Below are 144179 nucleotides of genomic sequence, written 5' to 3'. Positions count from 1 at the left end.
TCAAAAAATGAATATCGAGGATCATCTCAAAATCTCCTAATGGAACCACCATCAAATTATGTTTTCCTACCCAATTACAGTTGCCATACACCCCATAAGCCATGCCCACAATGACTTGTTCCTTGGCATTCACTATTTTGACGTAAGAAGGACTTTTAGTCAATTTAAGCCCCAATTTCGCAGCACTATTAACATCAATAAATGCATGAGTAGCCTCCGTATCAACCATAGACATCACACATTTTTCTTTTATCTTCATTTCTATATGAATCAATGAAGCATGTGGATTTTAAGTCTTAGACGTCCTCTCAACATTATTAACTAACGTAATATGATTGAAAGACAAACCTAACAGATTTGTCATAGCAACAACGACTTCCTCTCCTTCTTCATCCTGATTCAATTTTCCAGCAAGTAAAGCATTTACTCTTTCCCTGTTCGGACAAGACTTAGCCAAGTGAGGACCACCACAAGTTCAACAACCTTTTGAATTTTCATCCTAGTTCTTTGGATTGTTTTATTTATTTCCTTCCTGTCAGTGATTCCTTCCCCCTTATCATTAGCACATTATTTACGATTCTCCCTTTTCTAATTCCTTTTCTTATCACCCTTTTTCTTGGATTTCAAAGTAGAAGGAACAAAATTAGTAGGTCGAGTCGCCTAGAAATCCACTAACAAATCTGCAACAACAATTGCCCCAGGCAAATCCTTGACATTTTGCCTTCGAAGTTCGTTTTGAGCCCAGCCTTGCATACCCGAAATGAAGTTATGTAATTTATCCTCATTGGACATGTTATGAATGTTTAACATTACAAAGGTGAATTCTTTAATATAATCCCGCACTGAACCCGTCTGCCTCAGTCTCTTCAACTTTTCCCTTACAAGCTAAGAGGCATTGCTAGGAAGAAATTGATCACACATTTCTTTCTTCCCATGTATCAATTTTGGGTCATCCAGCACTTACTTCATCTGCATTTTGAGTCCTCTACCAAAGTTTAGTAGCACCCGTCAAATATATTGTAGTAATGTTTAACTTGTCCGTTTTAGGCACCCTTGCAATAGTAAAATATTGTTCCATATCCGAGATGAAATTTTCCAGTTCTTTAGCACTTCTTGCGCCACTAAAGGCTTTAGGTTCTGGAATTTTAACCTTAGATGATCTTCACGATTTAAAATTAACGCTACCACATGTCAACACTGTAACATCTCGCAAATTAAGATAGCTATGAAGAAGCTTAAAAGTTGAAATAGTAAGTTTTGGGAAGAATTAAAATCTGGAAATTTTCTTATGTTAGAAAAAGAGAGTTTTTAATCAACTTTAAATAGACATAACTATTATTTCAGGATTAGTTAGAGGTTCATATGGATGGAAATAAATTTGAGAGATCTTTATAACACCGCCAAGTTTGCGCGATTTGGATTTCGTATGAGTGAGATATGACTTTCGGAAGTTGGGTTGTTAGATTAAGTATTGTCCAATCCAGATTTGGGAAAGACAAAGTTGTCTTTTCTTACACAATTATTTTATTTCGTTTTTGGGTGATAAATTGGGTTCTAAACTGATTTCATTCAGTTGACACTCTTAGAAAACAAGTTAGGGTTTTGGGAGAATAGAAAGAAGTGGAGAAAAGAGAAAAGAAAACAAGAATGTTCAAGATTGCCGAAGTTCGGCTTGTAAAAATCATCAGACGTGATCCCTAAAAAGGTATGTGAGATATTTTTGTGTTGCGTTCTTCCACCCACACATCAATTTTATTTAATTCAGCAAGTTAGAGTAGATTGGATGATGAACATTGATATTTTGATGAACAATTATCAAATTCTTGATTGAATGGGTAGTAGGATGTTCTAGTTGATTTGATTCGTGTTTCCAGGATGTTTTATGAGTCTAAACTATAGGGTATTGAGTATATTAGTTATCTAAAGTGTTTGGGGGAAGATATATGGAAGATTAGAAGGTTTAGAGTTGAAACTCGAGAAGAAAAGTCGAAATATGCTTCTGCAAGGACTTAGGGCGGCGCGCCTCTCGTAGCCCCACAGGGAAGTGTTTGTCCATAGGGGCTTGGGGAAGCGCACAAGCCAAAGCTCCCTAAATTGGCCTCTGAAGTTTGGGGCCTGGCGCCCCACGCCTCTCAAAGCGCCAATGACGTCATTTAACACCATTTATTCCCCATCTTTTCGTACTAGTTCCTAAGTGATGTACCCACATTTCCTAGTTGATTCCAACACTCTAAGGTCTGTCTAAACATCGTGAAATCATTCATAAATATGAGATCATGAAACCTGAATCCATAATCCAATTCAATGAAAGTTAGGATCAAAGTCTAAGAATCTAAGAATTAAGTTTTAAAGGTTAAGAAGTAAGACAAAGTAAAGTTTCTTTAAGTTACAAGAGTTTTATTTAAACGTTTTAACTTTGTCTTAAGGCTGAAGTCTCGAGTTAAATAAAGAGTAAAAGTTGAAGTCTTTCCTTCAAAGAAGTATAAAGGAACTAAGTACTTTCCTTAAGAGTTGAAGTTCATCCTTTCAATAAATACAAGGGAACAAAGTATTTCCCGAAGAGTCGTTTCAAAACTCAAGTTTCAAGCTATGTAAAGAGTAAAGAGTAAAAAGTTAAGTTGAAGTTATTTTATTCAAAAGTATAGGGACACTAAGTATCTCCAACGAGATTTTTAAATATTTTCACATTTAAACAAGTAATGAGCCTTCGGGCTAGTTTTTAGACAGAAGTTATAGCTCTATAAAATGAAGCAAGCAGGGAAGCTATGATTTCCAAGAGAGTTTTAAAGCTATGTTTTGAGCACTAATATCAAACCATAGAATCCATATGTTTTAAAAACATAAGAGCCAATATATTTTTGGGAGTAGTATTAAGCACCGATGTGGGGATGCGAGTTTTAGATTAACTCAAATATCAATGAAAACCATGTAGCCACCATGGGTAGAAAAGGTTCATACTTTTTAGATGATTCCTATTCACAATTTACTAGTGTATCCATTAGGAAGTTGAGGTCCTATACTTTTACAGGTATAGGATGGTCCATGGAAGCATAAGGTAAAATGTTATATCATCACTATGACTATTAAGTGATGGTTGTCGATTAGAAAAACTCCCACAGTAGTAGGTTCATGGTTCCTCAAGAGATTTTGTTTAGTATGAATGGGGGTATGGGACTTTATTCATGCAGTGCACGAGTAGACTTTGAAAGGAAGAATGATATATTTTCTTTATTATTAAGATTATGAGTTTACATCAGATTATTTTCTATTTTTACGTACTTTTTAGATTAATGGTATCTTTGCATATACAGAGTTGAAAATCGTGTTTTAAACAACTTTTCTTTATATTGCACGTGTCTTTAAACTGATATATTATGAAATGAATAATCATAATGAGTTAGTTATTCATGAGTTGAGTAGAGCCAAGTTAAATGTTCATTCTTACTTCTTTCAAGTCTACGTTGTTTTAGCATTCCAACTCGCATAATCGTACACTCAATATACTGATGTTAGTTGGCCTGCATTGTATTATGATGCAGACACAGGTAACTAGGATCGATATTTCAACGCACATTTGATATATTGAGCAGCTCAAAGTTAGTTGGTGAGCCTCCCTTCATTCCAGAGAACATCTTTACCTTTTAGTGTCTAGTTGTTAGGATGATTAAGGGTTATGTCCCAACATCATCTTTAATTTAGAGGCTTCATAGACAGATAGAGTTAATTCTTTAGTCTTTTCATATCTATTGTAAACTATAAGGCTTATGTTAGCATTATCTTAAAGTTATTTCTTGACTTAAGTCTTCCGCTGAGTAAGTATGTCAGGACAAGGGTTCGCTTGGGGCCAGCAATGGTCTTCGAGTGCCGGTCTCGCTTATGGTGTAGGCTCAGGCGTGACAAACTTGGTATCAGATCATAAAGTTCAACAAGCCTAGGGATTGTGTGAAGTCGTGTCTGTTGAGTCTTAGTCATCGGTATGAAGCGCGCCACATCTATGATTAGGAGGCTACAACATTTAGGATTTTTCTCATTTTTTTCATATTCCTTTCATGCGTTAGAGTTTATATCTAAAAGTATCCTTCTAATTCGTGTTTCCGCATGTTTCCGGAGAATCATGCCTTCATAAGAGCAGTCAAAGGTCATTAAGATAGAAGGATTGTTGAGGAACAAGAGTTTCCAAATGCACCTGAAGTACAACCTCAAGGAGAAATTACCCATATTAAATTGTATGACACTATCTCGATGTTATGTCAAGTTGCGACTCATCAAGTTGGACAGAGAAGTAATCAATAAGAAGTGGTTAATACCTCAAGGATTTGTGAGGTTTTAATATGAATCCACTAAGTTTCAGAGCTTCAAGTGCCACAGAGGATCTAGCGAACTTTGTTGAAGTACTTTAGAAAATTTTTGATATATTGCATGTTGTTGATGCTGAGAGGGTAGAACTAGTTGCATACCAACTAAAGGGTATCTCTAGAGTCTGGTTCGACCAATGGAAAAGGAATAGGGTCGAGGATGCGTCAATAGTGAGTTAGGTTGTGTTTGAGAATGTTTTCATGGGACGGTTCATTCCTCATGAATTGTGAGACACAAAGATTAGAGAGTTTCTAACCCTTAATCCGGAGTCTATGGGTGTTCATGAGTACAGTCTAAAGTTTGCACAACTTTCCCACTATGTCCCAGAGATGGCTGTTGAGATGAGGAGCAAGATTAGTTTATTTGTTGTTGGATTGTCTTGTCAACAAAGCAAAGAAGGCAAGGCAACTATGTTGATAGGATATATGGACATCGAAAGGCTAACGATCCATGTTCAACAAGTTGAGGAGGATAATCTTAAGGATAGAGAAAGGTTTAACAATACGCGGGCTAAGACATCAGTCAATAAGTTCAGGTAGCAAAAGAGTAGTACAAATTCTTCCTTCCAACAGAAATAGAAGGGATTGCTCCACCATATGCTAGTGCTCTTGCACCCAGAACAATGGTGAGCATAATGGTCAGAGTTCACAACCCTTTAGAGCTAGACGTGCCAAGTCTCATTAAAGTGCGACACAAGGAGTTAACTTGGCTCCTGCATGTGCTAGGTGTAGTAGAACACACCCAAGAAAGTGACGTCAAGGCAAGAAAGGTTGCTTTTAAGTGTGGAGGAGAGGTTCATTTCATGAAAGAGTGTCCAAAGAACATGCTAGAAAATGGTACTCGCAGAGGAACAAACCGACTAGATGTTATCAAAAATTGCCAGGAGCAAGAGAATTTGCCAGATGTCGTCACTAGTATGATTCAAGTCTTTGACTTTACTATTATACTTTACTAGACTCAAGAGAGAGTTTATATTTTGAAACTTCATATGTTTCTATGAATTTTTGTGTTATTCTTGAGCAACTTAGTGAACTATTCAGTATGGTGAGTCTATTCTAGCATAAAAATTCTATCATGAATGTACCATTCTCCGTCAATCACAAAAGTACCATGGATGACTTAGTTTAATTAAACATGGTAGATTCTGATGTCATTCTAGGAATGGACTCGTTTCATGCCATCAATAGATGTCAACACTCGAGTAGTCAAGTTTCAGTTTCCAATGAACCAGTTTTAGAGTGGAAAAACAGTTCAGCGGTGTTTATGGGTCGTTTCATTTCGTACTTTAAGGCAAAGAAGTTAGTTTTCAAGGGGTGTGTCTATTACTTATTCCATAATGACTCAAGTGTTGAGATACCTCGTATTCAATTAGTTTCAGTAGAAAAAGATTTCCCAGAATTGTTTTCTGATGATGTGCCCAAAGTCCCTACTGAGAGAGAAACTTTGGCATACACATCACATATCTCTCTTTCTCCATATAGAATGGTACCAGTAAAGTTGAAAGAGCAGATGGAGGATTTTTCTAGAGAAGGGTTTTATTTGAAAAAATTAACTAGGTGACAGTTAAATTTCAATGGTTTGAAGCGTGTAACAAATGTTTTCAGGAATTGAAAAAAAGTTGACTTCTACCCCATTTTGACTTTATCAGAAAGTACGTAAGTTACTATGGTTTATTGTGATGCATCAAGAGTAGGTTTGGATTGTGTGTCATTACATAATGGCAAAGGTATAGCTTATGCCTTCAGAAAGTTGAAAGTTCATGAGAAAAGAATTACCCAACCAATGACTTAGAGTTGGTTGATGTAGTATTTGCTTCGAAAAGATGATGCCATTATCTTTATGGTGTTCATGCGGAAGTGTTCACTAATCACAAAAGTTTTTGGCACGTGTTTAGTTAGAAAGAGCTTAATCTCAAACAAAGAAGGTGGTCTGTAGGTAGTACCACCTATTTTGAGGAAGATAAGAAAAAGTTAGCAAATGAGGTGGATAGGCTAGCACGATTACGAGTTTGATAAATGAATTTCACATAGGGAGGAGTGGTGGTTATGAAGATCTGAATCATCATTAGTGTCAAAAGTAAAGGGCTAGCAAGACCAAGACCCTATCTAGGTTTAATTAAAGACAACTGTGCATAAGCAAACAAGTGATGGATTTTGAACAAGGGGGAGATAGTGTATTGAGATATCAAGGTAGGTTGTGCGTACTAATGATAGATGATTGAATTACTCTAAATTTTCAACCATGAAGGGTTTTTATGAGATTTGGTAAGAAGGGAAGTTAGTTGTGGAGATCTACTTGAGGAGCTAAAGAGGATGGGAAGAACAGATACCCACATCTAATTGAATCTGGAAAAGTTCCAAATTGAGGTAAAAATCCTTTCATTATCAATGATATTAAGTTGACATGTTGTGTTTATATTTTGTTGTTGGGTGTATGAGCTAAATGTAAGATGTTACACCATAAGCCTAGCATGAAATAATCTCATTCGAGGACGAATGTTCCCAAAGGAGAGATATTGTAACATCTCACAAATTAAGATAGCTAGGAAGAAGCTTAGAAGTTTAAATAGTAAGTTTTGGCAAGAATTAAAAATCTGGAAATTTTCTTAAGTTAGAAAAAAGTGAGTTTTTGGTCAACTTCAAATGGACATAACTCCTAGCTCAGGATCAGTTAGAGGTAATTCTTGATATCGTTGGAATGCCATTGGACATACCTTTCCAACACCACCAAGTTTGCGCGATTTGGATTTTTTATGAGTGAGATATGTCTTTCAGAAGTTGGGTTGTTGGATTAAGGATTGTCCAATCCCGATTTAGGAAGAGAAAAGTTGTCTTTTCCTTACCCAATTATGTTATTTCCTTGTTGGGTGATTAATTGGGGTTTAAAGTGATTTCATTCATTTTATGCTCTTAGAAAACAAGTTAGGGTTTTGAGAGAAGAGAAAAGAAGCGGAGAATAGAAAAGAGAAAACAAGAACGTTCAAGATAGTCAAAGTTCGGCTTGTGGAAATCATCAGGGATGATCCCTAAAAAGGTATGTGAGATCTTTCTGTGTTGGTTTCTTCCACCCACACACAAATTTGATTCAATTCAGCAAGTTAGAGTAGATTGGATGATGAACATTGATATTTTGATGAACAATTATCGAATTCTTGATTGAATGGGTAATATGATATTCTAGCTGATTTCATTCGTGTTTCCGGGCTATTTTACGAGTCTAAACTATTGTTATTGAGTATATTAGTGATACTAAGTGTTTGGGGGAAGATCCATGAAAGATTGGAAGGTTTATAGTTGAAAATGGATAAGAAAAGTTGAAACGTGCGTCCGTAGGGCCTTGGCGCGCTGTACCTCCCATAACCCACAGGGCAGTGTCTGTCCATAGGGGCTTGGGGTGGTGTGCCAGATTGAGCGCCCCAACTTGGCATTTGAAGTTCAGGGCCTGGCGTTCCACGCCTTTCAGAGAGCCAAGGACGCCAATTAATCCCATTTATTCCCTATCTTTTCGTAGTAGTTCCTAAGTGATGTACCCACATTTCTTAGTTGATTCCAACACTCTAAGGTACGTATAAACGTCATGAAATCATCCATAAACATGAGATCATGAACCTTGAATCCATAATCCAATTCCAAGAAAGTTAGGATCAAGTCTAGGAATCTAAGAGTTAAGTCTAAAGGTTAAGAAGTAAGACAAACTAAAGTTTCTTAAAGTTCCAAGAGTCTTATTTAAACGTTTTAACTTCATTTAAAGGCTCAAGTCTCAAGTTAAAGAAAGAGTAAAAGTTGAAGTCTCTCCTTCAAATAAGTATAAGGGAACTAATTATTTCCCTAAGGAGTTGAAGTTCATCCTTTAAAGAAACATAAGGGAACTAAGTATTTCCCGAAGAGTCGTTTCAAAACTCAAGTTTCAAGCTAAGTAAAGAGTAAAGAGTTAAGTTGAAGTTCTTTTGTTCAAAAGTATAGGGAAACTAAGTATCCCCAAAGATATTTTTAAATGTTTTCACATTTAAACAAGTAAAGAGAGTTCGGGCTTGTTTTTAGACAGAAGTTATATCTTTATAAAATGAAATAAGCAGGGAAACTATGATTTCCAAAAGAGTTTTACAGTCATGTTTTCTCAAACCACAGAATCCATATGTTTTAAAAACATAAGAGCCAATATATTTTTGGGAGTAGTATTGAGTACCGATGTGGGGGTGCAAGTTTCAGATTAACTCAAGTGTCAATGAAAACCATGTAGCCACCATGGGTAGAAAAGGATCATACTTTTTAGATGATTCCTTTTCACAGTATACTAGTGGATCCATTAGGTAGTTGAGGTCCTGTATTTTTGACAGGTATAGGATGGCCCTTCGCAGCGTGAGGTAAAATGATGTATCATCACTATGACTATTAAGTTATGGTTTTCGGTTAGAGAAACTTCCACAGTAGTAGTTTCATGGTTCCTCAAGAGGTTCTACTTACTATGAATGGGGGTATGAGACTTCATTCATGCATTGCACGAGTACACTTTGAGAAGAAGCATGATATATTTTCTTTATTATTAAGATTATGAGTTTACATCAGATTATTTTCTTTTTTTACGTACATTTTGGAGTAATGATATCTTTGCATATACAGAGTTGAAAACCATGTTTTAAACAACTTTTCTTTATATTGCCATGTCTTTAAACTGCCATATAATGAAATGAGTAGTCATAATGAGTTAGTTATTCATGAGTTGAGCAGAGTCAAGCTAAGTGGTCTTTCTTACTCCTTTTCAAGCCTATGTTGTTTTAGCATTCCAACTCACATACTCGTACTTTCAATGTACTGACGTCATTTGGTTTCATCGTATTATGATGCAGACACAGGTAACTAGGATCGACATTTTGGTGTACCGTTGATCCAGTGAGCAGCTCAGAGTTAGTTGGTGAGCCTCCCTTAATTCCGGAGGACATCTTTACCTTTCAGTTTTCAGTTGTTAGGATGATTGGGGTCATATCCCAACATCGTCTTTAATTTAGAGGCTTCATAGATAGATAGAGTTGATTCTTTAGTCTTTCCATATCTATTTAAACTATAAGACTTAAGTTGCCATTTTGGCTAAGCATTATTTTAAAGTTATTTCTTGAGTTAAGTCTTCCGTTGAGTAAGTACGTCATGCCAAGGGTACACTTGAACCTGAAATGGTCTCCAAGTGTTGATCTCGTCAAGGGTGAAGGCTTGGGGCATGACAGACATAATACAACAATCTCTGCGGAAGGTTTTCATTATCCTTATGCAGTCCCTCCAAGTGTATCTTTGTAGCTTCACGAAAATTCAAAGATTCAACCATGTGTTTGTTAACATCTCTATGAAACACACCAACATCCACTCGAATTTTGTCAGTCCTGTCTCAAATTGATAATCTGCGTCATAAGATCCACGAGCGTTGGGTCATCCATTATTTCATCAGTGATCCCAACGTAGGCTTCAACCCTGCGCACTATTTCCCAAAGTTTTGTGTTCCTCAATATCGTTCAACCGCGCTCTGATACCAATTGAAAAAGGGTCAATGTTTTTTTATCTAACACCACTCCCATACAATCTACACACTCTGCAAACTTCAGCCTTAACTCACACGAATTTGGAGAAGTATGAAAATACTTAACTTAGTTTTTCTTAGGCAGTACACAAAATAACAGCACAACCAACGTACGGGAACTCTTCCCAACCTTTTATTTATTTCAAATCAACAAAGAAAAAGGCTTCATGAATTTGTTATGGCCAGAAACACCCTTCTTTGCCTTAGACGAAATTTTAGCTTAAATAAAATTTCTGCACAAAGCAGTTAATGCGGCAATTACCAGTGACACTTGTCCAACACTTGTCACCACAGGATTTAAACTAGGATTTCAACAAATATATTTCTAACAGATAGAATCTAATTTTGAATTACATTCTTATCCTTAAACGAAATAACAATAATCTAACACAGAATATTTTAGCCTACATTCCAACACTTCGAATATTTCAGCCTACTTCCAACACTTAGAATATTTCACTTGTCTTTCAATACTTAGTTTTATTTTAGCAATCCATGTAAATGTCTTTGCCTTGCCATCGTCAAGTCCCACAGCCTTGCCTTGTAAGGCCAACACACTGCCTTGTCTTGCCAACGACGTCTTCCCACACATAAGTCTTGTACGTCCAAGCTGCTTTGTCAACACCCAAGAACCTTGAACCTTTCCTACACTGTTTTGCGTGTATACATGCCAAGACCAATGCTTAAATCCTTGCCATGCATGTTCGTGGTTAGTTCACGTAGTTTAGGGGTCTAACACTATCCTACTTTTCAATGAATATTGATTTTAAAGAGGTATATCAAGGAAATATTTTATATTGCTCAAATTCTTTAAATATATGATTGAGTGCATATTAAATTCATTAAAAAGTGTATATATATGTCACGACCCAAAAACGGACGTGACGACACTCGTCTTATCCCACTAAGACAAGTCAGCGTAAAACTCAACCATTACAATAAAGTGCGGAAATAAAATATAAGTAACTTAATAAAACCCCCAAAACCTGGTAGTCACGTGTACAAGCCTCTGAAAATATTACAATTGATTCAAAATAAAACTCAAGTCTCAAATGAACTTGTTTCTAGAATAGAACAAGATCATAATTAAGGAGAAGAAAGTCTGCTGAGATGGAAACAACTACCTCACAAATCTCCAGGAAGCCTCGGAAAAAAGGAGAATGACAAGTACTATAAAAATTCAGGCTCATAACCTACAAAAAAATTTGTATAAGCAAGGGGTGAGTACCAAATCACACGGTACTCAGCAAGTAAATCTCTAAACACAGGCTAAGGGAATGAAATACGGGTACTCCTACCACCCCAATCGTACCTCCACAACTACAACCTGCATAAAAATCAGACCAACCTAATAGCTCACAGTTTACATAGCACATATCCTCAACAACAACACATTAACAAATTACATCTCCTTTACAACAACACTTCAACAAACTATATATCCTCAACAACAAGACTTCAACAAATGACATATCCACAACAACAAGTTCAGTATTCATCAATCACAAGTCCAGCAGAAGGGCATTCACAAATTCAGCAAAACACTATATCAAGTTCACTAATGATAAGTATGTGCAATGCAATGGAATGTAATGTCAAGTATAATGATGCATGTCTGACCTAGTGATACACACCCGCTGTCTCTCAGTCCGACCCATGGGGGACATATCTGTCCATGCATCTGTCGCGGCGCACGACATGACCCTCGATAATAGTAATCATCGCGACGCACGATACGTCCCTCGAAATATAGTATCCATCGTGGCGCGCGATACGTCCCTCGAAATAGTACATCCTCTTTAAGTTCTCATTATCTCTCAATGCACATAACACTTCCACAATCATGTCTTAAAATAATGCAAATGACATGTTCACATAAATAAAGAGGAGATGATCATTTTCACAAAATTACAGAATTCACAACAACACAAACATGATACCACATCAACAATGATTCAACAAGATTTCAAACCTTCCTCAACACATCACACCTAAAAAATTAATCACATTGTCTTTTGTTACCCATTTTTCATCATTAGAATTAATCAATGTGGACAAGTCAACCATCACCAAGCCCCATCACTCACAAGCATATACCACAAGGACATACACGCATTCCATACACTTAACAAGAGTTTAGAAATTCACTTGCCTCAAATAGTCGAACAATGACTCCAGAATTTGAGCCTTCCTCTTTTAGTTGACTCCCAAATCAATATAATCTAGACAAATAGAAAATCACAATAAGATTCCAAGATTAACAACACCCACATTACTATATGTCTAGTCTACACTCAAAAACTTACAAAACCTAAAATCAAGTTCCTAAATTTTGATGTCAATTACCATGTCAATTCTCATATTTTCAAATTTCAAGCCTAGAATTATATTTCAATTTCTCTAATGCCATACATCCAATAATATTCATATAACACATCGAATATCTTACTTACATATGTAAATAGGTTAACTCAAGAATCATTGCGTAATAACCACGAAAAAGAAACTCCAATTGAAAAAATCAATACATGAAAAGAAAAATTATGTAACCTGCAGTAATAAAACTATATTTTAATATATAATCACATTCACCCCCTAACCTTCTTAATGATAATCTACAAGTTAAACCCATTTTCCAATAAAAAAAAGTTATATAGCAATTCCAATTTCCATTCTTCTTGATCCCAATCCAAATTTCTTGTTTCTCTTTTACGACCAACTATAATAATAGAATAGTAATAATATGACATATGTGTATATATACCAATAGCAATCACGTTTACTGTGGGACAGGAAATTTTCTTTGGAGAAGAATTATGATCTAAAGGTGTCAACCCTAATAACTTATGTTAATATATATATATATATATATATATATATATATATATATATATATATATATATATATATATATATATGGGTCATTATTATTAATAATAAATAAATTACCCCTAAATTAATTATCTATTGTTAAATGACTATTCAAAATTATAAAAAAAAATTACCTTTTGGATTCGGGTCATTACATTATCCACCATTAAAAATCATGTTCCTCCTCGAACATAAAGAAGAAGAAGCAAAAATAACCAGTGTTACCAAAAATCTCAGTTATGACCTATTAGTCGGTGTTTATCTCGCTCAGTGAGCTTTTTCTTAAGATCATTCCATCAAGATCAACTACTAACAATTGAAATTTTGATTCAAACTTTGAATATCTACAAATTAAAAGTGATAATCAAGCTAAAAACTAACTCATGGACTCAATCTAAACTCAACCCCATTTGACCTTAACATAACTATCTTGATAGATCGTTTCTCACATAACCAAGATAACCTTCTTAATCACTACTGGGTACAACCAGAAGTGAGCCTGATTCAACCACCAAACACTTATAATGCACAAACCATTACATATCTTAACACTAGTCCCTTTTCACAACACAATCTTTCCACGAGCTTAAGTTATAACCGTCTAATCTTTAGACATCGGATACTCATCAAGGGAGAATCAAACTTATCTAACCCAAAAAAAGAAAGTGATTAAATAAATACCCAAAAAGCGATACACTTCAAAACATAGAACATCTAACTACACTCTTAGACAACTGTAACTCCTCATAGTAGCTCTTATATAAGTTCTTGTAAGAAAGGTTGTGCCTGTAGACACATTGAAATACTTTAAATATCCTAACAAAAGCAAGTCTATCATAACTGAAATGAGCAAAGTATGCCCAAAGATCCTACCCTAACAAGAGGACACAAGAGGATCTGTACATCCGATCCACCACTAGGGATTCACCCATAGATGTGAAAATACGAGTAGCATAAGCGGTGAATGATACTTAAAATAATATCCACTACGAAGAAAGTGGTCAAATAAAAATTCTTCCATAATGCCCATATAAATAAAATTATTTCATTTGACTTTATCCCTCGACTTTTTATTTTAGCTACCAACAATCAACCAAACTGACCCCATTACAATATTACAAATACTAGATTGATCTAACCCCACATACTTCTCAAGTACTCCATTGAATTCAACGCTCTTAAAACCATCAAGCATCATAACTATACCATACATTTACCTTAATCTCAAACTGTTACTAGTATTAAAGTATTCTTATTAAATACATTATCGCCTTCAAAATTTCAAACTATGACGCTCTCTCTTTCCAAATAAGCATTTTATGACAGATTCGGGTCCCACTCAAGACTAACACAAGTTTCAAATATAAAAGCATTTTCCATCTATATAAAATTGAATCACGTATAATGTCAACTCCACGTAATCTTTCAAATGTCAAATTTCAACTAACATTCAAAATCATCATATACTTCATATCAACACTTAAGAAATTCTTGGCCACTCCAATAATTCGGTATACTATTAGCTTATAACCTCTGCTCACCATCAAATGCCTATGTAACACATCATAATAGTTTGTATCATCCCATCAATAAATTAGTTTCAATTTCCTTGAAATCCTTATTAATCATGTACTGTAGGTCCACAATGTTAAACATTAATAAGTTACCTATCATAATTTGAGCAATCTAGCTCGACATAACACATATAATCTTCCCCACATCATTACTTGTCACCCAAACAAAAATCCAATCTTTAAAAAAGTTGATGATAATTTCTAGTAAGTTTGTACTAGTTCATATCTCACAATCATATACTCATAGATAAAAATTAATAAATTCTTCAAATACGAGTTAAGGGCTTATACGAGAGGTCTTTATTCCTTCACTTTTCTTACATTCTTCTCATGACAGAATTTTTAAATACATTGAACTCTTCAATACACCAAAAAAAAGTTTTTTTTTCTAATTCACTTACAAGTCTTATTCTTTGTCCAACAACCCATGAATTTTTTTTTACCTTATCTACTAAACCATAACATTATGTGAAACTCCCCTTAGGTATAACAATCAAATGTAACCAAATTTACTACTTGAAATTTTTAGGTCCTTCCAAATGCTTCATACTCAATGTGATTGATCATTTCTCACTGTACCAATTCATACCTTGACAAAACACACTACCACAAACCTAAACTCACCATGAAAAACTTGAATTTTGAATCAAATTGTGTAACTTAACCCCTTTATCCATCAATATTAGCTTATACCTTGAAGATTTTTATGAATTCATGTATCTTAGTTTATCATTGATCGCCTCTCCATCGATCTTAACATATTGTTTCCGCTAAAAATTCAGCCATACTCATTATCAAACTCAAAACCATTAATGAACTAATCAACATACTCGAGATGAACATCCATACACTCCTTTTCAATTTTTTTATCCAATAGTTTTTAACCAATATGATGATCCTGTGATATTATATATTATCATAATCAAATAAAAATAGGTGAAGTTACGTATTTCTAAATTTAATTCTCAGCCCCTCTAAAGATACCTCTTTAACTCTTGCTATCAAAGAAAATATTCTTATTCTCACCTCTTTCTGAATGTTACACTATATCCCGCTAATTTATTTATTTAATTTTTCATTATGACTCTAGTCCTTTTAAATTCTACTCAAGCAGTGTTTCAACACCTCCTATAACTTTTCTTGCAACCCCCTACTCACCAAATAATAGAAAATCATAACATTAGATACTCACAAGTTATCATTACCATGCAAAAATCTGTTTAACCAACAATCTTTATCATGTAGTTCACCTCAATCGTAATCCATCACGAACTCTTACTACCATCATGCTTAGTTAGCTCTAATCATCACCAGCAAATCAACCTTATCATCAATATGACACCTTAAATCCAATTAAATCAATCAATATCAAAGGACTAACCCAATCTCATATGCACTTTCTTTCTAATATTTTCAATTACCTTATACTCATTGCGACTTCCTTTACCTATAAGTTTTTCATTATGGTATCTATCCATTCCCTTGGACTATCTCTCATTTAGAAACCTCGAGATACACTCCACAACTTAATGTATTAATACCATACCAACAATCCACCATTAAAATATTTCTTATAACAATGTTTTAACTCAAGCACCCGTAGTAACAAACTAGTTAGTTTCTCAAATATGAATGTAACATTAAATCTAATTATACTAGCATGTGATACAACCTATAACTCTTTAAGTAGTTAATATTCATGCTTAACGATAGACATATCCGTCTTCATACATCACAAGTACCACATATGAAAGTCTGTTAAATCCACCATTAGGAATCAACATACACCTCGAGAAGATTATACTCAATAGCTCACACATTTCTGACCATAAAGTAACTGCAATACACTACTAAATTCATTCGATATCCCACCTAAAGTGATTCATTCATAGATCAAGTCAATAGTACGAGTAACACATTCCATAACTCTTAGCAAGTGATGATCGATACCTTTATAGTAGTAATTTTGGAATTCTCTTTGACATTCCCTCAATCTATGAAACTAAAATAAAGATTCTGACTTCAATTAGTGTAATATAAGTCTCATCATTCACTAATTAGCCCATATATGTTATAAAACTTTAATTAAATATAGCTTTTAAAGTTATCACATTCATTATCTAACCTTCTTTTTAGTCATTTCACTTTTAATTGTCAAACCACTCAAGATATTTCATATACCACACAAGTATTGATATTAGATGACTAGCCTAAATAAAGAATAAGACGCTCGTGAAGTCCGCTAAACCACTGTTCAACCTAATCCTCGAAATGTTTCATCAAGTAATCACCTAACTCAATCTATTTGAGTCATTGAACATTCCAAATTTGATACACATCCTTCCCATAAATATATCACTACCACATTTGTAACAAATCTAACATCAAAGACTAATACAACACACCAAATACTCGAATGAGTAACTACGCACGATCATTACTATAAATGAGTGTGAACCAAATAATGTGATAAGAATCAAAATCGGATCAAGTACGCACGATAGAGATTCAATAGTGAAATGTTTTCCTAAAAGTCATCATAGCCTCTCGAAGATAAGTACAGACGTCTCCGTACAGATCTTCGAGACTCTACATAGACTCGACTTGTACACACGTGAGACCGATGAACCTGGGGCTCTGATACCATTTTGTCACGACCCAAAAATGGATGTGATGGCACTCGTCTTATCCCACCAAGACAAGTCAGCGTAAAACTCAACCATTACAATAAAGTGCGGAAATTTAATATAAGTAACTTAATAAAAAAACTCCAAAACCTGGTAGTAACGTGTACAAGCCTCTGAAAATATTACAATTGATTCAAAATAAAACTCAAGTCTCAAATGAACTTGTTTCTAGAATAGAACAAGATCATAATTAAGGAGAAGAAAGTCTGCTGAGATGGAAACAGCTACCTCACAAATCTCCAGGAAGCCTCGAAAAAAAGGAGAATGACAAGTACTATAAAAATTCAGGCTCATAACCTACAAAAAAATTTGTAGAAGCAAGGGGTGAGTACCAAATCACACGGTACTCAGCAAGTAAATCTCTAAACACAGGCTAAGGGGATGAAATATGGGTACTCCTACCACCCCAATCGACCCTCCACAACTACAACCTGCATAAAAATCAGCCCAACCTAATAGCTCACAGTTTACATAGCACATAGCTCAACAACAACACTTTGACAAATTACATATCCTCAACAACAACACTTTAACAAATTACATCTCCTCAACAACAACACTTCAACAAATTATATATCCTCAACAACAACACTTCAACAAATGACATATCCACAACAACAAGTTTAGTATTCATCAATCACAAGTCCCGCAGAAGGGCATTCACAAGATCAGCAAAACACTATATCAAGTTCACTAATGATAAGTATGTGCAATGCAATGGAATGTAATGTCAAGTATAATGATGCATGTCTGACCTAGTGATACACACCCGCTGTCTCTCAGTCCGGGACCCATGGGGGACATATCTGTCCATGCATCTGTCGCGGCGCACGACACAACCCTCGATAATAGTAACCATCGCAACGCGCGATACGTCCCTTGAAATATAACATCCATCGCGGCGCGCGATACGTCCCTCAAAATAGTACATCCTCTTTAAGTTCTCATTATTTCTCAATGCACATAACACTTTCACAATCATGTCTTAAAATAATGCAAATGACATGTTCACATAAATAAAGAGGAGATGATCATTTTCACAAAATTACACAATTCACAACAACACAAACATGATACCACATCAACAATGATTCAACAAGCTTTCAAACCTTCCTCAACACATCACACCTAAACAATTAATCACATTGTCTTTTGTTACCCATTTTTCATCATTAGAATTAATCAATGTGGACAAGTCAACCATCACCAAGCCCCATCACTCACAAGCATATACCACAAGGACATACACGCATTCGATACACTTAACAAGAGTTTAGAAATTCACTTGCCTCAAATAGTCGAACAATGACTCCAGAATTTGAGCCTTCCTCTTTTAGTTGACTCCCAAATCAATTTAATCTAGACAAACAGAAAATCACAATAAGATTCCAAGAATAACAACACCCACATTACTATATGTCTAGTCTACACTCAAAAACTTACAAAACCTAAAATCAAGTTCCTAAATTTTGATGTCAATTACCATGTCAACCCTCATATTTTCAAATTTCAAGCCTAGAATTATATTTCAATTTCTCTAATGCCATACATCCAATAATATTCATATAACACATCGAATATCTTACTTACATATGTCAATAGGTTAACTCGAGAATCATTGTGTAATAACCACGAAAAAGAAACTCCAATTGGAAAAATCAATACATGAAAAGAAAAATTATGTAACCTGCAGTAATAAAACTATATTTTAATATATAATCACATTCACCCCCTAACCTTCTTAATGATAATCTACAAGTTAAACCCATTTTCCAATAAAAAAAAGTTATACAGTAATTCCAATTTCCATTCTTCTTGATCCCAATCCAAATTTCTTGTTTCTCTTTTACGACCAACTATAATAATAGAATAGTAATAATATGACATATGTGTATATATACCAATAGCTTTATTAAAACATAATTAATGCTTACATGTAAGAGGTTCGTCACCTTATTGATTTTATCGGCAATCACGTTCGCTGTGGGACAGGAAATTTTCTTTGGAGAAGAATTATGATCTAAAGGTGTCAATCCTAATAATTATGTTAATATATATATGGGTCATTATTATTAATAATAAATAAATTACCCCTAAATTAATTAACTATTGTTAAATGACTATTCAAAATTATAAAAAAAAAGTTACCTTTTGGATTCGGGTCATTACAATATAAATATATACACACATTATTACCTTTGATCGTAATTCACTTCATATATAGAAAGATGTTTCTAGAATTATTTATTCTTGATTGATTTTTGCTAGAATGAAATTACATTTTGTTTTTAGTCGTCTTTAATACAAATATATCATCCTATTCATTTTTATTTGTAAAGTTACTTTTTAACATCTTCTTCTTTAGTTTCAATCTAATATATATTATTAATTTTATCACACTTATTTATTTTCAAGTATATTCTTAGAGCAAAAAATAAAGATGGAAATAATTAATTTATGTTAAATTTTTATACAAAAAGTAGACATTTTGTCACGACCCAAAACCAGGCCGCGACTGGCACCCACACTTACCCTCCTATGTGAGCGAACCAACCAATTTAAACCTTAACATTTCAATGTAATATCAACATAAAGTAATGCGAAAGACTTAAACTCATTAATAAAATAAATAACTATTATTATCCCCAAAATCTGGAAGTCATCATCACAAGAACATCTACTTCAAATTACTAAATCTAAGAGTATTCTAAAAGCTAAAAAAGATACATAAGAAGCTAGTCCATGCTGGAAGTTCAAGGCATCAAGTCTTGAAGAAGAAGATCCAGTCCATGCTAGAAGCATTAGCTCACCCTGAATTTCCGATGTAGTAAGACTGGCTGGAATTACTATTGAGTCGAAGACAACGGCACGTTTGCTGCACTCCACAAATAAACAAGAAGAAAACATAAAAGTAGGGGTCAGTACAAAACACGGGTACTGAGTAGATATCATCGGCCAACTCAAAATAAAAAACAATATATATCGAGTAATATCATAAAATCAACTATGATACTCAACATGTAGCAACAGCAAGTACTATATCATTAACAATTACCGTCAAGTTCACACATGAGGACTCAAGCCTCAATACCATACTCATTTGGGAATCATGTTCATTAGATTGAGTATATTAACATCTTTCAAGATTCATTATCTTTATTTCTCTTGTGTCGGTACGTGACACTCCGCTCCCTCATATTCATTAATCCTCTTGTATCGGTACGTGACACTCCGATCCTCTAAATCTACGTGTCAGTTTGTGACACCCGATCCCCTAAATCTACGTGTCGGTTCGTGACACCCGATCCCCTAATTCTATGTGTCGGTTCGTGACACCCGATCCCCTAATTCTACATGTCGGTTTGTGACACCCGATCCCCTAATTCTACGTGTCGGTTCGTGACACCCGATCCCCTAATTCTACGTGTCAGTTCGTGACACCCGATCCCCTAATCTCATTCTATCAACTCATCAAGCCTTTTCCCTTATCAAGGCATCATCAATCTCATTACTTTAGTTCATCAAGCCTTCTCCCTTACCAAGGCATCATCATTAAAAAGAGATTAGGTTTTTTTATCAAGATTTGGGATTCAATAACTTCATCATGCTTAATATAATCACAATTATATAATCACGTTCATGCATGCATACAATTAAGCACATAGCAGGGTTTACAATACTATCAATACATATCATTCTCTATTAAGAGTTTACTATGAAAGCATGAAAACCATAACCTACCTCCACTGAAGACTAGTGATCAAGCAAGAATTTCCCAAAGCCTTGTGTTTCTCTTTCTTCCTCGTTCGATTCTCTCTCTTTCGACTTTCTCACTCTTTCTCTTGTTCTTTCTATTCTTTTCTTATTCAAACCCTCCTTCTTTTACCCTAATTAACATGTAATTAAGAATAAAAGATGGCAATAATGCCCCACTAATTAACTTAAGGTTACCTCTTTTAACCCCCAAGTAATTAGACTTATTAACATTAACCCACTGACTTTATAATTAAGGCAAGAATAGTCAAAAACGTCCCTTAAAATAATTAAGGAAATTCGACTCAGACTGGGATTACGCAGCCTGTGACGGCCCGTCGCGCCTGCGACGGTCCGTCCTGCTGCTCCGTCATATACTTCAGAGACTCAATTTCTCTGAAGGGTCTGTGACGGTCCGTCACACCTGTGACGGTCCGTCTTGCCATTCCGTTACGAAGTTCAGAGAATCGATTTTCAGTACTCAATTTCAGATTTTCTAAGTGTTTTAAAACGAGACCCTGCGACGGTCCGTCGTGCCATGATGGTCCGTCGTGGGGTCCGTCGCCTCAGTTTGTTTTTCCAGAAATAAAATCTGCTGCTCAAAACGACTAAACAGGTCGTTACACATTTTTTATAAGCATAATGAATACAAAAATATTAAGAATTAAATTAAAATAATAGTAAAATTGAGTAATAATAAAATAGATATTTCTGTTATATAGAAGAGTGAAGTGGGAGGACGACCAAGGGCAAAAATGTGATATCACGCTAAAAAAAATCTATTGAGAAAGATAATAAATAATTATAGAAACATCTTCCTATATGTGAAGTGAATAATGATCAAGGGCAAAAATATAATTTCACGCTAACAAAAATCTACCAATAGTGATAACAAAAAAATTAAAGAATTCTAGAAACATCTTAAGTTATTGTTATTACCATTAACTTATTTCATTATTACTTCACTTTCTTATCTTTTGTGAGTTATTGTGATATCTATTTTATTATTACTCTATTTTACTAATACATTAATTTAATCTTAATATTTTTTCTATTCATTATGCTTATAAAAAAAGACTAGTGTTTATATAATAATTTGTCATGAATTAATAATTTTCATCTTTATTTTGGCTCTAATTAATACACTTGATAATAAGTAAGTGTGATAAAATTAATAATATATATTAGATTAAAATTAAAGAAAAAGATGTTAAAACGTAAATTTACAAATAAAAATGAATAGGATGATATATTTGTATTAAAGACGATCAAAATAAAAATGTAATTTCATTCTAACAAAAATTTATTCAAGAATAAATAATTTTAGAAACATAAATGAATTGAATGATAATCAAAGCTAAAAATGTAAATATATGCAAGCAAAAATCTACCAAGAATGATAATAAGAATTAAATAGTTCTAGAAAAATATACTAGTTATTATTATTAGTATTTCCTCATTTTTGTTATTGCTTGATTTTCTTATGAGTTATTGTGATATCTATTTATTATATGAAAGTAAAGAAAAATGATTACGATTAACTCTTTATAATTATATATCAAGTATAATATTAGGTGGAATCAACCAAAATTAAAATTAAAATTTATATGTATATTTAAAATTTGTATATTGAAATATTTTTTTAATTTTGTGATCTTAAATATGCTATATAAAAAAATAAAATTCAGAAGTTTTTTTCTTTTTGAAATAAAATTAAAAAAAATAAGTTCATATATATTTGAAATGAAATATATAGGTGTTATTATTAAAATGAGCTTTCATGTATTTTTTTTCTAAAAAAAATTGCTTGGCTTCCTTCTATTAATTTGTGCCTATATGTGGAGTTTTAAAGATTTGAACATTTTAATATAGAAATATAATGATTTGAAAACTTTAATTCTTCGTTTTAATTTCTAATTTGTTACATATTTGAAAACTACATAAAGAAGAAGCTTAAAAATGCAATATAACAATTTATATTTTTAGAAAAAGATAGTTAAAAAACATAATGAAATTTTGTTGATTCCCTTATTTTTATCGAAACATAAAAAAGTTGCATATATTGTTTGAAAATAACGTAAGAACTAAAAAGTAATATGAATCACAATAAAATGACAACTAAAAATATGTGAAAATCATATATTAAATTTCGTTGACTTACCTAAAATCACTTGTATCACATAAAATAAAACAGATGGAGTAACATATATAATTAAAAATGACACAAAAGGTACATAAATTAACAATTTAAAATATTTTGTTTAAAAAACACTTATAAAAGATTTAGTTCACTTTTTCAAATTTCATTTGTGTCTAAAAAAAAATTAATATAGGTTGGATCTGCACTGACACGGACACCTGAAATCTAGTATATATTAAAATTCTTTCTTTAAATTAATGAACAACTTTCTTGGTGGGATTAGATTACTTGCCTATTAACTTCCCTAAAGTTAAAAAAATATGATATATCCAAAGTCACTTTAATTGTGTGCTTATCCTTCAACTAATAAAACCTTACAACAAACAAAACACAAACACACATTTTGATTTGACTAATATTACTTACTTTTCATACGAGGAACTATTTGTCAGTCGGAGTTCATTTGATCCCTTTTATTAAAATATAAGATTGTAAATGTAAGCATAAAGTTAAAACTATTTAAATATATGTTATAGGGTATTAAATCTCTCTTTTAACTCTTGGCATGTTTATCTTTTCAGAAAATTGAGTCTTTTTTAGTGAAAACTTTAAGTTTGATTTTATTTATTTTGATTGATTACATTTTCACTGATCAATTGATATGTTGAAAATAAATTGAGATGAAATAACATTGATTGAGATAGAGTGGCTAAAATAGTATAATATCAATTTTGCGTAATTTGGAATTATGTATGTTTCTTCTTCGCGCAACATTATTTTGTCATATTATTCAACAATGATATAGTGTTTCCCCATTTTTTAGCTCTCCACCCCAATTAGTTTTATGTCTTTGGTCACGACGGAAGTCTATTTACCTTTAAAAGAAAAATTATTATGATATTTTCGAATAAACATGATAGGAAAAACAATAAAACATAATATTTATTAAAAATAATGACTGATGAAAATTATAATGAATCATCTCATTCTTTATAAAGTAATAAAAGGATAAAAAAAAGTTATGATTTCGGTCTTAATATTTATTAAAATAAGGATAACAATTTTGTATAATAAAGAAAGAATTTTTTCAAAATAATTAATAAACATGATGGATTAATGTTTTATATCAAAGAAAAAGGATTTAAAAATATCAGCAATAGTTTATATAATATATGTTGCAGTAATTTAACATGAGGTAGTTAATACAATAATTTATATAAGTTGCTTAAAATGATTTTAACTATGATAAAATAATAGTAATAAATAAATGTATGTTTTTTAATAAATTATATAATGACATATATGTTATGTGAATTTTTGAGATTGTACATTCAAAGAGAAATCAAGTTAATTAGATCTTCAAAAATTATCTCTACAATTCAAAAAAAAAAAAGAACAATGCCATGAAATTAAAAATTCCGAAGAGAACCAAAGGAAATGACATAAATGCTCATGAAATTGTTGAAAATTTTGTTCTTGAAGAGCTATCTCACCGGTTGCATTCCTTTTGAATTAAGCATTTTCCGAAAAATAATTGTGATTGATATTGAATGTAACATGTTAACTGATCCATTAGGGTGTTTGAAAAGTGTGAATTAGTTGAATTTTGTTGAAAGTTATGTCATTATAGAGGGAATTGATCGAAATCTAGTTCTTAATGTTGAAAAAGAAACTGCTTTATTGGTTTTCCTAAGAAGAGATATATACCAGAGTGTATAATATTTAGGATGCAAATAAAAAATAAATGACGAAAAAATTATTGACATAAGATATAAGAGGAGAGATAATTAAAGAGCGAATGAAATGAATAATGAGTTAATGTCTATTTATTTGTGTTATAATCTTATCTAGAAAAAATCTTATAATTTGTAGTTTTAGAAAAGTCATGTAACTTGTGGAGGAAATTTACCACTTGAAAAAAATATTTTAATGAAATTTAAAAATACAATTTATAGTTTTTAAAATGAAATATATATGCAATGATCATATCACCGTAGATTGTCCTTAACTTTTTAAAATCAAGCACATATTTAGATTAAAATGTTTGAAATCAAGTAAAAGTACAGATTTGATTCTATATTTTAATGAAGAACTACATTTTTATAATTTAGTAAACATTTTAGTTTACTTTAAATACAAATATATCATCCTATTCAGTTTGTTTGTAAAGTTACTTTTTCACATCTTTTAATATATATATATATATATATATATATATATATATATATATATATATATATATATAATTATTCTTTAATTTCAATCTAATATATATTATTAATTTTGTCATACTTATTTATTTTTAGGTACATCAACTAGAGTCAAAATAAAGGTGAAAATGTAATGACCCAGATCCAAAAAGATCATTTTTGATAATTTTTAATTGTCATTTAACTAAATTAATTAATGTCGGGTAAGTTATTTATTTTTAATAATAATAGGCCAAGTTTGAAATATTTAAATAGGTTATTAGAAAGTGTTACTTTTAATACATATATAATTTAAAAAAATGGAAAAGGAATTAATTAAATTAATTAATAAAATAATAAAAAAAGGGGGGGCAAAGTGCCCTAGGCTATTAAAAAGCCGCATAGCTTAAAGAAACAGAAAGAAAGGACGATCTGGAAAAAAAATACGCAGGTAAGAAAAGAAAAGAAAGGGAGAAAAGAAAAAGAAAAAGGAGGAGAAACAACAATATTTTTATCTCGAGATATCAAGGTAATTATTCTTATCCTTTCTATTAAATTTTTGAGTAACTAGGAATAGATTTTTAGGTTAAAACGTGTATAATTTATACTAATATGTGAACTTGTGAACTTGGGGTTATAAATGTGTATAAGTATTATGGTTCAATCATTGGACAATGATTAGTCCTAATCATTGGACAATGATTACTCCAAGATTAGGATTATTAATAGTGGAACGATAAATATGAATTTGAACATTGAAAATAAGTGGTTTCAGCAAATAGTTTTGTAGTCCGCCATTGATGTGTTGGGCAGTTAGTTTCGGCTTTAATTATTTTCATTTGATTATCATATTAGGATTCAAGTTTTGATATATTGAGATATGTGTTAAATAGTGGGTGCATTATGATATATAAAAATCATTATAATTATGTTATTCGGAGAATTAAGATTTAACCCTAAACTTGAAATTCAGAAAATATGAGATTTGATCAATTGGTTGGAATAAAAATTTAGAAATTTTATTATAAATTTGGATGAGTTTTGGGTGTAAGCTAGAGATATAGCAATATGAATGTTGTTAGTTTCGAAATCATATCGTGGTTATTTATTTGAATAGATTTTATTGGTTTGGAAGTCAATCAAAAGAGGAAGGCTCAAGTTTTGGAGTCATTGTTCGACTATTTGAGGCAAGTGGATTTCTAAACTCTTGTTAAGTGTATGAAATGCGTGTATGTCCTTGTGGTATATGTTGGGAGTAACGGGATTGGTGATGGGTTGACTTGTCCACATTGATTAATTCTAATGATGAAAAGAATGGGGATAACAAAAGGCATTGTGATTAATTGTTTATGTGTGTTGTGTTGAGAAAGGGTTGAAGGCTTGTTGAATCATTGTTTATGTAACTTCATGTTTCTGTGGTTGTGAACTGTGCGATGTTATGAAAATGATCATCTCCTCATTATATGTGTGAACTTGTCATCTGCATTATTCTGAGGCATTGGTTGTGGCAAGTGTTATGTGCATTGAGAAATAATGGGTACTTAAGAGGATGTACCATTTCAAGGGACGTATCGCGCGCCGCGATGGATACTATATTTCGAGAGACGTATCGCGCGCCGCGATGGATACTATTATCGAGGGTCGTGTCGTGCGCCGCGACAGATGCATGGACAGATATGTCCCCCATGGGTCCCGGACTGAGAGACAGCGGGTGTGTATCACTAGGTCAGACATGCATCATTATACTTGACATTGCATTCCATTACATTGCACATACTTATCATTAGTGAACTTGATATTGTGTTTTGCTGATCTTGTGATTGCCTTTTTGAGGAACTTGTGATTGTTGAATACTGAGCTTGTTATTGAGGATATATAATTTGTTGAAGTGTTGTTGTTGAGGATATGTGGTGATTTGTTGAAGTGTGTTATTGAGGATATGTAAATTTTTAGAAGTGTTGCTATTGAGGATATCTAATTTGTTTAAGTGTTGATGTTGAGGATATATAATTTGTAAAGTGTTGTTGTGGAGGATATGTAATTTGTTAAAGTGTTGTTGTGGAGGATATGTAATTTGTCTAAATATTTTTGTTGAGTTACGTTCTATGTAAACTGTGAGTTGTTAGGTTGGGCTGATGTTTATGTAGGTTGTAGTTGTGGAGGTTCGGTTGGGGGTGGTAGGAGTACCCGTATTTCATCCCCTTAGCTTGTGTTTAGAGGTTTACTTGTTGAGTACCGTGTGGTTTGGTACTCACCCCTTGCTTCTACAAATTTTTGTAGGTTACTAGCCCGGACTTTATGATATATTCTCTTCTTTTCCGAGGCATCCTGGAGATTTTGTGAGGTAGTTGTTGGTCATCTCAGCATCCCTCCTTACTCTTGTTTATGATTTTGTTCTACTCTAGAAACAATATCATATGAGACTTATATTTTCTTTTGATCCGATTGTAATACTTTAGACGCTTATACACGTGACAACCAGTTTTTTGGGTATAATGTAAGTTGATAGTAAATTTTCCGTATTTTTATTGTAATAGTTGAGTTTTAGGATTACTTGTCTTGGTGGGATAAGACGAGTGCCATTATGTCCATTTTTGGGTCGTGACAAAATGGTTTCAGAGCCCCAGGTTCATAGGTCTCACGTGTGTACAAGTCGAGTCTAAATAGCGTCTCGAGGATCGGTACGGAGACGTCTGTACTTATCTTCGAGAGGCTATAGTGACTTTTAGGAAGAATCTTCACTTCTTGGATCTCTATTGTGCGTACTTGATTCCATTTTGATTCTTATCGCTTCACTACATTCACTCTCATTTATGTTATGACTCGTGCGTAGTTCCTCATATTAATAATTGGTGTGTCGTGTATTGGCTGGATGTTAATTAAATCTGGTATTAAGGTAGAAATGATATATTTATGAAAGGAATGTGTGATCATATTTGAAGGGGTTGAGTAAGGTTAGTTACCATAGTAAAAGAAGTAGTACTTATGTGGTATAAACAATATCTGGAGTGGTTCGACAATCAGAAGTTAAATGTTCAAAGAGTTGGCTAGATAATGAATAGTGTAACTTGAAAAATACCGTTGATATATTTGTCATAACATTAATGGGTTGCTTAGCGAATGATGTTGCATCAATTAAAGTCAGAATCTCTTTTGTGGTTCCATAGATTGAGTGTATACCAAAGAAAGTCATGATATGACTATTACATTGGTACTGATAGGTACATGGCTAGATATATGGAATGTGTTACTTTTGTTATCGATATGTCCTACGAAAGAATATATATAGCTTGGCTAGATATGGAACGAATTTGATATTATTTTAAAGCTATTAGATAGGTAGAAATGTGTAACCTATTTGGATATGATCCTCGGTAGGTATGATATGTTCTAGTGGTGGATGTAACGGACTTTCACGATGTGGTACTAGTGGTATATGAAAAACAGATATGTTAATTGTTAAACATGAATACTAACTACATAAGGAGTTATAAGTTGTATCACATGCTCATATAATGAGATTCAATGTTAAATTCATATTTGGGAAACCAACTAGTTACTATGGACACTTGAGTTAAGCATTTTTATAAGAAAGCTTTTAGTGGTGGATCGTTGATACGATATTAATGTGTTGAGTTGAGAAGTGTATTTCAAAATTTCTAAATATGGACCGATGATTTCATTTTAATGTCCAAGGAAATAAATATATATCAGATTGACAAGCTTATAGGTAAAAGAAGTCTCAAGATATACTTCTGTGAAGGTAATTGAAGATTTTTGTACGGAAGTGCACATGAGATTGAGTTAGTTTGATTTTGATTGGTATAACTAGTTTTAAGGTGTCATATTGGTGAAATGGTTGACTTCGTGGTGATGAAACGAGTTAATTGGGCATAATGGTAGTAAGAGTTCGTGATGGATTGTGAATAAGATGCAATTGTATGATAAGAATGGTTTGTTAAATAAGTATTGTATTACAATGATGACGTATGACTATCTAAGTTTATGATTTTTTTATTGATTAGTAGTTTGATTCTTGGAAAGTTGTATGAGGTGTTGGGGCACCACTCAAATTGAATTGAAATGAGCTATAGCCTTAACAGAATGAATCAATGATAGGCTATATAACCTTCAGGAGGAGGCAAGAATAAGGATATTTACTCAGATTGTAAGGGTCAAAGATGTATCTTTAGAGGAATTTGGAGAATTGGATTACAATAAATGACGTGTGAAAGATTATATATGGTTATCTCGAGGTAGATTGTTCAGAATGTGATAGGTAACAAATGGATGTTAAATAGTGTGGACCTACAATTTTACATGGTTAATGAGGATCGAAGGGGATTAAAAGTACTTTGTTGATGAGACAAAATAGATTGTTATAATGTGTTAATGGTGAGTAGAGGTTATGAGATTATAGTATACATAAATGTTGGAGTGATCAAGGGTTTCTTGGAGTTATTGCATGAGGTAAATGATGGTGGTTGAAAATGGTATGTCAAAGTTTAGGTGAAGTTGACATTAAGTGTGACTTAATTATTTTACCCTGATGGATAAATATAGATTTGAAATTAGTGTTATCGATTTTGGGTGTGACTTATATCTATCATGCTATGCTTAAATGGAAAGAGAAAGCGCCATAATTTGAAAAATTTTTTAGAGGTGATAATGTGTGCGCTAAGAAGACCTGATACTAGTGGCGGTTTGAGAGTAAGGTAAATGGATGGTGTTGTTATGATGTTTGTTAGCATTAAGAGTGTTGGTTTTAGTGGAGCCTTGTGAGAGTATGTGAAGTTTGATAAGTAGAATATGTGTAAAATTATAATAGATATCAGACTGGTTGGTTTTGGATGGCTAAAAATTAAGGGATGTAGTAAGATGAATGGAAATATTCAATATGGATATTATGGAAGAAGTATTTAGTTTTATTTGACCTTGGTTCTATACATCTTTATGTGATTACCTTCTTCATTTTAAACATGGTTTAGAGTATGATTCAATACATATACTCATGTGTATTTCTACAACTATGGGTGAACCCCTAGTGGTGGATCGGATGTACCGATCCTCTTATGTCTTCTCGACAGAGTAGGATCCTTTGGCGGACTTAGTAATTTCAATTATGGAATATTCGGAGTTGTTTAGAATAGTTGAAGTATATTAGAGGTTGTACATTTGAAGTGTATCGCTTGTTGGGTGTTTACTTAATCTTATTTTTCTTCGGGTTGCATAAGTTTGATTTTCCATGATGACTACCCGATGTCTAAAGATCAAATTTTTGTTATAACTTAAGTTGTAGAGAGGTTGTGTTGTGAGAAGAGAATCATAATAAGACCGGTAACAATTTGTGCATTGAGAGTGTGTGTTAGTGGGTTCATGTTCATTTTTTGTTCGTATTCAGTATTGATTTAGAAGGTTATCTTAGTTATGTCAGGAAACAAAATTCATCATGGTGGTTGTGTTAAGGTCCAATGGGTTTTAGTTTTAATTGGATTCATGAGTTAATTGTGGCTTGATAGTCTCTCTTGATTTATAGATTTTCCAAAGTTTGATTCAAAAGCTCAGTTCTAAGTACTCTATCTTGATGGAATGGTCTCAAGGAGGAGCTCACTTGGAGATATGAACACCAACTAGTAGATCATAATTCAAGATTTTGATAATGTCAATTATTCTTTCTTCTTCTTCCTTATGTTTGGGGACGAACATGATTTTTAGTGGTGGATAATGTAATGACCCGGATCCGAAAAGATCATTTTTGATAATTTTTAATTGTCATTTAACTAAATTAATTAATGTCGGGTAAGTTATTTATTTTTAATAATAATAGGCCAAGTTTGAAATATTTAAATAGGTTATTAGAAAGTGTTACTTTTAATACATATATAATTAAAAAAATGGAAAAGGAATTAATTAAATGAATTAATAAAATAATTAAAAAAAGGGGGGCAAAGTGCCCTAGGCTATTAAAAAGCTGCATGGCTTAAAGAAACAGAAAGAAAGGAACGATCTGGAAAAAAAATACGCAGGTAAGAAAAGAAAAGAAAGGGAGAAAAGAAAAAGAAAAAGGAGGAGAAACAACGATATTTTTATCTCGAGATATCAAGGTAATTATTCTTATCCTTTCTATTAAATTTTTGAGTAACTAGGAATAGATTTTTAGGTTAAAACGTGTATAATTTATACTAATATGTGAACTTGTGAACTTGGGGTTATAAATGTGTATAAGTATTATGGTTCAATCATTGGACAATGATTAGTCCTAATCATTGGACAATGATTACTCCAAGATTAGGATTATTAATAGTGGAACGATAAATATGAATTTGAACATTGAAAATAAGTGGTTTCAGCAAATAGTTTTGTAGTCCGCCATTGATGTGTTGGGCAGTTAGTTTCGGCTTTAATTATTTTCATTTGATTATCATATTAGGATTCAAGTTTTGATATATTGAGATATGTGTTAAATAGTGGGTGCATTATGATATATAAAAATCATTATAATTATGTTATTCGGAGAATTAAGATTTAACCCTAAACTTGAAATTCAGAAAATATGAGATTTGATCAATTGGTTGGAATAAAAATTTAGAAATTTTATTATAAATTTGGATGAGTTTTGGGTGTAAGCTAGAGATATAGCAATATGAATGTTGTTAGTTTCGAAATCATATCGTGGTTATTTATTTGAATAGATTTTATTGGTTTGGAAGTCAATCAAAAGAGGAAGGCTCAAGTTTTGGAGTCATTGTTCGACTATTTGAGGCAAGTGGATTTCTAAACTCTTGTTAAGTGTATGAAATGCGTGTATGTCCTTGTGGTATATGTTGGGAGTAACGGGATTGGTGATGGGTTGACTTGTCCACATTGATTAATTCTAATGATGAAAAGAATGGGGATAACAAAAGGCATTGTGATTAATTGTTTATGTGTGTTGTGTTGAGAAAGGGTTGAAGGCTTGTTGAATCATTGTTTATGTAACTTCATGTTTCTGTGGTTGTGAACTGTGCGATGTTATGAAAATGATCATCTCCTCATTATATGTGTGAACTTGTCATCTGCATTATTCTGAGGCATTGGTTGTGGCAAGTGTTATGTGCATTGAGAAATAATGGGTACTTAAGAGGATGTACCATTTCAAGGGACGTATCGCGCGCCGCGATGGATACTATATTTCGAGAGACGTATCGCGCGCCGCGATGGATACTATTATCGAGGGTCGTGTCGTGCGCCGCGACAGATGCATGGACAGATATGTCCCCCATGGGTCCCGGACTGAGAGACAGCGGGTGTGTATCACTAGGTCAGACATGCATCATTATACTTGACATTGCATTCCATTACATTGCACATACTTATCATTAGTGAACTTGATATTGTGTTTTGCTGATCTTGTGATTGCCTTTTTGAGGAACTTGTGATTGTTGAATACTGAGCTTGTTATTGAGGATATATAATTTGTTGAAGTGTTGTTGTTGAGGATATGTGATTTGTTGAAGTGTGTTATTGAGGATATGTAAATTTTTGGAAGTGTTGCTATTGAGGATATCTAATTTGTTTAAGTGTTGATGTTGAGGATATATAATTTGTAAAGTGTTGTTGTGGAGGATATGTAATTTGTTAAAGTGTTGTTGTGGAGGATATGTAATTTGTCTAAATGTTTTTGTTGAGTTACGTTCTATGTAAACTGTGAGTTGTTAGGTTGGGCTGATGTTTATGTAGGTTGTAGTTGTGGAGGTTCGGTTGGGGGTGGTAGGAGTACCCGTATTTCATCCCCTTAGCTTGTGTTTAGAGGTTTACTTGTTGAGTACTGTGTGGTTTGGTACTCACCCCTTGCTTCTACAAATTTTTGTAGGTTACTAGCCTGGACTTTATGATATATTCTCTTCTTTTCCGAGGCTTCCTGGAGATTTCGTGAGGTAGTTGTTGGTCATCTCAGCATCCCTCCTTACTCTTGTTTATGATTTTGTTCTACTCTAGAAACAATATCATATGAGACTTATATTTTCTTTTGATCCGATTGTAATACTTTAGACGCTTGTACACGTGACAATCAGGTTTTGGGGTATAATGTAAGTTGATAGTAAATTTTCCGCATTTTTATTGTAATAGTTGAGTTTTAGGCTTACTTGTCTTGGTGGGATAAGACGAGTACCATCACGTCCATTTTTGGGTCGTGACAGAAAATAATTAACTATATTTTTTAGTAATGAATTTGTATGTTAAAGTAGGCATTTTTTGGTAAGCATAATGGATATAAAATATTAGGAATTAATTAGACTAATAAATAAATAGAGTAACGAATAGTTATCACAATAACTCATAAAAATGTGAAGTGATAACAAAATATGTTGATAGAAATAACATTAATTAAAGATGTTTCTAGAGCTATTTAGTTTTTTGTTATTATTCTTGGTAGATTTTTGTAAGTATGAAACTACATTTTTATCCTTGATCACTATTCACTTTCATATATATATATATAAAGACATGTTTCCAGAATTATTTGTTTCTCTTGCTATCTTTATTAATAGATTTTTATTAGTACGTATATATATATATATATATATATATATATATATATATATATATATATATATATATATATATATATATATATATATATATATATAGAGAGAGAGAGAGAGAGAGAGAGAGATAATGAAAGGCCCATTTACGGGCCCAATATTACAATCTTATAATAGAATTTTGATTAAATTTTAAAAGAAAAATTCTTATGATATTTTCAAATAAACATGATAGGAAAAAACAATAAAACATAATATTTATTAAAAATAATGACATGTCTGATGAAAATTATAATGAATCATCTCATTCTTTATAAAGTAATAAAAGCATGAGAAAAAGTTATGATTTTGGTCTTAATATTTATTAAAATTAGGAGAACAATTTTGTATAATAAAGAAATAATTTTTTACAAAGTAATTAATAAACATGATGGATTAATGTTTTATATCAAAGAAAGAGAATTTAAAAATATCAGCAACAGTTGATATAATATATACTGCAGTAATCTAACATGTGATTAGTTAATATAATAATTTATATAAGTTGCTTTAAATGATTTTGACTATGATAAAATAATAGTAGTATGTTTTTCAATAAATTATATAATGACATATATATTACGTGAAGTTTCGAGATTATACATAAAAAGAGAAATCAAGTAAATTAGATACTTCAAAAATTATCTCTACAATCCAAAGAAGAAAAAAAGTAATGCCATGAAATTGAAAAGTCCGAAGATAACCCAAGGAAATGACATAACATGCTTTTGAAATTGTTGAGAATTTTGTTTTTGAAGAGTTATCTCAATGGTTGCATTCCATTTGAATTAAGCATTTTGAGAAAAGCAATTGTGATTGATATTGAATTTAACATGTTACTAATTTATTAGGGTGTTTGAAAAGTGTGGATTAATTGATTATTTTTTTTCTGAAAGTTGAGTCATTATAGAGAGAATTGATCGAAATGTAGTTCTTAATGTTGAAAAAGAAACTACATTATTGATTTTTCTAATAAGATATCTACCAGAGTGTATAATATTTAGGACACAAATGAAAAGATAAAGGACGAAAATTTATTGATATAAGACATGAGAGGGGAGAGAATTAAAGAGTGAATGAAATGAAGAATGAGTTAATGTCTATTTTATTTGTGTCATAGATTTAGTTTTAGAAAAATCTTATAATTTATAGTTTTTAGAAAAGTCATGTGGAGGAAATTTACCACTTGAAAAAAAAATTTTAATGAAGTTTAAAAATACAATTTAAAATTTTTAAAATGAAATATATATGATGATCATGTTACCGTAGATTGTCCTCATCAAACATATATTTAGATTAATATGTTTGAAATCAAGTAAAAGTATAGATTAGATTATATACTCTAATGAAGAACTACACTTTTATAATCTAATATACATTTTTAGCTTACTTTAAATACAAATATATCATACTTTTCATTTTATTTGTAAAGTTACTTTTTAACATCTTATAAAATATATATTTTTAAAAATATTGAAAATTAATTTGATTTATTCTTTAATTTCAATCTAATATATATTATGAATTGTAACAACTCATTTAGTCGGTTTGAACACTAAAACTTTTTTCTTGATAAATACTTTTTGATAGATTTAAACGGGTGTTTTGAACTATTCGTAATTACAATTATGAATTTAGGGGGATAGTTTTAATAATATACTTAGTTAATGGTTAAATTAGAAATAACATTAAAATAAATAGTGGGTACATATTACCATATTTATAATTAGTATATAATAAATAGGGTTAACATTATTTGACTATACGAAAACCGCATACGCCTCTTCTTCTTGATTCTTAGCACCACCGACAAGGTTGAAGGAAAAACTTCAAGTAAACTTCAAAAAGCTTAAGGCTTATCCTTTCATATTATTGGGTGAGTTAGGAGTTAGATTATTAAATTATTATGTTTACGAATAAAATGAATTGGTGACGTCATGGGTTTATAAGCAATTGAATCATTCAATTGAAATTGCCTCTTACGTGTAGGTTTATAATTAAGGGAACATTACATGTTGACATCTGTAAAACATGGGTCATTAAATTTGATGGATTTAATTGCATTTAATGATGGGAATTGTTAAAATTGTAAAGAAATCAGTGCTAAATTTATGTGTACATATGGTGTTACAAGAGATTGAAGGTGAGTATATATTGTAACGTTTTGGAGGTGGGGGATGAATCTTTATTGTTATTGATTAACGAAGAGTTGAATAATGTTTAGAGAATGTAGTATTGTTGTAATGTTAAATAGAATTGATTATATGTATAATTGATTGTTATAAGAGGATAAGAGGTACATAATAAATATACTTATATACTTAATAGAAAATTAAATATGGGGACCCTGTTAAATTGATAATTAATTGAGGATTGTCCAATGATTACTATAAAAATCTTGTGTTAATTGTAGTGGGAAATCAAAATACAATAATATGGTAAATTTCTGCATACCTCATGTATGCAGATTATGGTTCACGCCTAGTTTGAGAAATTTAGGATTCTCTTCTTAAAGTTATACTACTATAAGTCAAGTGATGATATATTAGTATACCAAGCTAAGTATTAGGTGTATCAAATTATTTAAATTCTATTAAAGTTATGCTAAATAGAGGAAGTTAAATTTGCCCTTACGTTTGAATTTTATGAAATTATTTATAGAATTAGGTGAACTTTTGGGTCTAGACTAGATAAAGAATAATATGAGTATTCCTAGACTCGTTAACTTATAAATTATGCACACATAATTGATAGATTGGAAGGGTTCGGAGGCATTGAGGAAAGGAAAAGCATTGGAGAAGTGGTTGCTTGACTTCGATTCTTCGGTGGAGATAGTTTGTGGTTTATTTCTATTTGATAGATAAACTATCAATAGCAATTGCTATGTATTAAGTGATATTGTAAAGTCTCCTATGTACTTGATGGTGTGGTTGTATGTCTTGATTGTGTGGTTTGTGGTTGACCTAAAATTATGAGACTGTTGAATTTCTAATCTTGAACCCTATCTACTAAAATGACGCCTTGAATAAAGAAGGCTTGATGAAATAAAATAATGAGATAATTGAATCGGAGTGTCACGTTCCGACACAGTATTATTGAATCGGAGTGTCACATTTCGACACGATATTATGGGATCGGAATGTCACATTCCGACACAATAACATTAAAGGAAAGAAATCTTGAAGTAACTTCATATACTTAATCTCAAAGAACCTATTTTTCAAATGTGTATGGTGTGGAGGCATGAGTCCTCATAGGTGTGCTTGATGGTGTACCTATTATAATGTTGTTGTCAATGGTTCCTATGTTTGTTGTTTGCCACCTGTTAAGTATCGTAGTTGATTTTATACTATTGTTCAATATATATTGATTTCTATTTTGAGTTGACCGATGATACCTACTCAGTACGTGTTCCTCGTACTGACCCCTACTTGTATTTTCTTCTTTGTTCTTTTGTGGAGTGCAGCAAGTGTACCATCGACTTCGACTCGCCCTCAGCTCTAGCCAGTCTCCAGCACATCAGAGTTCAGGGTGAGCTATCAATTCTAGCTCGTGCTGGATTCTCTCATTCACGTCTTGACGTCTTTGAATTTCGGACATGGACCATCTTTTTGCTTATTTTGGTTTCTTAAACACTCTTAGACTTGGTAATTTGAAAATAGGGGTCCTTGACGTGATGGCTATCAGATTTTGGAATGATAAGTATTAATCTTTAGAAACTTACTTAAATTGGTTGCTTAGTATCTTTTGGAGCTTCCACATTATTTGTATTATTTATAATTGAACTATTGGTATATGTTGGGGTTTAGATGTGTTGGTTCGTCCACCTAAGGAGGTAAGCGTGGGTGCCACTCACGACTCATTTTGGGTCGTGACATTAATTTTATCATAATTGCTTCTTTTCAGGTACATAAATTAGAGTCAAAATAAAGGTGAAAATAATAAACTATACTTTTAAGTAATGAATTTTTATGTTAAAATAGGTCTTTTTAGTAATCATAATGAATAAAAAATATTACGAATTAATTAAAATAATAATTAAATAGGGTCATGAATAGATATCACAATAACTCATAAAAAATGTGAAGTGATAACAAAATGTGTTGATAGAAATAACATTAATCAAAGATGTTTCTAGAACTATTTAGTTTCTTGTTATTATTTTTGATAGATTTTTATAAGTATAAATTGCATTTTTACCCTCGATCACCCAGTATGAAATTACACTTTTACCCTCGATCACCATTCACTTTCATATACAAAGAGATGTTTCTAGAATTATTTATTTCTCTTGCTATCTTTATTAATAACTCATAAAAATAAAGTGAAGCAACAACAAAATGAGTTAATAGTAATAACAATAACTAAAGATGTTTCTAGAACGTTCTAGTTTTCTTGTTATCATTCTTGGTAGATTTTTATTTGACTCAAGTTACATTTTTACCCTTGATCATCATTCACTTCATATATAGAAAGATGTTTCTAGAATTACTTGTTTTTCTTTCTATCTCTCTTAATGGATTTTTGTTCGAATAAATTTACATTATTATTCTTTTGATCATCATTCACTTCATATATAGAAAGATGTTTCTAGAATTACTTATTTTTCTTTCTATCTCTCTTAATAGATTTTTGTTCGAATAAAATTACATTTTTATTCGTGGTTGTCTTAAATGCAAATATATCATTCCATTCATTTTTATTTGTAAAGTTACTTTTTAATATTTTTTATTTAATTCAATCTAATATATATTATTAATTTTATCATACTTATTTATTTTCAAGTACATTAATTAGATCCAAAATAAAGGTGAAATAATTAATTCATAACTAATTTATATTAGAAGTAGGCATTTTTATATGAGCATAATGAATAAAAAAATATTAACAATTATATTGAAGTAATAATAAAATAGAATAACGAGTAATAAATAGATATAACAATAACTCACAAAAGAAAAGAAAGTGATTTAATAACAAAATAAGTTAATGGTAGTAACAATAACTAAAGATGTTTATAAAACTAATTAATTTTTGTGAAATTATATTTTTACCCTTAATCACTATTCACTATGAAAGATGTTTCTAGAATTATTCACTATCTCTCTTAATATATTTTTGTTAAAATAAAATTATATTTTTACCCTTGATCGTCCTACCACTTCAATCTTTTATATAATAAAAATAGAAATATATATATATATATATATATATCGAAGAGTTTAAACAACATAATAAGTCAATAAACATAAAATCTTCATAAAGAATTAAAACAAAAAAATATTATAAAAAATTTATACAAAATTATTAAAAATAATTGACCTGAGAAAAAACTATGTGACCACAAATTACAATTAAGTCAAAATTAGAGATGAGGCATATTTTCTTGTTCCCTAGGATACCTTTTTCGTTATCATTCTGCCTAGGATTCTTGAGGAAAAAAGGAAATTGAAAAGTGAAAGTAATCAAAAGCAAACGAAAAAGTCCAAGGGAAAAAGAGCCGGAGGTGAACTTTTTAAGGGGGAATTTTATACAAGTTTGACACTTAAAATACTAATTATATCTTATTTCTCTTTTTTTTTTCAAATTATAATTTTTTAATATTTTTTGATGAAATCTAGATGTATTTATAAATGTTCTAATATATTGTGTTTGGTTTTGGATATAACTCTCAATGTTTCAATACATCGCATCTTAATTTCGAATACATCACTCAACATTTCGATATATCATCTATATTTTGATACATCACATAAAATGATGTACCCAACTGATACATCACGTAGAGTGATATATTCGAGAATAGAAGAAAATAGAAAATTTTTGTTATTTTTTCAAATGGTAGAAAATTTTTAAAAATATGGTAAAATAAATTGTATATTTAGGTAGGAAAAAAAAATTTAAAGGAAAGATAGAATATGGTACTTCCATCTATCTCAATTAATATAACTTACTTTAATTTTTAAGTAGTCTAAGCAATAATATTTATTTTTTAATATTTAATAATAATAATTAAATTTTAAATAAAACAACACAAATATTTAATGTGATTTATTTTAAACTATAAGTTTTTAAAAAAAATTATTTTCTTAAATTTTATATCATTAAATTAATATCACATACATTAAATTAAAGAAAGTATTGAAACAGGATCCTAATTCCCTTCCCTTCAACTATAAGCTCTCTATTTTTCTTTAAAATATATGCTTGTTGCGTGATTAAACAGTAAAATAATACTCATAATTCAAGCTAATAAAATCTCATAGAGGAAGAAGTTTTATTTTCTTCCTTTCTAGTTCTCTTTTCCCTAAAAGTTCCGAATCAATTAATTAATTATATAAAATATTCTTTAACATTAAAAAACATTTGTAAAAGTGATGAACAAGAGATAATTTGACCAATGGCATAAATCAGCCCACACGCGATATTTGTTAATACTCTAAACCAAACCAAGTAAACGTATCAAACTTATCTAGCAAGAGTGTTATTTCTTTCGTTTTAATTTATTTATTTTAATTTAATTTAATATGTTAAGAATGATAATATGAACCAGTATTGTATCACAAAGGAACGCGTCCCAGATAATATGAACCAACCTTGTATCACAAAAGAACACGTCGCAGAATCTGTTTCTGAAGCTTCTCCTAAAGTCTAAAGTCAAAATCGACTCAACATTCATATCATCATTTCTCAATCGAGAAATACATCACATTTTTTGTACATAGCACAAGATTCCTTAATTCGATACTTATTAGATGTTTCTTTTAGAAATTTTATAGGTGTATAAAGTTTGTTAGGAGTTTGTTAGTCTTTTAGATTATTTTACATCTTTGTCATTTTGTTATAGCATAAATAGTTGTTCTTTCTTCAATAAAAAATCACTCAGAAAATTTTCCCACATCTCATCTTCATTACTCTTTCAATTTCTATATGGTATCAGAGCATTGAAGATCCCTCACTATCCAAATCTTCAATGACGAATTTCACAACTAAGTCAGGTTCTCCATCTGTTGTTGTATCCAAAATTATGGATCAAAGCAGTTCTTATTTTCTTCATCCTTCTGACTCACCAGGAATGTCCTTGGTGAACTCCATTTTTGAAGGAAAAGGGTATGGAGGATGGAGAAGATTCATGCTCATTGCTCTATCAGCTAAGAACAAGTTGGGGTTCACTAATGGAGGTCGCAAAATTCCTGCTCCAAGCAGTCCAGATTTGCAGTCATGGAACAGGTGCAATGACATGGTCACCAGCTGGTTGTTGAATTCACTCTCTAGAGATATTGTTGATAGTGTACTCTACTTCAAAACAGCTGAGGAACTCTGGAATGATCTCGAAATCAGGTTTGGGCAATCAAATGGAGCTTAGTTATTTCACCTGCAATAAGAGATGAGTGATTTCTCTCAAGGATCACTCAACATTACAGCTTACTATACCAAAATCAAGGGGTTATGGGATGAACTTGATACCTTGAACACAAAGGGCATTTGTTCATGCGCTTGTGATTGTGATGAAAAGGAGAAAATGATGAAGGCACAACAAGATGAAAGACTCATTCAGTTTCTTATGGGATTGAGTGAGGCTTATGCTTCAGTAAGAAGCGACATCCTTATGATTTCTCCCTTACCCTCTTTTAATGTTGCCATCTCTCTTCTCATTCAAGATGAGAAACAAAGAGAGATATTTGTTTCTTCTTACCCTGCAGGAAACAATTCATCTTATTTGGTGGCTGATGGGAATGCACCACCTCAATATCCTGCACATGGGAACAGGTCTCAGACACCTGAATATAAAAGTAAAAAGGGTAATTCATCTTTGATTTGTTCCCATTGCATGAAAGTTGGACATACTGTTGACAAGTCTTATAGAATCATTGGTTTTCCCAGTGATTTGAAGTTCACAAAGAGCAAGAGGGATCCAAATGCTATCAGGAGCAATGTTGTACTGCCATTTGATTTGCCTTGCTTTCCCAATACTCTTCCAAATTTTGCAGGAATTTATGGAAATCAATTGACTCACGAACAGGTTTATCAGCTAGTTCATCTGTTGAACCAGGATAAGATCACTCAACCATATGCTAACCCTGTTGACCAAAGTGCAATGGTTGCTTATGCTGGTAACTCTTCTATGAAATTCTTAATGTGTTTCATACTCTTAAGTCTCTTCCACAATTCATCAATGTTACTTTGCCTAATCCCTTTAATGTGAGAGTCACTCATTCAAGAACTGTTGGTATACTTCCTAATCTATTCAATGATGATGTTCTTTATATTCCCTCATTCAATTTAAACCTTCTCTCTATGCATAAGATGTGCATACAATTGAATTTTTTCATTAGTTAATCATAAACTAAATGTGTTTTGCAGGCCCCCTTCAATAAAGAGGCCTCTGGTTCTTGGTGAAGCTAAGAATTGTCTCTATCAAATGTTCTCTTCCAGCATCAAGTCTCCAAGTCACTCCAAGAAAGCTGAAGTTTCTTTTTCTAGTCATAGTTTTCCCTATTGCAATTCATTATCTAGCAAGGATAATTCTGTTTTTCACTTGTGGCATTTAAGGTTGGGGCATCTTCCTGTTTCATCAATGAACAAATTGTCTAGTTCTTTTAAACCTGATTCTAATTATGTTTGTGATGTTTGCCCTCTAGCTAGGAAAACTAAATTGTCTTTTCCTATAAGTGTTATCAAAACCAAAACAATATTCGAGTTAATTCACATTGACACATGGGGATCTTATAAAAATGCAACTTAGAATGGATTCAAGTATTTTCTCACCATAGTAGATGACTATAGTAGAGCTACTTGGAACTATCTTTTTGGGTAGCAAGTCTAATGCCTTGCAATGTTAAAACACTTTATTTTCATGGTCCAAAGACAATTTAACAATAAAGTAAAGTCCATCAGATCTGACAATGCTCTAGAATTGGGGAAGGGAACCATTGTATCTAAATTTCTTCTATCTCAGGGAATTTTACATCAAACATCTTGTATTTCCACTCCACAACAAAATAGATGTGTAAAGAAAACATAGACACCTTTTAGAAACCTCTAGAGCATTATTATTTCAATCTAATGTTCCTATTTGCTATTGGGGTGAATGTTTACTCACTGCCACTTTCTTAATCAACAGGTTTTCCTCTAGAGTTCTCAACGGTAAAACACCTCATGAAGTTTTGTTTGGTTCTCCTCCTAAGTACCGGTTCCTTAAGGCTTTTGGGTATCTTTGTTATTATTCCACTTTAACTCAAAATAGATCGAAATTCTCACCTAGAGCAGTTCCTTGTGTTTTCTTGGGGTATCCTACTGGACAAAAGGGATACAAACTCTTATCTTTGGACACAAAAAAGTTGTTCGTGTCAAGGGATGTTCATTTTCATGAATCTATTTTTCCTTTCAAATCCAGTTCCTCTTGCCCTTTTATATTTTCCACTTCTCCCTCTCTTCCAGTATATGAACCTCCTTGTTCTCATCCTACTCCACCTCAGGAATCTATTATCACCACTCCTCCAAATGATATTCACTCTCCCAGTTCTCCCTCTCATGAACCTGATTCACCAACCAGTTCCATTCAATCCGTTCCTTCTCCTGTGATCATGGATTCACCTAGAAGATCTTCTAGAACTCACAAACACCTTGGTTATTTGCGTGATTATTACTGCAATAATGTCTCCCTCACAGATCTTACTTCTTCTTGTTTCTCTCCTCATATCCATCCACAAATCTTTCCTTTTTCAGCCTTATATTCTGCTAACCAACAAGTGGTCAATTCTTTTTCCCCCATTGTTGAACCTACTGGATATGCACAGGCTGTTTTGAACCCGGGTTGGCAGGTGGCTATGGATGATGAAATCAAGGCCTTTATTGCCAACAAAACTTGGGATGTCGTTGAATTACCTAAAGGCAAGAAGGCTCTACCATGTAAATGGGTCTATAATGTGAAACATAAGTCTGATGGAAGTATTGAAAGACTTACGGCACGACTGGTGGTCCGTGGTGACATTCAAAGAGCTGGGATAGACTTTACTGAAACCTATTCACCTGTTGTGAAGATGGCAATGTTTCATTGTATTTTAGTCATTGATGCCAAGAAGAATTATCCTCTTTATCAACTAGACGTCAATAATACATTTCTTCATGGAGACCTCAATGAAGAGGTATACATGAAATTTCCTGCAGGACTGGATGCACCTGGTCCTTCTCACGTATGTCGACTTAAAAAATCACTCTATGGTCTACGTCGACTTCTCGACAATGTTTTGTGAAAAATCACTCTATGGTCTATGTCGACTTCTCGACAATTTTTTGTGAGATTTTCAACTACTTTACTATTCAAAGGATTTATTTCCTCACTCAATGATTACTCTTTATTCTTGAAACATTCAGATTGTCTTCTCACTGTCATCGCCATTTATGTGGATGAAATTGTTATCAAATGTGATTATGCTACCAACATCACCCAACTGAAATTGTTCCTTGATGCTGAATTTAAGGTAAAGGATTTCGAATTTTCGCACTACTTCTTAGGTCTTGAAGTATTCAGGGAAACTCAAGGCTTGATTGTCACTCAACGAAATTTTTCTCTCGAACTCCTATCTGATTTCGAATGTGAACATTTACCTCTTGCCTCTTCACCATTCTTTCCTTCTATTAAGGTTTCTGCTCGTTCCGGTGAACTCCTTACATATCCTACTACATATCGTAGACTAATTGGTAAACTTAATTATCTTACTCATACTAGACCTGATCTCTTATATGTTGTCCAACATCTATCTCAGTTCATGCAAAAGCCTCGTCTTCCACACTTTGATGCTACTCTACATGTGGTTCGTTACCTTAGACTCCATCCTGGTCAAGGTTTATTCTTTACTGCAGAAACTTCTGTTTCTCTTCTTGCTTATTGTGATGCGGATTGGGGATCTTGTATTGATTCACGGCGATCCGTCAGTGGGTATCATATTATTCTTGGTAGCTCACCTATCTCTTGGAAATCCAAGAAACTACACTCTGTTTCCTTATCATCTGCAGAAGCTGAATATCGTTCCATGAGATGCATGGTGGCTGAACTAACATGGCTTAATCGTCTTCTTCATGATTTAGGTGTTCCTCCAACACTGCTCGTTCATGTTCATTCTGATAGCCAAGCAGCTATACACATAGCCAAGAACCCATTTTTTCATAAACAAACGAAACACCTAGAACTTGACTGTCACTTCGTTAGACAACAATTTCTTGTTGGTTTATCTCTCTTTCTTATGTTCCTGCCTCATCACAGCTTGTCGATCTTCTCACCAAGCCCTTATCTGGACCATCACACCATACGATTCTAGGCAAGTTGGGTCTCGTTTCTCCTCCCTCCATCTTGAGGGGTGGTGTTGAGAATGATAATATGAACCAGCATTGTATCATAAAGGAACACGTCGCAGATAATATGAACCAGCCTTGTATCACAAAGGAACACGTCGCAGAATCTGTTCCCGAAGCTGCTCCTAAAGTCTAAAGTCAAGATCGACTCAACATTCATATCATCATTCTCAATCAAGAAATTCATCAAATTTTTGTACATAGCACAAGATTCCTTTATTAAATGCTTATTAGATGAAAGACTCGGGTCAAAAAGGGAACTCTACAGTACGGCTTGAGCTTTTGACTAACAAATTCGAATAGAGATTCGATCCAGTATAATTAACTCAAGTAATGTTCAATGGCCTTATAGATTCATGTCATGTGTACTATATAATAATTTATGGTTGGAAAAAAAGTCAACCAACCTTGGGCCACAAGATAGTTCCATGTAGGCCGAAAAGTGGTAGAAAATCATTTAATAAAATAAGTTTCGGGGGGTAATAGGACCTTAGTATAGTATAAGTGTGTCTTTGAAATTTCGGACATAGGTTGAGGAGTACTTATGCATTATCCCTATTTGATTCATTAAATATTTTATTTTTAAAAAAATGAGGAAAAAAATTCTCTTTTAGTAATAGAAAAATAAGTAATCCATAATTTTCATAAAAGACAGTAAGACTGGGCAACGGAACGGGACGTACCGGTACCGTTTCGGTTCGTTTTGGTTCGTCCCGTTTCGGTTGCCTACGGAACGGGTCGGGATAGTCTAAACCGGTACACGGAACGGGACGAACCGTAATTTTGTACCGGTGTACCGGTACCGGTTCATCCCGGTTCATTTCGATTTCGGTCCGGTTCGGTCCGGTTCCGATCCAGTTTATTCAATATATATTATAATTTTTTTTATATTTTATATTTTATATAATTTATATTTATATTTTTTATAAATTATATTTTATAATTCAAAATTTTCAAATTAACCGCCCCTGGAGTCTGCACTCTGCATAAAGCTGCAGTGCACTGCAGCTGCAGCCTGCAGCCAGCCCCCCCACCCCCTACCCTTTTCCCGAGACCACCCGGACCAACGACTTTAAACGAAAAAATTTAAAACGGCTAGTTTTTTTGTTTTATAAATTAGAGTTGTGTGTAAAATTTTATATACAAATTACAACTTACAAATTTAAGTCTGAGTATTTAAGAGAATATATATTTCCAAATTACATTCATATTTATAACTTATATCATTTGGTCATTTGGTGTATTTTGGAGGAGGAATCTTCTTCAAATTTCAAGTTTCGACATCAATATTTTAATTTTCATTATAATCGTTTGTTCTTACACAAACGTTTGGTAACTTCGTTCCACTCTCTAATCTTATATTTATTTTTTGTATTTATTATTTAACTTGTAAGTTGTTCTTGTTATATTATTGTTCTTGTTAAGTTTCGTATTTTATAATTTATAATTTTATATCATGGAGTCTTCTAAAAAAATGGAAGTAAAAAAGGTCTAGTAGAATCAGTAAAAAATTAGTTTAAAAAAACTAATAAAGGTGCTAGTTCGTCTAAATCTAAAATTCCTCTTGTTAGAATAAATACAGATGAATTTACGCATGTGAATGAAACTAGTTTTTCCCGTCCCGGTCCTATAAATATTAATTCAGATAGTCCTATGATTTTTCATTAACTCTATGAAAGACATTATGGTATTAATCAAGAAAATGAAGAAGTGGAAACGGATGAACAATTAAATTTAGATGAAGAAGTAGATTTAGATGATACACCGACTAGCCCGCCGCCGATCTCAATACAGTCAATAGTATAGGTATTGAAGCTCCACCTCCGGTTGGAACTACTCATCCTCCTATTATTCCAACTAGAGGTAAGACCAAGGTACAACGTTCTTTAAAATCACATGTGTGGAAATCTTGTTATTTGAATGAAGAAAAAACTTTTAGTATATGTAATCTTTGTAAACAACATTTTAAATATACATCTGGTGGGACGGGGGGTTCAACGGGGGGATTAAAAAAACATTTGATTAACAAGCATAGTAAAGAGTGGTTTGCATATATGTCTTCTCTTGAAGTTGTTGGAAATTTTAATGTTGAAGAATCGATTAGAGGATCAAATATGGTTCAAAGTGAGTTAAATACTTCGAACCCAAGTGGTCCTCTTACACATCGAACCTATAACAAGGATCGTGATCGTGAAAACTTTGATAAAATGGCTGTTGTTTGTGGTTTACCTTTTAGTTTTGGAGAACATCCGGGTTTTATTGCTTATATTCGTGAAACATATAATCCTAGTTTTAAAGGTTTATCAAGAAGCATGGTAAAAAGAGATATTTTCGAATTTCAAGAAAAATATTGTCAATATTTACGTGCCTATTTTGAACTAATGGATTGTAGAGTTGCTATTACTACTGATATGGGTCGTAGTCCTAATGGTTTTGATTATTTAACTGTTACAGCACATTGGATCGATTATAATTGGAATTTAAAAAAAAAAGAATTATTGGTTATAAAATTTGTCAAAAGAAAAAAACTGGAATTTATATTGCTACTACTTGTAACGACCTGTTTAGTCGTTTTGAACAGCAGAATTTATTTCTGGAAAAACAGGCTGAGGCGACAGACCCCAAAACAGACCGTCATGGGCACGACGGACCGTCGCAGGGTCTCATTTCAAAACACTTAGAAAATCTGAAATTGGGTACTGAAAATTGACTCTCTGAACTTCGTAACGAAATGGCAGGACGGACCGTCACATGTGTGACGGACCGTCACAGACTTTTTGGTGGAAATTGACTCTCTGAATCTTGCGACGACCTGCAGGACGGACCGTCGCAAGCACGACGGGCCGTCGCAGGTTGCGTAATCCCAGTCTGGGTCGGATTTCTTTATACGTTTTAAGGGACGTTTTTTATGATTCCTACTTTAATTATAAAGTTAGTGGGTTAATGTTAATAAGTCTAATTACTTAGGGGTTAAAAGAGGTAACCTTAAGTTAATTAGTGGGTTATTATTGTCATCTTTTATTCTTAATTATATACTAATTAGGGTAAAAGAAAGAGGGTTGGAATAAGAAAATTTGAAAACACAAGAGAGGGAGAAAACGAACGAACAGGGAGAGAAGAAGAACAAAGCTTTGGGAATTTGCTTGCTTGATCACTAGTCTTCGGTGGAGGTAGGTTATGGTTTCTCTTACGATATTCGTAGTAAACTCTTAATAGCGAATGATATGTATTGATAATATTGTAAACCCTGCTATGTGCTTAATTGTATGCTTGCATGAATGTAATTATGTAATTGTGATTATATAAGCATGATGAAGTTATTGAATCCCAAATCTTGCAAAACCCTAATCTCTCTGTTAATAATGAGGCCTTGGTATAAAAGAAGGCGTGATGAACTACAATAATGAGATTAATGATGCCTTGGTAAGAAAGAAGGCTTGATGAATTGATAGAAGGAGATTAAGGGATCGGGTGTCACGAATCGACACGTAGATTTAGGGAATCGGGTGTCACGAACCGACACGTAGATTTAGGAGATCGGGTGTCACGAACCGACACGTAGATTTAGGAGAACGGAGTGTCACGTACCGACACAAGAGGATTAATGAATATGAGGGAGCGGAGTGTCACGTACCGACACAAAAGAAATAAAGATAATGAATCTTGAAAGATGGTAATATACTCAATCTAATGAACGTAATTCCCAAATGAGTATGGTATTGAGGCTTGAGTCCTCATGTGTGAACTTGACGGTCATTGTTAATGATATAGTACTTGTTGTTGCTACATGTTGAGTATCATAGTTGATTTTATGATATTACTTGGTATATATTGATTTCTATTTTGAGTTGGCCGATGATATCTACTCAGTACCCGTGTTTTGTACTAACCCCTACTTTTATGTTTTCTTTTTGTTTATTTGTGGAGTGCAGCAAACGTGCCGTCATCTTCGACTCAACAGTAACTCTAGCCAGTCTTCATTACTCCGGATATCAGGGTGAGCTAATGCTTCTAGCTTGGACTGGATCTTCCTCTTCATGTCTTGATGCCTTGAAGTTCCGGCATGGACTAGCTTTTATGTATTTTTAGCTTCTTAGAAACTCTTAGATTTAGTAATTTGATCATAGATGTTCTTGTGATGATGACTTCCAGATTTTGGGAAATAATAGTTATTGAATTGGTTTTTATTAATGAGTTTAAGTCTTCCGCATTATTTTATGACGATATTACATTGAAATGTTAAGGTTTATATTGGTTGGTTCGCTCACATAGGAGGGTAAGTGTGGGTGCCAGTCGCGGCTCGGTTTTGGGTCGTGACAAACTTGGTATCAGAGCATTAGGTTCGTTGGTCTCATCACACAAGAACGAGTCTATTAGAGTCTTAAGGAACGGTAGGGGGACGCCTTTACTTTTCTTTGAGAGGCTATAAGACTTTAGGAAAATTCCATTCTTTCTTTCTTTCTTTCGTGCTATTACTTGGATCCAATTGGTATCTAGGTGATAGAAATTGGTATCTGACCATCTTCACTCTGTTTCGCAGATGGTTAGAACTAGAGCAACAACTGCGCCAACACCAACGTCGGCAAGACAAGAAGCGTCCGAGCCAGCCACTGGGGCTGTAGCTAGAGGAAGAGTAGCGGCAAGAGGCCGTGGTAGAGGTCGTGGGAGGACGTCCTCTAGAGAAAGAGGACGAGCACCTAGCCCGTCTGATACTAGGGTGGTGACTCCTCCACCGACTGAGGAAGTAGTAAGTGAGGGTGAGGAAGGGGAGAATGAACAAGTGGAAAATGAGGAATTGCCACCCAACCTACCCCAGAGATGATCAATCAGGTTCTCGCTTATCTTAGTGGGTTGTCTGATCAGGGTCAGGCCCCTCCAGTGTTTTCTGCACCAACACCTCCGATTTCAGAGGTACAACATGCAGCCACTATGGCACCTCGTATGGATGCCTCATTGGACATAGGCACGTTTCCACGTCTGACTACTGGGCCCTATAATGACAAATGATCAGCATGAACTTTTCAGTAAGTTCTTAAAATTGAAACCTCCAGTCTTCAAGGGTGCTGAATCTGAGGATGCTTACGATTTTCTGGTTGACTGCCATGAGCTACTACACAAGATAGGTATAGTAGAACGGTTTGGTGTTGAGTTCGTGAGTTATCAGTTTTAAGGGAACGTCAAAATGTGGTGGCGGTCACATGTTGAGTGTCAACCAACGGAGGCACCACCTATGACTTGGGCCTCATTCTCTAGCTTGTTTATGGAAAAGTATATCCCCCGGACTTTGAGGGATAGGAAAAAAGATGAGTTCTTGAGCCTAGAGCAAGGTAGGATGTCGGTCAATGCATATGGGGCTAAGTTTCATGCACTATCTAGATATGCCACTCAACTTTGTTTCAGTCCACAAGAGCGGATTCATCGTTTTGTGGGGTTGAGGTCAGAATTGCGGATTTCAGCCTTACAGGTAGCGGCTACGGCAAAATCCTTCCAAGAAGTGGTAGATTTCGTGGTAGAGGTGGAAGGATTGAAGCCAGATGAATTCACCATGGCATCGACATCAAAGAGTTTTCGAAAGGGAGGTGAGTTTAATGGTTCTTACTCTAGAGGACAGGGTTCCGGAGGTTACTCAGTTCGACCCATTCAGTCTTCACTACAGACTGTAGTTGGGGGTCCACCTCAGACCGGTCAACACTTCTCTGAGAGACATATTCTTGACTCCATAGAGTGTTATGGATGTGGGGATACTGGACATATTAGGAGGAATTGTCCAAAACAGAGTTATAGACCCCCAATGGCTAGAGGTAGAGGTGGTCATGGTAGAGGTCGTTATTCTGGAGGACGTGTTGGTCGAGGTAATGGTGGTCACCAAAATGGCCGAGGTGATGGGCAAACTGGAGCCGCTATATCACAACATGGTAGGGGCAATGGACAGACAAACGATAGGGCCCATTGTTACGCTTTCCCTGAGCGGTCTGAAGCGGAGGCATCTGATGTTGTCATCACAGGTAATCTTCTGGTTTGTGATTGCATGGCTTCTGTATTGTTTGATCCTGGATCCACATTTTCTTATATATCTTCCTCATTTGCTAATGGTCTAAATTTACATTGTGAATTACTTGATATGCCTATTCGTGTTTCTACTCCGGTGGGTGAGTCTGTGGTAGTTGAAAAGGTATATAGGTCTTGTTTGGTGAACTTTGTGGGGAGCAACACTTATGTAGATTTGGTTATCTTAGAAATGGATGATTTTGATGTAATTCTGGGTATGACTTGGCTTTCTCCGCAATTTGCGATCTTGGATTGTAATGCTAAAACGGTGACGTTAGCCAAGCCTGGGAAAGATCCGTTAGTGTGGGAGGGTGACTATACTTCCAATCCGGTGCGTATCATCTCCTTTCTTCGTGCTAAGAAAATGGTTAGTAAAGGGTGTTTAGCTTTCTTGGCACATCTCAAGGATGACACTACCCAAGTGCCTTCGATTGAGTCGGTTTCGGTGGTCCGTGAGTTTCTGTATGTGTTCCCTGCAGATCTTTCTGGTATGCCACCAGATAAGGATATTGACTTCTGTATTGATCTTGAACCGGGTACTCGCCCCATTTCTATACCCCTTTATAGAATGGCTCCCGCGGAGTTAAGAGAGTTAAAAGCACAAGTTCAAGAGTTGTTGAGCAAAGGCTTCATTAGACCAAGTGCATCTCCTTGGGGTGCTCCGGTTTTGTTTGTAAAGAAGAAGGATGGGAGTTTTCGGATGTGCATAGACTACCGGCAGTTGAACAAGGTAACCATAAAGATCAAGTATCCTCTTCCTCGCATTGATGACTTGTTCGATCAGTTACAAGGTGCTTGTGTCTTCTCTAAGATTGACTTGAGATCCGGTTATCATCAATTGAAAATACGGGCAACGGATGTGCCAAAGACTGCTTTTAGAACCAGGTATGGGCATTACGAGTTTGTAGTGATGTCTTTTGGTCTTACGAATGCCCCTGCTACGTTCATGAGTTTGATGAACGTGATTTTTAAGCCATATTTGGATCTCTTTGTGATCGTATTCATTGACGATATACTGATATACTCTAAAAGTAAGGAGGAACATGAGGAGCATTTGAGAATGGTATTGGAAATGTTGAGGGAGAAAAAGCTTTATGCCAAGTTCTCTAAGTGTGAGTTTTGGCTAGATGCAGTGTCCTTCTTGGGGCACGTGGTTTCTAAGGATGGAGTGATGGTGGATCCTTCTAAGATTGAGACAGTGAAGAATTGGGTAAGACCTACTAATGTGTCAGAAATAAGGAGCTTTGTTGGGTTAGCTAGCTACTACCGCCGATTTGTCAAGGGATTCTCTTCTATTGCCTCCCAACTGACGAACTTGACTAAGCAAAATGTTCCATTTGTATGGTCGGACGAGTGTGAGGAAAGCTTTCAGAAGCTCAAGACCCTGTTGACTACTGCACCAATTCTCACCTTGCCAGTGGAAGGTAAGAATTTCATTGTCTATTGTGATGCATCCTATTCGGGTTTGGGTGCAGTGCTAATGTAAGAGAAGAATGTGATTGATTATGCTTCAAGACAATTAAAAGTGCATGAACGTAACTATCCAACTCATGATTTGGAATTGGCCGCGGTAGTGTTTGCATTACAGCTGGGGTTAATTGTGAGGTCTATACGGATCATCGTAGCCTACAGTATGTCTTTACTCAGAAAGATTTGAACTTGAGACAGAGGAGATGGATGGAACTACTGAAGGACTACGACATCACTATTTTGTATCATCCGGGGAAGGCGAATGTTGTAGCGGATGCTTTAAGTAGAAAGGCGGGAAGCATGGGAAGTCTAGCTCACTTGCAAACTTCTAGACGCCCATTGGCTAGAGAAGTTCAGATTCTGGCTAACGACCTTATGAGATTAGAAGTAAATGAGAAGGGAGGATTTTTAGTTTGTGTGGAGGCAAGATCTTCCTTCCTTGACAAGATTAAGGGAAAGCAGTTTAATGATGAAAAATGGATCCGGATCCGAGATAAAGTGTTGCAAAGAGAGGCTAAAGAAGCGACAATCGATGAGGAAGGTGTTTTGAGGATTAAGGGAAGGGTATGTGTACCCCGCGTCGATGATTTAATCAACACTATTCTGACAGAGGCTCATAGTTCAAGGTATTCAATACATCCGGGTGCAACCAAGATGTACCGTGACCTAAAGCAACACTTTTGGTGGAGTAGAATGAAGCGTGATATTGTGGATTTTATTTCCAAATGTCCAAACTGTCAACAAGTAAAGCATGAACACCAAAGGCCCGGAGGAACACTTCAGAGAATGTCCATTCTTGAATGGAAGTGGGAAAGGATTGCAATGGATTTCGTGGTTGGTCTTCCAAAGACATTGGGAAAGTTTGATTCTATTTGGGTAATTGTTGATAGGTTAACTAAGTCTGCTCATTTCATTCCGGTCAAGGTGACTTACAATACAGAGAAGTTAGCCAAACTTTACATCTCGGAAGTGGTGCGATTGTATGGGGTTCCACTCTCCATTATATCAGATAGAGGTACGCAGTTTACTTCTAAGTTTTGGAAAACATTGCATGCGAAATTGGGTACTAGGTTGGACCTTAGTACTGCGTTCCATCCTCAGACCGATGGTCAGTCTGAGCGAACAATTCAAGTGTTGGAGGATATGCTTCGTGCATGTGTGATAGAATTTGGTGGTCAGTGGGATAGCTTCTTACTCTTAGCAGAGTTCTCCTACAACAATAGCTATCACTCAAGCATTGATATGGCCCCATTTGAGGCACTATACGGGAGAAGATGTAGGTGTCCCATTGGGTGGTTTGATGCATTTGAAGTTAGACCTTGGGGTACTGACCTTCTGAGGGAATCGTTAGATAAAGTGGCAAAGTAGACAGAAGGAGTATGCAGATCGGAAGGTTAGAGACTTGGAGTTTATGGAGGGTGAACAAGTCTTGTTGAAGGTTTCGCCAATGAAAGGGGTGATGCGGTTTGGTAAGCGAGGTAAACTTAGCCCAAGTTATATTGGTTCATTTGAAGTACTTAAGCGAGTAGGGGAGGTGGCTTATGAGTTAGCCTTGCCTCTAGGGCTGTCCAGAGTGCATCCGGTATTCCATGTGTCGATGTTGAAAAGATACCATGGGGATGGAAACTACATTATCCGTTGGGATTCAGTTTTGCTTGATGAGAACTTGTCTTATGAGGAGGAACCTGTTGCCATTCTAGATAGAGAAATTCGCAAGTTGAGATCAAGGGAGTTCACATCCATCAAAGTTCAATGGAAGAATCGACCTGTTGAAGAAGCCACTTGGGAGAAGGAGGCAGATATGCGAAAAAGATACCAACATCTGTTTACAGATTCAGGTACTCCTTTTCGTGCTTGTTTTCCTTCTCGTGATCATTCGGGGACGAACGATGGGTAAATTGGTATCTATTGTAACGACCTGTTTAGTTGTTTTGAATAGGAGATTTTATTTCTGGAAAAACAGGCAGAGGCGACGGACCCCACGATGGACCGTCATGGGCACGACGGACCGTCATGGGCACGACGGACCGTCGCAGGGTCTCGTTTCAAAACACTTAGAAAATCTGAAATTGGGTACTGAAAATCGACTCTCTGAACTTCGTAACGAAATGGCAGGATGGACCGTCACATGTGTGACGGACCGTCACAGACTTTTTGGTGGAAATTGAGTCTCTGAATCGTGCGACGACCTGCAGGACGGACCATCGCAGACACGACGGGCCGTCACAGGTTGCGTAATCCCAGTCTGGGTCGGATTTCTTTATACGTTTTAAGGGACGTTTTTGACGATTCCTACTTTAATTATAAAGTTAGTGGGTTAATGTTAATAAGTCTAATTACTTAGGGGTTAAAAGTGGTAAACTTAAGTTAATTAGTGGGTTATTATTGCCATCTTTTAATCTTAATTATATACTAATTAGGGTAAAAGAAAGAGGGTTGGAATAAGAAAATTTGAAAACATAAGAGAGGGAGAAAACGAACGAACAAGGAGAGAAGAAGAACAAAGCTTTGGGAATTTGCTTGCTTGATCATTAGTCTTCGGTGGAGGTAGGTTATGATTTCTCTTACGATATTCGTAGTAAACTCTTAATAGCGAATGATATGTATTGATAATATTGTAAACCCTGCTATGTGCTTAATTGTATGCTTGCATGAATGTAATTATGTAATTGTGATTATATAAGCATGATGAAGTTATTGAATCCCAAATCTTGCAAAACCCTAATCTCTCTGTTAATAATGAGGCCTTGGTATAAAAGAAGGCTTGATGAACTAAAATAATGAGATTGATGATGTCTTGGTAAGAAAGAAGGCTTGATGAATTGATAGAAGGAGATTAGGGGATCGGGCGTCACGAACCGACACGTAGATTTAGGGGATCGGGTGTCACGAACCGACACGTAGATTTAGGAGATCGGGTGTCACAAACCGATACGTAGATTTAGGAGATCGGGTGTCACAAACCGACACGTAGATTTAGGGGATCGGGTGTCACAAACCGACACGTAGATTTAGGAGATCGGGTAACCGACACGTAGATTTAGGGGATCAGGTGTCACGAACCGACACGTAGATTTAAGGGATCGGGTGTCACGAACCGACACGTAGATTTAGGAGAGCGGAGTGTCACGTACCGACACAAGAGGATTAATGAATATGAGGGAGCGGAGTGTCACGTACCGACACAAGAGAAATAAAGATAATGAATCTTGAAAGATGGTAATATACTCAATCTAATGAACATAATTCCCAAATGAGTATGGTATTGAGGCTTGAGTCCTCATGTGTGAACTTGACGGTCATTGTTAATGATATAGTACTTGTTGTTGCTACATGTTGAGTATCATAGTTGATTTTATGATATTACTTGGTATATATTGATTTCTATTTTGAGTTGGCCGATGATATCTACTCAGTACCCGTGTTTTGTACTAACCCCTACTTTTATGTTTTCTTTTTGTTTATTTGTGGAGTGCAGCAAACGTACCGTCATCTTCGACTCAACAGTAACTCTAGCCAGTCTTCATTACTCCGGATATCAGGGTGAGCTAATGCTTCTAGCTTGGACTGGATCTTCCTCTTCATGTCTTGATGCCTTGAAGTTCCGGCATGGACTAGCTTTTATGTATTTTTAGCTTCTTAGAAACTCTTAGATTTAGTAATTTGATCATAGATGTTCTTGTGATGATGACTTCCAGATTTTGGGAAATAATAGTTATTGAATTTGTTTTTATTAATGAGTTTAAGTCTTTCGCATTATTTTATGATGATATTACATTGAAATGTTAAGGTTTAGATTGTTTGGTTCGCTCACATAGGAGGGTAAGTGTGGGTGCCAGTCGCGGATCGGTTTTGGGTCGTGACACTACTGTGTTGGAAATTTTAGATTTTTTTGGTCTTTGTGATAAAGTCGTTAGTATTACTTTAGATAATGCCTCTGCTAATTTAAATGCTATTAATATGCTAGAACCTAGACTTTGTCCTATTATTAAATATGCTTTTCATGTTAGATGTGCCGCGCATATATTAAATTTGGTTGTTAGTGACGGTGTGAAATTATTTGAAAATAGTTGTGATAAAATTGATAATGCTTGTTTTTACATTTTTCATATGAATAGTAGTAGTAGAATTAATCAATTTAAAGAACTTTGTAATGCATTTAAACTTCTGTTTAGAAAACTTCCGAAGCATGTAAAAACTAGATGGAATTCCTTTTATGATATGCTTGAAGTTGCTTATGCATATAGGCAACCTATTACTACGCTATTTAATAATCATAATGTTTATCCTGAATTAAAAATTAATGATAGTAATTGGGATGAAGTAAATGAACTTAGAATATTTTTGAAATCATTTTATGATGCTACTAAAAAATTTTCTGGAATATATTATCCTACTATTTCTGAAATTTTAATACACATATGTGAGATTTCATCTATTTTTTCTGAATATAAAACAAATACTTTATTCACCTCTGCTATTGAAGTTATGGTTACAAAATTTAAAAAATATTTTTTTCCTATTCCTCAAATTTATTTAACTGCACTTCTTTTCAACCCCGAATATAAAGAATATGGTGCAAAAGCTTTAGTTGAATGCATTTATCAGAATTTAGATATTCAACCTGAAGAAGAACCTGATTTGGTAACATGTCAAAATAGTATAAAATACTTTGCTAAAGAAATGTATGATAAATATTCATTCTTAGATAATGTTGAAGATTCTCAAACGTCTATGAATCAAGTAGGTGTTCATGGACAAGTGAAACATAAACTTGGTCTTGACTCTTCTAATAAATGTGAATTTGTTAAATATCTTGAACAGGGTACAAATGATATTACAAACGATAATGGTATACCGGAACTATTGAACTGGTGGAGGAATTGTGGAGCTCAATATCCAAAACTTAGTAGGATGGTGAAGGATGTGCTTGCAATTCAAGGATCATCAGTAGCTTCGGAGGTAGCTTTCAGCGCGGCAAGATTTCAAATTGGAGACCACAGATATTCGTTAGCAGAAGACAGCCTGGAGATATCAGTGTTATTTAGAGACTGGATAAATGCTGAGCGTAGAAATCAAGGACTTCCAAAGTTAGATAGTCAATTTGAACTTTTCATAGATTCAGCTATTGGATGTGGTAGTGATGATGGCATCGAAATTCAAGATCGTCAACGAGCTTTACCAAGACCAGAAGTTGATCACAATCAATCCATAGCTGAGTTAGAAAGAGGATTTACGGGACTATACAACTATTAGTATTACATTCGAGACATAGTTGAAACAGAACCCTTCCTAGAAGGTGGCTGCGTAAGCTATGTACTCTACTAATAGTTGTAAATTGAAATTGTAATTTGTTACAAATTTAAATAAATTAAATTGATATTTTTAATTTTTGTAATTGTTTTATCCTTATTTTAATTATTTTTAAAAAAATTACAAATTTTACTTATTTAATATTTACAAGATACAAGTTATAAATAACTTATAAAATAAATATTAATGAATATAAGTAATAACTTATAAAGTATAAACTTTAAAAGATTTAAATTTTGAAAACTTTATTAGATTACTTGCAAACTTAACAATAACAAAAAAATTAATAAAATATCTTTAAAATAAACTTAAGTTAAAAATTATAGTATAAATTTAAAAACTATTAATTTATACTTAAAAAATAAAAAAAATAATTATATTTTCATAATTTCAAAAAATATCGTCCCGTTCCATCCCGGTCCGTTCCGGTTCATTCCGGTCCCATCCCGGTATATAGTGGAACGGGACAGAACCGATGAACCATCCCGATAATTCCGGTCCGGTTCATCCCGGTACCGGTCAACATTCCGGTCAACGGATTCCGATCCGGTCCGGTACCGGTTCATTCCGGTCCGGTGACCCGGTTCCGGTCCGTTGACCAGTCTTAAAAGACAGTATTCCCATTTTTTAAGATTTGAATCTATTTCTATCTTATAAACTTATAATTTCCCTTTTTAGAATAAAATAAGTTTGTCCTCAAAAATTTAAAATTTGGATTTGTCGGTCTTTATTCTCATCCTCACCTTTCATAATATTTGTCTAGGGAGTATGTTACTTGCACATACTATCTCAAGAAAAAAAGAAGTAAGAAACTCAGTTATATTCCTAAAAACTATTTTCTATTAAAAAAAATTCATGAAACATAATTTTCTGTTACCATTATAAGGTGTTTGATTATAAAAATTTACATTTCTTTAGAGTTTAACTCTGGAAAAGTACGTTTGCCCATAAAATTATGAAATTCCACTTAAAAAAATATTTTCAATTTTTAACATCAGTTCAATTAAATTTTTAGTGGGTTAGGGCAGGGTGGATAAGTAAAAGCAAGAAAATACTCATTTGTGTCTCCTTGTATTCCTTTTGGCTTTTGCTTTGTTCATTTCTTTTGAGGTGACACTCACCATCTTTCTATTAATTTCTCTTCTTCTTGCTACTAAAGCCAAAAAGCCTCTACACTCATAACATATGATATGACCCTCCTACTTTCATTTATCCTATTTAGGAGCTACGTTGAAAAAGGAAAATAAATAAAGCCTCTATATCTTTTATTTATATTAGTAGTAGTAGTTAACAAATTAAAATTGTATAGATTATTTTATTTTTCACTACATTAATAAATGAGAATTAATTGATCGATGAATTTATATGATTCTTGAGAGAGATGAATTTAAAATTTTAAGTATAAGTCATCAAGTGTTGAGCACGAGGACTTTTGGGATATATATAAATTTTGATTTACTTATATAAGTATGTGCATGATGCAAAGACCATGAAAAAGTTGAACATTCGAAGATGATGTGTCAACGTGCAAGATAAAAACTAGTCCTTAATTTGGTGATTATAGTTTTTTTTTTAGCTAAAAAGCTCACCACTAATTAAGTTTTAATGCAAATTAATTAAAATTAATCTCCCACCTTTGCAAAAGGGAAAAAGGGCACACGACAAAGGCTCTACTACTTTTTAAGAGAACCACGAAAGAGCGACGCTCCCTTAATTAATCATTTACAAACACTAGAAAATAATTATTTGGTTTAACATAACTTTTTTTTAAGAATTGAAAATAATTATTTAATTGAATAAATAGAAATATTTTTACAAAAATGTAATTTAGAATGGACTCACGAGTCACATCTATCTTGCGTGTTGGGAGGGGTCTTTCAATTTAATAAATATGTTTGTTATATTTAAAATGATTGATTTTGAAGAGAGAAAAAAACAAGCTCTTTAACTTTGATAAGAAAAAGACACCTCTCCATAAACTTTGATATCAATTAATGTCACTAACAAATAAGTAGGACAAATATTACACATCCAACTAACAAATAAGTAGGACAAATATTACACATCCAACTAAGTATTTGAGGAAATATTGCTAGGATTATTGACCGAGTTAGAATTTTCAACGAATTTATACACATAATAAAAAAAATAAGATTTTTAAAAAAACAAAAAAAGATCAAAGAAAATCAGTACTTACTATATGCAAGACAAAATAGCTTTATTCTTATATATAAAAAGAGAAGTGCTAAATGGCGAGAAAAAGAAAATTTTAAAAATTATAATATTTTTAAAAAAAATAATAAATTGAAGTTTTTTTCATTTTTTAGTAAAAGTTATTAGAAAAAAAGGGTAAACATATTTTTAAAGTAAAATTACATAGAAAATATTTCATTCTGACCAAAAAATTTTGCCCAAAAGATTTTTCCATATAAAAAATGTAATTTTATGAGGAATGAGGTTCATATGAATTCCTTGCGCCCTTAGATCCAACCATGCTCCAAAAATACAGTCTATGATTTGTTTGGTTGAGAACAAGTTATCTCAAAATAAATTATTTTACTATATATGTATATGTGATAACTTATTCCATCACTAAGTTAAAATTTTGTGGATAAATAATCCAACAATTGCTTAATGCCTCTAACTAAACACAGAATATAACAATCCTACATATTATCCTGGTATTATTATACTTTATACCTCACACCATATAGAGAAGTTTCTAAAGAGTCCAAGCAACATATACAAACAACAACAAAAAAAAGTGGTAGCTTAGTGAACACTATTTCAGAATAGAATAGTTGCGCTGAAATTCAACTCTAGCTTTATTAAAGGAGAGGGAGAAAAAGGTTGTTTTAAAAACAATGATAACATCCACTTTGTTTGCAACAACTTTGATTGGCAGATGGAATGCTAAAGCATTAATTGAACATCTTTGCTATTATATACAAGTTTTGATCAAAGAAAAATTGTAGCTTATTTTTGAGTTAATGGGGCTACACAAGAGTTATGAAGATCTCAAAACACAATTACCAGGAGCTGGCACTGAACTTCATAATTCTGCTCATCATGAAGATCTAATTAAGGAAGTTGCTCTTCTGGAGCTGGAAATTATGTATTTAGAGAAGTATCTTTTATCAATGTATCGAAAAACATTTGCTAAGCGCTTACAATCACTGAATGACACAACAAAAACAAAAGAAGTGAAGAAGCACGACAACATCATCATCTATGAAAATAAAATAACTAATACGAGTCCTTCTATGCCACCAGTAGAAGGATCAGGAGATCCAAGTTTAGTTGACACTTCAATTGTGAGATGCCATTCATCACTCTCTCACACTGCTGTTGCTGCTTCTTTCAAGCCTTCACCTCTAGTTGGAGTTCTTGCTGATGCTCTAGATTCATACCATTCTTTGCCCTTATCCATGCTCGAGGTAAGTAATGCACTCTGTTTTTCACAATGGTAAGCTAGCTTTTGAGGTAGAGTTAGACATCTATTTGTGATGCAACTAACAATGCCAAATTGGATTATGTAATTGCAACCAGCATGCTCAGGTATCCACTTCAAATTGGACAGCGGCAGATCATTTTGTTAATGGCTCTTCGAATCATTTTCATCATGCCCCAAATCAACTGTCTGAAGAAATGATCAAGTGTATTTCAGCCATATATGTTCAGATTGCTGATCCCCCTTTGTTCAGCTATGATTACCCATTCTCTCCAATTTCATTATCATCATCATCATCAGTTCAACAAGGTCAGAATGATCTAGGGATTTTACAATGTGAAGAAAGTTCATCTAATTCAACACTGAATAATCCTTTTCACATCAAAGAGACAGGAGAATTTAATCGATCTTTTGTCACAATGACTGAAGTACAAGGGCTCTGTCGAGATAAACGGAGTTTAGATGGTGTGGACCGTATGTTACAACATTTTAGGTCAGTTATACTACCTCAAATTGTGTTCTGCATTTTCCTCTTCTCAAATGAAGAATTGGTACTAAAAACATGTTATATCTGTAAAGTGATCTGGATGATCAACCTAATGATATAATTGCTTGTCGAAACTGGATCTCCGTAATTGAACGTATGTAATAGATAGTGTTTGAGTAAGCTTGTTGAGTTTTGTAAGTGCTGAAAGGTATTCATCTTGTCGATACAGGTATCTTGTGTCGAAGTTGAAGGAAGTTGATCCTAGAAAAATGAGGCATGACGAGAAGCTAGCTTTCTGGATTAATGTCCACAATGCGCTAGTGATGCATGTAATAACATATCTGTAACTTCAAGTTCTATGAAGATCTTTTACAGCATATCAAAGTTACTAATTAACGAGCATTTATATATTTCAGGCGTTCTTGGTTTATGGGATTCCACGGAGTACTCTCAAGAGAATATCTCAACTTCTCAAGGTCATAACAGCCTGATATATGTGAAAAAGTTGTGTGTTACTGAGGTGGTTATAACTTATAAAATTATATGTTTCAGGCTGCTTATAACATTGGAGGGAATACAGTAAGTGTGGAGATGATTCAGAGTTCTATACTTGGATGTCGATTGCCCCGTCCTGGTCAGGTATTTCACATTCTTGCTTTTGTACTTGGATTCAGTCCCCTGATTTCCTCTGCTTCATGCATAATAGATTGTTCATTTGTTAGCTGACTCGTGAATCGTATCTTCAATAAGGAGTTTTAACTACTCTAGCTAGTCACTGTGTATATGTTCTCAAAGAGGCTTATTAAACTAAATTTTGCATGTAGTGGATTCAATCATTGTTCTTCCCAAAACAAAAGTTTAAGACTGGAGATGCAAGAAAAGGATATGCAATAGAGCATCCAGACCCTCGTCTACGTTTTGCTCTATGCTCAGGAAGCCATTCTGATGCCCTGGTACACGCAGATTAGTTGAGCTAGCTATATTATTATCTATCTTTCAATGATTTGAACATAACTATAGATATCATTTACAATCTTGTTACATAATTGAGTTATTTAAGTTATCTGCTTTTATACTTGTCTTGTTTTGTTTGGCTTCTCATTCAATGAAATATGTCCAGCTACGGTTATACACGCCTAAGAAAGTGTTCCAGGAGCTTGAAGTGGCTAAAGAAGAGTACCTTCAAACAAACACAAGTGTACACAAGGAACAAAAACTAGTTCTCCCCAAGAATGTGGAATCTTATGTGAAGGAGGTCAATTTGTGCCCTTCTGGCTTGAAGGAAATGATAGAGCTCGCGTTGCCTGAACATTTCACAAGAAAATATCAGGGGAAGTTATTGAAGAAAATTGAGTGGACTCCTCACAACTTCACTTTCCGTTACCTAATTTCACATGAATTGCTTGAGTCTGTCGTATCCTTCTGATCAAACTCATTATCAAAGGTTTTGAATGAAAGACAAATGAATTTACAGAAGAAGTTAATCAAACGTATATAGTTCAAGATACAATTTTAGCTACCTTAACTGAAACAGGTTTGAGAGCAGACGCGAAACAATGCACAGTTTAGCAGATGGTTTTTAAGCTGCTAATATGAGAAGTGAAAAATAGCTTTAGCTAGCCACAGCAGTATCCACAAGTGTGACATATACTTCGTGTCAACATTAAAACTGCATGTACTTGTACTGGATGTATAAATACACGATTATCTAATATGTATCTGTACATAGTCAATCGAGTTCATGTAATATAATGTGTGATTCAACTGTCATTGTAATGAATGAGTTTTGTGATGTGCCAGATTAAAAACTGAAAATGTTTCTGTTTTTTTTTTTTTCCTTTCTGCACTTTGTCTTAGCACATGAAAAGAGCAAACAAATGTATATGATCAACTAGAGCTGCAATGGGATTTCTAGTTATGTGTGATAATTTTAAGGCTAAAGTCATATGCGGCCCCTTAAAGTTGTCCGCATAATTCACTTAGACACCTCAACTAGGACTTGTACCTATTGGACACCTCTACTAATTCGGATTGAACCTTTTGAATACTTTTGTGACAATCAGATAAAACTATCAAATGTGTGTAATACACTCGCGATGACGTGGAAAATGGACAAATCAATTACGTACATGTGGCATTTTGATGGAGAAAAAAAAGAAAAAAGAAAAAATTGAAGTGTTGTTATCACTTTGAAATCCTATTCTTCACCATAGCCCCCTCCTCCACCATAGTTGTTATCACCTTGAAATCCTCTTAACCCACTATTCTGTTTTCAGATCTACTGTTTTTTTTTAAAGTTGAAAATAGCAAATTGCATATACATAAAAATTAGTCAATACATGAACCTACAAAATATGAACCATTTATAATTTTAGATATCATAAAAATCATTGACTACATAATCATCTAAGCAGATTCATTTTTTTATTTTAAATCTAATTTGTTAGATATATTTTCGATAAGAAAAAAATGGAAGAAGAAATATAATAGTCATTGTATGAGTCTATATTTTTTCCAGTAAATAAGATCACAATATCGAACAAATTCAAAGAAAATGAAGAAGAAAATCGTAATGGTGTTTCCATAGTTGAACATGATAGAGGTGAGGGGGAGGGAGGAAGAGGAGGCAGGAGAAAAGAAAAGGATGGAAGGTGTTGGTGGCAACATCATCGGCAGAGATGGTATTGGTTTTGGAAGAAATGGCCAAGGAAGAAGGAAGAAGAAAGAAATTTTTTTAAAAAAATTAAAAATACGTTCTGACGCGCTGAATGGATGTGAATTACACTTTCTTTACCATGTCAGTGAAAAGTGTCAAATAGGTAGTTATTCTGAACAATAGAAGTGTTCAGTAGATATCAGTCCTAGTTAAAGTGTCTAAATGAATTTTGTCGACAATTTTAAGAGGCTACATATGACTTTAGCCTAATTTTAATTTTACTTTTTAGTTGGCTATGAAGACTAAATTGAACATAACATGACATAAGTATATTTTTAGTTGTCATGACTTTGATGTCATAGTTTGAAAATATATTTTCTCCTCTTCTTTTATTTATAGCCTTACAATCAGGGTAAATGCACAAGTATGGCCTAGACTATGATCGAAATCTCAGAGATACACCTTAACTAAACTAAGATCCTATTACCTCATGAACTTATTTTTTATATAATTTTGTGCACCTTTTTGGCTTATGTGTCATCCAAATATCTCCCACTCACCTCAATTTTGTGGAGTCACGGAGTTTGCAACGTAAGGTGTACAAAATTACAAAAAAAAAATTCAGGAGATAATATGACCTTACTTTAGTTAAGGCATGACTCTAAAATTTTGACCATAGTCTAGGGGATACTTGTACATTTTCCCTTAAAATCACGATAACTCGATATGATTTTTGAGTAATTTTTATTGGTCAAATATAATATGAAGTCATATTAATATATACAACTTTCTGTTATATTAATCTATGAATATTCTCCAATTGGATAGTAATTGTTTTACTTAATCCAGTCAGGAAGTGACAAATAATTTTGAGAATCATGTATTACTACGCTAAGTTTACTAAGAATAATAATAAATGTAACATTAGACAGCGATATGCTTGATGTATAATATATATAATTCAAATAAGAGAGAGATTCAGGGTCATAGTAATATAATAATCTGGTTGAGTTATCAAATCATATATTTCAAAAATTTTCCTGCGTTACTAGTTGCCTGTTATTTAAATTCATTTTGTTTAACTTTTTTTTTTAGAAAAAATATCATTAATAATTTAGGATAGAAGAAGTGATTTGCACAAATTACGAACAAATTTACAAGTAATTTCCTTTTCAATAAAATAAAAATAGATTTAATTAAGTGTAAACAAATCAAATTGTCTTAATCAAGAGAAAGAGAGAGCAAGAAGAAAATTACGTGAAATATACGAACCTTCTTTTAACTTTCAAAGACGTGTGCTAATTTCGTTTGATTTTTAATTTTCTTGTTCACCAAGGCCTTGCAAATTTTCTTGGTCGTTAAGTCTTTTAATTTTAAAATTCACTTTGTTCTCCACAACTATCATAGTTTAATGAAATGGAATCAGAATTTGAAATTTATAGCTAATTTGAGTTACTAATTTATAAATTAAAATATTTCTTCACTATTTAATAAAATTTTAATTAAATATAAAAGTTACTAAATTTATCTGAACTCGTACCTAATGTTATACTTCTTCTGTTTCACTTTTATTTATCATGTTACGCTTTTCGAAACTAATTTAACTAATTTTCAATGTTAGATTAGATTATATTAATTTGATAGTTTAAACAAAAAATTTAGATATTCAAAAACTATACAAATAGTACTATATATTGCAATTTTTTACATATCAATATGATGAAAAAATACATCATAAAATATTAGTTCAAAATTTGTTCGACTCTAAAAAAGAAACCATGACAAATAAAAATAGACGAAGGGAATAGTTCTACTTATGATAGTCTATATATACGATCATATAAATACTAGTATTATTATTAGATATATATACACCACATAGTATTGTGTGCTAGTGAGTGTAAGATAAGGCTTTCAATATGGATATACCATACAATTTTAAGCTTGCAATATTTTCATTTGCAATTATTTTTGTATTAAGATGGGCATGGAGAATCTTGAATTATGTGTGGTTGAAACCAAAATATTTGGAGAAACAACTAAGAAAACAAGGTTTCAAAGGTCATACTTATAAGTTTTTGTTTGGGGATATGAAAGAGATGAGCAAGATGGGTGAAGAAGCTTGGTCCAAGCCTGTTAATTTCTCCCATGACACGATTTGGCCTAGAGTGAACCCATTCATACACAAAATCATCACAAACTATGGTATGATTTCACAATTCTAATTATTATTTTTTTGGGAGAAGGCACTAGTACTCCGTAGACTATGATTGAAATCTCATAGATACATCTTAATTAAATTAAGGTTTTATTATCCTGAACTTATTTTATATATAATATTGTACACCTTTTGACTTATGTGACACACCCAGCAACTCCACGCAGTGTAGGGGGTGGGATATATTTGGATGTCACGTAATTCAAAAAAATATACAAATTTACAAAAAAATGAATTAAGGAGTAATAGGACCTTAATTTAATTAAGGTGTGTTTCGGGGATATCGATCATTGTATGGGGAGGTACTTCTACCTTATCCCTATTCTCCCCCCCCCCCCCCCCCCACCCGGCCGCCCCATTTTATGCACTCAGTGCGAATAATTTTTTTCCTTTTTTCATTATATAGAAAAGTTAAATTATGAGTTTAATTTATACATACCATTAATATTAAAAAATTTTAAGCCACCAAATCACTTTATAATTTGTCTTAGTTTTAAGATTATAAATTTTACATTTTAGAAATGTTTACTAGTAGATTTTTTTTTCATAACTTAATGGTATAAAACTTAATATTTTAATAACATAGATAACTTAAAACTCTCAAATTATCTGATGTCATCACTAAATACTTTTTATCTATACGTAATAAAATTTGAACTCTTGATATTGGTGTCTCATATTCACATCATATATTAGTGTTTCTATCACTTGATCAAAATTATACTTTGTAGGAAAAAACTTAATTATTATTATTATATATTAATTTAAAATTATCATAATAATTTATAATCAAATTTTGAACCTGCCTAAGCTAAGCATGGTGGTGGATTTAGGTATCTCATAAAAATGTGAAAATAATATGGAAAATTGCATAGTTAGACACAATTCACTATTATATATACTAATATTATCTATATTTTGAAATATTACATATTTTATTAATTAAGAGTCTTTTACAATATATTTAAAAAAATACACCTAAATATATGTATTTTTGCTATCAGATACACAAAAAAAAATAGGGAAAGAGGGGACGAGCTTCATATGTATCTCAAATACATGTGAATTACATTAGATACATACTACATACATGTATTTGATTTGATTTGCATGTAATATATGAAAAGTGGAGAGCGAGTGAGATTTGTTTATATATATTTATTATATGCTAATCTACATAGATACATCACATGTAGAATAAATTGCATCAAATCTTAACCTCATGTATTTAAGATACATATATTTTGTACTTATCCAAAAACACTGAAATCTAATAAGATATATAACATGAAAATCTAAAATATATTTAAATAATTAGCTTCCAAACTAACACGATATGATGATTTCACTTGAATATGTAGGTAAGAATTGTTTTGTGTGGTTTGGGCCAAGACCAGCAGTGGTGATCATGGATCCAGAAGTTATAAAGGAGGTGATGATGAAGAATTATGTGTTTCAGAAGCCAGGTGGCAATCCACTCACCAAATTATTAGCAACTGGAATTGCAGACTATGAGGCAGATAAATGGGCTGTACATAGAAGGCTTCTCAATCCTGCTTTTCACCTTGACAAGTTGAAGGTTTTACTACTATCAAAGTTATTCATATTCTTTTTTTTTAATTTTCTAATAATTCACTTAGTTTAAATTATTTGATATTGTCTGACTTGACATATAATTTTAATAAAAGATCTTTAAAGTTTGTAATTTAAAACAGTTTTGATCATTTCTGTGACTATAAATCATGTATATAAACTATCTATTGAGAAAAAAAATATTTGCACTACTTATACAATATACAAAATACACTATCTGCACAAAAAAAATTTAAAACTATTTATACAAAATACAACATTGATATATTACATATACACAATATGACTATTTGCACATTATATATACATGTTTACAGACTATATTTGCAATACTGATACATTACATATACATTAGATAACTACTTATATTGATACATTACATATACACTACATAACTATTTGTACATCATATATACTTGTTTTTAACAGCACTCATACATTATTGATAATATGAAAAGATTTAGAAAAAATTTAAAAAACTTAGCAAAAAAAGGAGAAATAGTTTTTTTTTCTTTTTAAAAAGAATTTAACGCTAAAAAGATAAAGAAACAAAAATGGACTAATGACCTTGGGCCGAGCTCTGTGAGCCCAGGACCCTTTTGAGCTATTTTTCAATATAGAGAAAATGGACTACTTAAGTTTTTCATACTATCAAATGTTTTATCAGTTTAAATGATACTCTATTTTAAATTTTATTTTTAAGATTATAAATTATTTATGATCTTACAATATATATATATTATATATATATATATATATATATATATATATATATATATTTCTAATGTATATAAACTTAAGCTTGATTTATTATTGTAAATATGCAGCATATGCTACCTGCATTTAAATTGACTGGTAATGAGATGTTGAGCAAATGGGAGAAAATTGTGTCTAGAGAAGGATCAGAGATAGATGTGTTGCCATATCTACAAACTTTGACAAGTGATGCAATTTCAAGAACTGCTTTTGGTAGTAGCTATGAAGAAGGAATAAAGATTTTTGAACTTCAAAAAGAACAAATTCAACTAATTTTAGAAGTGTCACGCACGATATATATTCCAGGATGGAGGTAAAATTATTTATTTCTTTATGTATTTTATAATAAATATTCATGTTAGATAATCTTCTAGTACTAATGTTATGATTTTCCAAATTGATTTATGAATCTTGAAAGTAATTGAAATTCATTCTCAACATCATATTTAATAAATACATGAACTAATTTATAAACTTTATTGGGAAAATACCCAAGTACCCCCTCAATCTATGCCCGAAATCCCATAGACACTTATACTACACTAAGGTCCTATTACCCCCCTGAACTTATTTTATATGTAATTTTCTACTCCTTTTTAGCCTACGTGGCACTAGTTCAAAAAAAAGTCAACCATCGTTGGGCCCACAAGATAGTGCCACGTAAGCTAAAAAGGGGTAAAAAATTATTAATATAATAAGTTCAGGAGGGCAATAGGACCTTAGTATAGTATAAGTGTGTCTCTGAGATTTCGGACATAGATTGAGGGGGTACTTGGGCATCATTCCAACTTTATTTGATGATGTTTTAAGTTCAAAGATTTGGTCTCCATTAATAGGGTTGGTTTGGAAAATTTTAATACAAGTAACTTTTAATTGAAAATATTTGGAGTCTAATGATACATCAATCGAAAGGTGAAACCTTGATTCAAGAAAAGAAGAGTTCTTGAATAACATATTGTGTAGATGCGATCATACTAACACCAATGCATTAAAATTATCAAAACTCTGAAATTAAGTGTGTTTGAGTTATAATAGAACTAGCATATATAATAGCTCTTCTGAAAGTTCTTATGTTGCATCCCTCGTATCAAAAGAGTTACAAAATTAAATAGCTAATAAGTTGAATTATCTTTTTTCTAACAAAACAAACCACTAGAGTACTTTTCTTGTTTGCAAATTTTGTACTAATTAAATTTGGTGAAATTGTAGATTTTTGCCAACTAAAAGGAACAAAAGAATGAAGCAAATTTTCAATGAAGTAAGAACACTGATACTAGAAATTATCAATAAAAGAATGAGGATGATTGAAGCTGGAGAATCACATGATGATTTATTGGGTATATTATTGTCATCCAATTTAAAAGAAATTCAACAACATGGGAATAAGAAATTTGGTATGAGCATTGATGAGGTGATTGAAGAATGTAAATTGTTTTATTTTGCTGGCCAAGAGACTACTTCAACTTTACTTGTATGGACAATGATTTTACTAAGCCAACATCCTAATTGGCAAGATAGAGCTAGAGAAGAAGTTTTACAAGTGTTTGGGAGTAATGAAGTTGACTATGACAAGTTGAATCAACTAAAAGTAGTAAGTATTACCTACATACTCAATTATTTTAAACTTTTGTTATTATGAAAGTGTTCGAAGTTAGTTTGCACGTATTTTCTAAAAAAAATTCATTTTCAATTGGTATTTAAACTCTAATCTCTCATAATTTTCACTTCACTGATGATGAAACCATACCTTTTGGTTAATTTTATAAATCGTCTATCAACTTTCATTTTGTTTCACTAAAGCCAGTAAAGTACTCTCTTAGTAACGAAAAAATAGCCTACTTTACTTAAGTACCACAAAAGTCACTTAACTAATTTTTATAACAAAAATATCAGTCAACTTCGCCCAAGTATCATAGAAAGGTAATAGAAAACAAAGAAAGAAATAACGAGGACATAGTAATTTTTTATGATACTTCAGATTGAGTAACTTTTTGGTTACAAGAAAATTATTAATCACTTTCCGTAATACTTAGGAAAAGTGAGTGACTTTTTCATTACAACAAATATACTTAGTGCAATAAAATAAAAATTGAGTGATTTTTTTGTGACATATACATTTAATCTTTTAATTAATCAAAATTTGAATTTATTCTTTATAGGTGACTATGATCTTAAACGAGGTCTTACGATTGTATCCAGCAGGATATATGATGACTAGAATGGTAAAAACAAAAACAAAGTTAGGAAATTTGTGTTTACCAGGTGGTGTGCAACTTTTGTTACCAACAATATTGTTGCAACATGACACTAAAATATGGGGAGATGATGCAATGGAATTCAATCCAGAGAGGTTTAGTGATGGAATATTAAAAGCAACAAAAGGACAACTTGTGTTTTTTCCATTTGGTTGGGGTCCTAGAATATGCATTGGACAAAACTTTGCTATGTTAGAGGCAAAAATGGCAATGGCTATGATACTTAAACACTATGCATTTGAACTCTCTTCATCTTATTCTCATGCTCCTCATCCATTAATGCTTCAACCTCAATTTGGTGCTCCTTTAATTTTGTACAAGTTATAGACATGGTTATCATGTTTTATCTTTTGAGTCATGTTATATTAATAATTAACATAAATAAATGTTGTTTTGTCAATTATGGTTCAGGTAACTAGGAGTTTAAGATTGGCATAGTAGCTATTTTATAAGTGAGCTATATTATTTTGTAAGAGTGGAGTACTTTTAATATATAACTATATCAGTGTACTAATATTAATGATTTTCTGCTATGTCTTAGAATTGCTTATCCTTTGAATTGAATTATTTTTAATAAAAGAAGAGAAAATGATCAAAATTATCTCTGAATTTCGTCTAATAATTAGCTTGATCGAGCTTCATCTATCTGATCATCCACATGTATTCCTTAATTGGTTGAAAAATTCCAAATCAACCTCCAAATATTAGTCCTACCATACCCCCCCCCCCCAAGTAAAGTATAAAAATAGGCCACTTTGTTTACATTTTGAGCCTCATTGTGATCATTTTTTTTTGCTTCTCCTTTTTTGTTTCACATTTCGGGAACAACCACTAGCCTAGCTCAATCTCTCACTATGAATTACTTATCTAGAAATTCATTTTTAAGAAAATATTGAAATGGTAATTTTAATCCAAAGTGATTTGAGCTTGGGACATGAATTTCATGTTAGAGGCAAGTTCGAAATTTCTTCTCAGCGAAAGTAAGAAATTTGTCTTCTGAGTCGAGCTCATTGCATCGGATTTGCGGGTTACTTTTTCTATGTGATTTCCAAGTTATTGCATAGGATCGAAGTTTTTACCCTATGTGCACCCAAAGAGTTGGAGGTCTAAGTTCGAAACTTTTTGCCAGTGAAATCAATGAATTTTCCTTCTGCGAAAATCCCTTGTCAATAAAAGAAATCAAATATTTCCAAAATCAAATCCTGAGTAAAATTTCTGAATTCGTCGCTCAACAATTTTTAAATTTAATATATTAACCCGTAAAGAATTTAAATTTAATATATTTAAGTAGCTACTCTTTACCTACCTCAAACATATCGGACCGTTTTGTTATTTTCTTTTTATTATCACCAAAGTTTTCCCGAATATTTTGGAACAGCAGATGTTCGACAAAATGCCTGAATGGAACTGCAAATAGGGTTTATCAATGGCAATGGTTTCATCTCTTACAAGACGCACTGTTCTCTCAATCGCATTAACCAAACATTCATTATCCACACATTCTGCTTCTGCTTCTGCTTCTTCTCCACCACTATCGGAAGACGAAAGATTAGTCTCAGCCGCCACAACAATCCTCAAACACCATCGCTCAAAATCACGATGGTCCGAGATTCTTTCTCTAGCTCCTCCGACTTCCGGTTTCACTCCTTCCCAAGTCTCTAAAATCATTCTTCAACTCCGCAACACACCTCATCTCGCTCTCCGTTTCTTCAATTTCACAGTCCACCGCTCCATATGCTGCCACTCTCTTTCTTCCTATGCCACCATCATTCACATACTCTCCCGTTCTCGCCTCAAACCCCATGCACTAGAGTTAATCAAATGCGCTATTCGTAAATTTCCTGACACCCATCAACCTGATTTATCAAACCCACCTCGGTTTTTTGAAATCTTGGTTAAAACTTACAGAAGTTGTGATTCCGCTCCTTTTGTGTTTGATTTGTTGATGAAAGCTTATTTGGATTCTAAGAAAATTGATGTTTCTGTTCAATTGGTGAGGATTTTGGCTTCCAAGAATATTTTCCCACATATTGTTGTTTGTAATTCTTTGATTGAGTTGATTGCGAAAAGTCGAGGTCCTTTTGCTGCTTATGATATGTATGTGGAGATCTTTAGGTGTGAGAAGGAGGAATGGAGTGGTAGGGAGGTGAAGGGTGTGACAGCGAATGCTTATACTTTTAACGTTCTTATGGTTGCTTTTCATAGAGAAGGAGTAGTGGAGAAGGTTGAGGAGGTTTGGAAGGAAATGATGGCAAATAATTGTACTCCGAATGTGTATAGTTATAGCATTTTAATGGCTGCGTATTGTGAAGATGGAAGGATGGAGTATGCCATGAAAGTTTGGAAGGAGATGGGCGACGAGGATGTGAAGCATGATATTGTAGCTTATAATACCATAATTGAGGGGTTTTGCAAAGTCGGAAAGGTTGAGAGAGCTGAAGAGGTTTTTAGGGAGATGGTCTTCAATGAGGTAGAATGTACTTGTGTTACTCTTGAGCATCTCATAAATGGACATTGTATGAGTGGGAATATCCATGCAGCACTAGTTTTGTATAAGGATATGTGTCGAAAGGGCTTCAAGCCAGAGAGTTCAACAATAGATGTAGTGGCTAAGGTGCTCTGTGACAAAAGTGGAGTTTTTGATGCCTTGGAATTCGTGAGAGCTGTAATAAAGAAGCACGATATTGTACCAAGAAAGACAACGTATGAACTTCTGATACAGAGCTTGTGTAAGGAGGGGTGGATGGAAGAAGCTCTGAAACTTCAGGTAGAGATGGTGGGCAAAGGATATGAACCAAATTTTGAAATATATAGTGCTTTCATTGATGGGTACATCAAGCAAGGGGATGAAGAAAAGGCTGAAACTTTGAGGAATGAAGTGCTTAGGAATACGATACCATGTAAAGACAGCTAGAAGTTGAGTTTTGACCAAATTTTAAATCGTGATTTCTGGATATGAGGTCAAGAAAAGACAAACAGACTTGGCCAAAGTGCAAGTCTGTCAGTAAATCAAAACAATGTACTCTCTGGACGGCACCTTCATGATTTGGGGGAAATAATCACTACATTCTTGCTGAAACACTTCAATTCCATACCGTAGTGGTCTTATGATGATTTTTGCTACCCTTCTGAGGATGGTACTTCTCTAAGGACATAGATAATAGGTTTATGAATATGAGCACTGCCTAACTTCTTGAGGAGGCCCCCGCTACAGGTCAGGCTCTTAAGACAATTCATCTTAGACTCTTTCCTGCAGTATACCAGCATAATTGTTCTTTTATCATTTCCTCGAATTACAGATTAAAGTTACATCCTACAATGTGCTTTAGGTTTCACCATTTCAATTAAACTGAGGTTTTAATACCACTGTTCTCTGAAGGATGAACTAAAAGTTCGTTTTGTCTTTTATGGGGATGACCAGTACCATGAGAAGATTGACACTCTTAAGTGCAAAGCTTCATGAACAAAACTTATGTAAGCTTCAAAACTCATGATTTTACAGGGTGATTTTCGCTTTTGAAAATGTCCAGTTCAGTATGTATCAATAACAAATTGTTTTACTGCTCCTTACAATAAATTTTCCTCCAAATAACTTTTGTGCTATTTATTCACGATGTAGATGGTTTTTTTTTGAAAATTTTCAGCTGTTTCCTGAAGCTATGCTATGGATATTGGAGAACATTTGATGCTGCTCGACCGAAAAATAACAAAGAACGTGATGAACCCATGGATAATGCATGATAAGTAGGCCAAACCATCATATATCCATGAGTAGGTTGAGAGTGATGACCAAAGTACCAAATCAAACGGCTGAATGTTATCAAGAAGCTTCCTGGCAGCTAAAATGAGATTGCGTGAAAGGCAACACATCACTCATACGATAAGTCTCATAGTACGAAACTCTTAATTAATTCATACACTATGTAATCTTTCTGTCATTACCCTCAATATACTCATGAACATTGGCTTTGCATAAATAAGTTGCTTTATCAGTGATGCTTACTTCGATATATATTACCATTGCTACTGCTGAATATAATTAGTGAACAAGCATGTTAAGAACTAAAGTAGAGATTACCTTTTCTATGCGACATACATATCTATAGCTGAGTTTCCTGGTGTTGATTGTTAGGGGAGCTGTTTAGAAGTGCATTGGGTTTCAGAAGAAAAAACGTAGCCACAGACGATTTGCTGGCTATGTTTGTACTGGTATCAGTATAGATAGAACAACATTAAATAGCAAACTTCTTAGTTTCTCCTCCCTCATTTATGGGATCATCTATGCATTCAATAACATGGGAACAAGTTCACCGACAGAGATGATTAAGCCATTAAATTATTAGGTGTCGATAGAAGTGAGATACTGAAAGAAACTTTCCACAACAAATTTTATCTCACATAATTAGGGTGACAATTTTCAGAATCATAGGGGCAAACGAGAATGAAATATAGAGACAGAAATGAATTAGAGCAAGGGGTCAAAAGATGCATAGACAACAAAGGCTTCTTCCTTCCAAACATTCCTTCCTCTAGAGAAACTGCACAAGGCAAAGACAGATGAATGGCCGTATTAGAAATGTATATATAAAGAAAGACAACCTAATCACCTACTAAATAGAACCAAAATCCAGTGTCATGAACAGGCAATAGAGACAATACTAGCTTCTCTTTGCATTTTCTAATAGAGAGTATAAGATTACTTTCACATTCTAGTAGATAACAAGCTCATAAAACCTATGGTCTATGCCTCAAGACTAAGTCGTAACATAGTATTACCGTGTGGAAAAGTTCCAAGAATGAAGAGACATTAATAACACTAGAAGGAAGCGCCCAAGCATGGGTCAACGACAAAGCCGCCAAGGTAGTACAATAGAAGATGTGTAGTAGGCGTACATCGTGAGTTCAAATCTAGTCGTGGAATCGAATCCAGTATTTTCGTACGAAATTGTACAGTTGTTGGCTTTTATTCATCGAGTTTTAAGGCTAGAAATCTAATTTCAACAACTCCACACCAATTGTAATCCAATAAGTGAAGTGTGAGGAGGGTAGGATTTACTCGGACCTTACTCAAAAAAAAGTTTTTGAAGCAGGAGCCAAAAAATATGATTACAAAGAGCAAGATACAAAACAATTGAAGCAACAGATAAGTACTACACACTGAAGAATGGCAGAATTTGCGAATACTAAATAATATTCCCTCCCCAATTTATGTGGCATTTTTCGGATTTCAAGATTCAAAGAAGTCTATCATTGAGCGTAAATTTTTCATATATGGTTTAATTATTTTGAATTGCCAATTAATGTGACTTATACTACTTTCTACATAGTTTACAAATATATAAATTTCATTTTTAAAAAATGCAATATTTCATGTGCAAATTTTCGGTCAAACATAAAAGATTTGACTCTACTAGTTTTGAGAAGAAAAAAGTAGGTTGGGCTCATCCCCTACTCTCCCACATAAAGTGGGACAATACTCGGTTTCCTACTATCACTCAACTCTAATTCTTCATCACTATACCTACGGCCAATCTAGGGTTTGATCCTCAGTTATACTTGTGTCACTTGTCTTGTCACCTCCCATCCCCATTCATTTTTAGCCTACCTCTACCTCTACCTCTACCTCTCACACCTCCTTATTGGCACCTCCACACACCTCCTTTTCACATGACATAACTATCTCAACCTTGCTTCTGTCATCTTGTCCTCCACGAGGGCCACTCTCACCTTACCTCGTATAACTTCGTTTCTAATGATATCTCTCATAGTATACCAAATATCTATTTGAGCACCCTCATTTTGGCTACTTTTATCTTCTGAACGTGTACATTCTTGACTAGCCAAGACTTTGCCCCATAGAAGTATAACCAATGTTGGTCTAATCTGACCACCACTCTATAGAACTTACTTTAAGCCTCGAAAACACATACTTATCACTTAGTACCCCAAAAGGGAGTTTCCATTTTACCTGCCCCGCTTCAGTCCAATCTGATATGCCCCATACAACAAGCACAAATCCCATGTCCTTTACCATATTACATCTAAACACAGAGATAATTGTGAACACATAAACATAAGTAATTAAAAAGATTATCAACTTGACCCATTAAGAAATTCCAAGTCCTTGTAGAACTGCAAAGAGCGAACTGAACAAGTTTGTAATCGTTCTATTGTAAGATCAAGGCGCACTTGGCAAATGTATCTAATTTCCGAATTCAGACATGATTATTCTAAAAGCACATCAAAGAATTACAATGGAAATTAATTTATTAGCTTTCAGACTATCAATTTGCTTAAACAAAAAAAATTACCCGATTAGGAATCTAGAGCTTGAGCACATGTTCTTCTTTCTGATCAGAAAAATAACAAAGGATATAAGGGGTGATCCGAATTACGGCAACCCAAACTCCAAAGAGGGCCACATGAGTCCCCAGCTGCTTCAGAGCATTTGCTCTTTCAGGTTTGCCTAACTTTGGAGGCATCGTTTCGTCGTTGCGGATTTCTCTTCTCACAGCTTAAACCCTATCCTAGCCTTGGTTACTTCACCATTAATTAAACTTTTTTTCAAATATATGGACTACTAGATCGGGTTTGGCATAAATCCGACCCGTTTAGTTTACAATATCTTCCAAAATGTCGAAAATGATATTCAATTAGGGGGTGTCAAAATGAGCCCAAATATAAGTAATCCGCCCAGAATTTTATGGACTGGACTCGAGATAATTTAATTAGGTTTAGTCTCAACCCAATCAAACCTTAACCATTTTAAAAGAACCTTTAATTGAGCCCAATTTAATATGCAATTTCAACCTATTTTAAGAATCTTTATTTCCATTGATGTAATGTATGATCCTATATTGAATGTATGAACCACTATCTATTTTATATTGTCCTTGAACTTATGTTTATAAATATTGTCCAGTGCACTGGATTCTGTTTGGCAAGATGAGTTGCTAGCTTCCGATCAAGGAATTGGCTACTCGAGCATCTGAATACTTGTAGATAGATGCAGTTTTGCTATTATACATGCACATTTCTTGTCATGTTGTTATGAAAAATGGGCTACTTTGTTATAGTTTAATATCCTCTTTGTCATCTTCTTCTTTCCATTTTTTTGAACTTTCCTTTTTAGGAGAGCCTGTAAGCTTATCAAATTATTTTAAGATATCAAGGGAACATTTGACACTATCACTAAATATGCTAAGAATAAAACAATGAAGAGAAGTAAATTAACCATTTTACTTTACGTGACATCCTGAAGAGAGATTACATGTTGTCGAGGGAAGGGATTTTATCTGTATGAGGTTACTGTTGAATTGATGCAACGACGTATTTTTCTATACAAATATCTTATCGTCCAAGCAAAGTCTTTTGGGAATGCTGCTAAATTGCTCACCTAACATGAAATAACTAGCTAGTAGTCTTGTACACGCCGTGTAAAACTTGAACTAGATTTATGAGGGAATGAAAGGGATCGGATTGTTGCACAAGTCAATGTTCTTGCATCCATCTAATTCTTTCATGATTTTTAAAGCGATATTCACTTTTGAAAACTTCAAGTTAGTATATCACAATAACAAATTGTTTACTGTTCCTTACAATAAATTCTCGTACAATAACTTTTGTGCTAATTATTCACAGTGGAGATGGTTTTTTGAAAATTTGCAGTTGTTTCCTGAAGTTATACTATGGATATTGGAGAAAATTTGATGCTGCTCGACAGAAAAGTAATCAAGAATGTGAGCCATGTAGTCCATGATAACTAGGCCAATCCAGCGTATATCCATGAGTAGGTCGAGACTGATGACCCAAGTACCAAATCAAACACCTGAATATTATCAAGAAGCTTCCTGGCAGCCAAAATGAGATTGCGTGAAATGCAACTCATCACTCATACGATGAGTCTCGTAGTACGTAACTCTTAACTAATTCAGACATTATGCAATTATATTGTCATCACCCTCGACCTACTCATGAACATTGGCTTTACATGAGTAAATTGCTTTGTCAGTGATGCTTACTTTGATATATATTACCGTTGCTACTGTTAACTGTAATTAGTAAACGAGCATGCTAAGAACTAAACTAGAGATTACCTTTTTTATGTGACATACATATCTATAGCTGAGTTTCCAGTGTTGATTGTTAGAAGTTGTTTAGAAGTGCATTGGGTTTCAGAAGAAAAAACATAACCACAGACGAATTAGTGCCTATGTTTGTACTGGTATAAGTATAGATAGAACAACATTGAATAGCAGCTTCTTAATTTATCCTCCCTCATTTATGGGATCATCTATGCATTCAGTAACATGAGAACAAGGTTTACTAGCAGAGATGTGAAAGCCATCAAGTTCACACATAACTTAGGTGTCTATAGAACTGAAAAACTTAAGAGACTTCCACAACAAATATCTCACATAATAAGGTGACAAATTTTAGAACCATAGGGACAACGAAAATGAAATATAGAGACAGAAATGAATTAGAGTAAGGGGTCAACAGATGCATAAACAACACTGGGCTCCTTCCTTCAAACATTCCTTCCTCTACAGAAACTGCACAAGGCAAAGACCGATGAATCGTAGTATTAGAAACATGTGTATAAATAAAGACAAATCTTAAGTTGTATTAACATCAAAAAGGCCAAGATTTAGCACTTATTACTTACCTTAGATTTTACAATCACATTCGTGCTTCATCACAAATATACAAATAACTTGCAAGGAGAATGATTGTTTGTTCATCCTAGCCACTCAAATTCAAAAGCACTCTTACCTGTCAACAACTACTTCTCACTCGGCCAGAGTTCACAATTTTTTTTAACACTCTACAGCCGAAGATAATTCAAAATGCCTTGCAGCCACTAAAGGGTATGCCAACACATGAGATACTATACCAAGAAAACCAGGGTAAAGCTAGACCTTTATTGGCACTATACTCAACAACAATAGCCTTGGTCTATGCCTCAATCTTTAGTCCTAACACAACATTACAATATGGACTTTTTGTAAGAATGAAGGACATTAATGACACTAGAAGGAAGTGCCCAAGCTTAGGTCAATGGCATAGCCGCCAAGGTGGTACAACAAAACATATGAAGTAGGCGGATATTGTGAGTACAAATCTAGCAGTGGAATCAAATCTAGTATTTTAGTACAAATTGGTACACATGTTGGTTTTTGTCCATTGAGTTTCAAGGCTAGACACACCTAACACCATACCTATTGTAATTCCATAATGAAGTCTGGGATGGGAAGGGTACGGTCTACGGAGACCTTACTCAAAAGAAAAGTTTTTGAAGCAGGAGCAAAAAAATGTGATAGCAAATAGCAAGATACAAAACAAATGAAGTTAATCGATAAATATTTCACACTAAAGAAAGGGAAATATGCAACTTCTAAATAATACTACTAGGACGGAGAGGAAAATATGCAACTACTAAATAATACTACTAGTATTGAAAGGGAAATATGCAACTACTAAATAATACTACTAGTACTGAGAAGAGAACAGTAGGAGGGGCTTACCCCCTACTATCCCACATAAAGTGGGACAATACTCGATTTTCTACTATCACTCAACCATCGTCCACCACCATACCTACCTATCTAGGTCTCGGTAAGTTGAACTTGGGTCACTTGTCTAATCACCTCCACCCCCACACACACCCGGTTCATTTTTAGCCTACATATACCTCTCTGAAATCCTGCCAAAACCAACCTCTCAACCTCTTCATTGGCGCCTCAACACCTCCGTTTCACATGACAAAACCATCTCAACCTTTTTGGTCATCATGTACTCCTCAAGGGCCATCCTCATCTTACCTCGTTTAACTTGGTTCCTAATGATATCTCTCCTAGTATGTCTGCACATCTATCTAAACACCCTCAATTTCATTACTTTTATCTTCTGAATGTGTCATTACAAGACTTTGCCTCATAATGCATAACAAATGTTTGTCTAACCTGACAACCATTCTGTAGGACTTACTTTAAATCTCGACAACACATACTTATCACTTAGTACCCTAAAAGAGAGCTTCCATTTCACCTACCACGCTCTAGTCCAATCGATATGCCCCATACAACAAGAATAAATCTTGTCTCTTATGATATTATAAAACACATAAACATAAGCAATTGAAAATATTATCAAGTTGACCCAATAAGAAATTCCAAGTCTCTGTAGAACTGCACTGAGCGAACTGATCAAGTCTGTTATCGTTCTATTCCAATAGCAAGGTGTACTTGCAAATGTATTTAATTTTCAAATTCAGACATGATTATTTTAAAAGCACATCATAGAATTGCAATGGAAACTAAATATTAGCTTTCATACTATTAATTTGCTCAAAAGAAAAAAAATTTACCCGATTAGGAATCTAGAGCTTGAGCACGGGTTCTTCTTTCTGATCAGAAAAATAATGAAGGATGTAAGGGGTGATTCGAATTACAGCAACCCAAACCCCAAAGAGGGCCACATGAGTCCCCAACTGCTTCAAAGCATCTGCTTTTTCAGGTTTACCCAACTTTGGAGGCATCGTTCTTCTGCGGATTTCTCTCTTCATAGCTTAAACCCTAGCCTAGCCTTGATTACTTCACCATTAATCAAACTTCTTGTTTAAATATATGGACTACTGGGCCGGGTTTGGCAAAACTTCAGCCCGTTTAGTTTACAATATCTTTCAAAATGTCAAAAATGATACACTTAGGGATGTCAAAATGAGTCAAAATATAGGTAATCCGTCCAAAAAATTTATGGGTTGGGCTTAAGATAATTTGAATTGAGTTCAATCTTAACATATTCAAGCCTTAATCCATTTTAAAAGAAACTTCAGTTAAGCCAATTAAAATGCATTCACCCCGCTTAAGACTCTTTGTTTCCATTGATGTAATCTGTGATCCTATATTGACGATATGAATTGTTATCTATTTATTTAAATTTTAAATATATAAAAAGTGATTACATCAAAAGGGTAATGTAAATATGGACAAATTTTTACCGTTATGTCAAGACTCTAATTCATCGTGAGTGACAATCACACTAACCTTCTGGTGGGAGAATCAATTATCAGCCCGTACCTAACCCATCAGACCATTTTAAAATCAGCTTGTGATATAAAATACTGAGAAACAGGGCTTAAGCAATTAAAAGTTTGAGTTTCCATAAACTCAAACAATCAATTAAATCAATGGCGGAATAAACTCCCTAGAACATTAAAGTCATAGTACCAAGACATCTAAGTCCTCACCCTGTAATAGTATGATTATCGACTAATTCCAATTAAATAAAATATGAATAGGCAACCACAACTTAGTAAAATAGATAATATACAATTGAATCACAATCATAACGTAGTCCGAATCTCAGTCCTTACCCTGTGTTGATATGCAAAACAAACATAAACAACCACAACACAACGAACCAATGTGGTTCTCTCATGGAAACCACACAAAAATTGTTGGTGTGTCAGTGTGGTACCTGATCCAACCATTTATGGGCATCTCTATACTACACGTGATATTCGAACCAATCATTAGTATATATCATGTGTGGTATCTGAGCCAACTATAGGGATATCATATACCATGTATGGTACTCAAGTCAACCATCAAACACATATCACAATCACAACCTCATTGAATAACAACCACACTTGTACACCTAAGTAAACACATCAATTGCATGTGTTTAATCACATTTAATGTTTCAATTCATATTGTTTTTTCCCCTAATCATCTATCATGCATGTAATACTAATGAAGTAGTCGAGTCAACAAAACAAATACTAATAAAGTAGTTGACAAGCATATATAACATAAATGAGAGAACGACCAACCATCACCTACCTCAAATCAAGTCTTGAAATCTCTTTTGAGATTGAACCGAAGATTTGTAGTAGATTCTGGTTTGTTCTTTGTCTAATACAATACAAAATACAATAATGGCCTAAAATACCCGAATTGTAATAAAATCCTAACACTTATGTCATTTCCGTGGTCAACCCTACCCAAAGGTCTTTCAACATTAATTCAAGTCAAACTTTGCCCTAAGTCACCCAATAAGGATATTAAGGCCTCATAATCACAATACCAAAGTAGGGCAAGTAATTAACTTGCCTTTATTGATGAAATTGATGGAAATAGGTTGAAATTCAACCCAAGGCCGCTCTTTCCACTTCCCAAAACGAGTTTGCAGAATTATGAGCAGTTTAGGTGAAGTTTCTACATAAATTCATGACTAACTCCAGTATAGGGCTTCGCCATAACGGGACCACTCACTGTAGCAAGATTTATTTCCCCGCTATATCGGATTCCATGGGCAGAGACTTGAAATTCTCTCCAAAAATCCATATTTTGCAAGAACACTTTTAAACCTCGACCTACTAAACTAGTCTTTTCATGTCAAGTTTTAGATCAATAATTTTACTTACCCTAATTCGATTTCGATAAGTGTTATAGTTTCCTTAATGTCTTAGTTATTAGAAAAATTATCTTAAGTATAAACATTTTAGCCAATCTATTCTTGGATTGTTTAGACCTCACCTTGCTCAGATTTTGTCTGAGACTAGCCTAACCCCAAATTTTTAAATGACTATTCCAAAGGGTTTCTTATCCAATTTCTTCCACCAATGGTTTACCCATAACGACCGGAAGGATTACATTGAACTTTTGAACCTTCTTCACAATTTCTGTTCTGGTTGATTTTGTCCTTGGATTTCTTGGAATTGATGTAAAAGAAAACTCGAAAAGTATAATAATAGCTTCATCTTTATTTTCCGTAGTTTTATGTAATTTTTTCTTCGATGTCTCTAGGACTTTATCATGAATATACAAAGAATAGAGTATTAAACTTCAAATAATATGATTATTGAGCAAGTGATCTTAAATCCTTCTTATAAATATGGTAATCTTAATGTATAGAGGGAAAACATTAGAAGCCAAAATGCCTCAAGAGTTTAGACATAGAAAAAGGAAAGGTAGAATTGTTTCTGAACATGACAATATGTGTAAAATTAGGAAAGAAAATTTTATAATATTTACGAAATTAATAATTCTATAATATTTAAAAGAGAGTGTAAATGATGATAACTTTTTTTAGGTAACTAACTTGTTTCCATTAATCACCCGTAAAGCAATACAAAGCAACCAACATCCATAGTTAGCTAGATTCTAATATTAAAAAAAAAACACCACTATCGTCGCTCTCCTCTACATGCTATACACAAAATCTTCACTTCTTCTCTTATAACAACCAAGATTGAACTAAAGGCCTAGCCTTTGAGGAGGCTCTAACATTACAAATAAAAACAATAGTTGTAGTAATTCTATCTACTCCATTTGTCCTTTGCTCAAACACTCTTTAATACCTATCAATCTATATTGCATAGATAAGTTCAACATACACCATTCTGAAACTCTGAGCCCTTGTTGTTTTCCCCTTTGCATTCTTTAGAACCCAGAAAAGGTGTTGCTGCCAGTCCCCACCTATGTCATACGACATCTGCATCCAAGTAGCAAGTCCAACCTAAAGGCTTTTGGTATAAGAACATTTCACAAACAAGTGATCTCGTGTTTTATCTCCATTTTGGCACAACAAACATTGTGGCTCCACCTTGGCTCCCCATTTCAGAAACCTCTCTTTTGTGAGCAACTTAGCTTGCATCTGTAGCCACATAATAAACATAGCCTTTGATCGAGAAATATCACTGAACATACTGAACATTAGGCATTTCCAGGGCATCCTCATACCATCTCCTATTTTCTCAAATAAAGTTCTTTAGTTATAGCCTGTTGATTCACAAACCGACAATTGTTTCGCACCATCCTAGCTTCCAAAATCTTCCTAGGTATTCAACATGCATGTTGAGGAATAGGCATCACCTGTATATCATAATTTTTTTTATATAGTATCTATGTATCCATCTAATCCACATCTTTTTCTACTTATGATTAAGATCCCAAAAAGTCTTAGCAATTGCAGATTTGTTCCATAAATACAAATTAGTAACATTCAGTCTACCTGGCAGATTTTGGTGTACATATTTTTTCCCAAGCAACCAGTGCTTTCTTGTTTATATGATTTGTACCTGTCCACACATAGCCCTACGATGAGCCTCAATAAGTTTTACCACTTTGTTGGGCATTAGAAATACTTGTGCCCAATAAGATTGGACCAAATAAAACTGTTTGAACTAGCTGTAATCATAGGATACTCCCTATATATGATAATTTCTTTGCTGTCCAAGATGATATTCTGCTGACTATCTTCTCAATGAGCAGTTGCCACTGTATTATTGGCAACTTCTTAGTTGATAGTTGAACACCTAAATACTTAAAGGGTAACTCCCCTGAAGAGTATCCTTAGTGGCGAAGGAAATCTTCTTTTACTTATGTTTGCATACTTCCAACATAGACACAACTCTTACCTAGATTAGCTTTCAAACCAAAAGCTTGAGAAAATTGCATGAAACACTATTGTAATTCAGCCACATACCTCAAATCACCCCTAGCAAACATTACCAGGTCATCCGCAAAGCTTAAATGAGTAATATTCAGTTTGGCACATTTAGGATGAAACTTGAAGCCCTTATTCCCTCGTAGCACATTCAAACATCTACTAAGATATTCCATGGCAATGACAAATAAATACGGAGACATATGATCTCCTTGTCTAAGCCCTCTTGCTGCACCAAAAGGCTCAATATGCTTCATTCACCACAACTAAAAAATTAACAGTCTGAATGCACTCCATTACCCAACCAATAAGCCTTTTGGGAAAATTCATTGCTTCCAATACTTAAGTATATCCACTCAACAGTATAAATCAACATTTATCATACACTAAGGAGATATATGCTTCATACTATAAGTATGCACTAGTTCATTAGCCAGAATAATATTACCTACTATTGTCCTCCCAGGTATAAAACCTGCTTGAGCTTCACTAATAACTCCAGCAATCACCATTTACATCCTAGATTTTAAGACCTTAGAAATGATCTTATACTAAATAGAGCAACAAGATATTGGTGTATACTCTGTTATAGTAACAGGTTGAGCTGTTTTGGGAACTAGAGTAATTGTTGTGCACTTGACAAGTCTATACATGGTACATGTTGCGACGAAGTCCTCCACAACTGCTATAACATCAACTTGAATCACTGGCCATGCTTCTTTAAAATAAGTAGCATTGTACCCATCCACACCAGGAGCCTTGTCAAGACCAATAAATTTGAAGCCCTCCATAATTTCATAAATGGTCGCTTCTGCACATAATTGTTAGTCCTTAACAATACCAATTGGTCTAAGGATTTGTCTAAATAAAATGTATGTACGACGTTAAACTTAAATTCTACTTTAAATGATAAAAGCAAAACTTAATTAGGTTGCTTGTCATTACACAAAATCTAAATTAGTATATCATTTCAATGGAAATTGAAGATAATTTAAATAGACTAAATGAAGTATTCAACATGTCATATAGGTTATATAATTTGTTGTGATATTATAATTCATTTTTTCGATAACAGTCATCCACTATAATAATAATTCAGTATATTTAACAACCATTTTTTTATGGAATAGATCTTTTATGTTAGTTGTACTACATGTTTTTTTGATTAATGAAATTTCCCATATCAATAAATGAATAGTATCATAGGATCCTTATAAGGCTTGATTAATCATCTTCCATTTGAACTAGATTTTGAGGTGTGAATTAGGTCCAAGTTTAGACTCGTTGGATCTGATGTGATGCCCTCGAACTGTGCTGGGGGGGGGGTAGATATACTCTTGATCCATGATTGTACACGATCTAGATCGGCAGTGAAACTACAAAATAAGAATGTTCGAATGCGGGCTTGGATGAGTGGAACTACGGATACAAAATGTTCAGATGCGGGCGTGGAGGAAGGGGTGATAAATGGCGTCCCATATATGCGAATGAATAAAATCTTAGTTTTCTTATAGCATGAATGGAATATCCCGAATAAAGAATATATGAATATATACGTGGAGGACGGGATGTCCTTTATAGGTAAATGAACAGAATCATAGGCTCCTTATAAAACACAAATGGAATGTCCCGCATCACTAATGAATGGAATCGTGGACTCTTCATGAGAATTGGACTCGACCTTATTCTAGGCTAGCTTTTAGGATATGAGTTAGGCCTAACGCCTAATAACCCGATAGTAGATTCAAGCTCATTGAGTCCAATATGGCGCCCTCAGATTACATCGGGGATGAGAGGGAATATAATCATGGTCCATAACTATGCACGCTTCAGATTTGATAAATGATGCAAGTGTATTTCACTTCATAACCAAAATGATAAATTACACCTAGAATATATAGATAAAGCTAGACACAAAAGGTCGAGAGCATATCCTTGATAGGTTACCTACCATACGTACAATATTTGACTATTAGTCATTACCTACAATACTTGACTATTATCTTGCACACAATCTAATAGTTAAACTACTCTTTGACAATATCTTAACACCCCCCCCCCCCCAGCTGGAGCATATATATCATATGCTCCAAGCTTGTTGCAAATGTATTCTACTCGAGTTTCTTTAAGGGACCTGGTAAGAATATCTGCCAATTGGTCATTTGAACAAACAAAGCTGGTGGCAATGCATCCGGACTCAATCTTTTGCCTAATGAAATGACAATTCACCACTATATGTTTCGTTCTTTCATGGAAAATGGATTTGAGGCAATACGAAGGGCAACCCGATTGTCACATATAAGCTTAATTGGTTTGAATTCAACATATTTCAACTCTTGAAGAAGTTGTTTCAACCAAATAAGCTCGCATGAAGCAAGGGCCATAACTCGATATTCTGCTTCTGCGGTAGATCTTGCAACTACATCTTGCTTTTTACTTTTCCAAGAGATTAAATTGTCTATAATCATGACATTATACCCGAAAGTAGAGCGTCTATCTGTTAGAGAACCTGACCAATCCGCATCACAATATCCAATGATGTCCGCGTGACCTTTGTCTTCATATAACAATCCTTGTTCTGGAGCTCTTTTGATGTATTTGAGGATGCGAATTACTGCATCCCAATGATCTTTACAGGGAGCTTGGAGAAACTGTATAACCACAGTTATTGCAAATGAAATATCCGAGCGTGTAATAGTTAGATAATTCAATTTACCAACCGGTCTTTGATATCTACCAGGATCTTCCAATAGCTCCCTCTGTCCAAGAACAAGTTTGATGTTTCTATACATAAAAGTGTCAATTGTTTTTATTTTGGAAAAAATATTTATTAAGACTTGTTTGGAGTCGGCATTTAATTTTTTAAAGAAAAAAAACTATTTTTTCTTCCAATCAACTAAATAGGAAATCAATTGAAAAGAGTTCAAGGGTTTCGAGGTTCATATTAACGTTTTAGGAAGGTTTTGAAAGCGCCTAAAACACTCGCTTACTTGTGATTATGCGACAATTAATTTGTTTTGACTAAAAGACTTAACTTGATCTTTTTCTGAATTAAACAATTCTTATCGTCATAACCATTTAAAAGGGGAAAGGAAAAGATATTAACTTGTTACCCAGGTGAGATATTTGCTTTCAAAATTTTATCTTTTTAACTCCATTTGAAGATCGTTAATTTTAATTGAATTGTTAAAATGAGATGGGCGTCTCTCGAGGATTTGAACTTTTCAACCTTAAACTAATGACAAACATTAATACGCAAATAAATATAGTAAAGTAAAGAAGAGAAGAGAGTTGGGTCCAAGTCTAACTTCTATCCGTCTGGGCCAGTACTTAGGCCTCTTTGTTCGGTATCCCAACAAAGCATATGGCAACATATCATGCTAACCCCGGTGATCGGCAATCATTTTTTTCAAATCTTCTTGATGTTCTTGTTGACAGCCTCTACAACTCCGTTCATCGAAGGACGATAAGTCGTTGAGTGATCTTGAACTGCTCACATATATCTCTCATCAAATGATGTGGAGATTCGTACCATTATCAGAAATGATGGATTCTGGTACTCCAAACCTGCATATCAGATTGTTGCGGACAAAGTTAGCTACAACTTTCTTAGTCACTGACTTGTACGAAGCTGCTTCCACCCTCTTGGTGAAGTAGTCAATGGATATGTGTCTGTTAGAAGCAACTGGCTTTATTTGACCAATAACGTCCATGCCCCAAGCTACAAACGGCTAGATGAGGAATTGGCCTAGACAATGCTTGATCAACATTCTTTCTCTTCGTCTCTGCTTCTCATCTGTGGGGACATACCCCAAACCAAACTTTGCTCCTTTGGCGGGAATTTGGATAGGCTAGACAATTCCCTAGAATTTTTTTCCAATTTAAAACTACTCTTTTGCATTATAGTAGGAATCTTTTTGTATACAAAAGGCATAAGGGGTTGTGGAGCTAAATCATCGCCTATGGCATTTACCATCTCCACTGTGTAGAAATCACAACCTTGAGATACTTCATCAACGATCGTTAGATAACCATTGGAATGGCTTCCTTCACCATGAATAACTAAATCATGTTCCTTCCAAACAAATTTCATTAGTTGGTGAAGGGTAGAAGGCACAACCCAATCATGTGGATGAACGACATCCCCAAAAGCAGGTTGTAACTAGTGTTTGATGTCAAAAACCTGGAACTCCACGGTAAACTGTGCAGGACCATCTGAATGTTCAAGTTTACTGCCCCCAATGTGTCTCTTTGCACCCCATCGAAAACCATTACATTGACCTGTTTCTATTGAAGCTTCCCCAAATTAAAATTTAGCTGCCTAAGAGTCGATAGTGGGCAAATATTGAGACTGGATCCATCGCCGACCAAGACACAATTTATAACCTTGTCTCGACATGCAATGGTGCCATGGAACAAAGTTTTCGTTACAAAAACTCATTCGGTGTCCTCGAATGACCTAGTTTATCATAACTACTATATTGTCACTATTAGTGCCCACGGACACATATGTGTCATCCAAAGCCTTCATTAAGGCTTGACTATTCAGATGCGAACTCATCAACAAGGCCCACATAGAAATCTGAGCCGAAGTCTTCCTGAATTCTTCACAATCGAAAAGTCCTTTGGCTATATTTATCCTTCAAAACTCTTTAGCCTCGGCCTCACTGATCGGTCTCTTCATTTGTTCCTTCTTTTGCCCCCCTTGAGCCAACTCTTTCGCCGTATAACATCTATCGGACCTAGTCATACCTTGAGCTAAAGTAGTTTCAATCACAAATTTTGGTCGTGCAGGAGTTTCTATTGACACCAAGGCAACAACCTTTTCGGGTATCAAAATTACAAATTCATTTTCTCTGATGCTCAACAAGCTATTGCCTTCTCCAGTTCGTCTTGAGCGAACAGAACTATTGCCTTTGTCACACACCAATTGTTATCTGTCTCTATCATATTGATAGTGATGCCCATTATTTGACAAACGATTATTATTGACATTGGGCGTGACTGTCTAGAGAGAAACCACCTTCTGGTCAGTCAGATCTTTGATCTTGTGCTTAAGGTTTAATACAATCTTCGGTATCATATCTGATACTGTTGGAATAATACCTGCACTTCTGATAAGGTCTACAAAACTTATAGCTAGTTTTCACCGGCTTGGGCCCCACTGGATCAAAATGAAAAGAAGCCTTAGTACTGGCCTAGGCGATAAAAAGCCAGACTTGGGCCCAACTCTTTTTCCTTCTTTACATTACTATATTTATTTACGTATTAATGTTTGTCGTTTGTTTAAGGTTGAAAAGTTCAAATTCCCAAAAAATGCTTATCTCGTTTGAACAATTCAACTAAAATCAATGATCTTTAAATGAAGTTAAAAGATAAAATTTTGAAAGCAAATATCTCACATGGGTAACAAGTTAATATCTTTTCCTTTCCCCTTTTAAATGGTTTTGACGATAAGAATTATTTAATTCAGAAAAAGATCAAGTTATGTCTTTTAGGCAAAACAAATTAATTGCCGAATAATAGCAAGTAATCGAACATTTTAGGCGCTTTCAAAACCTTCCTAAGATGTTAATATGAACCTCGAACCTTTTAAAAACTCTTTCAATTGATATCCTATTTAGTCAATTGAAAGAAAAAATAGTTTTCTAGATTTTTCTTTAAAAAGATTAAGTGGAAACTATAAACAACTCATAATAATATTTTCCCCAAAATAAAACATTAAATGATTTGCAATTTAACATGCATGTCTCCTCAAATAGGCCTAATAATTCATAGTTCAATCTTCACAATTCAACATTCAAACAAAATAAATAAGTCATCTCAATGACAATTAGTTCAATCACACGCAACAAGTATATCAATTATAATTAGCAACCAAGTCACGCATAAGCATCAAATGCATCAAGTCACAATAATCAATCTCTTGCCGAAATTATTTTCTATTGGCATAATATCTCTAGCCTGAACCATTTTCCATCGGCTTTATGTCAAATCACAAGACAAAATCTTTTTTCATTAACTTTATATCAATTCACTAGCCGAAATCATTTCCCATCACCTTTATATCAAATCATTAGCTAAAATCATTTCCTATCGACTCTATATCAAATTACTAGGTGAAACCATTTCTCATCAGCTTTATATCAAATCACTAGTCTAAACAATTTTCTATCGACTTATTAAACACTTGTTGAAAATGACCTCGCATCACGACAATCGCGAACAAAAACCTCGACATTATAACACTCACCAGTAAAGACCTCGGCATCATAAATCATCACATGTCTTATCACGCTGTTCAAAATCAATGCGCACAAGTCATATCACACTTGAAAGAGGCAATAATTCATACAATTCAAATCCACATTAACACTTTCAAACATTCATCAATCAATCAACAATGGTCACAATAAGATAATTCACATCATCATATTCATCACGTAAGATTTTTCGTTTCAACTGCTTTTTATCCATTTAAATATATTAAGTGGGCAATTAACCCTTCACCTCATCCTCATTGCTCCCAACACACAAACAACGAAGGAAGCATACAAATTTAACTAGAATATAAGGTTTAGGAGATCAATTGCCTTAAATCAATCAACAATCACTCCATTAGTTGAGTCTTCCCCTTCCAAATCACTTCCAAAATTACACAATCCATATACCAACAAGTATTCACAATAAATTTCTGGAAACAACATTACCCACATCAATCCTCTTGAAAGGTGGGTCAATCAACACAAAATCCAATTCTAAAATTATGATTTAAAATTGAAATTTAATACATGAAAACATCACTCAAGGCTTTAAAAACTCATTAGGAAAAATTATTTCGAAATGAGACTTAAAATTAGTTCAAACTCCCTTTTAGCTAAGAACTTGTGTTTTTGGGAAACCTCATCATTCACCAATGAAAATCTCGTATTTTGATGTTAAAACATGATTTAGCATGGAAAATCCTTTTTGAGTTTGCCACCAAGGTCTCCAAGTTCAAAAAAATGGTGAAATGGGGCTTAAATCTCGAAATTTTCAGGCCAAAATCTTTTTTTACGTTATACAAGCAACCAAAGGTTCGCTTAAGAAAACTCCGCTAAAAACGTGGGCCTCGATTCTGCGACCAGTCCTTCGCTTAAGCATAGGTCGTTAAGCGATGAATTCTTCATAATTGTGAAGGTCAATATGGGTTGACCCTTTGCAAAGGTGATCCAACCCTCGCTGAACCGAGTCTCGCAAAAGTGAGCCATCTATTGTAAAAGCAGAGCGCACCAGAACTCAAACATTTGAAAATCAGTTAGCACTTTAAACCTCAAAAAAACCCTTATGATTTGTTAGGAGCCCCGTACATTCAAACCATATATGTAAATCAATTATACTCGATGTTTCGGACTCAATGAAATCGTCACAATACGAATATGAGGTCTCTTTGACACGACATTTGTAAAAGTCACAAGAAATTAACTCACGCCTAAAAAGGCTAATAAACTCAGGCCTCTCAAAAAAATAAACCATGACCGCGCCTACACCTAAAGTTATGCCTTGAATCAAACGGAACTCTCATAATTTTTATCCGAACATATGAACCCCGAAGTTGACCAAAGTCAATCCAAACACTGAAATTCCACAATTCACAACTCATGACCTCAAATCCTAAAAAAAAAAACCTCTGAATGTAAAATCGACAACTCTCATGGATCATATTTTAAATTTCAGGAGTTGGAATTGATGAAATTCAATCCGATACTCGAAACTCAAAAGATATCGAAAACCACTTTCTTAACAACTGATTCTTTCAAAATCAAAACTTATCAAATTTTTAACTTTTAACATAAATATCAATATCGACTTTCAAACTCAATCATAGAAGACTCGGGGTCGATATTGGAAGGAAATTATGATAAATTTACAAAACTTTTCAAAAATGACCTGTCAGATCATTACATTAATATTATGGATTATCAAGTATTTTGACTTGTAGTACTTTTTACATAGTTAACAAATATATAAATTTTATTTCAAAAATATTGAAGATCACGTGCGTTCAAATTTTTGGTCAAACTTAAATTGTTTGACTCTAGAAAAATGAAATGTGTCACATAAATTGGGGTAGAGGGAATTATTGATTTATTTTTATTGGGTTATTGGATTAACAATTTGTTAATCGTTTTATAAAATAAATTATCGAGTTACCGATTCGGTTTTGATTTTTTTTATATTGATTTTTTTGGATGAATCGATAACCTATTAAGACTGCAGTAATTTACTTCTTTAGTCATACATAAATATATATTAGATATTAATCTCAATACCTTACTAGTTACTGTATTTACCCTTTAGCCTTCAATTCACACTTTAAATTGACTTTGAGTTCACAACTTCACATCATACAAAATGTCAAAAACTAAAGTAAGAACTCTATTGCTCTCAATTTCTCTTTGTTTTATACTTGTATAATTTTTTTCATGTTAGTTATTATTATTTCTATTTTATGAGCATTTGTGAAATTATATTTTTGTCTTGTCGTGTCTAATTGTTGGAGAAGTCGTATACTTGTATTTATAATCATTTGGTTATTGGTTAAACATAAAATCTATCCATAATGGACAAAACTGATAAATTGAAAATCGATGAAAAATATATTATTGATCTGGTTATACGTTTTTTAGCGTATTTAAAAATCGAAAATCGATAAATCAAACCAATAATACATAAACCAAGTCGAGTCGACCAATGCACATCCTTAAGAAGGAAATGTTAAACTCTGGACGATGTCTGGGAATACTTGGTGGTCCGAGTTACTTGAATGGTGTGTTGATTCATGTTTTGGGTGATTATGAATTACTTCGGGCATGTCCCAGGTGGTTATTATGCCAAGACTTTGACTAGGAGGTTTGCTGTTTCACTAGCTTGTGTGATGTTGTCAGGATGGTTTGGGCTTGTAATAGGGGGATGAAGAGTTAACATTCAATTTTGATCCTCATTTTCTTCAATTTATATTTTAAAAAGCTTTTAAGTTATAATTACTTTTATCATTAATTCCTATTATATTTGAGGACTTGTTACTAGTATTATTATAATAATTATTATTGTTAGTCTTATGAATGTCACGTTTTCTTAATCTATCTTTTAAAACTTTCTATTGTCATCATTTTATTATAAATTTCTGACTGGTTGAATTAGTTATAAGTCAATATTTTGCTAAATCATTAACAAAAAGCTATGATAATAATAATAATAATAATAATAATAATAATAATAATAATAATAATACTTTATTTTTACCTATTAATTATATATTGCACCAATTATTAAATGAGAAGCTAAAAAAAATAAGGGTAAGTGGAATTAGTTATAAGTCTATATCATTAACGAAATCTACAATAATAATAATAATACTTTATTTTTATCTATTATTTATGTATTGCACTAGTTATTAAATTAGAAGCTCAAAAAAATAAGGGTAACGGCACAAGTAACCCCCCCCCCCCAAACCCTCCGGCCTCCGACATTATTCATGAAATCTAAGCGACACACCTTAATTATACATGAGTCCTTTTATCTCCTTGAATTATTTTAAAGTGTAATAAATGCACTCTTTTGTGCTAAGATGGCACAAGAGTGTGTGTTACTCTCTTATAGGCTTGTGAGACACGAAAATGAGATATTAAAATCTGATTAAAATGGATGTGTTCATTTTTTATTGGACATTTTTATAATTAATTAGTATAATTATTAATTAAAATTAAAAAAAATTGACATCTTTTTAATTATTTTTTTTAACGACATAAAGTCAATTTTATAATTTTTTTCACAACATATTTAAATTGTCGATGAATTATTTTTGATGTTTTTCATTTATCTGTATACTGTTGTTAATTTCTCTTTTCATTTTCATTTTTTACTCAAATTAATAGCTTGAATCCACTGGGCATCTTCAATTCTACACTCGATTTTCCTCTACAAATATAGAGCTCTCTATTTTTTCAGACATCCAACTCCAACCAAGTTCTCTATTTTACTCTTTAAAAAAAAATTTATCTCCTTAATATTATAATATTATTTCTATTTCTTCTTTATCTTCTTATAACATAATATAATTTTTTATTTCTTTTTTCCAATTACTACATATAATTTTCATATGAAATAATCTTTTTTATTTTTTTATTTAATATAAAATTATTATTTCATTCTAAATTTAAATAAAAGAAATTGCAAGAAAATATTATATAATTTACAAATTAATGAACAAATGAAAAAAAAGGGAAATACAAGTATATACACACTGATTTTTTAAATTATTACGTTACTCATATAAGCTCTATTAATGCATTCTGGAGTTCAAAATGAGCATTTTTGTCCTTAATTTTTTTTATGTCTAGCTAAAAGTTGTTCAAATCAAAAAAATTTCATCTACCTCCATTTTTGTCGTTGGAGTTGGACCCTCTACGACATCTTGAATTGGTGCATTAGGATCACGTCCATCCTAATTATCATGTTGTGTCGTATAATAGATGTACTCATTATATCATGTAGCACTTTCTCCAAAAACGTTACGGTCGTGCAAAAATTGTAGAACGCCGAATGCATGTTCAACATCTTTTTCGACATGATTCTTGTTTCATGGCGAATTAATTATTACTTGTAATTTAATTATTATGTTATGTATCATAATGTTATCTTGTATTTAAATTATCATATATGTGTTGTATTTTTAAATTAAAATTTTCATCTTATCATTTTAGTTTTTTGCATAGTGAAAATTAATAATAAAATCAAATTAGATTATCCACGAAAATGAGAAAAAATTAAAATACTATTAACTCGTGATGAAAGTAATATATATTAAAAAATATATTTTTTAAAATATTATATTACATTTAAAAAGAAGTATGTGTCACACCCGAGCCTACACCCTGGGCGGGACCGACACTTGAAGACCATTGCTGGCCCTCAAACGAACCCCTGGCCTTGCTACTTAAATCAACGGAAAACAAAACCTCAACTTTGACACGAGTAACACATAATAAGAGGGAAATACGTCATATCATAACTTTGGCTAAAATGACACTTGAGTCTTAATAACTGAAAATAACTCCAAACTGAAATTCTTTAGTCTACGAAGCCTCTAAACTGTCTAGAGAGGGATGTTGGGACAAATCCCACAACATCCTAATAACTAAGCTAATATAGGAATGAAAATGATGTCCTCCAGAATGCAAAAAGGCTCACCACAAACTCTAAAGCTCATTCTGGAATCAACGAAGCATTGTGTGCTGATCCTAGGTACCTGCGTCTGCATCATGAAAAGATGCAGGTCAACTGGCATCAATACATTGAATGTATGAGTATGCGAGTTGGAGAACTAAACAATGACTTAAGCTTGAAGGGATTAGATGAACTTACCTCAACTCTACTTAACTCAAGAGTACACTTAAACTCAAATTATATACATATAAAAGCAGTTTAAATCACATGCAAGTTGTGTGTGTGTGTGTGTGTGTGTATATATATATATATATATATATATATATAAAGCTCATAAAACAGTGATAACAACTTATTTCGTTAAAGTAAATGCAGTTTAAAACTCAACTTTACTTATATAAGAAAGTAATGTCGCCTTTTTGGAGTTTTTCTAACCGACAACCATCATCATGAGCCTAAGTGATGGTACAACGTCTTACCTCACGTTCCAGAGGACCATCCTACATCTTGTCATCAGTATAGGACCTTACTTAACTAAGTAGATCCACTGGCTCTCCTTACGTGATCATCTAAAAAGTATGACACGTCAATTCTCATGTTGGCTACATGGTTTACATGGAGACTTCAGTTAATATGAACTCTTATCTCCACATTGGTGTTCAATACTACTCCTAAAAATGTACTTTAGCTCATACTTTTAATAAAACTTCCTTCATTTGGGCTGAGATAATTTACTGTACCCATTAACTTTAAAAAGCTCCTTTTTGAATCAACGTTCCCCTTTTTGTTTAAAACTTTTTTGGAACTTCTAGTTCCCCTCTTTACTCAAATGTGAAACATTTGCAAAACTCTAGGGAATACTTAGTTCCCTTATATCTTTTGAGAAATGAACTCAAATCTTGCTCTTTACTTAACTTAAAACTTTGACTCGTAGGGAATACTTAGTTCCCTTTTAGCTTTTTGAGATATGAACTCAACTCTTTACTTGGGTTTGAACTTTAAGTCTTTAAAACAAAGTGAAAACATTTGTAAAAGACTTTAGAGAACTTATAAGTTTACTTTGACTTGCTTATTAACTTCTAGACTTGGCTCTGAACTTCTTTCACTTTCATCTTAACTTTCCTTGAATTGATTTATGGATTCAAGGATCATGATCTCATGTTTATGGATGATTTCATGATGTTTAAATGTACCTTAGAGTGTTGGAAACAACTAGGTTTAAGGGGTACATCACTTAGGAATTAGTACGAAAAGATAGGGAAAGAACGGGGTCTCAAGGGGGTCTTGGCGCTCTGAAGGCGCAGAGCACCATAGCCTGAGGACAGAGGTTGTCCTAAGGAGCTTCGAGAGGCGCGGAGCGCCAGAGTGTGACAGACAAACTCTGTCCCGAGGTGCTTTGGAGGCGCGGCGCCCCAGCATCCCTTCCAACGGATTTTCCGACTTTCTTCTTCGTTTTTATCTCTAAACCTTCTCAAACTCCCATGGATCCCAGCCCAACCTCTTAGGATCCCTAATTAATTTATTACCCAGTGATTTAGATCCGAAAACAGTTTTAAAACATGGATTACAACTAAATCCGGTTTTGGAACTTTCCCTGCTCAACATCCCATCTTCCAAAGGTCATATCTCACTCATACAACCTCGAAAATTTGCAAACTTGGCGTCGTTGTAAATATCTTCATCGGGCTTTTCATTCATATAAAGAACTCACCCAAATTTTTCCTGAGTTGGAAGTTATGGTCGGTTGAAAATGTCCAAAACTCACTTTTGATCTGGAAATTGTTTTCCAGATTTTCGTACTTATTTCCAAATTTGATTTTTCTTGTTTTTCTTAGCTTAACCTTAGTTTATCTAGAATCCGAGATGTTACAGTGTTAATATTAGATATTTAATTATTGACATTATATATGATATGTAAAATAATATGTTAATTAGTAAGTAATAAAAATAGTCATTAGAGAGTGTGAATAGTAGTTCTCCAAATTTGGCGAACTACTATTCACCTCTCTATAAATGGAGTATAGTAATATGGTGGTTGGAAAGGGTATTCTCTATTTTACTTTCCAAACATAAAGAATGGAGAGTAAAACAGAGGTGGATTGGAGATGGTCTGAGGTAAAAAATAAATTGCATATTATGAATTTAGTGTAGGCAACACCCCTGCCTCCTCAATTATCCACGTCATGACCCTACCCTCAGCCCCCACCCCCACATATTCTCCAACAATATTATGGCATCCCACCCCTACCCCAATCCTAACTCCAATCCGTTTAAGTACTCCACCAAAATACCCCCGCCGCCTCTTTTTCCCTTCTCACTTCAAATGGATTTTCTTAACCCAAATTCAATTAGGAAAAATGACCCTCTTTTTTGAATTTTTTTTGGATTAGAGTTCAAAATTAAGGTGGTTTCTCCAATGGAGATTTTGGACCATAATTAATGAAATTTATTTATTCCTTATTTTGTTAGATCAGTAACTTCAATAGGATATAAGAGATCTAACATTTTAAATTCAGATTGAATTGCTCGAGTATTTGAGGATTGGAGTTATATTTTGTGATGAATTTAAATGTGGGTGATAAAATATATAGTTTGTGTTTTGATGTTTCGTGGTAAAAATTTAAATTCATAGTAGATATGGAATCCACTTGTACTAAAGGGATAAATTTGATGGTTAGTTATAATTTCATGATGATCGCTATGAATTTTAATGGTAAAAATAAGTGGGTTTAATGTTTATGGAGTGGGTGTTGATAATGAAGAAGAAGGAATCAAATGACATGATTTATTTTTAAAACAAAATTATTTTTTAATGACGAGACATTGATATAATGATGACATTGAAAATTCTCTTTTTTGTGTGTTTTAAATCATTGTAAAACAACAAGCTACATAAAGATAATGGAGAACGTGACTGACCAACTATGAAATGTGTCCTACTTTATCTAACCAACTTAGTGTCCTACTTTGTTTAAAAAACTAAAAAATAATTACTAGGAATAAAATAAAGATGTATATGACTGATCTTTCAGAAACTTAAACTTCTGGCTTCTTCGTCGTAACTGTTTCACCATTATCTACACCAACACCTCCCCCTCTCCCCTCAAGGTGGAAAGGGAGGGGAACACACCCAGCTTGCCTCGAAGGTAACTGTGAAGAGGCCCTATTTAAGGGCTTAGTGAATAAATCGGTTAATTGAGACGAAGATGGAGTGAATGAGAGTGAAATTAAACCAGCAAAAAATTATTGTCAGACGAAATGGCAATCAAGCTCCACATGCTTGGTTCACTCTTGAAAAACAGGATGCTTGACAATATGTATAGCAGCTTTGCTATCCGAGTGAAGAGGAACCGGCAAAGCTATAGGAGCTGAAAGACTAGTGAATAATCGTACCAACCAAGTCAACTCAGCAACAACTTTTCTCATGGACCAATACTCAGCTTCAGTAGCGCTGAGGGAGATAGAAGTCTGCTTCTTTGACTTCTAGGAGATAGGAGAAGCACCAAGAGCATAGAAAATTCACTTACAAACTTCCGTGAATTGGGCAAGTCCCCCAATTCGAATCACAAAAAGCTATCAATTCAAAGGATGGTGATGAAAACATGAATAATCCCATACCAGGGTCCCTCAACAAGTAGCGAAGGACACGAAGAGCAACATTCAAATGAGGGGCCTTGGATCTTGCATATATTGGCTCAACTGTTGTATTGTAAAGGAAAGATCTGGGCGAGTACGTGTGAGATAATTTAATTTTCCGAGTAGATGGCGATACAAAGTTGGGTCTTTGATTAGTTCACCCGAATTAGCAAGCAACTTTGATGTGGGATCAAGAGGGGAAGATATTGCAGTAAGGCCAGAATATCAAATTCTGACAGCAAATCCAAAGTGAACTTGTGTTGACTGAGAATTAGACCCCTTACTCGCGAAGAAACTCCATACCAAGGAAATAGTACAAGTTCCCCAAGTCTTTAATTTTGAACTTTTGATTTATGAAGACTTTAAGTTATTCATCTCTTTAATATCATTTTTAGTTAACAAGATATCGTCTACATAGATAGCCACAATACATATAGAAGAATTTGTTTTCTTATAGAACAGGGAATAGTGATTTAACGGATGAGTAAAACCTTTAAGATTTAAGGCAGAAGTCAATTTGGCATACCATTGCCGAGATGCCTGTCGAAGCCCGTAAAGGGATCTCTTCAGCGTACAAACATGATTTGAGGAAGGAGGAGTAAGTCCGACCGGAAATTCCATATACACCTCCTCATCTAAATCTCCATGTAAAAATGCATTATCCACATCCAGTTGAAATAGCTCCCAATTCTTTTTGACTACTACAGACAAAGTACACCTAATAGTAGTCATTTTAACCACCGATAAAAATGTTCCATTGAAATTTATTCCCTCTCTTTATATATCGCCTCTAATTACCAATCAAGCTTTGAGTCTTTCCATGCTTCCAGCTGAATGTTCTTGGGTAATGTCTTTCTACCATGAGGTAACTCTACAACCTCCCAAGTTTTTTTTAATTCAAGTGCTGCAATTTCTTTAGCCATGGCATTTTGCCAACCTGGGTGCATCATACCTTGAGTGTAGCTAGTGGGTTCTTTGAGGTTTAAGAGGGAATTTATGAATGTTTGATTTGTGGAAGACAAGCTGGAAAAGGAAAACCGAGGAGGCGTAACAGAGGAAAGAAATCAAGAAATGGTGACATTGGTGAGGTGCAAAACATTGCATATATAATCCTTTAGATAACTAGGCGTTTTATAAGATCTAGAAGATTTTATAAGAATATTATCTATGACCATAGGAGACACTGAAGTTGAGGGAATGTTTGTAGGAATAATAGAAGAAAATGTAGATTCAAAGAAACCAAAATGACGATCATTAGGAAAACCAGACTTAGTGATAGGTGAAATGGGAATAGAATTGTCCTCTGTGGCCAGACTATGAGGAACTAAAGTAGGCACATGATCCTTAGGGACAATATAATCCTTAGGTAGAAAAGACTTTGTACATTCACCAAGTTTAGTAAAGGCAAAAGGAAATATGTTTTCATGAAATATCACATCTCTTGAAACACAGATTTTCTTGGTTTGAAGATTAAGTAACTTATAATCTTTCTTTCAATAAGGATATCCCAAAAACTAACATGACACATCTCTAGGTTTAAAATTTGCCCTATGAACTGAAATAGTGAAAGCAAAACACAAACAACCAGAACACTTAAGACTTTGATAATTTGGTTTAGACTTAAAAAGAATCTCATAAGGTGATTTGTATTTAAGAACTTTGGAAGGAAACCTATTAATCAAATAGGTTGTTGTTAAAAGACAATCACCCCAAAACTTGATAGGTAAATGCGATTGAAAAAGAAACGTTATAGACATATCTAATAGATGTCTTATGTTTCCTTTCAACAACTCTATTTTGTTGTGGAACCGAAACACAAGTTGTTTGGTGAATGTTTCTCTCAGATGAAAAAAATTCAAATTGCAGTTTTTCAGTTCCTAATTCAAAAGCATTATTTGATCTTATTTTTTGGACTTTAGTGCGAAATTGCCTCTCTATCATGCTTAGCAAAGATTTAAGTACTGTAAATGAATTTGATTTGGAAGATGGTAACCTCTACTAAAATCATCTACTATAGTGAGAAAATATCTGAAATTTTCATGAATAAGATTGTTGTAAGGTCCCCAAGTATCTACATGAATTAATTCTAAAATAGATTATGTAGAAATAGAACTAGAGGGAAAAGGGAGTTTGGACTATCTAGCCATTGGACAAATAATACATGGAGATTGAAAAGTTGAACAATGAGATACTGGAAAACACAAAAAAAAATCATATTGATTAAAGGCATATGACCGAGTCTAAAATGCCATAGCTTCTCTTCTACATTTGAAACAGGAACACAGAAACTAAAATTTAAAATATGAACAGGATTGGCAACAGTGCCTTCTTGGAATTAAAACTTGACTAAAGTAAAAGTATCTCTAGAAGGTGCAACTTTAGACTTCGATTTAGAATGTAGAGTCCACCTTTTTCTTCACCAGTCTCTAGTAGTTGCTTCACTGAAGGGCCTTGTAGAAAGAAAGAATCAGGAGTGAACAGAACATGTCGATTAAGTTGTTTACACAACTTGTGGACAGACATAAGATTGAATTTAAAATGTGGAATATAAAGAACATTATGCAAGATTAAATTTTGCAGAAGACTAACATAACCATGATGTGTGACCTTAACTTTGTGAGAATTGAAAATAATGTGTGACCTTAAATTTGTGAGAATTGGGAAGTGTCACCATGATTGGATTTCCTAATAGCTTAAAATTGGAATGAAGATGCTTGTTAAAAGTCATATGTTCAGATGCACCACTGTCCAATATCCAAGAATTGGTGTTTATTTTAACCAAAAATGCATAAGAATTGAAAAACATTTTCATACCAGCACAATTTGGCACTCGTGGTAGCTTCAACATTGTTATCACTTTGTTGTCCGGTTTTGAATTGTTGAAGTAATTGCAGAAGTTCTCCTATGTTCTCCTAAGTTAGAGTTTTTCCATTTGAGAACCCATTACCCCCTTGATCAGCTCATCCGCAGCGTGGTACGCATTGTTAGCCAAAGGTTGAAATTTCCTTTGCTTTGTGAACTTTAAATCTGGAGGAAATCCATGAATTCTGTAGCGTTTTTCAATGTTATGACCCGGCTTTCTGCAATAGGAACATGTGCTTGAGTTCTTCTTTGATTCAACAGATCCCTTTGGTGGTTTAAGACTGGGATAGTTTATATTTCCTCCTTATTGATCTGTTACGATAAAAGATGCAGAATCCCCTGGATAGACAGGGAGAAATATTGATTTCTCGTTGCTTTTCATCTTGGATAACCAAGGAATAAGCTGTCCAATAGAGGGTAAAGGGGATGACAAAAAAAATTGCTCCTTGCACCAATAAAGACTCATTCAGCCCCATCAGGAATTGTAACAACCTTTCATCTTGATGGGCTTTCAGAAGTTTTGCCTCAGCACCGCAATCGCACATACAAACACAAATAGAAAAAGTGTTTAACGCATCTAGTTCATCCCATCAACTCTTTATTTTAGTGAAGTAGCCTGATATACTTAGAGTTACCTTGCACCCCAACATTTAGTTCCTTTTGCAACATGAGTAAAGCATTTATTCAACTATCTTTTTAGATAAAGAGTTTAGAAGCCACGAAAAAACCATGTCATTGCAGCGTGACTATGCCTTATGAAGAGCCAAATCTGCGATTTGGAATCGACAGTGAATCATCAGTGAATCCAAGTTTGTTTTTGGCAGAGAGCGCAATTATAACTGCCCTTCTCCATCCACTATAGCTTTTCCCATCAAAAGTCGTGGAAACGAGATTCATCCCTGGATAATCAAAGGGATGAGTATAGTAAGGATGAGTTGAATCAATGATATTATATCCAGCAAAAAAGGTGGTTGGAGTGCTTTCAATAATTGGATCAGAAGTAGAAGACGTGGGTGTCATTGCAGAGAAGATGAAGAAAAGAGAAAACTAAACATAGGATATTAGGCAAATTTTAAACTTGCTCGGATACCATGAAAGAATAGCAAGAAATTGGTTGAGAGAAAATTCTCTTTTCTGTGTGTTTGAGATTACTGTACAGATGCATATATATACAACTCACAAAATAGGTGAACAATAAACTGCCTAAAGATAATTGAGAACGTGACAAGCCAACTATGAAACATGTCCTACTTTATCTAACCAACTAAGTGTCCTACTGTGTTTAAAAAAATAAAAAATGATTACAAGGAATAAAATAAATATATATATATGATTGATCTTTCAGAATCTTAAACCTCTGCCTTCTTCGTCGTAATTGTTCACCATTATCTACACCAACATAGGCAGTGTTAAGGGTGTGTTTCTTACACTTTAAAATAATTTAGAGAGTAATAGGACTAATATATACCTAAAGTAGTTGAAATTTCACGTATAGTTGAGAAAGTACTTGTGTTTTTTTCCAAAAATATAATTTGAAAAGGACGAAGCCCTAAAAACCCTTCGGCCAATCAGGCTACCAAATCTATCCATAAACTCATTTAGAAACCCAAAATACCAATCAATCAGCCCATGAAACATTTTCATCCTACCAAACATACCACTTGTGTTTTTTTATGATTGGCAAGAAAGTTAGAGAAGAATAATTCTTAATCATATCTCAAAAGAAATCCTTTTAATTAGATGCAAGTATATGTGCATGAAGTTATTTAAAGTAGCTTATCAAATACTAGTACAATTTTCTCAACTTAATAAAGAGAAAAAAACATAGTAATGTTTTACATTGGTTATTCATAGGCTAACATAATTGACAATCATTGAGACAGACACCCCAGGATAATTAAGCAACTTATCGAGTGGCAATCCATCATATCTTTGAAAAAAAGAGAGGGGTTCACTATTTTCTTTTCTTGTGAAAATAGGCATTTACAAATTTATTTTGACCTTTCTTGTTTTGCAACTTAGAAACCTCATTTGTCCACATATCTACTAGCCCAGAAACCTCATTTGTCCACATATCTACTAGCCCAGACATTCTTCTTGTGAAAAAAGAGCTAAACTTGATAAATAAATGATTTGGAAATTTGGTGTGCCTTCAAGTATCACTATAAGTCTATGTTTATATATGGGGAAAAAGATTTGAAATATATCTGAACTTTGATCAAAATTATTGTAATGACATCGAATTTGAAGAGGACTTTTTACCCCGTGCACTATTTGATAGAGCATTTTAAAGGTATATATGTGCCCACATAAATATCATAAATATTGCATCATTATGAAAAATAATGTTTCCACGTGGGTAGATATATACCTTTAAAATACATTATTAAATAGTGTAGGAGAGTAAAAGATCCTTCATAAAATTTGATATCGTAACATTAATTTTGATCAAAATTAAAGTATTTTTCAGATCCTTTTCCCATGTATACAAATTGTAACAAAATGAGGGGAAAAAATAGAATAGAAAGTGTGATTATGGTTGGCCGCCCACATATTTTTCATTTTCAGAATGCAATTGTTTGGCTAAGACAGAAAGGAGTGTGAGGTTGGGTCCAAATACTGTGGATCTGAAGTAAGCAATTGGGAAACTGTGTTCTATGTTTATCCTTTTTTGGCCAACTCTATTTATATTAGACAAAATACATGAATATTTTTTTTAATTTAATTTTATCGAATAACTATATTCTTTAATTTTAATGTGCATATCATATTCAATGAAAATATATGTGAAGTTTTATGGCTTACCGAAATGAATTAATATAATTAAATATGTGATATATTTTAAATGTTTAATTTATTCATTAGTATTTGACAAAGCACAACATTTTTATATTGAATTGATAATGTCTATACTCCTTCATTTTCAAAAAGATTGTCTAGTTTGATTTAACACGAAATTTAAGAAAATAAAGAAGACATTTATTTTTTGTTGTTATAAATTAAAGTCATGTGAAATGTACAAAATTGTTTTTTTTTAATTGTATGGTCTTAAAAATGTTATGTAGAAAGGTAAAATTTTAATGTTAAAAACCAAAAAAAAATATGTTATTTTTATAAAAAAAAATTAAAAAGAAAACTGGATCAATTTTTTTTTGGGAACAGAGGGAGTAGAACATTTTAAGAATACAAAATTTTTTGGATATTATTTTAAATTTTAATTTGTAAATATTTTATTTTGTATTTAGATCGAAAGTTAAAATAGTTATATTTTCATATATTTTCAATTGGAAGTTAATAACGAATTTACTTTGTAAGTAATTTTTTGTGTATTCAATTTAATCGTAGCCTTTAATCTAATAAATTCAGCATACTGAACGTTGCTATTTTAATGAAAGTATTTTGTATTTATAGTCTTTTTTGAAGATCTTTATTCAATTAACGTTTTCAAGTTTTAGTCCTTCATAAAAATGAATGAAAATATATTTAATTTCTTTTTTAATCACGATATAATTATAAGAAAATTTAAAAAGAAAAACTAAAAAATCAATTTCTAATGAAATTTTCAAATCAACCCGGCCTAGTACATCTCTACTTTCTATTCTTGTTCTACGGATCATTCTCAAATTATGCTCCACTATTTTCTTTGTACTTTTGATTATTACCAAATCATTCTCCTACGAATTGTAAAATAATTAAAAACTTCGTTAAAAAAAAAGAATAAATGTATAAACGATCCAATAATTTTCTATTAAATTTTAAAGATTCTTTTATTTTAAGCTATAAAAATTTATGTATTTGTTTTATCGAAAAAGGGTTCAACTTAGCTGATATACACTTTTATTCATCTTTCAAACAAAAAGTAGAGAAGGAATTTAGATATCTTTACAAGTTTCCCCGACTTGCTTAGGTGATAGATAAGACTATTTAAGACAGCATGAAAGATGATGTAAATGCAATAACGAGGAACACCAAGCCTCCAAAAAAGGCCTAGACTAATCTGCACAACTAAGGTGATTTCTGCTTTCTTTTTGTTGGTTGTACCATGATTGGGAAGCCCCAACCTGTCTAATCTCAAGAGTCCTTTCACTTTCAATGGTAATTCTTTATAAGACTGAAACATTTGATTTTGCGAGAAGCCATGACTTTAGATTAGCGAGCTCGTCTGCGACCTTGTTTGCTTCCCTGCACCATATTAAAACCTGCAAGCTCTTTAAGTCTAATAATTTCATTAACATCATCCATAATTCTCCAAGGAGTTGAGTGACACTATCCACAAGGACTTTGGAGTCACTTTCCGCGGTAAAAGAGAGGAAATCATTCTCTAAACACCATTTTATTCCAAACTCAAGCGTCATAGCTTCTGCCCAGCTCGAGAGAGTACCCAAAAATAGACTTACCATCATTGTCCCTTATGACCCCGCCTCCAAATAACTTCCATCAGAATTTATCTTAACAAATACAAGCTCAGGTTTGTTCCATATGGTCTTTTTCACCAAAAAAAAAAAAAAACTTGCGATTAAGAATGTTTATAATGTCCTTCCATTCATGCCCCATTTTAAGTTGTTTATACACGGACTGGCTCATATTAAAGGCTATCTATCAAGGATATAGATCTTTTCAAAGACACTTTTTCTGTTCCTTACTTGATAGCACACCATATTTCCCAAGACACAAAAATAGAGAGACATTTATAGATGAGAGATTTTATGGGATTAAAGACTTTACACTTCTATATGTTGATCAAGATTTGTCTATATGAGGAATTAGCGCTACCAAGCCCTAACGGGTCTCATATAAGTCTCCAAAGATCATTGGCCATCTCCCCTCTATAAAATAAATGTTCTACTCCTTCCATATTAGCAGATTTACAACACACATTTTGAAGGAATAGTTATCCCCATTCTACTAATCCTTAGATCGATAGGAATTTTATCCCTTAAAGCTCTCCAAACAGTAAAATACATTTTAAAGGGAATGACTTTATTCCAGGTCACAATATCAATCCATGAAATTTATTGAGTACTTCTTACTAACTTCCAAGCAGAAGATACTTTGAAGACACCTTTACTATCTGTCATACCAAAAAGTAACATTACCTTTTCCAATTTTCCAGAGGATATGATGATCTACTTTTTTTTTTGCACATAGCTTTCCAAGAATGAGAGTTACCTGAGTACCATTGCTTGATCAAAGGGTGCACTCTTTGGCAGTATTTAGCCATAAGGAATTTCTTCCATAATGACTGACTCGTTCTAAAATTTCACCATTGCTTTGTTGTGAAAGCATCACAAATGTCTTGAAGTTTTCTAAACTGGGCACCACCTTCGTCATAAGGTCTGCACAAATCATCCCACGAGGCCCAATGGAACTTTTTCTATTCATCATTACCGCTCCAGAAAAATCAAGCTACAACTCTTTCTAAGTGTTTTAAAACACCTTTGGGAGGATGAATCGCTGCTAAGAGATGAATAGGGAGTGAAAGGAGGACATGTTTGATTAGAATAGCTCTCCCACAAATTGAGAGAAGTTAGGATTGCCATCCAGTAATTCTGCTAATAACCTTTTCAACCATCTCACTGAAAATAACAATTTTTTTCCTTCCCGCATAAAGAGGGCACCCAAGGTATTTAATAGGCATGGTCTTATGGCTCATATCAGTGATTCCCTCAATTCTTGCCATATCTTCTTCTGTGGCCTTTCAGAGCAAGAATAATACAAGATTTATGTTTGTTGATCATTTGTCCGGATCAGCCAGTATGCCCCTAAGAAGCTTGAGAGATGTTCTGCAACCACTGAAAAATAACATGATATCATCAGCAAATGCAAGGTGATTTATAAGAGGGCCTTTCTTGCTCATAGGAAATCCATTGAAGTCTTTCCGGAGAGAGATTTTATTAAGTTATCGAGAAAAATCCTCAGCACTAAGTATAAAAACTGAAGGGGAAATAGGGTCTCCTTGCCTGAGACCCCTCTCTGACTTAAAAAAAACCATATCTAAAGTCATTCACTAGAAGACAGTACAATTACTCGAAATATGTCCTAAAACTAAGTCAATCAAAATTTCACAAAAACCAATTTCTCATCAAAATGCATAAATACGGCCATGAAACTCTATCATATGCTTTTGTCATATCTAACTTGATTGCCACATTACCTTCAGTATTGGGGCAGGCAATGTCATGATATTTTCTTGTGGTAACAAAATATTTTCAGTAATTTCCCTCCCTTGAACAAAGCCACTCTGATTACCACTAATAAGATTAGTTAGACATTTACTTTACCTTGTATTAAGAAGCTTGGCAAATATTTTGCTTTACATAGACTAATAGGTCTAATGTCTGAAAAATGTGGGGGGAAAGGAACTTTGGGCAACATGACGATACAAGTATGAGTGAAACTACTAGGAAGTGATGCACCACAGAAAAAGGCCTGGATGGCCAAAGTAATGTCTTTACTAATAATATCCCAACAAACTTGAAAAAATTTGGCAGTGATACCATCGAGACCTGGGGCACTATCCGGGTCCATAGTGAAAACAATTTCTTTAATCTCATTCGTGGATGGCATGGCAATGAGATCCATATTGGTTGCATCATTAACCACGGGGAGAATGCTCTTAAGTTCATCCATGTCTTGAAACTCATGAGTCTGGCAGAAAATTCCTTTGAAGTATCTCACAGCTGCCTTACTGATATCTTCATTACCTTCTACCCATTGGAGTTGTTTATCCTGAATTTTGTTAATGTGAAGTCTCCTTCTCCTATCTTTTAAGGAACTATGAAAATATGTAGTATTTTGATCACCCTCACTAAGCCATTTCACTCTCGCTTTCTGTTTGAGAATGGAGTCTTGAACCTTGAGGTATTGGATATCATCAGCCTTAGTTTTGTTTAACAGCGTCCTTGTCCCCTCACTGTTGATCAAATTTTGCTCTAGTTCATCAATGTTTTTCTCAATATTTTTGGCATCTTCATAGATATCACCATATTTTTTTCTCGACCATATGCTTAGCCTTGCTTTCATCTTCTTCAACTTTAATTGCAAGTTCCACATTGGATTAGGTAGACATCCTTCACCCCGACTGGATCTCACACAGTTAAGAAGTCCTCATTCTCAGTCCATATGTTTAAGAACCTAAAATATTTAACAAAATCTGTAGAGTTGACAAAAGATTGTACAAGAAGAGGCACATGATCTGAACACGCATTAGTAAGGTGAGTAACAGTGGTTTTGTCAAACTGATCAAACCAAGAAGAGTTATACATAAGTCTATCCAATCTCTTCGATATAGTATTAGAGCCTCTTCTGTTATTGCACCAGGTGAACATATTACTTACATAACCTGCATCTTCAATACCACAATCAGATAAACAGGAAACAAAATCAAAAATTTTCTCTGCCCTATGGGTTCAACCTCCTTTCTGCACCATTGAATCAAAAATGACATTTAAATCACCTACAACAGCCCAAGGACCATTCAGCCTATTTGAAATGGTCACAAGTTCTGTCCAAAGCTCTTTTCTGAGGGTTTTCCTGCATTTGGCATATACATTGGTTAAATAATACATAACATTTGTATCTTTATGGCATACCTGAAAAGTTACCTGTTGTTGGGAGTTATCTTGGACCTTTACCTCAAAGTCATTGGACCAAAATGTCCAAATTTTATGATTGGAGTTGGAATGACAGCCTTCCATCCCAAGTTGTCTCATATAAGTCATGATTTGATCACTTCTCACAAATGGTTCTTGTAAGCAGATGAAAGATAAGTTGTATTGAGCTTTGATAGTTTTAAGCCTTTCGAAGGTACATTGAGTGTTGACACTCCTTATGTTCCATGACAGAGCTTTAATCATTGGAAACATTAAGGTTTGTACCTTTGCATATCCCTTTGTTAGAGTCATCTCTTTCCCTAGGAATCCAGTCTGTAACAAGTACATCAGTTCCTCTTGGTGAGAGGTTGTTTGTCATACAAATATCTTGTTTTAGCGTTGTTCCTTTAGCATCAAGGTTATCTTTGTTATCTTGGACAGAGGACATGTTGTTCATTTCTCCATCTGAGACAGACAGATCTCGAGAAAGTTCTTTATCCTCTTATTCTGGTTCAGTCTCATAATGGTTGTATTCATCATGGCATTTTTTTTTCCCTCCGAGGAATGGGATTGTTCACTTCAGTGTCCATGCTATCCTCTATGTGCAGGGTATGCTCATTGTTATGGGTAGGCACTCGCTTAACTTATTCCGTAGTGTTAGGAGAATCACTAAACCTCAGCAGATTATTGTCCACGTTTATGACCCCTAAAACAGTTCCATAGAAAATGTTTGACGGGCCATGTATACCAGGATCTAGTGTATCTTTTCTTTCAATATAGAGGGAGACATTAAACATCTGGCCTTTTGAACGGATCGATCGCCTTGTTGATCATAGAGGTTTTCTTTTATCTCTTGGTCAAGGGTTGCCATGAGGGGTCATTGATTTCCTCCTCAACGCCTATCGATTTCTTGCTGCCCGGGAACTTCGTTTCTTGATTAATATTTTTAGCCTTAATGGACATATTCCCTGAAGTTTCAACCTTCTCTATAGGCTTGTTCACGCTGCTTTGCGTAACTGGATTATCAAGCATCTTTGTATTTTGAATACCCTGCACGGCTACCTATAATTGTTGCTTTTTCCCATCAAGTTTTTCTTTATTTTATCCTTTTCCTCTAGTCACTGTGGTCCACCCTCTTCCTCTTGGCACTTCTCTGGCTCCATATTAGTATCAATATCAGTTTGTAACTTTGTTCCTTGATTTCTTATGGTATCCACTTGCATTCCATTATCCTTGGTATGTTCCTGTATTTTGTCAGAAGCTATCGAAGCACTTGTACTAGTTGTTCCTTCTTTTCCTTCATTAGCATATTCATTTCTTAACTCCGGGTAAAGGACCCTGCAATTAGCATCACTATGACCTTGAACTTTGCATTTAAAGCAAAATTCTGGAATAGCTTCAAACTCTAGCTTTTGCACAAGACACTCGTTCATGCCTTTCGAGTTCGTAATTTCTATCTGAACTTCCTTTAAGGGTGGTCTTGTAACATCGATTTCGACCTTGACTTTCGTAGTAGTGGGTCTCGTCTTAGATAAAGTGGCCTTGTCCGTGATGATCTGAGTGCCAATAGGAGCTAAAATACGACATAAAGCATCCCACTCAAAATAATGCCAAGGCAAGTCCGGCAGATTCACCCACACTGGCGCAAGAGTGGTCTCCTTCTCGAGTTTGAAATCTGTTGTCCATTTGAGAAGTTTCATTTGCATTCCACAGATTGACAGAAAATTCCTATGGTAGACATTTCTATGGTCTTCTTCCTGTTCAAAATCAATGAAAACATGGTGCATATCGTAGACCCCAATTTTCACTCCCCTCCTTAAGGTCAACCACTCTATTAAACTCCAATTGAATTTTATCTATTGAAGGTCTGATTCTCGAGAATTTTCCCACTATCGTAAGACGACACGATTCAGCTAGCAGATCGTTTTCATCTTTGGTGAAAGTGACAGTAGCCTTACCTTCAGATAAATTGTAAGATCTGTGTGGTAGATTAACTTTCTTCCTCCTCATCCTGTTTGTATGATAGCTCGAATCCTCAGCAAAACATCGCCCTTCATTAGTGTTATCCCTCTGGTCGGAAATCGATCCTTTAGTAAACTGTTGAATACTCCATTTGCCTTTCTAGAGAGTCAAGAGTTAGGGCTTTTTGTCCAACCCTTTGTGAAGGGAGGGGAGGAAACCTTTGCGCAAGAGAAGGGGGTTGGTCTACGGGGAAAAGAGGTGGTCGGACCGGCGGAGCCATCCGACTCACCGTAGACATTAGGTCCAAGTGACCGTTAGAGAAACAAAGGAGGAAAAACGATAATATTGGTAGAGAGCGAAAGCTTGTTACGAAAAAGTTGTTCGTATATATCCACTTATAAACAAACGCTCAATGTATTCTTTTCTTTTAACAGAAATGGAAAAAAAAAAAATTCTAATCTAATTTTTTATTTTTTTCTATAAAATATAATTTCATATAAGTAAATTTTATCATCGTCAAACATATTTTTTTTGTTTCAGTAACTAACTTTAAATTATTATTTTGATAATCAAATTTATTTATTTTTCACTAATATTTTTGTAAAATTTATTGTAAATGATCAAAAAAATTTCTTTGAATACAAAAATCAAATTAGAATATAGACAAAAAAAAAAAGTTTAAATTTGTTCTTCTTTTAACTTGTAATTACAATAATTGTAGACTGATTCGTGACATATAGAGCCTGTTTGGCTCAGCTTAAAAGCTGGTCAAACTGACTTAAAAGCTGGTTTTTGATTTATTTAAGTGTTTGGCAATACTCAAAATAGCTTATTTTAAGTTTAAAAAAACTTATTTTAAGCCAAAAGTTAAAAGCTGGGGTGAGGGTGCTTTTTTTTTTTAGTTTATAAGTTGTTTTAAGTTGACCACATTTTTATGTTTTTTCCCTTAATATTTTTATACAATCTCCAAATTACCCATATAACTCTAACATCTTTCTTCTATGTTTCCCTTTTCACGTTTGGCATAACAACTTCAGCACTTTTATCCAAACGTATAACTGCTTATTTTAAAAATAAGTTTCAACACTTTCAAAAGTACTTTTTTAAAGCTACTTTTATTAAGCCCATCCAAATGTGTCATACTTTATTGCTCTTTTGTTCTTTCGTCTTGTAATTTACATTAGTTGTACACTGATTCCCGAGTCACAACATATACTTTTTGTAATTTTTTCGTCTTGCAATTTACACTAACTGTAGACATTTTCTTTAATTTGTTATTTTTTAATATATAAATCAACTATTTCATGTTTTATCCTTAAAATCAACTATTTAGTCTTCAAATTACTTTTTCAACATCTTAAACTAAATATAATTAATATGAGCAGGGTAGTTCATGATTATGGTTATGGTTCAAAAATTAAATTGAACAGCAGATCGGACCACATCAATTTTTTTAAAAAAATTGATATTTGGTTAGGTTTGGTTTTAAATTTTGAAAAGTCGATATTATTTAGTTTGGTTTTGATTTAAAAAAAATTAACTGCAAAAATAAACAAATCGAACAGAGAAGTTATATACATTTATAAATAAAATATAAGTACTTTGATATATTTTAATTAACTTAAGTCTTTAATTTTACTCTTTTCTAAAGTCTAACACTTAAATTTTAGTTCGTCTGTTAAAACCTTAAATCAAAATTCCTCAATATTCATTACTTTAAAGATTACACTTTCTCTATCCTTTTCTAAAAAAAATTAGTGCAATATTGGATAATTTAAAGTTCAAGCTAAAGAAGATGGTAATTGATTAGTTTTGACTATGACATTTTATTTTAGAAGTAATTTCTCAATATATAAGGTGTAATTTTTTTAAAAGTTTATTGATAAGATTTTGAGATCTCCAAAATATTGAACCAACTTCATGCTATTATTGACAATGAGTTCTTTCCGTTTTTAAAACTTGAAACGTTGGATGAATCACTTTGTTTATGTAATAGCTTATTTGTGATTATTTATATACTAAGTGTTTGTTTCCATCGAGATGTCTACGTCCTCAACAAACTTAATACCTTTAAACGGAATAAACTAACCAAACTGATCATAACCAAATCGAGGTTATTTTTTTTATTTGATATTAAGAATAAAAAAAAATCAATTTAAATTGGTTTTTATTTTAATTTTCACTAATAATCGATCTAAATCGAACTATGAACATCTTTAGAAATGAATATTATTTAAACTGTCAAATTTAAAATGAACAAATAAAAGTGAGTATGCTTTATGCATAAAACTAAACAAGTAGAATTATCGAATGAAAATGCATTGAAGGATTTGGATTTAACTGTAAGCATATGTACACAGTGTTATTCAGAAGGGCTTGTCAAACCTACATACCCAACACCACAACATCAAGGTTGGAAGGTGAGTAAAGGAAGCAATATTCATGGGCTAACACAATCGACAATCATAGCGACAGAAGCTTCAGAGTAATTCATCGACTTATTGAATTTACTTAATAAAGAAACACATTTTTCATACTTTTCACGAACCAATTCACTGCTTCCTTTTCTTGTATCAACAATGGCTTCATTCTTATCTGTCTTGTTTCGATTTTGAACCTCATTTGTCCACATATCTACTAACCCAGACATTCTTCTTCTTCTTCTTTTATATGTTTGAATAGTCAGGTTGTTGTGATTTGAAGTATGCAAATCTCTATTTATTTATATATGATTGCAATAATAAGATAATGATAACAAATATGTTATTTTGCAGTGCGCCCACATATTTAATTTCCATGTGCGGCCGTTATGATGGATTTACGAATACAAGTATCTGTGTGCTTTTAGATTTAAAGAATTTGGATAGACATATCTGTGGGTCATGCTGGGAATTGGGGAAACCATGTGCTGCTTTTTAATTTGATAATCTCGGATTCTATTTTTTATTTTACTTTTTAAAGAAAAAAAGTCTGAATATCCTTTAATTTTATTTTATTGTTATAAATCCATTGAATTGTGTGGATTGTCCTTTAGATTTACTCAAGACTTAATTGTATTCATGTATACATGTTCCCAAGGTGATAAGAATCATTTGGATAACTATGTACCTACTAATTGGACATTTATCATGGGGGCTTTTGGGGTGATATCTCAACTCTATAAATAGAGATATCATTCACCTTTTGTAATACATACTTGAATAAGAAAATTATCTCCTCTATCTTATACTTCTTGTCTTTTTCTTCTTATATTCTGAGCTTTCTTTACAATATGTTATCAGCACGAAGTTGCTACTTGCAAAGGTATTATATAAATATTTTTATTTGATTCACATATTCTCTCATAATTTCATTATGTCGAATTTATCCAAACTTGAGTTTGTGGCATTAGATATTTCTGGAAAGAATTATCTTTCATGGGTACTCGATGCTGAGATTCACTTGGCTGCTAAAGGTCTTGATGCCACTATTACTCAGGGAAATGAAGCATCGAGTCAAGATAAGGCGAAAGCTATGATTTTCCTTCGTCATCATCTTGATGAGGGCCTGAAAATTGAATATCTGACGGTAAAAGATCCACTTGAGTTGTGGACTGACTTAAAGGGGAGATATGACCACCTAAAGGCAACAGTGTTGCCAAGAGCCCGTTATGAGTGGATGCATTTACGGTTTCAAGATTTTAAGACCGTAATTGAATACAACTCTGTTGTATTCAGGATAACCTCCCAGTTAAAATTATGTGGGGAGACTATAAAAGATGAGGACATGTTGGAAAAGACACTTACTACTTTCCATGCCTCAAATGTGATATTGCAGCAACAATATCGTGAAAAGGGTTTTCAGAAATATTCTGAACTAATCTCATGTCTGTTGGTGGCTGAGCAACATAATGCTCTTTTAATGAAAAATCATGAAGCTTGTCCCACTGGAGCTGCTCCATTACCGGAGGCAAATGTGGTGGAAGCACGTGATCAACCTAAAGTAAAAAGAGATGATCATCGGGGATATAATAATGCACGGGGACGTGGCAAAGATAAAAGACGATACACTAATCGTCAAGGTGGTGGTCATAATAAAAGGGAGAACAACATGAGTTCTCAAAATAACCCCTCAAAAAGTAATTGTCGTCGTTGTGGCATGAAAGGCCATTGGAAGAATGAATGTCGCACACATGAACATTTTGTAAGGCTCTATCAAAATTCCTTTAAAAAGAAAGGAAATAAAAGTGGTGCTTCCTCTTCCAATGCTCGAGCTGAGTCATATATGACTCTTAAAGATGATGATAAGCCGGGAACATCTCAAAAATATGATAAGGATATTGAAGCAAATTTGGCTTTAAAGGATGATGTTTTTGATGGCCTTGGTGACATTACTCATATGGAAGTTGATGACTTCTTTGGAGATCGAAACTGATTTTGATCTTTTAGCTGGGGAATGAAGTCTGTTAATATTTTACTTATGTATTTTTAATTATCATGTTATTTATGTTGAAGTATTTAAATTTCCGTTGTTAATTTTGTTTCTTCCTTCTTTTGATGTATTTTATTTTAATGAAAATTAATAGAAATCCCCAGTTGTCAGTTGGATTCAAGATGAGTAATGGAGATGTATGCCTTCTTGATAGTGCTACAACGCATACAATATTAAAAGAAAAGAAATACTTTTCTAATTTGGTTATGAAAATGGCATATGTCAACACAATATCAGGTAGTACAAAATTAATTGAGGGCTCTGGAAGAGCGACCTTATTACTACCTGGAGGGACAATATTAAGCATTGATAATGCATTATATTGTAGTAAGTCTCAAAGAAACTTATTAAGTTTCAAAGTTATTCGCCAAAATGGCTATCATGTTGAGACGGCTAATGAAGGAAAGGTTGAATGCCTTTACATTACTACAATTAATGTTGAGAAGAAAATTGTGCATGAAAAATTACCTGCATTTTCTTCTGGGTTGTACTATACAAGTATAAGTACAGTTGAATCACATGCCGTAGTAAACAAAAGGTTTACTAATTTTAATGATTTTATCATTTGGCATGACCGGTTGGGCCATCCTGGATTTAATATGATGCGCAAAATCATTGAGAATTCACATGGACACACCTTAAAGAGCCCAAATATCCTTCAATCAAAGGAATTCTCTTGTGCTGCTTGTTCTCAAGGAAAGTTGATCATTAAACCATCAACAGTTAAGGTTGGAATTGAATCCCCTGCGTTTCTGGAACGTATACAGGGTGATATATGTGGACCAATTCAACCTGCATGTGGACCCTTTAAATATTATATGGTCTTGATAGATGCTTCTACAAGATGGTCACATGTGTGTTTATTATCAACTCGCAACATGGCTTTTGTGAGATTGCTGGGTCAAATAATAAGATTGAAAGCACAATTTTCAGACTATACAATAAAGACAATCCGTCTAGATAATGCTGGTGAGTTTACATCTCAGGCATTTAATGATTATTGTATGTCTACTGGTATAACTGTTGAACATCCAGTTGCGCATGTTCACACTCAAAACGGTCTAGCAGAATCATTGATTAAACGTCTGCAATTGATAGCTAGACCATTACTAATGAGAACAAAGTTATCTGTGTCTATGTGGGGGCATGCTATTTTGCATGCAGCAACACTTGTGCGCATAAGGCCAACCAATTATCATGAATTCTCCCCATTACAATTGACTTTTGGTCAAGAGCCAAACATTTCCCATCTTAGAGTTTTTGGATGTGCGGTGTATGTCCCAATTGCTCCACCACAACGCACAAATATGGAGCCGCAAAGAAGGTTGGGGATATATGTTGGGTATGAATCTCCTTCAATCATAAAATATTTGGAGCCTATGACTGGAGATTTATTTAAGGCAAGATTTGCTGATTGTCATTTTGATGAATCAGTATACCCAACATTAGGGGGAGAACATAAGTCATTGGGAAAAGAGATAGATTGGAATTCATCATCTCTATCTCATCTGGATCCTCGAACAAACCAATGTGAGCAAGAAGTTCAAAGAATAATTTATTTGCAGAACATTGCAAATCAGCTACCAGATGCATTTACGAATCTTCCAAGGATTACTAAGTCGCATATTCCAGCTGTTAATGCTCCAGTTCGAGTTGATATCCCGACGGGACAAATTGTTAAGGCAAATGAGTCTAGACCACATTTGAAGCGTGGTAGACCAATTGGTTCCAAGGATAAAAATCCTCGAAAGAGAAAAGGAATAAATGATCAAGATGATCATGGGTTGAAAGAAATTTCTCAAGATGAGACCCAAGTCATAACACATGATGATGAGGAGGTTCGAACTTCTGAAAATAATGAAATTTCAATGAATTATGTCTCGACGAGAAAGTTGTGGAACCGAAATAATGTTGTGATTGACAACATATTTGCCTATAATGTTGCTATTGAAATAATGCAACAAGATGAAGATTTTGAGCCAAAATCTGTTCACGAATGTAGACAGAGAAATGATTGGCCAAAATGGAAGGATGCAATTCAAGCTGAATTGGCTTCACTAGAAAAATGTGAAGTTTTTGGACCAATAATCCGAACACCTGAAGATATCAAGCCAGTGGGGTACAAATGGGTTTTTGTACGAAAAAGAAATGAGAAAGGTGAAGTCATGAGATATAAGGCCCGACTCGTTGCTCAAGGTTTTTCTCAAAGACCTGGCATTGATTTTATGGAGACATATTCTCCAATGGTAGATGCAATCACCTTTAGATATCTCATAAATCTGGCAGTTCATGAAAAACTTGAAATGCGTCTAATGGACGTTGTCACAGCCTATCTATATGGCTCATTGGACCACAACATTTTCATGAAAATTCCTGAAGCATTTAAAGTGCCTGAAACATACAAAGATTCAAGAGAAACTTGTTCAATAAAGCTTCAGAAATCTCTGTATGGACTGAAACAATCAGGAAGGATGTGGTACAATCGTCTGAGTGAATATTTGTTAAAGAAAGGGTACAAAAATGACCCGATTTGTCCCTGCATTTTCATTAAACGGTTGGGGTCTGAATTTGTAATAATAGTTGTGTATGTTGATGATTTGAACATCATTGGAACTCGTAAAGAGCTTTTAGAAGCTGTTGAGTGTCTGAAAAGAGAATTTGAAATGAAAGATCTCGGCAAGACAAAATTTTGTCTTGGTCTACAGATTGAGAATTTGTCAAATGGAATACTTGTTCATCAATCAACGTACACAGAAAAGATACTAAAGCGTTTTTACATGGATAACTCACATCCATTGAGTACTCCAATGGTGGTAAGATCTCTTGACATCAATACAGATCCATTTCGACCTCAAGAGAATGATGAAGAGCTTCTTGGTGATGAAACTCCTTATCTTAGTGCGATCGGGGCACTAATGTACCTTGCTAACAATACTCGACCAGATATCTGTTTTGCAGTAAGTCTACTGGCAAGATTCAGTTCCTCCCCAACAAAAAGACATTGGAATGGTGTTAAACACATACTTCGATATCTTCGAGGGACCATGGACATGGGTTTATTCTATTCCAATGAATCCAAATCAGAACTGATTGGTTACGCAGATGCAGGGTATTTATCAGATTCGCATAAAGCTCGATCACAAACAGGCTATTTGTTTACATGTGGAGACACGGCAATATCTTGGCGATCAATGAAGCAAACATTGGTAGTCACTTCTTCAAATCATGCAGAAATAATAGCCATCCATGAAGCAAGTCGAGAGTGCGTCTGGTTGAGATCAATGACCCATCATATTCAGAAAATGTGTGGTTTTTCTTTGAAAAAGAATATACCAACCACAATGTACGAAGATAATGCAGCATGTATAGCTCAATTGAAAGGAGGATACATCAAAGGAGACCGGACAAAGCATATCTCACCAAAGTTCTTTTTCACGCATGATCTTCAACAAAATGGTGAGATAGAAGTTCAACAAATTCGTTCAAGTGATAATCTTGCTGATTTATTCACTAAGGCATTGCCAACATCAACATTTGAGAAGTTGAGATACAAGATTGGAATGCGCCGTCTCCGAGATATCAAGTAAAGTTTTCATCAGGGGGAGCGAAATACGCGTTGTACTCTTTTCCTTAACTATGGTTTTGTCCCAAGTTGGGTTTTCCTGGTAAGGTTTTTAATGGGGCAACATTCAAAGCGTATTATGAGATATGTGTACCCTTTTTCCTTCACTAGGCTTTTTCCCACTGGGTTTTTCCTAGTAAGGTTTTAACGAGGCACATAATCTATGGACATCCAAGGGGGAGTGTTATAAATCCATTGAATTGTGTGGATTGTCCTTTAGATTTACTCAAGACTTAATTGTATTCATGTATACATGTTCCCAAGGTGATAAGAATCATTTGGATAACTATGTACCTACTAATTGGACATTTATCATGGGGGCTTTTGGGGTGATATCTCAACTCTATAAATAGAGATATCATTCACCTTTTGTAATACATACTTGAATAAGAAAATTATCTCCTCTATGTTATACTTCTTGTCTTTTTCTTCTTATATTCTGAGCTTTCTTTACAACATTTATTTCTTTATTGTTAAAATAAAATTATTTTTATATTTACATCATTTATATCGGTATGTTAACGAAAATCCTCAAATCCACTTAAATTAACTTGAATCTTAAATAATGACCCGTTTCTCCATTTTAAACTCATGTCCAACCCACCCCTCTAACATATTGTCTTCTCCTCCCTTCAACTCTCTGTGCAGCCTTAACATTGTCAATGGGTGCAGCCTTAATTTTGAAATATATATTCAATCATGCCTTAATTCTAGGTTATAAATCTTGGCTTGGCCAGATGTTATATATTTAACATTTTTGGACTTCACGAACACCCTTTGACAGAGTTATGTGGGAATTTGAATGGATTGTGCACCTATTTTGATGGTTGTTGATTCACAAGGTTATATCGTTTCTGGTTCCATTATTATTTTCTTTCTCTGATGTTAGTTATTGGTTCTTTTTGCCTGAGGTCGGGTCACAGTACATGAAAATGAGATTCATGCTACTTTGAACATTTTTGTTAAAGAAATGCAAGGTTAATCAAACTAAAACTAAAAGATTAAAGAAACGCCTTCCTTCTCCTGGATCTTAGCCTTAAAAGTCTTCTCCATCAAGTTCTTCACAAAGATCTGCATTCTGAAGGTGAAGGGTTCCACTGCACAGAGAATTCAAACAAGAAGAAGATTATAGGGAAGACAATGAGAAGAAATGGATGAGTAATTGTTTCATCAAAAACTTTGGTTCAATAAAAAAAATTGAACATAAATTGAAGTGTACTAGTATTTAATATAATTCTCTCACGTAGTATAAATAATGTCCTCACATTGAACTTGCATTTATTGATCATGTGATCAAAACGACGAACCAACATTATTACTTTGTGCCATTTGTTGGTCAATATTATCCACAATTATATTTCCATGCTCATAGACCATAAATATTTCATCAATGCTTTGGTATTCTCACAAATAATTATGTAAGTTGCACAAGTTATGACAATTTTCACTTGTTTATCAATGTCGTAATGATTCATGTTTTGCTTCAATATTCTAAAAATTTATTTTTTCAAGATCCAAAAATCCGTTCAATCACATTGTGCAAAGGTGAATACCTATAATTAAATAGTTCTTTGGCATTTTGAGGCTCTCTTTCACTTTCTCCGTAATCTTGCAAATGATTGTGTATGGAGCTAAAAAACCTTTTGTGTTTCGAAAACTAGCATCAACAACATAATGTTTATCTAACAACAAACAATTTACAAAAAATTACTAGAAGCATATACGACGTAAATAATTTGCGTAAATAAATAATATTTGTTTTAAGGATGTAATTTAAAGCTTTCATTTGACGAAAATGAAAAATTGTGACGTCGATTCAACAAGTGTATTACTAATTACTTTACTGCCATGTACAGTACCTTCCCAACCGGCAGTAAAAAAGGTAAATCATATATCAAAATCACAAGCACAAAGATATTTTGTGAGGTTCATGCTTTGCGATTATGATATGCTTCTTGCACCACTTTAGGAACCTCCCCTTATATATATGTTTCATCAATCACATCAATACAATCCTACCAAATAAAAAATACAACGTAAAATAAATTGAAAGCATTCTAAATGCACTTCATGAAAAAAATGTTTGTAAGAGTAATAAAATAATGCTTCCAACATAATGCAAAGTCATAAAATAAATATTTTCTTTTTGAACAAAGTCGATAGTGAGTATGTACTCAATACTAATAACTTACACATAAAATATACCAAATATGCACTTATTAAGGCCATAAATCAATTTATATTTTACTTTAAATCAAAGTCAAAATCGAGTATTATTTCGAATTTGGGAATGTACACCTGCCATACTTTTTGGTTGTATAAATATTGGTGCCTTGCTAATTGTCTCGGCAACTATTTTATATCGGTGAGAATAATAAATTTTAAAAAGTAATGATGTGATTATAAATTTTATTTACATAAATAAATGGATAGTAGATATAAATGTGGAATTGTTTTAACAAAATATAAATTTATGGGTCAATTTTTGTACTGAAAATATCTCATATCATGATTTTTGGGGAATATGAAATCATGATTAGATAAAATCAGCGTAAAATCGCATGTCCAAACGTTGATTCTATCTCACATTTCATATCGTGATATGGTATGGAACGACCAAACGCCTACTAAGTTTTCTAATTTTTTCAGATAATCAATCTCAATTTCATTTTTATTTTACTATTTCATCATATGTTATGTTATGTATTGTTTTTTTAATATTAAATTTCATCTTATTGATCCAATTTTGTGCATTCTTCAGAGTGAAAATTAATAATATAATATCGAATTATATCACTTAAAGTGGTGAAAAACAAAAATCATTTAAAACATTACCCTTAAACTTGTTCCTAAATTTCATTTTGGCACTCCAAATTAACCTTGTTCCATTTTAACCCTTTAGCTCCAATTTTTATGTTCATTTAGGCACTTCTAAGTGATGTGCTAGAGTGTGTGCATCACATGTTCTCTACGAGAGTGAAAGACAAAAAAAATATATTTTTAAAAAAATAATAAAAGATTAATCCTTCAACTCTATTTTTTTATGTACCATTTAAACACAAAATATTAATTTTATAAATTTTTTTTATAACTGCAGTTTGCATTTTAAAAATCGGTGTTCAGCTATTAGTTATTGTAAAAAAAATTGATGGATGATCATTAATTGTTTTTTTTAAAAATTTTTTTTGAGAGTTTTTCTATTTTTTTGTGTGAAAAATAACCGGTGAAAGTGCTTTGATTTTCTTTCTTAAGAAAATCAATTGAAAACCCAACAGAATTTGTCGAGTTTCAATATTTTTTTCTAATATTATAAATTAACAATGAACATGAATACTTTTTACTCCTATTTAGTTGAATGAAAAATTAAAAAATTGGTATTTGAGTTAGATCGAAATAGACTAGATATGAAAAAAAAAATTATACAATGTTATTTAATTTAATTAATTATTTAAGAAAAATCAAACACACTTTCATTGGTTATTTTTCCACACAAAAATGTACAGAAACTTTGGAAAAAAATTTGAAAATTTTGATGTTCATCTATTTTTATTTTGTTAAAGAAAAAAGATATGATGTTGATTTTTAAAATGAAGAAGTGAACTAAAGAACATAAATAAAAATGAAGATTTTTTTTTCAACATTTTTGTGTTTAAATAGTACTATATAAAATAAAGTTGAAGGATTAAAATGGAACAAGACTAAGTTAGCATGCCAAAATGAAAAATGTAATCAAGTTAGAGCAGTTGTGTATGTATTTTTGTAAGAATTGATGTTTCAATTAATTTTGAAATAAAATTCATCCGTTAAAATTTTTGAAAATAACAAAATAATGAATGTGAGTTGTAATATTCTTCTTTGTTTTAATTCTACGTTATAGGATTTTGTAAGAGGCTTTACGTTATGAATTTTGAAAGATGACTTTTATTATAAATTCATGAACCTATAATAATTTCTGAAGGAATATTGATTGTATTAAAGTGTTAACTTAATAAGGGAATACATGGGAGATATATATAGGAGATATAGGAAGTAGTACTAATCCTAATAGGACTAGAATTAAGGAGTACTAATCCTAATAGGACTAGGATTAGTACACAGTAAATACTAATATTATTTTATACTATTTATTTAATACTATCTGTTATTATTCCCCCTCAAGCTGAGCTGAGCGGAAGAGAACGGAAGCTTGGAACTGAGGTAATCGTGTTGTCGGCTCAGGAGAGGTTTGGTGAGAATATCAGCCGGTTGTTCTTCAGTGGGTACATACTGCACAGTCATGGTGCCGGCCTAAACTTCATCGCGAACAAAGACACAATCGGTATCAACATGCTTCATTCTGGTGTGTAAGACGGAATTCTTGGCCACACAGATGGTTGATTTGTTGTCACAATAGAGAGCAGGAACAGTGTGAGTGGCGCGGAGTTCGCGAAGAATATATGTGACCCACATGGTCTCAGCAGCAAGAAGAGCAAGGGCGCGGTATTCAGCTTCAGTCGAGGACCGAGAGACCTTGGGTTGTTTTTTTGTACACCGGGAGATCAGGTTCGGCCCCAAAAAAATGAGAAACCCCGATGTAGATTTTCTGTCATTTTTATCATTCCCCAATCTGAATCTGAGAAACCCCGAAGCTCCAAGCCCCTGGGTGGAATGAGTAAACCACGACCAAGAGTGCCAAAAATGTACCTGAGAATGCGTTTTAGACAATGGTAATCATGTTCACTTGGTTGATGCATGCGCTGAGATACTCGGTTGACAACAAACTGGATGTCAGGACGGGTAATGGCCAGATACTGTAGAGCCCCAATGAGGCTGCGGAAGTGGGTGATATCGGCAAGGGGGTGTCGGCTCCATTCGTAGACGAAGAGACTGCCATCAGTGTTGGTTGACTTGTGCATTTTTCCAGTCCAGCTTACTGCAACAGATCTCGAGCATATTTTGACTGATGAAGAAACAAGCCGCTGCCTGTCCGAGAAACCTCCATTCCCAGAAAATAATGTAACGGGCCAAGGTCCTTCATTTTGAAGGTAGTATGCATAGCTCGAGTGACATCCTGAATGAGAGCTGCAGTAGAGCCTGTAATAATGATATCATCTACATAGACAAGAAGAATGACTGTACCGTGTGCTGAATGTCGAGTAAACAGACTCGTGTCGTGTACGCAACACGTGAAGCCGAGTCCCTGGAGGAACGTTTTCAGACATGTGTACCAAGAATGGGGGGCTTGCTTGAGCCCATACAGAGACTTCTGCAGTTTGCAAACATGTTGAGGGAAGCGGGGATCAACATAGCCCGGTGGTTGCGTCATGTAGATAGTTTCATCAAGCATGCCATGAAGAAAAGCATTGGAAACATCCAACTGATTGATGAGCCAATTGTTGCGCACGGCGAGTGACAGTACCAGGCGAATGGTTTCCTGCTGAATAACAGGACTGAATGTCTCGGAGTAATCAAGCCCATACTCCTGATTGTAGCCTTTAGCAACCAAACGAGCCTTGTACCTGGAAATACTGCCATCTGCATTGTGTTTAATTTTGTACACCCATTTACAGCCCACTGGGTGCCTCCTATGGGGCTTAGGTACAAGAACCCAAGTTTTCTGATCAGTCAAAGCCTTCAACTCGTCATCCATAGCATGACGCCAATAAGCATTTTTTGAGGCAACAGAGTAGGTTGTTGGTTCACTATCGGGAAGGGGTGTATTCGGTAGTATGGTAGCCTGAAAGGTTTTGGGTTTAAAGATACCGGTTTTGTCACGGGTTAACATGCGATGAGTATTGGGGGGTGGCACGGGCGGTGGTGATTCGGGGGTGGCCGGGAAGGACCCAAAACGGATCGGGCTGGAGATGTTGTGGGTATGGGGTGGTTCGTGTTGGTTGTGAGTGTGGGTGGTGGTTGCGGGTGTATTGTGGGTGACGGTCAAAGGGGTGACGAGGGATGGTTGGGTAGGAAGGTGGTAAGGGACCCTGTGAGTATGTTGGAAAAAGGGGAAGGACGCCAATGAATGATGTATTTGTGGAGGAGGAAATAGACTCGTAGGGAAACTCATTTTCGACAAATTTGACATGACGAGATATGTAGACTTTATGAGTTTGTGGGTCAAGACAGCGATAATCCTTGGAGGTAGGATGATAGCCCAAAAAAATACAAGGACGAAATCGGTGTTGTAATTTGTGAGTAATATGAGGGCGTAGCCAAGGGTAGGCAAGACACCCAAAGACGCGGAGGTTGGTATAATTGGGAGTTGGTAAAGGAGTTGATAGGGTGATTTGTTGGAGAGGGTGTGACTGGGCATTCTGTTAATGAGGTAGTTTGCGGTGGCTAGAGCTTCTACCCAAAAGGAGACAGGGAGATGAGATTGATGTAGAAGAGTAACCACCGTTTCAATGAGATGGCGATGCTTACGCTCAGCCACCCTATTCTGTTCGGGAGTGTATGGACAAGAGGTTTGATGTATAATTCCCAGGGATTGCAGAAACTGGCCAAAGATGTTATTTACATATTCCTTTCCATTGTCACTTCGAAAAAGTTTAACATGAGAATTGAATTGTGTTTTGACCATTTTTTCAAAGGTGACAAAGGTGGTTATGCCTGTGATTTGTGTTTTAGTGGGTACAACCAAGTGTATTTTGTAAAATCATCCACAAAACAAATATAATAGCGAAAACCAACAAATGAAGGAACAACAGTAGGACCCCATAGGTCAGAATGAATAAGTTGAAAAGGTGCAATTGTACGCTTCTCAGATAAAGTAAAAGGTAATTTATGAGATTTAGCAATTGAACAGGAGTCACAATTGTTTACATGAATGGAAGAAAAACCTAATTGAGACATTAAAGAATTTATTATTTGAGTAGACGGGTGACCCAAACGACTGTGCCACAACAGACTGTGGCCATCAGCCGAAAGAGCCACCGGAGCCACGGGAACGCTTTCTGAAACTGGGTGAGAAGACGAACTTGTGCCAGGAAGAATGTACAGACCATGCTCACAGGGGCCCTGAAAAATCACCCTCTTGGTAGTATTGTCTAGGATCTGAAAATCATTAGAGGTGAACAAGAGTGAGCAATTATTGTCTTTTGTGAATTGGTGAACTGAAAGGAGATTGATTTTAATAGAAGGGACGTGGGTAAGGTTACCTAGGTGAAAGATAGTGGTGGGGGTTTTAATGGTACTAGTGCCAGTGTGAGAAATATTAAGGGACTCACCGTTGCCAACAGTAATACCATTGGAGCCATGATATGGATTTGGAGCGTTAAGCTTGGATAGATCAGAAGTAACGTGCATGTTGGCCCCAGTATCCAAGAGCCATTTAGAGGAAGGGCAGACTTAAGATGCATAATTGGCACGGTTATCACTATTTCGGCTCTCCTCATACCGAAACCAGCAACGAACAGCGGTGTGTCCTATTTTCTGACTGATTTGACAAGTTGGACGATCCCGCTCGTAAGTGTCCTGCCTGCCACTGGAAGATGACTGCCCGCCGCTGCCGAAGAAGTGCAGGCTGTTGTTGCTGCCGTGCTGCTGACCTTCGTACGGCAGACGACTGCCCTGCCGACCGCCGCGCCCGCGGCCTCCACTGTTTCTGCCGTAGCCACCGCGGCTCCCCTGCCGGCCGCCACCACGCCCCCCGCGATAGTTCTTACTTGCGGTGAGGGCGGTGGCTGGCTCCATAACAGCGGCTTCTTTGAGAAGAAGTTTGCTCTCCAGATCCACGTTGATTTCTTCACTTTTTAGCCACAAGGAGAGAGTAGTCAGGTCAACGGGCATTGGACTGATGGGAACCGCCTGTTTAATGGAGGAGTAAGCTGATGGGAGCCCCCGAACGATGCACATGACGAGATCTTTTTTGGGAATGATTTCGTTCACGGTGTCGAGGGCTGTGATGATGGTGGAGACCTCGTCTAAATACTCCGCCATAGTTTTCGTGCCTTTGGTAATTGTGTGGAGACGATTACGCAATTGAAAAATATGAGAGTGGGAAATTGATGCATAGCGTGTTGCGAGGGCCGTCCACAGGGCTGAAGCAGTTATGTAGGATCGGACGTGTTTCTGAACCGTGGGAGAGATGACCGCAATCAAACATGATCGGATCTAGCCATCCACGGCTTTCTAGGCGGCATGGACCGGATTGGTTTTTCTGATTTTTCCGTGGCGGTGATGAGTGCCGACGGCGGTTCTGTGCTTCCATCGACGTATTTTAGAAGGTAATTGGCCTCAAGGGCTGTAAGAACGGTGATTTTCCATGTAGGTTAATTTATGTCTGATAATTTTTCGAGAATCAGGGCATGAAGATGTTTGAGAAGGAGTTTAACGCTAGAAGGAAGTGAATCGAGAGGATCCACTTCGGTTGTCCTGGCTGCCGCCGCCCAAGAGAAGAGAGGGAATGATCGGTGCCCTAAAGAGAGAAAAAAAATCTAGAAAAAAAAAGATCTAGGTTTTCTGGCTCTTGATACCATGAAGGAATATTGATTGTATTAAAGTGTTAACTTAATAAGGGAATACATGGGAGATATATATAGGAGATATAGGAAGGAGTACTAATCCTAATAGGACTAGGATTAAGGAGTACTAATCCTAATAGGACTAGGATTAGTACACAGTAAATACTACTATTATTTTATACTATTTATTTAATACTATCTGTTATTAAATTCTACTAATTAAAAGTCTTTTTCTTGTAAAACCTTTACCTATAAATTGAGTTTCTTTTAGTTGAAAAATATAAGCATTCAAACAGTACTTCTTCTTAAAAGCACTTGTGAGACATTAATCAAAAGGTGAAATCTCCAATTCAAGTATAGAAGAGCAACATTCCTGAATGCTACTTGTTTTGTGGCTTAGTTGAATTTCAAAAATAGATTTGTTATTTATTCTTCCGATTGTTCGTGGGAGAGACTCCAACTATCTTTAAGAAACGTATTAACGTGCCTCTAAGAAAAGCAAGTTTTATTTTGTATTCCTTGTAATTTTGTCATTCTTATTCATTTGTTCGAACAGTTTGAAGATATTTGTCTCTATGGCATCCACATTAATAACGAACAATGTTCCATCTTTGCCTAATCCTAATTTTAAAATATTTGATGGCAAAGACTTTTCTAGATGGCATGGAAAGATGGAATTCTGTTTAAGGCGATTAAAGTTGGCGTATGTTGTTGAGAAACCTTGTCCTGAGGCTCCTGGTTCTGAGGTAGCAAGGGACGAGGCTAATTTAAGTAAAGAACAAATTACCAAATGGCAAGATGATGATTACTTATGCAAGAATTATATTCTTGAAGGAATGTCCAATAAATATTATGATCAAAATTAAATTAAGTGCATATTTGCTAAGGAGATTTGGGATACTCTTAAAGCTATCCATTTAGCAGAAGAGGCAAGTTCAAAGAAAATTCTTCTTTCAAATTATATGGAATTCAAAATGATTGATGACACGTTAATTACTGAACAAGTACAAGAATTTCAACTTATAGCTAATAAAATTGCTCTATTTGTAATTGCTCTTGATGAAAACTTTCATGTTAGTGCTATTGTCTCAAAATTTCCTCCATCTTGGAAAGAGTACAGAAGCAAACTCTTACACAAGAAGGAAGATTTAACTCTTGAACAAGTATTGCAGAACTTGTAAATTGAACAAGAGACATGATACCGTGATAATAACCTCTTGAAGGAGCCCATCATGAAAGCTCATGTTGTTGAAGAAAAGATCAACAAGGAACCTGCCAACAATAAATTTTTGAAGTTAAAGAAGAGTAAAAATTTCAAGCGTACTAATTCTAATTCTAAATCGATTGAATGTTATCATTGTCATAAAATTGGTCATTATGCACGTGATTGTAAAATTCTTAAAGCTAAAAAGAAGGAAAAAAAGACAAATAACAATAGAAAAAATGAATTGGCGGCAATGGTCACAGAAGCATTTGTAGCGGGAGATCAAGTAGAATGGTGGATAGACACTTGTGCAACTCGTCATATATTAGATAATCGAAATTCTTTCACGACCTATGAATTAGTTGGGTTCAATAAAGTTTTGCATATGGGAAACTCATCCTTTGCTAAGGTTGTGGGAAAAGGAACTGTTGAACTAAATTCACTTTAGGAAAGATGGTCACTTTGATAGACGTATTGCATGTTCCTGATATTCGAAAGAACTTCGTGTCAGGTACGCTTCTTTCAAAAGCATGGCTTTAAAATGATTTTTGAGGTAGATAAATTTATTTTATCTAAACAAGGCATGTTTGTTGGAAAAGGTTATGCTACAAATGGCATGTTCAAACTCAATATTGAAAATGAAAATATTTCTGCTTATGTTGTGGAGTCTTTAGATTTATGGCATGAACGTCTTGGTCATGTGAATTTTAGATCCATTTAACTTATGATGAAAATGGATTAATTAAAGACTGTGAAAAGGATCATGTTGCTAAGTGTATTACTTGTAGTAAATGTAAAATAACAAAGAAACATTTTAAGTCTGTTGAAAGGGTATTCACACTTTTGGAGTTAATTCACACTGATATTTGTGAGATAGATTGTTTATCACGTCATGAAAAGAGATATTTTATTACTTTCATTGACGATTACTCAAAGTATACATATGTCTTTCCATTAAAAACAAAAGATGAGGCATTTGAGACTTTTAAAACATATGAGTTGAAAATAAATTGAGTTTGAAGAATAGATCAATCAGAAATGATAGAGGTGGAGAATATTTAAAATCAGTTTTTGTTGATTTTTGTGAAAAAGAAGGTATTGAGAAACAATTGACTATGTCTTATACACCACAACAAAATGGTGTAGCAGAAAGAAAAAATAGAACTCTCATTGAAGTGGTTAACTCTATGCTTTATGGATCTGCTATCACTGGAAATTTGTGGACTGAAGCCTTATTTTCTGCATGTCATATTTTGAATCGAATTCATTCCAAGAAACATGATTCATCTCCATATGAACTTTGAAAGAATTGAAAGTCAAATATAAATTATTTTAAAGTATGGAGTTATTTGGCTCATGTTAGATTACCAGATCAATAATTGATTAAGATTGAATATAGAGGAGTAGATTGTGTATTTATTGGTTATTCACAAATCAATAAGGCTTATAGATTTTTGAATCTTGAGACTCCAAGCCCTCACACAATTATTGAATCGTTGCATGCTAGCTTTTTGGAACATATATTTCCTAAGAAAAAAGAGTCTTTGGAAATAAATACAAGCTCTTATATATCTACTCTTAAAAGAAAAATAGTTGAACCTTTGGAACAAAGTCAACCAAGACGGAGTGCAAGATCACCGAAACTAAGAGACTTAAGACCAAATTTTCAAGTCTATTTAGTTGAAAAGGATCCTGAAAGTTATGCTGAAGCAATGGCTTCACATGATGCTACATTCTGGCGTGAAGCTATTGATGATGAAATGCACTCTATTATGTCAACCAATACATGGATTTTATCAGACCTCCCTTCTGAATGTCAGTTTATTGATTGTAGATGGATCTTTAGAAATAAATTAAAATCTAATGGAACCTTATATAAGTACAAAGCTCACTTGGTGGCAAAAGGTTTTACTCAATTGAAAGATATTGATTATTTTGATACCTTTGCACCTGTAGCTCGAATGACTTCTATTCGACTCTTAATTGCCTTAGCCGCAATTCATAGTCTGGCAATACATCAAATGGATATGAAGACTGCATTTCTAAATGGAGATCTAGATGAAGAAGTTTACATGGAACAACCAGAAGAATTTGTCGTTCCTGATCAAGAACACAAAGTTTGTAAGCTTCTTAAATATCTTTTATGGATTAAAACAAGCTCCAAAACAATTGAATGAGAAATTCAGAAGAGTAATGATTTCTAATGGCTATTCAATCAATGGTGGTGATATTTGTATATTTAGCAAATTTCAAGAACAATCTGGTGTTATAATATGTCTCTATGTAGATGATATGTTGATCTTTGAAACTGATATTGCAATAATCAAAGAAATAAAATTATTTCTAGCTTCTCAATTTGAAATGAAAGATCTTGAAGAAGCTGATGTAATTTTGGGCATTAAAATCACGAAATCAGTGAATGGCTTGACTCTTACTCAATCAAGTTATATTAAGATAGTTATAAAAAGGTTTGATCACTTTGACGACAAACCTGCTCCTACACCATTTGATCCTAGCATCAAACTTATGCGGAACTCTAGAGATATTCTTGATCAGCTGACATATTCTCAGATTGTTGGGAGTCTTATGTATGTCATGCATTGTACCAGACCTGATATTGATTACACAGTAAGAACTTTGAGCAAGTCTACTAGTAATCCTGGAGTTGAACACTGGAATGCCTTAATTCGTGTTTTAAGATACCTGAAGGATATAATTAATGTTAGCCTACATTATTCTACATTTTCCGCAGTTCTTGAAGGCTATAGTGATGCTACTTGGAATTCTGATCAGAATGACTCTATATCTATTACTGTTTTGGATTTTCACTTTGGCTGGAGCAACGGTCTCTTGGAAATCAAAGTTACAGACATGTATTACTCATTCAACCATAGAGTCAGAATTTATAGTTATGTCTTCTACTGGAGAAGAAGTTGAATGTCTACAATCTATGTTGATTGATATTCCTTTGCGGAGTAAGTCAGTACCACCTTTAACTATTTGTTGTGATAATCAAGCTACTATATTTCGGGCTTCAAGTGACTGCTATAATAGCAAGTCGAGACAAATTCGTCTCAAACATAATCATGTGAGAAGATTATTGGAAGAAGGCGTGATATCGCTTCAATATGTGAAATCTAGATTTAATTTAGCAGATCCTTTGTCTAAAGGGTTAAGCAAAGAGTTAGTGGTGGAAACATTTAATGGTATGGGAATAAAGTCTATTGTAAATTAATTGTACTTTATGGTAACTCTACCTAATGATGTAATCTTGGGTTCAAAGGGAAAAACAAATAAAGTTACAATTGTGAAGCACATCGATAAAATTTTCATTTTCAAAATAAAATGAAATAAGTAAATATGCATGATTGAGATTTTTTCTCTTAATAAATTTATAAGACCGATCTCGGTTTGAGTTAGTAAGAAAACTCTTGATAAATTTTAATGATATTCCTATTGAAGAGAAGGATGAGATTATATTCTCTTAATAAGTCTATAAATTGATTTCGATTGGAGTGTGTAGGAATAATCTTGAAAAATTTGTCGATACTTTGTTGTAAAGGAGGATGAGATTAACTTTCTCTTAATGAAGTTCATAGACTATTTGGTCGGAGTATGCAAAGTTACTCTTGATAAATTCACTGCACTAAGTGCGAGTGGAGGCCGCTTCAATAAGATTTTTAACAGGGAAATCTAAAAGCATTTGGCTAAAAGGATTCAGGACATGGTCGTAAGGTGTCAAATGATTTCGATTTTCACCGGAACATAGTGATATGCGTGGAGTATTTTTTTCTAACTTCATTCAATGAACCACTTAGTTCAAGATTTGTTCACTAAGTAGTCAATGATTTAGAAAACCCTCACTAGCTAATGGTTCAAGTCCAAAAGACACCATTATTGATGCATGTCACTAGATTAATGTCTCAAAAAAATTTTGAATTTTTCAAATATAAAATTTCTTGAAACAAGTGGGAAATGTAAGAGTTAGTGTTTCAATTAATTTTGAAACAAAATTCATCCGTTAAAATTTTTAAAAATAACAAAATAATGAATGTAAGTTGTAACATTCTTCTTTGTTTTAATTCTACGTAATAGGATTTTGTAAGAGACTCTATATTATGAATTTTGAAAGATAAATTTTATTTTAAATTCATGAACCTTTAATAAGTTCTATTAACGAAAAGTCTTTTTCATGTAAAATATTTATCCTATAAATTGAGTTTCTTTTGGTTGAAAAAATATAAGCATTCAAACAAAGTACTTTCCCTTAAAAATACTTGTGAGACATTAATCAAAAGGTGCAATCTCCAATTCAAGAATAGAAGAGCAACATTCTTGAATGTTACTTGTTTTGTGGCTTAGTTGTATTCCGAAGATAGAGTTGTTATTTATTCTTCCGATTGCTCGTGGGAGAGAAACTATCTTCAAGAAATGTATTAATGTGTCTCTAAGCCAAGCAAGTTGTATTTTATATTCCTTGTAATTTAATCATTGTTATTCATTTGTTCTAACAATTTTTAATTGACTTTTGTGTCATGTCATGGCGTTTGAAGTATATACATCTCACTTTGTTGATTCTTTGGAAGAAGTGTGCCTAAATGGACTTAAAAATTAGAGTTAAAGGGTTAAAATGAAACAAAATTGAGTTGAAATGACAAAATGAAATTTAGGGACAAGTTTAAGGATCTGCATATCATTTGGCCATTAAATAATATATATATATATATATTTTTTCAAATTTTAGATCACATTTAAAAGAATTTATGAATATTAGAGATTTAATTAATAGTCTTATATGAACAATAACAGGTTGATTAGAAAATAATATAAATAAAAATATCATATTCAAAAATGTAAAATAGAGAGTATGAATAGTAATTTTTCAAATTTGAAAAACTACTAATCAACTCTCTATAATTGGAAAGTAGAAATGGAAATAGAAAAAGTTTGGAGATGCATTCTCTATTTTACTCACCAAATATAAAGAGCGAAAAATAAAGAGGAATTGGAGATGATCTTACACCTACAATTATATTGCTCAATTCTTTCAATTAATTATTGAATTTTGATTTGATTTGAAGTTTAATAATATATGTATAAAAAATATAATATTTAAATTTGAAAATTTAAAAATATCAAGATATGAAAAAATAGAAAGGAAAAAAAGGTAAGATGGTAGGAGCATTTATACACTCTTTTCATTACTCTTCGAATCCATGTCTCATCCAACAAATATTTTTGAATAAAATCGAAAATACATCAATACTATGGTTGTATTACCTTTAAGAGAATTTTAATTGGAAGATATTATTTTTTTCACAAAGAATGACTAGAACCGGAATATTATGAACATATGTGCCACTATAATAAAAAACTTTCTACCCAACTCTAAAGAACATGCCAAATAACTAACAGTATATTTGTAGTAGGGTACAAAACCGATCACCTTAACTAAGATGTTCAAAAACATTTAAGCATCATTGTGCCCACATATATACGTTTCAAACACTCCGTTGAATAATCACTTGCAAACTTACTCTATTAAGTCTAATTTATAATTAAAAAAAAATTTAGCAATGTGAAATTGTAAGTTAATATTAGCTACTAAAATAAATGAATTTGAAAATATAACATTAAGTCCTAATTCAAAATAAAAACTTAACATTGTATTCATATGTCAAATATCGATATAATATACAAAATATGAAAGAAAAAATATAAGTTTATGACCTTATTAAAAACCGAATTATATTTTAATTTAAAAATTACAATAGTAAAAACAAATATATTATTGAAAAAATTAACAGATAATTACAAAAATAGATAATTCTAAAAATGACATGAAATCACATAAAGTAAATGTTAAGAAGGAGAAAAATGAACTAATATATTGAAAAATACTTATTAAAACATTAAAATTAAAAAATAAACAACTTATAATTATACAATATACTTATCAACAATTTACAACTTTCATGAGAATCGGGGAATATAATTCTTCTGTCAGTTAAATTCAATTATACGCTAATTAACTGACTACACATCATTAAAATAATTTATGTAATAATATTAGATTCAATTTCGATTATCGAGTGACTTTTCAAATAGGCTTTTAAGCTTTTCTTCTTCTTTTTTTGGGAGTAGGATTTTTTGTCAAATATCTGATATATAAATTAAAATCCAATTAAATTTATGATTTTTCACAAAAATTCTAATATCTAAATTTAAATTTAATTAAATTTAAATTCATTGTTAAAAAAAATTTTACATTAAAAATAAAGCACCTCCAAAAAGTGACAATTTCATATCATAAAAACTCAAATTCAAAATTTTATTTACCATTCTACTATCATCTTCATTCGTCTTACACTTATTAAAGTTTGAAAAAGTAAAAATGTGCAATGTGGACACAGAACAATCAGGTGCATGGCTCAAAACATTAAAATCCGTACACGCTTCAACAATACCGAGTTGACATAACTTTGCTCTATCCATTCCATTGACATTGTTTTCCCTAAAATTAGGACACAATTGAAATTAGCAGGTCTGAAGAGATAAAATCTACTTTGTTTAAAAAAAATAATTTTATTTTTTTAATCTGTTTAAAAAAAATAATTTTTTTTGCTTTTTTGATAATATTTTAATTCTAACTTGCCACATGACATGTTTAAAACCACAAAATTAAAGGATATTTTGATAAATTTAACATAACTTTGATTTAGAAGCGCAAGATTAAAGAGTCTTATTTCTTTTCTTAAACTCTATTCCAAGTCAAAGTAGGTCATTCTTTTTTAAACGGGGAAATACAAAATAAGAAAAATGGTCTGAAATATACTCTAACTTTGCCTGAAATTATTGTTACAATACCAAACTTTATATACGATATTTTACATCCATGCACTATTTAATAATGTATTTAAAAGGTATATATGTGTTCACTTGGACACATTACTATTTATAATTATGCAATATTTTTATGTCCACGTGGACACATATATACCTTTAAAATACACTATTAAATAGTGCATGAATGTAAAAGATCTTTTTTAAATTTGATGTTGTTACCACAATTTCGACTAAAATTCAAATGTATTTCAAACTTTTTTCCTTAAAAAGTATGTTTCTTTTAATTTTCTTTATACTCTTCGATGGTAAAAATAGACGAGTGTTACTTCAAACACTTCTCCAAGCTTAGAAACCATAGATAGGAGAAACTTTAGAGAAAAGGGGGTCAAACACCAAAATGTGCGTCAAAATTCATTCTCACGGAGCCAAAGACTTCTGTTCAGAGATTTACAACAGTTCAGGTAGGCTACGCGTAACTGAATAGTTAGACTTGTTTTTAATTGCATGATACTTGTAAATTGTAGTGCGATGGAAGCTTTCATGTCTAGATGTAACGACAAGTTCAGAATTGAAAGAATTTTTGGAATACACCTTGCTAATTTAAAATTAAAATGACATGAAGAAAATCTTAAAATGACGTTATTCTGCCATAATTATAACGACATTTCAGTCGTTGTAGTGGTAAAGAAACTCAAAAATGACTTGCTCCTTCTTTTTCTTTAGTGATAAGATATTACTATGACTACTCCAAAAAATTTCCTGAGCTACTTTTAGCTTGGGTACAATGGAGGAAAGGGACTTTGGCGCAATGATGACCAAATCCATGAATTTTTTTATATATGTCTATTAGGATTTGACAAGTTTGTGGTCAGACAGACTTCTTTTGTAGTTTCTTGGCTTTTAGGTAGACTAGACTTTTAATTGAGTAGTTAGAAATTGTCTTTATATCATGACTCAACCCATTGTGAGTGTAGTCAAAGGAGACCCCTAATGGGAGAACCAACTACCTACCAACATATAACAAAATTTAATCAACTTTAGACAACATTTTAACAACTAAGTAATCATTTTCAAACCTGAATGTTGTGTACTAAAACTCTACATAATCTAGAATAAGAGGATGCAACCCCAACAAGAATAAAACAAATCTAAAGAGTTTGAGTCTGAATAAATTGATTTTTGAGGAATTCTCAATAGTAGCTCACCCTTGAATTTGGTTAGTGTAACGACTTTTCTGGTCGTTATTTTTGAAGGCATCTCCTGCTCTAAGCTTGGGGACCCTAGCGCAAAAGGGTCGAACCAATATATAACATGTTTACGTCCTTCAGAATTCATTTCTACGGAGTCATAAGATTGTGTGTTCAGAGTTTTACATAAGTTGTTTGGATATACTTAACTCAGACCTGCATAATATCATGTGAATTATCGAGAGTTTGCATGTATAAGCTTCATGTACGGAGTTTGAGTGGACGAATGTGCGAATCACAATTATTTAGGGTGTTGAGGTACTTAACTTGATGATGTTGATCTTTTAAATATCGTTAGGTGTTATTCTAGTCATAATTGGTGAGTTATGGGTTATATTATAAACGGGAAAGACTATTCGAAACAGTCATCCTAGAGTATGTGATGCTCATTGCTTTCCAAGTTATGTTATGTATGCATGTTAATTTTCTCTATAGTGAAACCTCTACAATGCATGTTAATTTCATTTTGATTGTGATCGTGTGACTATAGATTAACTCGGATATCACACTCGATATTGGATATCTCTAAATTGGCTTGGGTTTCATGTCTTGTACCTGTTATCGACTCGCTCGTGTACTATACCTATATCTTTCGGATGACTCGAGTATCACACTTGATACATGTTACTATATGGTTCGCTCAAGCACCACATTTGGTACGTATTTGATTGTTCTGTATATATTGATTTCATGAGTGGACCGAGCTTACTTCTTCGTAATGTAGTTGTTACATGTCAGTTCATGAGTGGTCGAATTTGTGTTTAAATGTTGGGATGGTTATTGTGTAGACCGAAAATCTAAGGGTGTGTAAAAATTGAACCAAAAAATGATATTGGTTTATTTCTATTGGGTTATTAAATTTATAGTTGTTTAATATTGGATAAATCGATAACTCATTAAGGCTGGAGTAATTTACTACTTTACCCGTTTATAAATATATATTGAATATTAATCTCAATACCTTACTAGTCACCGTCTTTATTCTTTAGCCTTCTTCACATTTCATGACTTTGAGTTCGCAACTTTGTATTGTACAAAACATCAAAACTTAAAGTAAAAACTCTATTCCTCTTAATTTCTCTGTGTGTTATACTTGTATAGTTCTTTTCATGTTAGTTATTATTGTTTCTATTTTATGAGCATTTATTAAGTTACATTTTTGTCTTATCGCGTCTAATTGTTGGAAAAGTCATAGATTTGTATTTATAATCATTTTCTTATTGGTCAAATCTAAAATTGAACCATAAAGAACAAAAACCGATAAAAGTATATTATTAATTTAGTTGTATATTTAACGTATGTAGAAATTAAAAATCAAATTGATAATGCATAAAATCAAACTGATCGGTGCACATCCGGGAAGGGCATGTTAATACATTGTAGATGATGTTTGAGGATTCTTTGTGGTCCGGTTTACTTGAAAAATGTGAGGAATCAGGTTTGGGTGATTGTTAATGATTTTGGGCATGTCCAGGGTGGTTATTAAGCCAAGATGATGGATGTGATAAGGGGGATTGGATTTTGATGTCGAATTTTGACTCTCCTTTCTTTAAATTATATTTTGTTTGAGCTTCTACGTTATTAAACATTTTTATCATTAATTCCTAGTATTATATTTTGCGACTTGCTACTATTATTGTTATTATTGGTCTTATGAAGTTCACGTTTTCTTTTAGAATTAGTTATAAATTTATCTTTTAAATTTTCTATTTCAAATTTTTTACTTATTGAACTACTTGTAAGTTGGATCAAGCTTCATAGAGATAGTACAGTTTGATGTTTTTCCTTCAGACGTTTTCTTCCTTCTGTTCTGATTGGTCTCCCATTGGGTAACAAACTTCAAATGTTCGAATTCAAAAGCCCATTTTGACATAGGAAAATTGGAACATTTTCATCCTACCAAACATACCATTTGTGTTCTTTATGTTTAGCTGAAGTTAGAGATGAATAATTCTCAATTATATTCTTTTAATTAAATGCAGTATATATACATGAAGTAACTTATCAAATAGTAATACTCCTTCCGTTTAAAAAGATATCTTTTAATTTGACTTAGAATGGAGTTTAAGAAAAGAAAAAAGACTTTTAAGTTTTATGGTTTTAAATTAAAGTTATGTTAAATTTACTATATTGTCTTTTAATCTTATGGTCTTAAATATTTCATATGGAAAGTTAAAGTTAAATATTGCCGAAAAAAACAGGTCATTCTTTTTTGGGAAAAGGGTCAAAAATACTCCTCAACTTTGGTTTATTGTTTAACTTTACCATCGTCGTTTAAATAAAGTCAAAAATTTACCCCTCCCCGTTAAAATAAAATTAAAATTACCCCTCATTTGACGGAATTCCAAAAATTGATATAAATTGATCCTATTACCCAATTTTTTTTTAAAAAAAATATTTCCTATTTTTAACCCAATAACTCGACCCCTTTAAGAAATAACCCGATTAACCCAATACCATATACCCATTTCCATTTACCCATTCTCACTCATTAAAAAATAAATTTTAAAATTTTTTGTTCAAAATTCAATCCTCATAAAATTACTATATGCCCCTTTCTGAACCTAATGAATTTTTCAATAACTCATTAAAGAATCTTAAGGCAAAAATTAATAAAGAAGAACAAACTGTAAAAAAGCAAAGATTGAATCTTTTGAGGCAAAAATTACTAACACACACTCAATTCGTATACCCTTTTGGATTTTATTAACATCATCCTCATTGGAACATGAAGAACCAAAGGTAGAATCTTTAAGGCAAAAACTTAAAACTACTAATCAACTCTAATACCCAAAATCTCCCATCTTTCAGCTATGTTGTTGTCTCTATCTTCGATCCCCTTTTTCTTTTTCAAACAACTACTGATTTTTCTACTTACAACCTCCCATCCTTTATTAATGCATCACATCGTTCTTCTGAATATACATTTAAAAATAAAGAACAATGGAGGAAGGAGAAATGAAGAACAATAGAGGAGAAGTTAAAGGGTTATATGAAAATTTGAGAGAAAGGGTAAAAGAGAAATGGGTTATCCTCTAAAAGGTTGGGGCGTTGAATTAAAAATAGAAAATATGGATTTTTTTTAAAAAAAATCGAATAATTGAGGTCAATTTTGAGAATTTCGTTAAATGAGGGATAATTATGGTGAAACTAATAATAGGAGGGGTAATTTTAACTTTATTTTAACGGGGAGGGGTAAATTTAACTATATTTTAACGGTGAGGATAAAGTTAAACAATAAACCAAAGTTGAAGAGTATTTTTTATCCTTTTCCCTTCTTTTTAGATATATTCAAAAGAAAATGACGTCATTCTTTTTAAAATGGAGGGAGTACATTTTTCTCAACTTACAGAATGAAAAGTAATGTTTTACATTAATTATTCATAAGCTAATACAATCGACAATCATTCAGACGCCTCAAAATAATTGAGCAACTCATCGAGTGACAATGCACCACATCTTTGAATCAAAGAGAGGGGTTCACTGTTTTCTTTTCTTGTGAATATAGGATGTGTATCTACAACTTGATTTTGACCTTTCTTGTTTTGTAACTTAGCAACCTCATTTGTCCCACATATCTACTACCCCAGACATTCTTTTTGTGAAAAAAGAGCTTATGTTGATAATGTAACGACCTGTTTAGTCAATTCGAGCAGTAAAACTATTTTTGATAAAAACTGACTGGGTCGACGGATCACACGACGGACCGTCATGGTCACGACGGACCGTGATGGACTCCGTCGTTCCACACTTGTGTAAATTCTTCTGTTGCTCTCCTCATTGCCCTCGACGATAGGTAGGACGAACCGTCATATGCACAATGGTCCGTCAAAAGTTTTCGTTTCCAAACACTTAAACTCGAAAATCTGGGTACTGGGATCAACTCTCTGAACTTCGCGACGAAATTGCAGCACGGACCGTCGAAGATACGACGGACCGTCACAAACCTCTTTACTGAATTTGAGTCTCTGAACTTTGTGACGGACCTGCAGGACGGCCCGTCATAGATACGACGGACCGTCACGAGTTGCAAAACCCTGATTGGGTCGGATTTCTGCTAAAAGTTGTAAAGGGGTGTTTTGGACCATTCATGACAAACTTTATGAATTTAGTGGGATAAGTTTAATAATTTATTTACTTGGGGGTTAAAGGAGATAACCTTGAAATAAATAATGGGTTACTTTTGTCATAATGAATTATATGATAACTAGGGTAAAAGAAAAAGAATTTGGAGAGGAAAAATAAAAAGAACAGAGAGAGGGAGAAAGAGCGAGAAAAGGGAGAAGCGAAGAGGAAAGCAAAGGCATTTGGGAAGTACCTTGTTTGATCACGATTCTTTGGTGGAGGTAGGTTATGGTTTGTTTCTATCTGATAGATAAACTCAAAATAGCGATCGATATGTGTTGGGTGGTATTGTAAAGTCTTCTATATGCTTGATTGTGTGTTTGTATGTTGTGATTGTAGAAATTTTTAATCATAGCCCTCTCCATTAAGATGATGCCTTGACATAAAGAAGGCTTGATGAGCTAAAGTAATGAGATAAATGGATCGGGTGTCACGTTCTGACACGTAGAATTAAGGGATCAGAGTATCACGTTCCGACACGTAGTATTAAGGGATCGGGTGTCACGTTCCGACACGTAGCATTAAAGGATCGGGTGTCACGTTCCGACACGTAGCATTAAGGGATCGGGTGTCACGTTCCGACACGTAGGATTAGGGGATCGGAGTGTCACGTTCCGACACGATAATAATGAAGAGAAGTAATCTTGAATTATGTTAATATACTCAATTCGAAGAACCTTTTTCCCCAAATGAGTATGGTGTGGAGGTTTGAGTCCTCAGGGGTATGCTTGGTGTTGTTGCCAATGGTTATTGTACTTGTTGATTGTTACCTGTTAAGTACTATGGTTGATTTTATATTATTATTCAATATGTATTGCTTTCTATTCTGAGTTGGCCGATGATACCTACTCAGTACTTGTTCTTTGTACTGAACCCTACTTGTATTTTCTTCTTTGTTATTTTGTGGAGTGCAGCAAGTGCGCCATCGACTTCGACTCGCCCTCAACTCTAGCCATTCTCCAGCATATCGGAATTCAGGGTGAGCTATTGTTCCTAGCTCGTGCTGGATTCTCTCCTTCACGTCTTGATATCTTGAAGTTCGGGCATGGACCATCTTTTTACTATTTTTATCTTCTTAAATACTCTTAGATTTAGAAATTCGAGGATATATGTTCTTGGTGTGATGACTTCCAGATTTTGGGAATAATAAGTATTGAGTTTTAGAAGTAATTCAATTGATTTTCGTTAATGAGTTTTGAGTCTTCC

The 144179-nt window shown here is 33.6% G+C and overlaps 8 protein-coding genes and 2 long non-coding RNA genes across 18 annotated transcripts; 6 read left to right on the top strand and 4 right to left on the bottom strand.

Moving 5' to 3' along the window:
* The first annotated feature begins 40190 nt into the window (after nucleotides 1-40190).
* Nucleotides 40191-42329, top strand: LOC138339069 (uncharacterized). Its single transcript, XM_069290375.1, has 2 exons — nucleotides 40191-41813; nucleotides 42064-42329. The coding sequence occupies exons 1-2, from the start codon at nucleotides 41087-41089 to the stop codon at nucleotides 42075-42077; spliced, it is 741 nt and encodes a 246-aa protein (XP_069146476.1). The 5' UTR covers nucleotides 40191-41086; the 3' UTR covers nucleotides 42078-42329.
* LOC138338891 (uncharacterized) lies at nucleotides 40673-41065 on the top strand. The gene has a single exon (XM_069289975.1). The coding sequence runs from the start codon at nucleotides 40673-40675 to the stop codon at nucleotides 41063-41065; it is 393 nt and encodes a 130-aa protein (XP_069146076.1).
* Nucleotides 42330-59977: 17648 nt separating the features above from the next.
* Nucleotides 59978-63638, top strand: LOC101245596 (uncharacterized). Of its 4 annotated transcripts, XM_069290354.1 has the most exons (9): nucleotides 59978-61322; nucleotides 61435-61645; nucleotides 61724-61829; nucleotides 62053-62152; nucleotides 62240-62299; nucleotides 62376-62462; nucleotides 62648-62776; nucleotides 62944-63237; nucleotides 63358-63638. In XM_069290354.1, exons 1-9 carry the CDS (start codon nucleotides 60876-60878, stop codon nucleotides 63361-63363), a joined length of 1440 nt encoding a protein of 479 aa, XP_069146455.1. In that variant the 5' UTR covers nucleotides 59978-60875; the 3' UTR covers nucleotides 63364-63638. The 4 variants fall into 4 exon arrangements, with proteins under 4 accessions (XP_069146455.1, XP_010327448.1, XP_010327449.1 ...); XM_010329146.3 differs by having other exon boundaries at nucleotides 61435-61829; XM_010329147.3 differs by lacking the exon at nucleotides 63358-63638 and having other exon boundaries at nucleotides 62944-63312.
* A 2246-nt stretch (nucleotides 63639-65884) lies between these two features.
* LOC101245896 (cytochrome P450 CYP72A219) lies at nucleotides 65885-71834 on the top strand. The gene is made up of 5 exons (XM_004248686.5): nucleotides 65885-66684; nucleotides 68059-68276; nucleotides 69118-69359; nucleotides 70256-70637; nucleotides 71206-71834. The coding sequence occupies exons 1-5, from the start codon at nucleotides 66399-66401 to the stop codon at nucleotides 71626-71628; spliced, it is 1551 nt and encodes a 516-aa protein (XP_004248734.1). The 5' UTR covers nucleotides 65885-66398; the 3' UTR covers nucleotides 71629-71834.
* Nucleotides 71835-72109: 275 nt separating this feature from the next.
* Nucleotides 72110-116026, top strand: LOC101266680 (pentatricopeptide repeat-containing protein At2g15980). 6 transcript variants are annotated; one of them, XM_069290351.1, is made up of 5 exons: nucleotides 72110-74515; nucleotides 74631-74775; nucleotides 74946-75193; nucleotides 78970-79211; nucleotides 115793-116026. In XM_069290351.1, exon 1 carries the CDS (start codon nucleotides 72728-72730, stop codon nucleotides 74213-74215), a length of 1488 nt encoding a protein of 495 aa, XP_069146452.1. In that variant the 5' UTR covers nucleotides 72110-72727; the 3' UTR covers nucleotides 74216-74515; nucleotides 74631-74775; nucleotides 74946-75193; nucleotides 78970-79211; nucleotides 115793-116026. The 6 variants fall into 6 exon arrangements, with proteins under 6 accessions (XP_069146452.1, XP_004248897.1, XP_010327454.1 ...); XM_004248849.5 differs by lacking the exon at nucleotides 115793-116026 and having other exon boundaries at nucleotides 74723-74775; nucleotides 78970-79443; XM_010329152.4 differs by lacking the exon at nucleotides 115793-116026 and having other exon boundaries at nucleotides 74681-74775; nucleotides 78970-79443.
* Nucleotides 75608-77789, bottom strand: LOC104649635 (uncharacterized). Its single transcript, XR_743514.4, has 2 exons — nucleotides 77613-77789; nucleotides 75608-75839 (listed from the first exon to the last, which is right to left on the bottom strand). It is a non-coding gene; the product is annotated as an uncharacterized lncRNA (long non-coding RNA).
* LOC104649737 (uncharacterized) lies at nucleotides 84679-86549 on the bottom strand. Its single transcript, XM_010329274.1, has 4 exons — nucleotides 86355-86549; nucleotides 85824-86009; nucleotides 84916-84966; nucleotides 84679-84828 (listed from the first exon to the last, which is right to left on the bottom strand). The coding sequence occupies exons 1-4, from the start codon at nucleotides 86547-86549 to the stop codon at nucleotides 84679-84681; spliced, it is 582 nt and encodes a 193-aa protein (XP_010327576.1).
* On the bottom strand, nucleotides 87990-89471 carry LOC109121286 (secreted RxLR effector protein 161-like). Its single transcript, XM_019215956.1, has 2 exons — nucleotides 89326-89471; nucleotides 87990-88542 (listed from the first exon to the last, which is right to left on the bottom strand). Exons 1-2 carry the CDS (start codon nucleotides 89469-89471, stop codon nucleotides 87990-87992), a joined length of 699 nt encoding a protein of 232 aa, XP_019071501.1.
* Nucleotides 107285-113388, bottom strand: LOC138339047 (uncharacterized). Its single transcript, XR_011212073.1, has 2 exons — nucleotides 108634-113388; nucleotides 107285-108535 (listed from the first exon to the last, which is right to left on the bottom strand). It is a non-coding gene; the product is annotated as an uncharacterized lncRNA (long non-coding RNA).
* Nucleotides 116027-116372: 346 nt separating the features above from the next.
* LOC138338890 (uncharacterized) lies at nucleotides 116373-117431 on the top strand. Its single transcript, XM_069289974.1, has one exon. The coding sequence runs from the start codon at nucleotides 116373-116375 to the stop codon at nucleotides 117429-117431; it is 1059 nt and encodes a 352-aa protein (XP_069146075.1).
* Nucleotides 117432-144179: the final 26748 nt, after the last annotated feature.

The sequence above is a fragment of the Solanum lycopersicum genome, chromosome 10 (assembly GCF_036512215.1).
Source record: "Solanum lycopersicum chromosome 10, SLM_r2.1".
Lineage (NCBI taxonomy): Eukaryota > Viridiplantae > Streptophyta > Magnoliopsida > Solanales > Solanaceae > Solanum > Solanum lycopersicum.
Note: the sequence above shows the minus strand (reverse complement) of the source record. Positions and strands in the feature narration are given on the sequence as shown.

What these genes read in the sequence shown, in the direction of transcription:
- LOC138338891 (XM_069289975.1), top strand. Translation starts at nt 40,673, where the DNA reads ATGACGAATTTCACAACTAAGTCAGGTTCTCCATCTGTTGTTGTATCC.
- LOC138339069 (XM_069290375.1), top strand. Translation starts at nt 41,087, where the DNA reads ATGAGTGATTTCTCTCAAGGATCACTCAACATTACAGCTTACTATACC.
- LOC101245596 (XM_004248685.4), top strand. Translation starts at nt 60,876, where the DNA reads ATGGGGCTACACAAGAGTTATGAAGATCTCAAAACACAATTACCAGGA. An exon ending in CGTATGTTACAACATTTTAG is followed by an intron (nt 61,830 to 62,052) that starts GTCAGTTATACT and finishes TTGTCGATACAG; the next exon opens with GTATCTTGTGTCGAAGTTGA. An exon ending in GAATATCTCAACTTCTCAAG is followed by an intron (nt 62,300 to 62,375) that starts GTCATAACAGCC and finishes TATATGTTTCAG; the next exon opens with GCTGCTTATAACATTGGAGG.
- LOC101245896 (XM_004248686.5), top strand. Translation starts at nt 66,399, where the DNA reads ATGGATATACCATACAATTTTAAGCTTGCAATATTTTCATTTGCAATT. An exon ending in CAAAATCATCACAAACTATG is followed by an intron (nt 66,685 to 68,058) that starts GTATGATTTCAC and finishes TTGAATATGTAG; the next exon opens with GTAAGAATTGTTTTGTGTGG. An exon ending in ATATATATTCCAGGATGGAG is followed by an intron (nt 69,360 to 70,255) that starts GTAAAATTATTT and finishes GTGAAATTGTAG; the next exon opens with ATTTTTGCCAACTAAAAGGA.
- LOC101266680 (XM_069290351.1), top strand. Translation starts at nt 72,728, where the DNA reads ATGGCAATGGTTTCATCTCTTACAAGACGCACTGTTCTCTCAATCGCA.
- LOC104649737 (XM_010329274.1), bottom strand. Translation starts at nt 86,549, where the DNA reads ATGGAGGGCTTCAAATTTATTGGTCTTGACAAGGCTCCTGGTGTGGAT. An exon ending in TTCCCAAAACAGCTCAACCT is followed by an intron (nt 86,010 to 86,354) that starts GTTACTATAACA and finishes TGGTGAATGAAG; the next exon opens with CATATTGAGCCTTTTGGTGC. An exon ending in TTCTGAAATGGGGAGCCAAG is followed by an intron (nt 84,829 to 84,915) that starts GTGGAGCCACAA and finishes AAAAGCCTTTAG; the next exon opens with GTTGGACTTGCTACTTGGAT.
- LOC109121286 (XM_019215956.1), bottom strand. Translation starts at nt 89,471, where the DNA reads ATGGACGTTATTGGTCAAATAAAGCCAGTTGCTTCTAACAGACACATA. An exon ending in CGCAACAATCTGATATGCAG is followed by an intron (nt 88,543 to 89,325) that starts GTTTGGAGTACC and finishes TTTTATGTATAG; the next exon opens with AAACATCAAACTTGTTCTTG.
- LOC138338890 (XM_069289974.1), top strand. Translation starts at nt 116,373, where the DNA reads ATGTCGAATTTATCCAAACTTGAGTTTGTGGCATTAGATATTTCTGGA.